Source organism: Brassica napus, chromosome C7, assembly GCF_020379485.1.
Source record: "Brassica napus cultivar Da-Ae chromosome C7, Da-Ae, whole genome shotgun sequence".
Classification (NCBI taxonomy): Eukaryota; Viridiplantae; Streptophyta; class Magnoliopsida; order Brassicales; family Brassicaceae; genus Brassica; species Brassica napus.
The window spans coordinates 1,976,640-2,120,818 of record NC_063450.1 but is presented as its reverse complement, the minus strand read 5'-3'; the positions used below and the strand labels follow the sequence as shown (position 1 = coordinate 2,120,818).

Genomic DNA, 144,179 nt, shown 5'->3' with positions numbered 1-144,179 from the left:
ATTTCTGACGACGTGTTTCGTCTGAATTGCGTCGGAATAACGATATTCCGACGAAATTCCGACGATTTTTTCCCTCAGAATCCTTGATGTTTTCTTGTAGTGGTTGTTTCCTCTGTTACTTTTAAATATAAGTTAAATTAAAAAAAATCCTTACAAAACATCTATATAAAGCTTGGTTCTTCAAATTTACTAATTAACATGACCGCGACACATGACAATTATATAATAAGACTGTGACATGTGTTAAAAAAAATATTTAACACTGATTTTCCTATTTTCCAACTATCATAATAATAAAATAAAAGATAATTGTAAGAAAATCATATTTTTTCCTTTTTAAAATATTTCCACTCGCATAATGTTAATTTTCATTTATTCAAATCCTAACTAAAAAGGTCAAAACAAACCAAAAAACAATCTTATTATAATAAAATGATTTTTAAAATTATTATTAAAATAAAACAAATGATGACAAAAGAAAAGTAAAATAAAACGAATTTTAAAATAATTTCTTCAATACGAAAAATCTTATTATAATAAAATGATTTTTTTTTTTAAGTCATCGTAATTTTAATTTTTACAAAACCTATTTCTATGTATCAAAATCAAGCTTCTTACATCGCGATTCATCCTGGTTTGATGTTCTAGTAGGGATCATCAATTCATTCTTTTCATTTGTGATAACAGTGATCCCACCTTTCTTAGGTACTACATGAACAGGGCTAACCCACTTACTATCAGATATGACATAGATCACACCCGCTTCAAGAAGTTTCATTACTCTTTCTTAACAACATCTTTTAGATTCAGGTTTCACCTTCTCTGATGTTCAACAGAAGTCATTGATTCATCTTCTAGGTGTATTCTATGCATGCATAAATCAGGCGAGATGCCAAATATGTTAGCTAGTGAATATCCTAATGCCTTACGATACTTCCTAAGCTCACACAAAAGCAATGCAGTTTTCACATTTTTGAGTTCAGCGTTCATAATGACAGGGTAAGTGGAATTCGGACCCAAGAAAGCATACCTGTGCCCCTTGGGAAGGGGTTTTAGCTCAACCTTGGGAGCCTTCAACTCGCTCCAGGGATCATCAGGTAGGTTCGGCGGAACAGGCGAGTTCGGTAAAGGGGTCGCTCCAAGTGGAGTGTTCTCGTCCTGGTTGCTCTCTTCCCCCAGACTTAGACTCGCCACCATTCTTCCCATACTCCTTGCGGAGTCAAGCATCTTAGCATACCCATCTGCGTCAATGTTCACGACACTCTGCTCGGCCTCAGCTCTTACTAGTGCAAGCTCGAGTGGATCTTCTGTAAGAATCTCCTCGATCATCCCTTCGCGAGGCTGCAGCGGATCAATCCCTTCATCCACCTCGAAGGTCTGTCCATCCAACATCGGCTTCTTCATCAGCTCTTCCATCTCGAACTGCATAAATATGTCCCTCAGATGGAGATCAATCTTCCCTTGCCGCACATCAATGATGGCTCCAACGGTACATAGGAAGCTTACACTTTTTACATTGAGAAATGAGGTTGGTTGAGGAGATTGATGATAAGATTAGTTAAGATTGTTGGCTAGATGACTATGGTTGCTAAGCTAGGATATTGCATAATGTATTTCTGTAAGAAGGAACTTTTAGATGTGGAATGCAATATTATAGAGGTGATAATTTCAATGTTTCAAATCCGTGAGTCCCTGATGTTTTCAACCCTCTTCCAGAGAGACTGTCCGCTGGTTTGACTTGAGGACAAGTCAAAGGATAAGTCTGGGGGAGTTGATATACCATGATTTTCACCCGTTTTTATACATGGTATATAAAAGTTTTAAGATGTATTAATCATGTTTTAGAGTCTTTTCAAAGCAATTACAGGTTTATTCACGTGATGGAAGGAAATGATACTTTTGGGACATTTTGGAATGCTTTTACGCAAGGAAAATCGTCGATGCTTGAAGAGCAACATCGGTCGATCATAATCACTTACTATCGATCGACAAACATACATGTGCATCAATCGATGCCCAGTCACACGAGTGTGATCGCGAATTAAAAGATTTCATTTCCCAGAAGATCTATTATTTGCAACTTAAGTCCCTAGCCGCCTGATAGGCTATATGTACTAGGGTTTTGTATCATTTTAGGAGACACTTGCAAAAAGACCTAATTTGGAGAAGGAGCATTTTGGCTACCATTAGAAGAGCTTAGGATTGGAGAGATAGATCTGAGACTGCAAAACAGAGAAGATCTTGAACTCTTTTATTTCTAATACTCTATCTATTTGTGTTATATGCTTCATTTGAGTTTATTTCATGCCATCATGGCTTTGTCTCTCATGAATATGTTTGAGTAAACCAATTGTTAGATTTAGGTTTCTCACCATGGTTGAAATTATGTACTGCTAATATGACTATTAAAAAGGTGTTTTGATTGTTCTTTCATTGCTTGTGAACTTAATGCTAAAATTGAGATTGATCACCTTCATTTTAGATCTTAGGATTAATTGAGTCTAACTAACCGTTTCCCCTCAATGTCTGAACCCACTTGCGTGATCTAACTAACTCAGGCGCAACGACAGTTGGTCTAAGAAGGTTAGAGAACAAGTTAAACCCGTTCGCAAAGCTCGCCAGAATAACCATCGATCGACGCAACTATCGTTCTGTCGGTCGATCGTTACAAAGGTGTATCGGTCGATGTACATCAAGTCACATCGATCGACACTCTCTCGAGATTAAAATACGACAGTTGAGATCTGATATCTAGCGAAGATAACCTATCCGGTCAAATCATTGTTTAGTCCAAAAACTATCAAACCCTTTAGTCTAAACTAAGTGCATACATTTCATACCTGAGATTTACCTGAATCTAGCTGCTTTCACATTCTTGAAACCACTTCAATTCAATCTATCGTTTCAATATTGTTTCCGATTTATCATTTACTGCTTTTAAAACTATTAAAACCTTTTAGTCTATCTTCATTTCTAATTATTTAAGTCTGTTGAGTAATCCTAGAGTCTCTGTGGATTCGATCCCTAAGTACTACATCTGAACCTCTTTTGATGAGAGTAACACTCTTTAGGGTAATTTGAGTGATATCATCATGGGAGCAAGGCTGGCCGCGAAGCTACTCGCTGGAGAGCTCTAAGAAGTAACCAGCGTTAAAGATCTCATCCTCGATTCCGATCGCCCTCCAAAAACGGACAGAAATCCGCCCGCAGAAAAATCTCCTCAACGAAACCAACCTAGGGATAAACGCGGCAGGAGGCCGGACGACAAGGGGAATGATAACAATCGTCGCAGAGTCAACATGATCATCGGGGGATCGCAATACTGCAACGATACTGTTTCGGCCATCAAGGCTTACCAGCGGAAGGCAGAGTCAAGCGCAAACTGGCCCACATGGTCTCCTCCTCGAGATGGCCAAAATTGCTCGATCACCTTCACAAAGGAGGAAGCTGGCGGCATCGATCAACCTCACTGCGATCCGCTCATCATAGATCTCGTCATACGAGAATTAGAAGTTGGAAGGGTACTCGTCGACACGGGAAGCACAGTCAACGTAATCTTCCGCGACACTCTCAATCGAATGAGCATCGAACTCGGCGAAGTAATTCCGACGCCGAAACCGCTCACGGGTTTTTCAGGCGAAGTATCAACGACTCTTGGATCAATCCAGTTGCCGGTCATGGCCAAGGAGATCACGAAAATCATCGAGTTCGCGGTAGTCGATCATCCTGCTATCTACAACTTGATCATGGGGACCCCATGGCTCAACGCCATGCAGGCAGTACCGTGGCTATCTGGGGATGTCAAAAATAGTCGCGGCTATGCTTCCTTGCAGAGCACAAGTTAAGGCAAATCATGACTTCTGCAACCGTAAATCGCAAACGCACGAAGATAGATCAATCTTTGGCCAAAACGCCCCTAGGAAAGACGATTTAATATCGTATGCCGTCGCAAACGCATCGGACGTTGAAACTCAACACGAGTCCGAAGCCGACGCTACAACTCAACCGGGACATCCGGAAAATAACGTTGACCGGGCCACGATCAACACAGTCAAGGCGGTCAGCACGGCGACTACCGCCGAGTAAAAACGCTCGCGGCATGAAACAGAACTACGAGATGCTTTGATCCTCGAAAGGGGTACGTAGGCAGCTCGTCGAAAGACGAGTTCAGCTATCCCCCTCTCTAAAAAGGGGGGGGGGGAGTGGGTGCGTATACTCATATACTCCCACATAGGAAAATATGCATTATTGTAATCGAGTTTTTAAAAAACAATTCCAAAAGCTTTTACTACAATTTACATTACTCCTTTTTATCGAAAACGCTTAAGCTTCAGTTAACGCAAAAAGTTTCAGGACACGCCTAGAAACATTAAGACTCTTGTCAGCGGCCTCATCCGGCCCAAAATCGTAAGTATATAAACATCCTTTAAACATACACGTATAGTCCTCGAAACAACTGCGAGACGTCGCAAAGTTAAAATTCGAAGATGATACGAACAAATTATCCGAACGCGACCACCAAAACCTTACACCCCGTTCGTCGATTGGCCCCGACGAACACGCCAGCCGTCTTCAACAAACGTAAATCGATCACTCTTTTGATCTTCAAACGTTCAACACAAGGACGAAAGCGCGCTATAACAAAAATCCGAAATTTTGGTTTAACACTTCCAGTTAGCTTAAAAATTGCCTCCGAGAAGATGCTCGATTCGTACCATACAAGTCGTATATGCCGAGAACCTATCGCGGACTTTAAATCGGTACGAGTCAGGAAGAAATCGCAACAGGAAAAACGATAGCCGGCTAGTCACCGCACAAACTTAAACCGAAAGTAAACCTAGATCTTGCCCTAAACCCATCGCATTGGTCTCAAACATCTCAAGACATGATATCTAAATGATACGAGATCTTAAACCATGTCTCTCCGTTCACATCTCAATGTTCCCGAAAATCGTAAGAATAAGTAATTTTCTACGAAAAGTCACGAACGAACCAACAGGTTGAACGTCCCATCAGAATTAAATATGAGACGACAACTCATATTCACTTCGAACCTACTTAGGAAAATTCAAAATGAAACATCCATCATATATATAAAACCTCGTAAAGCGGTAGGGATTCAAAGCCACCAACGGCCAGTCCCGATAAACAATAAAACGGCCAAAACAGGCCCATACAATCTCTCGAAATAAAGGTCACATTCGGACACAAACATAGAACGGACAGACAAGCACCTCCCTCTCAATGATCACTCCACCTCTCATGGTCCAAAGTAAAAGTCCCCGGACAACAAAGCGCCAAACGCATCCGTGGGACGATCCACTTCCTCGCCACCGTCGGGAAACCCGGTCGCAACCTCCTCAATATCAGGGGAAACCGGGATGGAATCCCAGAACCCTTGGATTCTCCTGTCGATCGAGGGAGTGAGCGCCTCAGCGTGAGCATGTTCATTCATGCCGCTCTTCATAAAGCTCATTTCCTTCTCGAACACGTAGTTATCGGCTTGCGTCCTCCAATTGAACCACGGCACTCACGGAAATCGCCCACCGAGGTAAAGGCATCCTTGAGGTTCCCATACTCTACCTTGAACTGAGAGGCACGAGTCTTCATCACTTTGACGATATCCCTTTTTCCCTTCCTTTCCGCCTTGCAGACAGCCCGCGCATGATCGCGAGCAAGTTGCGCATCTCACTCCAACATCTCGCCTTGCACGCGGGCGAGATCTCGTTCCGCTTTCTCCGCTCTAAAACGATAGACCATAGCTTCCCTATGGCTCGCCTCAATGGCCGAGCCAAGCAAGTTAAGGCCCTGCGAAACCGATTAACACGTTATAAGCAGAAAAAGAAACATCTAGGCAATCACAAAATTTCAAAAAAATCTAACCCCGTTGATAATGTGAGACCCTTCCGCGACAACCTTTGGCCTCCCTGATTCATTCGTAGGTGGAGGAGCATCAAAGCCCGAGGGTAGACTAGCGAAGAAATCATCGAAGTCCGGAATAGGAACCTCGCTAGAACCGCTTCCGTCGCCATAAGCAAGGTCTGGATCCCATCCCGGAAGCATAGAATCGTCCATCGAAAACTCTATGTCACCAAGATCGATATCCTTCCCTTTTGAAGAGTTCCACTCCGTCGCGGCAGTGGGGGCAGCGTCGGGACTCTGATCATCGGGCTCGGAGTCGTTCCCCGCTTTCGCAGGATCGGGACACACAAACCTTAGCGCCTTCTGAACTCGTTTCAGCGTAAAGGAAGTCCAGAAAAACGGACCATTCCTAAGAAGGTCCCTCACTTCAATGATATCCTCGGGGAACGGGGCCAGCGGGTTGATGAAGGGACGATAATTCGGCAACCTCTGAAGTAGTGAGATACAACTCTCTTCGACAGACGCAGCGTCTATACGAACAAAGAAGAAAAATTTCTTCCACGAGTTGAAGTTGGAGATGAACCTCTTAACCACCGACATGAAGCTCCGAGGGACCAGCCTATACTTGTCCTTATCTTTGACGAGCTGTAGCCTCAAAAGCGCTTCAACGTGATCAACGGAAAGGGAGAGACCATGCTCGTAGCTCAGGATCAGGATTCCAATAAGGTGCTGAATGGCAAGAGAATTCAGCTGGTTTATCGCCACCTCGAAACGATCCAACACTCGGACGATGATTTTGCCCCTTATTCCTTGATTTTCTCGTGGGAATCAAGGGATAACGTGTATTATTGGATCTTGGTAGTCTTTTCTAGAGCTGGAGATAGGCCAGAACCTTGCTAAAGGTCGAAGTGAAGATTTCACGAGATTTGGAGTACCATAGCTTCTCATGGAGGTTCAGGTCCTTGTTGTGATCCCTTTTTAAATGAAGAACAGGAAGGGATGACCCCCTTTGAAGGCACTAGGTACACAGGCCTTCGCATAAGGTCATTTGAGTGGAGTGGGCTTCGCAAAAAAGGAAACGAGGATAAAACCCTGGTTGCGGGAGGTTTTAAGGCGGTGAGATCCTCTTGGAGGGAGTTTTTGGAAATTTTCCGGATAAAGGAATATGGGAGATTTTCCAATTTCCGCTCCTTCCTTTTTTCTCGACTAGTATCCTTTTCGTCGATCCTTGTTTCCATTTTCGCGAATTAAATGGAAAACCTCTTCAGGTATATATACGAATGCTATGGCGTCTTTGGATAATCACAGACCCGAGCCAGACCTATTACCCTTGCCGAGACAAATGGCAAACGATCAGGCTTCCCTAGGGACATCCCCAGCTTCTCGTGTTGGTGGACATGTTAGACCCCAGCGTTTGTTTTGTGATCCCTTCGCCTCTCCTATCTTGACCCCGGGAATGACTTCAAGAGTGGGTAGTGAAGATTCTCCAACGACTCCCTTGCGACAACGTCACTTTCGTCCTTTTGATGATGAAGACGAAGACGGCCCCAAATCGGATATTGGGACAGAGGATCTAACTGAAATCCGCCAGAGATATTTGCTTCCTGACACGATGGAGTTAAGATGTGGGGATGAATTCGAACGAGCCGCCGATGGGGGAACGAGCGAGATAGCTATTTTTGAGGCTTATCTGGATGCGGGTTTTAGAGGTGCTATGCCTTTTTTGATAGCAGAAGTAGCATCATACTTCGGGTTCTCTCCTTCACAGCTTAAGCCTGCAACATGGCGTACTTTGATGGCCATTCAGGTGTTGGGTGAACTCCACAGCATTCTCTTTGGATTGCCTGAAATCTTGTATTCCTATTCCTTTGTTCCCCCGTCGAGCAAGAAGGGTTTTTACCAGATCTGGTCTCGGGACGGTGAACCTTTGGTAGACGAGCCTCCTAGGGGCGTCCGGGGGAGCTTCCCCACAAACGACTCCTGGAACAGGAGGTACGTGTTCATGAAGATTAATGGTGCTCCACGCTATCCACTTTTCTGGCGGTCTGTCGGTACGTTTCTCCTCTTCTTATCGGGATAGATCTTGTATTATTTGCTTTGTCTCATATTGGGTTTTCGCAGAGGTCGTTCGGCCGATATTCCATGCTGGCGAGACTTTGGCGAGATTGGCGAAAGGCATTCCCAGGCGGTTTCGTTGGATTCTGTTCCAGATGAGTCAGACATCTTTACGCCACAGCCATATTTGGGGTGAGATGACCTTTTCTTTTGACGGACATGATCTTGATTCTAACCCCTTGTTATATTGATTTCAGACGGGATTCCCAGGGCTTCAATATCATCAGTGTACGATGAGTATTGTAGAACCAGACCTCAGAGGAGAAGACCATGTGTCTCATCTCCTTTTGTTTCTTCGGTTGCAACTTCCTCGACCTCGAGGAGTGCTAGGGGCAGCAGGTCCTTCGATCTACGCCGGCGTGTTCTTCCTCACAAAGAGGTTCTCTTCCTTCGTAAGCAGCTTCGGGAAGTGTTAGCACATCATGCTCTGACCGTTCAGCGGATTCGAGAGCAAGCTCGTCGGGAGCTCGTGATGGAATGGTCGGGAAGAAACGTCAATCGCTGGGGGCCCGTTGGAGGGCCTAATCGGGGCTTGGCGAATGGAGGAGGTGGATTTGGCGCTTTCCCCTCGATGTTAGGGGATTTTTGTGTAGGATCTTTGTGAGTACCACGGAACGTTGGATGAGGAGATAACCCAAGGGTTTTGTATGTATTTCGTAAGAGATTAAGAGTGTTTAGAGAGTATTTCGTAAGAATAAAGGCTTGAAGAGAGATTTATTGATTAGACTGAACAAGAACAAGAGAAATTACAAGCATTGAGCATAAACCCTAGTTCTAGCCGTCTAACCCTAGTTTCTCAGCCTTCAAGAAGTCGATCCCGCCGTATGGGGTAGTAGATGTCCTTATATAGTCTTCTAGGAGCCGCCTAGGTTAGGTTAATCTCTTCCATATTCGGAAATATGGAAGATTTCACCTTGTCGGAAAACTTCTATTTATCGGAAGGGAGAAGGATTCAGGGACCCGATCGCAGGGTTCAGGGACCCAGTCGTGGGGACACGATCGCAGGGTTCAGGGACCCTATCGCAGGGTTCAGGGACCCTATCGCAGGGTTCAGGGACCCTGGCTGGAGGATCCCTCGGGCAGGGACCCGAGGTATCTATTTTTAGGGATCCGGGGATCCGGGTTCAGGGACCCTATCGCGGGGTTCAGGACCCTGGCTGGAGGATCCCTCGGGCAGGGACCCGAGGTATCTATTTTCGGGGACCCGAAGGTCTGGGTCCTGCCTGGAGGCTGGGGGAAATAACACCGAGATATTTTTCCCCAACACTCGGCATCGTCTCATCCGGAGCCGTAGCCTTGATCATCTTGCACTATTTATGTTTTTCTTACTTTATGTTGTTGCTTTTTCCCGGATTTCGATGATTTTGTTGCTGAATAAGGACCTTTGATAGCTAATAATATTTATTGTTTTCGCCTTTATTCTGCCGTTCTTGTCTCTTGAATCCACACCTCCGCAACTTCTCAAGATCGTCTCCTTATTGGGGCCATTCGTGGTTGCGTAGAATGACCGTAGGTTTTTTGAAAGAACATAGTCTTTGGGAGGATATTAGGATTTAGGACTCGGGTCCTATTAACGCGTCGTTAGTCGAGGGACTTAGATCAGATCGCGAAGACTTCATGGTGTCTTTGAGGCGGAAGGACGCTTGGAAGATTATGTAGGTTTCTAGGAAGGGTTGGACCCTTGAAATGATGTCAGAATCTAGGACCTGTGCCCTATTAGTGAACTGACTGAAACCTGAAATCATTGAGGAAGCGTTAGATCTTGTAATCCAGTATTAAAAACCTGAGTTTTAGTTTTAGGAATGAAAGATCTTTGCTTAGAACTCTGGAGTTCTAGCTTGGTTTGAACCTTGAGGTTCTTGGGCCATAGAACCCGGAAGCTCCAAAGGCCTTGAACCCTGAGGTTCCTTACCTAGGCCCGAAGGCTGTTTTATTGAACCCTGAGGTTTCTGAGTGCTAAGGTTTAATCTTTAAGTCCTGGGACCATGATTAAACCCGATTGATACCTCGAACCCGGAGGTTGATACCTTTGAATCCTGAGATCCTTGGTAAATCCGAAGGTTGCTATTAAGATTCGGAAATCCTTGAACCCGAAGGTTCTTATTAGGCCCACAGGTTATTTAGACTTGGAAGTCCTTAATCAATCCTTAGGTGACCTTTTCGAATCCGGAGATTCCTTACAGGCCCGGAGGCTGTACTGAACTCGAGGATTCTTTATGGACCCTGAGGTCGTGTTGAACCCTGAGGTTATGTTATAGACCCTGAGGCCATAGTGAACCCGGAGGTTTTATGGACTCTGAGGTCATAGTGAACCCGGAGGTTTTATGGACCCTGAAGTCATAGTGAACCCGGAGGTTTTATGGACCCTGAGGTCGTAGTGAACCCGGAGTTTTTATGGACCCTGAGGTTGTACTGAACCCGGATGTTTTATGGACCCTGAGGTCGTGGTGACCCTGAGGTCGTAGTGAATGTTGGGGTCAAAAACGGTTATCTCGAAATTGACGGCCAAGATTATTTCCTATCTACAGACTTTCCGCGAAACAATGACTGAAAGAAAGATCGGAAACAGATGGGCGCGACCACGACCCCGGGCGTCGGCGGGAGCACGCGCGACGCGGTCCCGGGCGCCGGCGGGAGCACGCGCGACGCGGTCCCGGGCGCCGGCGGGAGCACGCACGACGTGGCCCCGGGCACCAGCAGGAGCACGCGCGACGCGGTCCCGGGCGCCGGCAGGAGAAAGCACGACGCGGCCCCAGGCGCCAGTGGGAGCACGCACGACGCGGCTCGGGGCGCCGGCGGGAGCACGCACGACGCGGCCCCGGGCGCCAGCGGGAGCACGCACGACGCGGCCCTGGGCGCCGGCGGGAGCACGCACGACGCGGCCCCGGGCGCCGGCGGGAACTCGCACGACGCGGCCCCGGGCGCCGGCGGGAACTTGCACGACGCGGCCCCGGGCGCCGGCGGGAGCACGCACGACGTGATCCCGGGCACCGGCGGGAGCATGGCCTCGGGTGCCGGCGCGACCAATCTAATCCCGGCCTGTCCGACTTAGAATAGTCCCCGTGAGTTCCATATGGTTGTGTCGTCTTAACTACGAACCTCCTGTTTCTCAGTTCATCTCGATTGGAGTTATCCTCGAAGTTTTACGATCAAAATTAAGAAGGTTTGTTTCCTCGTAAAATGTATCGTGTAAGACAAGAACGATCGACTTGGACATCGATTCTTTAGGCTATACGGTTTACTTTGCGAGAAAGATAGTCTTTCCGAGAAATCGTATAAACGTTCAAGGGCTTGAAACGCATCCACGGACTCATTTATGATTTTAAGGATTCAGGCCAAGCAAAGCTATGACGGTTTATCCTATTTCCCGAAGATAGGATAAATGTCAAGTTTCCAAAAAATAAAGTAAAAGTTCGAAGATAATTATGATGATCGACGGAAAAAATGGAATGTTTCCAAAAAAGATGGACTTGGGCCTAAAGGCGAAAGATGGGCCACCGACCTACTGACTATACAAGGAGGAGAGGAGCAGAAGAAAAAGGGATCCGAGAATTAGACTTAGAGATTTCTGCTAGCTTTGAGAATTTAGAACTTAGGTGGGTAGACTAGCAAGGCACGACCTAGGACGTTCTGCCGCCTTCCTGTTCTGCTTTATTTCAGTTAGCGTAGCTCTACTCCTCTCGGAGAAATCTTGTATTCGTACACCTTTATTAATAAAACGCCTCTGAACGACCTTTTACTTTTATCTTGTTATTTGTCTTTTCTTTGTATCCATAAAAGTGATTACCCAGAGAATTCGGACCTTCAGGGAAGATCGGGTTTACTTGGTTTTCCTCCGAATTTATTCATTAAAATCGACGGTGTGAATTTCGGTTCTCACAGTTTGGCGCTAGAAGGAGGGGGGGGGGACGAATTCTCTAACTCGAAAATCACTAAGCGATAAAAGATACAGGATGTCCGCTCCAGTAGCTAGCGATGTCATCTCTTTCAAGGACCGGGCAACGGCCGAACAGGCCAAACCCCACAACGATCTCCTTGTCATCAAGCTGACGATCCAGGACATCGACATAGCAAGAGTGTTGGTCGACACCGGATGCTCGACCAATATTATTTACATAAGCACTCTCGAGAGAATGAACATCGACCTGTGCGCCATCACGGAACAATCCAGTCCGATATTCGGTCTCTCGGGAGATGCCACCATGACTCTCGGCTCGATCAACCTCGCCGTTAAAGCCGGGAGCATCAACAAAGTCACGGAATTCTTAGTCATCGACCGCCCAACATCGTATAACGCGATCGTCGGTACCCCATGGCTTAATTCCATGCGAGCGATCCCTTCGACATTCCACCTGTGCCTTAAGTTTCCAACCCCGTGCGGAATCGAAACTATATAAGGAGACCGCAGGATGTCGCAAGTGTGTTTCACCGCCGAGTTAGAAAGAAAGAACTTGGCAATCGAAACTTTCCATACAAAGAAAAGAAAGCTAAATCTCAATGAGAACGCCCGAGAACGAGACTTGGAAGTCTTCTGGCAATCTCAAAAGGCTGAAGCCCTAGAAGGGAAGCGCGAACTGACTTTCGAACCGGTAATTTCGATCTGTCTTGACGAATCTTCTCCGGAGCGATGCGCCGAGATTGGGGCCAACCCCCGTGAGCCACTAAAGACAGAGCTCATCGCATGTCTCAAAAAGAACCTCAATGCATTCGCTTGGGCCGCAGAAGATATGCCAGGGATCGATATCGACATAACATGTCATGAGCTTAACATCGATCCGACCTACAAACCCGTCAAGCAAAAAAGGCAGAAGCTAGGTCCGGAACGTGCTACCGTGGTGAACGAAGAAGTCGAAAGACTCTTGAAAGTCAGATCAATAACAGAAGTTAGGTATCCAGACTGGCTCGCTAGCCCGGTTGTAGTCAAAAAGAAAAACGGCAAATGGCGAGTATGCGTCGATTTCACCAATCTCAACAAAGCCTGTCCAAAGGATTGTTTCTCACTCCCGCACATCGACCGACTGGTCGAAGCAACAGCAGGGAACAAACTCTTGTCATGTATGGACGCCTTCTCCGGGTACAATCAGATCATGATGAATCCCGATGATCGTGAGAAAACCGCGTTCATCACCGATCGAGGAACGTATTGCTACAAAGTAATGCCTTTCGGTCTTAAGAATGCAGGCGCTACTTACCAGCGACTTGTCAATCGAATGTTCTCAGAACAGCTCGGCAAGACTATGGAAGTATGCATCGATGACATGCTCGTAAAGTCTCTTAACGAGCAGGACCACGTCTCCCATTTGGAGGAGTGGTTTGCAAGGCTGAACGCCCACAACATGAAACTGAACCCTGCGAAGTGTAGATTCGCGGTAGCGTCGGGATAATTTCTCGGTTACCTAGTCACATGCCGTGGAATCGAAGCCAATCTTAAACAGATAAACGCGTTAATAGAAATGGTCTCGCCAAAGACAAAACGGGAAGTCCAAAGGCTGACCGGAAGAGTCGCGGCCTTAAACCGTTTCATCTTGCGATCGACGGATAAGTGTCTTCCTTTCTACTACACACAGAAAGGGAATAAGAAGTTCGAATGGTTGGAGGAATGCTAAAAACCTTTCCAACAGCTGAAACATTACCTGGCCACTCCTCCTATTCTCGCAAAACCTGTAGAAGGAGAACCCCTTTCCTGTATATTGCAGTCTCCTCAACGGCAGTGAGCAGCATAGAACGCAGCGAACAAAGACCGATCTTTTACATAAGTAAAACTTTGCTAGACGCTGAGACGCGATATCCCCTGATGGAGAAATTGGCCCTCGCTGTAGTAACTTCTGCGAGAAAGCTCAGGCCGTACTTTCAATCCCATACCATAGTAATTCTCACCACCTTCCCGCTGCGCACGATCCTGAACAGTCCAAGTCAGTCAGGACAACTCGCGAAATGGGCAATCGAACTGAGCGAGTATGATGTCGAGTATTGCCCAAGGACGTGCGCGAAGTCTCAAGTGTTGGTGGATTTCTTGGTAGAGTTACCCACAGGCGATATGACAAACACGGAACCAGATTCAACTTGGATCCTTCACGTCGATGGATCATCGTCTAAACAGGGATCCTGAATCGGGATTCGGCTCACGTCGCCGACCGGTGAAATCTTGGAACAATCGTTCCGGCTGGATTTCCACGCATCAAACAATGAGGCTGAACACGAAGCCCTCATTGCGGGATTACGGCTAGCCCATGGGCTGAAGATTTGCAACATCCACGCTTACTGTGACTCTCAGCTAGTCGCAAATCAATACAGCGGAGAATACAAAGCAAGGGACGAAATGATGGACGCGTACCTAAAACTTGTCCAAGACCTGGCCCAAGAATTCGACCATTTCGCCCTGACCAGAATTCCCCGCTCGGAGAATACCCAGGCGGACGCCTTAGCCGCACTACCGTCGAGCTCGGATCCAGGACTAAGGCGGGTAATTCCCGTCGAGTTTATTGAGCATCCAAGCATCGGACCACCGGTAGTCGTTAATCTGATCAGGGCACAGATCAAAGATGCGGAAGAAATCGAAGACCCACCAGAGGAAAACATGGGTCAAACGGAATATGGCTGCGACAGCCCATGGCTAGAGCCAATCTGAGCGTATATAATAAACGGAACGCTTCCCACCGAGAAATGGGCAGCCCGCAAAATCAAGACCCAGGCTGTGCGATACGTAACGGTAGAGGGAGAAATCTACAAATGGAGATTCTCTGGCCCACTCATGACCTGCGCCGAAGGCGGAAAAGTGAAAAGAGTAATGGATGAGGTCCATTCAGGATCATGCGGGAACCACTCCGGCGGAAGATCTCTCACCGTAAAAATAAAACGCCATGGTTATTACTGGCCAACTATGATCAAAGACTGCGAGAAGTTCGCACGGAAGTGCGAAAAATGCCAAAGGCACGCACCGACAATCCATCAACCCGCGGAAGTTCTCTCATCCATCTCGTCTTCGTATCCTTTCATGCGATGGTCCATGGATATCGTCGGGCCATTGCATAACTCAAAGCAGAAACGCTTCCTCCTGGTCCTTACGGATTTCTTCTCTAAGTGGGTAGAGGCAGATTCCTACGCAAGTATAAAAGACATACAAGTCGAGAACTTCGTGTGGAAGAACATCATCACCAGACACGGAGTCCCTTACGAAATCGTGACGGACAACGGGTCTCAATTCATCTCTACCCGGTTCGAAGCATTCTGCGAGAAATGGAAAATACGATTGACCAAGTCAACTCCCAGATATCCGCAATGCAACGGCGAGGCGGAGACCATCAACAAAACCGTCCTCGACGGGTTAAAGAAGCACTTAGACGCCAAAAAGGGGCGATGGTCAGAAGAGCTCGAAGGAGTTCTCTGGTCGCATCGTACGACCCCGAGACGAGTTACGGGCGAAACCCCCTACTCCCTTATTTAAGGAACTGAATGCATGATCCCCACGGAAGTAGAATTCCCCGGAGTACGGGGAAGATTCCTCCCCGAACGAGAAGATCTTAACAGCGCAATGCTGCTGGACGAACTCGATCTTATTGACGAACAGCGAGATCAAGCTCTCATACGAATCCAAAACTACCAGCATGCCGCCGCAAAATACTACAACTCAAACGTTCGCCATCGCAGGTTCAAAGAAGGCGACCTGGTCCTTCGCAAAGTCTTCCAAAACACTACCGAACGTAACGCATGAAAACTGGGAGCAAACTGGGAAGGTCCATACAGGGTGATAAAGGTAGTCAAACCAGGATCATACCAAATCGCAAACATGCAGGACGTCTAGATCCAAAGAACCTGGAACGGGATGCATCTTAAGAAATACTACCACTAATCGTAACGTGGATCCAAAGAACTACGAGATGGCTTGATCCCCAGAAAAAGGGTACGTAGGCAGCTCGCCCAGCGAGTTCAACTATCCCCCCATCTTAAAAGGGGGGGGGGGGAGGGAGTGGGTACGTATACTCGTATACTCCCATAACTTCCAAAAACTTGATCTTTTCGAAACTTTTTACAAAAAAAAAAAATGCAACGCTACGATCGCTAAAGTCCACTATCTGACAAACGGCTAGAACGGCGGTCCAAGACTTGCCCAAAACGCCTGAATCAAAGCAATTAGCTACCACGCTAAAACCGACAAACCCACGAATGTTCATAGAAGCATCCTTGGTAAAAAACCCGCAAGAAAAACGCGGTACCAAAAGAAAAGGATCAAACTTCCGGCACCGCGAGACGTCGCAACACGCTGGAAGTTGCGATCTTTCCAACACTTACGAAAACGACATTCTCGTCTCCAAAGCAAATGAACACGCCTCTAAACGGCATAATGCCTCTAAAAAAGGCATCCTTTCTTTGTTGCTGATCACAACAAACGAACCCTAACGTCCTAAACAGACACTAGCCGCCCTCAAAAGGATAGGCTCTCTTACATCAGACAAGGATAACATAGCGCGCTATACAAGAAATCCAAAATTTTGGTTAGCACTTCCAAACAGAAGTAGCTCGATTCGTACCCAGACAAATCATATAAGCCGATAACACTTCGCGTATTTTAAAACGGTACGAGTCAGGTAGAAATTGTAAACAGGCAAAATGAAAGCCGACTTGTCATCGCATAGCCTCAGTCCGAGAGTAAACCTAGGTCTTGCCCTAAACCCAGTCTTACTGGATCTTGACATCTCAAAGGCATAATATCAACACCATGATATGAGTTCCCAAAACTTGTCTCTTCACTTGGGTCCATATGTTTTCATGAGTCCTCGCACAAAACAAAAGCTGCGCACTCAACAGACGATGGATACGGTGATCATCCAAGGACAAGGAATGAGACGACAACTCGCTCCTTCATCCTCTGACTTCGAAAAAACTCGGAGTCCTATCGATTTATAATAAACCGAAAAAGTTTTTTATAGATTGAGCCAAGCACCTTACAAAAAGCCCTAACAAGGGCAGGGATTCAAAGCCACCAACGGCCAGTCCCAAAACATACATCATGGCCTCACAGCGGCCGAAAACATAAACAAAATAAAAATCCCAAAAGGGATCGATAAACCTAGACGCTCCCCGGAGCATCACCTTCATCCTCAGACTCACCCAAAGTAGGAACGGCCTCGCTGTCGCCTCCCTTGGTCACACCAACACTGCCTGCCTCATCCGCGCCAGCCTCGCGGTCCTCGACTGCCTTGCCCTGATCCTCCGAGCCCTCCGAATCTGGTACGAGGGTGCAAGCGGACTTCAGACCAGCGAGAATCGGAAACCGCCCACTCTTCCTTGCAAGTCAGCAGCCTGGCTTCCTCTAAATCTAGAGATGGGGCCTCGTTACCTCTAAACAGCTCAAGCTCGCTCAAGCTCCCCTCGATTTTAGCCAAAGCCAAGTCCCTCTTACGGACAGCTATCAAGGACTCGAACAAAATGGCCATCCTCGTCAGACGAGCGAAGAAATCGCTACGGGAATCGGCAGTCTCTGTCGACCTGCGAGCACCCTTCTCCTCGTGGCTCTGGATCTTTTGTTGGAGATGACGAATTTCTGATGATTTGTGCCTCTTCTCTTTTTTCAGTTTGAGCAACGAACTCGCGGTCTTCCCGAGGTCATGCTCGAGATCGCCGATTCGAACTTCGAGTTGGGACGTCTGGGCGGCATGGGCATTCTCAATGGTCTGCAACATGGCCTCAGTATGTTTCAATGCCTCTTGCGACGACACTAGCTCCTTCGACAGACGCACGACCTCCGATCCACAATCACCAAGCATCCCATCAATCAACGACATAAACTGTCCACGAAATAAAGGATAAGGATCACCGCAATACAAAAAAAAGGAGGGTGTTACGGATAAATCGAAACCAAACCTTGGAGCGATGTTGCGACAACAACCCCGAAGGTTCACCCTCTTTGGTCTTAGCACCCCTCTTCCTCTTTGACGTCCCGGTCACGGCACTAGCCCTCGCGCGTCCCTTAGACAATGGTGCAGCACTAGGTCCAGGAAGTCCCAAAACGGTCTCTCTCTTCTTCAAAGGTGGAGGTATGGATTCCACCGCTTCCTCCCGACCGGAGATCACGATCGGAGCGATAGAGGAGCCTGAGGGATTAACCTGGACGTCAAGAGTCTGCTCGGGAACGACGACTCTTTCTACGGACAAGGGAGCATCGAGCGGGACCTCGGAACCAGGGGCTGGGGACGAAGGCACAGGCGAAGAAGTAACGCTAGGTGCCTCGGCTTTGGCCCGGTTCGACCCTTTCTCGGCACTTCGTCGCGACAAATTGTCCTTGAAAGAGTGGAACCTGGCGATGAAAGACGGAGTAGCCTCGTGAATGGCTGAAACCGGCGGAGCTTGATTGACATCGCCCATCTCAACATCAAAATCCTAGCAGTAAACTGGTAAAAGAAATTACATGGAATCAAACATCCTTATCTTGGCAAGATCCTCGGACTCAAGAGTGTGATTTAGAAGTCCAAACGATTATACATTTACAAAAGCTAGCTAATCAATTGCCAGATTCCTTTGCTGACCCGAAAAGAGTGACTAAGTCATATATACCAGCTGCTAGTGCACCAATAAGAATTGATGTTCAAGAGGGACACAATCAAGTTGCTACAGAGTCTAGACAACGTTTGAAACGTGGTAGACCAATAGGTTCCAAAGATTAGAACCCTCGGAAAACTAAGAAAGGTGCAGGGATTGAAACCGAGGTTGTTAAAACCCTAGACACGACCGCGGCCGTTCCTAAATCCCAGGACTTAGCCGCGGCCGATCCCAAAACCCTAATACCGATCGCGGCCGATCATGAATGCTTAGATGCGGCCGGCCCACATGTATCTAATACTGATTCTTGGGACGCCAAGATTCAAGGTACTGAAGGTCCTGATAATAATGAGATCTCAATAAACTCTGTCTTGTCTGGGATACAATGGAACAGAAAGAATGTCGACATTGATGATATATTTGCATGCAATGTAGCACTTGAAATCATGGATGATAATGAGGATTATGAACCCACGTCTATTTATGAGTGCACTCACGATCAGATTGGATCAAATGAAAAGAAGCTATAAATGTGGAGTTAAACTCTTTAAAGAAGAGAGATGTCTTTGGACCAATAGTCCGGACACCTTATGATGTTAAACCAGTCGGCCATAAGTGGGTCTTTGTGAGAAAGAGAAACGAACATGGTAATGTCGTTAGATATAAAGCACGGCTTGTTGCACAAGGATTCTCACAAAGACCAGGAATAGATTATGAGGAGACATACTCCCCTGTGGTGGATGCTACTACTTTTAGATTCCTGATAAGTCTAGCTATAAGAGAAAAATTAGAGTTGCGGCTAATGGATGTTGTAACTGCATACTTATATGAGCCACTGGATAATGAGATTTATTTGAAAGTACCAGAGGGTATAGAGTTGAAAAACAAATCGAGTACTCGAGAACAACACTGTATAAAGTTGAATAAATCACTTTATGGATTGAAACAATCAGGCCGAATGTGGTACAATAGACTAAGTGAGTACTTAGTGAAAGAGGGATATAAGAATGATCCGATCAGCCCTTGTATCTTTATAAAGAAATTCGGCCAGGGCTTTGTAATCATAGCAGTGTATATTGATGATTTGAATATCCTAGGAACCCATGGAGAGAGTTCCCAAACAGTTGAACATCTTAAGAAAGAATTCGAGATGAAAGATCTAGGAAAAACGAAATTCTGTTTGGGATTACAGCTTGAGTACATAAGAGATGGAATCCTTGTACATCAAATGGCATATACAGAAAAAAATACTCAAGAGATTTAACATGGCCGAGTCTCACCCATTATCTAGCCCCATGGTCGTGAGGTCTCTCGGCCTGGACACTGATCCGTTCCGTCTTAAGATGGACGATGAAAGATGTCCTTGGTCCCGAAGTGCCATATCTCAGTGCCATAGGAGCTTTGATGTATCTGGCTAGTCACACTCGACCAGATATATGTTTTGCCGTGAATCTATTGTCTAGATTTAGCTCTTGTCCGACCCAAAGGCACTGGAACAGGATTAAACATATTCTTCGTTACCTGCAAGGAACGAAAGGCTTGGGTTTATTTTATACTAACCATAACAAAGAAGGATTAGTTGGCTTTGCTGATGCAGGTTATCTCTCGGATCCTCACAATGCTCGATCACAGACCGGCTACGTCTTTACTCATGGTGGTACGATCATCTCATGGTGTTCCATGAAGCAGACAATCGCGGCCACTTCATCAAACCATTCAGAAATCTTGGCTATTCACGAGGCCAGCCACGAGTCTGTGTGGTTACGGTCCATGACCAACCATATCCGAGTTGATTGTGGGATGACCGAAGGCAAGGACGCACCAACCGTGGTGTATGAGGACAATGCAGCTTGCATTGCTCAGCTTAAGGATGGCCACATCAAAGGAGACCGGACGAAGCACATACTGCCTAAGTTCTTCTTCACGCATGAGCTTCAGAAGCCAGTGAGGTCCAAGTCGTCCAAGTGCGTTCCAGTGACAACTCAGCCGACCTGTTTACCAAATCACTTCCTACCTTCACGTTCAGGAAGCTCACGCATCAGATTGGGATGCGTAGACTGAAAAACCTTCAGTGATGTTCAGAACAGGGGGAGTAAATACGTGTTGTACTCTTTTTCCTTCACCATGATTTTGTCCCACTAGATTTTTCCTGGTAAGGTTTTAATGAGGCAACATCTAAAGCGTATTACAAACTCTGTATGGTTATGGCATCCAAGGGGAAGTGTTATAAATCATATTGTGGATGTCCATAACCGGACCATACCTAGAGAGAGAGAGAGACGGCCGCGCCCTAGAGAGAGAGCCGGTGGCTGGAGAGAGAGAAACCTTAGTTTCCTTTTTCCTTATTAGTTTATGATTTGTACTTTTTCCATATTTGTATTTCCTTTCTCTAGTCTTTCCATTGTTCTATGACGGTGTAATTTACTATATATAAAGGGCTCCTTATGTTTATGAATAATACAGAAACATACAAATTATATTCTAGTTTTACAACATTTGATTTAATATTTACTAGTATTCTCTCCCGTGCTAAAAGCACGAGCATTGTTTTATGTCCATATATATTTTTGAATATATATATAATTTACAATAAAATAAATATTACTTAAAGGTTATTGGTGATAACTTAATTGATTTCTCTTTTCCAAAACCAATAAAAATTATTCGATATGAAATTCAGGGAAAACATATCACTTGCACAAAATCAATTAAAACATTAACATTATTTTTGTAGATAAGTTAACGTCAATATATCTAAAGTTTTTAGTTCCTCTCCATGTGTATTTATTTTCTTCATTTTCAGGTTTATATTTACTCTACGAAATTTGGTGACATTAGATAAGAAAAATAAAAAAAAAGTGTATGTTACTTTAAATAAACAAAAAACAATATCTCTATACAATTATAAAATCATATACTAAAATTAAGGAAAACCAACCTGAGATGTGGGAGTCTGATGTTAGGAGTTTTCAAGGCTCCTAATCAAATGTTATAGCATAAAGGATATCAAACCAGTTCTAAGTGATTCTAAAGCAAAGGGGATGCAAGATTATGCTTAATCTAAGTGTTATTAATTGGTGAGATGATTTTGAACTAGAATACTACTAAAATGCAATAAAGAACAAAGTTTTCTTTTCTTATGGAATGTAAGAACTCATGGGCTAAGGGAATTGACCTTGGGTGATCAAGTTTCAATCTAAAGGTGGTATCTTTCAATCAATCTATTAACCTTAGACCTAGACACAATCCTAAACAAACTCTATCTCTAGATGAATGCTCATTCACTAAGATAACTCAAGCATCAAATCTCTTTGGTTGAATATTATCTAAGCAATCATTAATTTCAAGCCTATTAGCCATCTTAACACCTTTAACATCAAATCTCTTTGGTAAAGAGTGTTAAAAGCAAAGTAGAGCTGGTTCAGACATTTCATCGAACACCTATCGGGTGTGAAATGCCTAAGGCTCAAATTTAGAGAGACTAACTCTAAAATTGCATTAAAAGCACTCTACTAGCAAGGAACAAGATGGATCTATACTAAAACACCTTAGATCTAGCTTAATCACCCTTAGTCTCCCTAACCCATGAATCCAAAGATGACTACTCACTAATCTTCATGATAAACCCAAGAATCAATGGTGATTTGGTGCTAATCATGATTAGTGATCAGGTTAAGCAAGCAATCACAAAAGATAATGATCAAGATTAGATCTTTTTACCTAAGAGTTCTTTTTGATTAGATAGAAAACAAGATAAGTCCCAACTTTGGGATTACAAGAGTATTTATATGTCTTTAGTAAAACTAATGGTTTCCATTCAAAAGTCTAAAAAGCCCTGTAAAAACATTAAAATTCGACTAAGGATAAGTTTCGACTCCGGTAGAGACGATCGGATCAAACCCGCATCACAGTCCCCGCGTCGGACTGTCGCTACGCCTGCAGTTCGTGCGAGCGGGTAAAGGACTCCGCGTCGCTCATCCCGCGTGACTTCGTCGACGACTTCACTTCGACAACGCGGGTAAGGGAACCCGCGTGCCTCAACCCGCGTCAAGACGTCGCTACGCCTGCAGTTCATACGAGTGGGTAAAGGACTTTGCGTCGCTCATCCCGCGTGACTTCGTCGACGACTTCACTTCGACAACACGGGTAAGGGAACCCGCGTGCCTCGACCCGCGTCAAGACGTCGAGCGGCTTCATTCTCTGTACGCGCGGGTGCGACTCTCCGCGTGATCCAACCCGCGTCGGAGCTCTCCGATGCTTCATGTCAAGCGGGTTAGTGAACCCGCGTGGTATAACCTGCGTCGTAATCATATGGCTCGACCAAACTTCATTCTTCATCTCTTCTTTTGAACCTCAATGCTTCTAAACATCTCCAATCACTCTATTGGATACTCCATTACATGATTAAGACATATGAATGCAATATGGATCCTAAAGATGCTAAATTTCTAATCTATATGATCATTATGTACAAATTAGAGACTTAAAATAGTGCAAATGTGCAAGATATCAACTTCCCCAAACTTGTTCTTTACTTGTCCTCAAGTGAACTTGCAAGAACTCATATAGGAGAGAGGTTTGAAGGTGGGAACTCATAGCCAAAAGTAACACTTCCTAGCACTCAACTTAACATCCTAAAGAAACATAGCAAATAGCATGAGCAACTCTCTTATTATACTCTAGCTTCTCTAGGCTTATCCCTACTCTTATGTCTCTACACAAGTTGCAATACTCCTCAACTAACAAGTCCCTTCAACCAGCTCTCACATAGATTCACACACACACAGAGGGTGAATTCTCACAAATGGGCACATGATCTCAATCATTTGGCTAGGTAAGCAATGGTCTAATATGAATGAAAAGAGGGATTCAAATGTTTTCATTTCAAGGTGGTTATCACTCAAAATAAGGAGCTTGATCATTATGCAAAATTTTTCTAAGGTTAGAAGCAACTCATGCATACATAGATTCATTCTCATCATTTTACCCCCTTTGTTATAAGTGATCACAAGTTCTACCCTTTTTTTATCATCATCTCAAAACCAAAATAAACCCCTCACATCACTCACCTAATGAACAACTCTTTTTGACTCAACCACTAGGGACTTTAATTCACTTTTTACAAGCTCTAACTCATTCTCATTTCCTTCTCCACTTTCTCTTTGATTCTTTTTCTCTTTTTTTTTTCTTTTATAAGGGGGAAGGTTCTTTGTTACATAATCTAGAGCTTCATACTTTCCTTTTTGTCCCTAGAGTTTCCTTTTCTATTTATACTCTTTTGCTCATCTCTCTCATCATTATCACTCCCCAAATCAAAGATATTGAAATTTGGAACACAAAAACCCCTCTCACCATCCCCAAATGCTAACTCATTGTGTTAGCAAGAGATGAGAATAAACCTATGTCGCCTCCAATACTCTCAAGATTTTGCACATGACAAGCTATCAAAAGAGGCCTCACTCATGCAATTCAATGTTTGGTCTCGACGAATGGTCAGGGTTGTAGGGTGTGGAGTGCCATTTGGGTTAACAGAGATTGGTATAAAGGAATAAGATAACCCAAATGTGTATGAGATCCATGATCAAGTATGCAAATGTCCATATGCAAGAGAGATTAAGTTCATTCAAGCAAAGTTCAGATTGGAGCTGTTCTTAAGAACAATGCCAATATCAAGCAAGCAAACAAGTTTCAAGAAGAGTTTTCAAGGCTCGAAACGTACAAAGCTTTCAAGAGATGCTTAAGCTACTTGATATGTTTAACTAGGGTGTCACTTTGAGTTCTAGACAAGAGTTACTTTACAAGGCATTTTAAATAATTGTTCCCAATGCAAGTGAATGCAACCTATATGCTCTAGACTCAATCCTAAAAGTGCAAGTGATGCAACTACATGTTTCTTTTTGTGTTTTTCAAATTTTTCAAACTTTTTTGGTTTTTCTATGCATATATGTATGTACAATGCAATGCGTGAGACTCAAATCATCAGAGAAAACATGATCAAATACTTGGTACCTCCCCCAAACTTAGTTCACACAGTCTCTGTGTTAGGAAGTTGAAGGAGATACCGAAAAGAGAGAGAAATGCAAAGAAAAACTGGTATATACAATGGAAAGGTGGAGGAGTACCTCAATATGGAGCGTGGGAAGAGGCTGATGCCTCATCCTCGGTGTCAGCTTCCTTATCTGTTGAGGCAAGGGATGGAAACTTGTTTCCTGAATCGGATGGTTGAGCTGGTGGGTTTCGCTTCCGGCGGAGCAGTTGTTTCTTAGTGGCGAGGAAACTGAGTGCCAAAGGATCTATTGGGGTTTGCGGCTGGGGGGTAAGGAAGTCAAAGTCTGATGATGAGCATCCTGCCACAGCTCCTCTAGTCAGTATATCAGCCACCTTCTTCATGAACTGAGCTGAAGCTTCTGCTTGCCTCTTCACAGTCTTACTCAACTCCTTACATTTGGCTTTGAGCTTGAAGATGGTTCTGTCCTGAGCTTTGTTCCACCTTTGGAGGTTGCCAATATGCTCATGAGCTTGGCGAAGGGACCACTGGGTAAGGCTCCAGGACGTTGCTCAAAGTGGTAACGAGGAGGACCATAGAGGAGCTCAGAGTTTAAACCGGAAGTGTTTTCTTGGAACACATCACATCTATCTGCAGTCTTCTTCCTCTTGGGAGATCTCATGGGGCCTAGAGGACCATGGGGTCCAAGGAGGTGCTCTTCCCCAATATCAAAGCTAATAGCTCATGGTCGCGTCAAGCTCGTGAGGTCCCAATTTGGGAGAAGCACTTCAACCTCCGTTGTAGACTGTAGGTAAGTGTAGACACAAGTTCCCTTGAACCTTCCACTGAAGTACTGAGCTTTCTTCAAGTAGCTTCCATCCATGAAAGCGGGACCAGTTGGATCATCTTCTAAGGGTATATCCTTAAACTTAAGCAATGGAGTTATCAAGCCACCAATTCCAATCTGAGGTTCCGAGTCACTCGTTGTCCACGCCCACTCTTTGTAGTGGATGAGGCGCTTCACAAAGAATCCCACCATTCTAAAATTCTTGTAGAAATCAGTGCTGACAAGAGGCAACTGAGATGGGTGAGCATAATGTTGGACGGTTTGGTGAAGATGTTGTAGTTCCTCATCAATAATAGTTCCTGGTTCTTTCCTTGGGAAAATGGTGTGGGCAATCAACCGGTGGAGATAGCGCACGGAAGGATGGAAAATGGAAGCGTTCTTGTCGTGGCTGGCTTTACGACCCTTCCCCGCCAACACCTTCCAAACCATTTTGGCAATGTTCTCCTCCCTAGTTGCATCATAAGGTATGGGGATGGATGATTCCTCCAAATCTTTAAGACCAAGTGCTTGTCCAATCTCCTTGAAGGTCATGTAGTAAACCTTCCCATGGATCTTGAATTTGATCTTTCCCCATCCTTGCCGCACATGTTTGGTGGTGTGAAAGGTGGCCTCTAACGATGCCAACATGACTCGTCTTCATAGGTAGGGTAGGCCATAGTGAAGAAGCTCTGCATGTTCATGTGCTCCAACATTTGCTTAATGTTGTCACCTATCTCCAAATCTTCCATAATCTTGATATCCACAAATCGAGTTGGAGGCCACAACACACCATTCTTCAAGTGCCCATATAGCTCATCTTCAGTTGGTGTCTTGGTTCTATCCCTCTCAGTATCAACCTTCTTCCCTTTAGACGCTTTGGCTTTCTTGAGGGGAGCTTGGTCTCCTTCAGTGATGTCTTCATTTTCTTCCTCTTGAGGAAGAGCTATCCCCTTGTCCTTTGGCTCCTTAGACCTCTTGCAAGGGGCTGATCGTCTACCACTAGCATCTACGCCCTCGGTAGTTACAACCCGCTTGCCATATCTCTTCTTTGCTGCCAAGGCTTGTTGCCTAGAAGTTCCTCCCGTTGTAGATTCGGAGGTTAAAGGCTTCCCATGTCTAGCAGTCTCTTGCTTGGCAAGTTCTTGTTTCTCGGTCTCTATCTTGTGTTGATCCTTTCTCCCCATTTGTACCTGAAAATTTCAAACCTTGGAAAGGGATAAGCAAATGGAAGTAGGAAACTTGATAATGCAAATGTGAATTCAATTCATGATCGCTTAGCTTAAACAAAACTATCACATTGCACACATGTTATTGATATATAGCCAGAAGAGATGGATGTAAGCAAAGAATAAGGTTTTTGAGAAAAATTTAAGTATCAAAGGAGTTCTTCAATCAGAAAGTTCTCTAATTAAGCTCTCAAACACCCTAACTAACCAAACCAAGCCAAAGTCATATGGAATTATAGTAGTTTCGAAAAATCTTCAAATCTCATGAACCCTAATTTTCAAAGTTCAAATTCAACTCAAATTCACCATAGAATCAACAACCCAACATGATATATAAGCTTTCCCTAGTCTATTTCACAAGAATCAAACAAGAGAAAGATCAAATTTCAAGTTCAAATTTCTAGGGTTTATGAGGCCTACGAAATTGATCTTTGTGATACAACACCTTGCTTTGGATGAAAGGAAATGACAAGTTGAATCAAGAAAACAGACTATAGAGGCGAAAGCTTGGATTCAGGAAGAAGAGTGGAGTAATTTGGTGGAGAATTGAGTGAGATATGGGGTGATAAGGTGTGGGAGGTTTTGATGTTTTGTGAAAGATAGATAGAGGAAAAGGGAGAGAGAGAGACACAGGTAGAGGCTGTTTTAGGGTTGAACCAGGTTGGTGTGTCGGGTTGTCGGTCGGGTCACTGGGTTTAAGGGTAGAAATCATACCTGAGCGGGTTTGGACCCGTCGACGCGGGTAGGAGGAACTCGTCCGACCCCGCGTGCTTCACCCCGCGTTGTAATATCTCCGAATGCATCTGGCGTGCGAGGAGGTAGAGGAACCCGCGTGACTTCTCCCCGCATCAAGCTATCGATGAGTTACGCGGGTAAGGGAACCCGCGTGCGCTCAACCCGCGTGAGATCTCCGTCACCGACCAAATTCGTGCGAGCGGGTAAGGGAACCCGCATCGCTTAACCCGCGTTGGCTCCTCTCGGGCGCTCTCCAGCTCGCGTCATGCGGGTAAGCTATCCCGCGTGAGTTACTCTTTTTTTTTTGTAGTATGTACAAGGATAGACATGGGACTTCCTCCCAAGTGAGCTTGTTTTAAGTCTCAAGCTTGACTTTGTTTTCCTTTGGCTAGGCGGTGACGGGGTCGGAGAGTGAAACCGAGATTCCTTTCTCCTCCATTATGTTTCCCATGTAGAGCTTAACTATTTGTCCATTGACTGTGATGTCTCCATCATTCCTGTCCCATAACACAACTGCCCCATATGGCCTAACTTCCTTGATCTTGAAAGGACCGGACCATCTTGACTTGAGCTTCCCGGGAAACAACTTCAGTCTAGAGTTGTAGAGAAGCACTTGATCTCCAGCACTGAACTTTCTCTTCAAGATCTTCTTGTCATGAAAAGCTTTGGTTTTCTCCTTGTAAATCTTTGAGTTCTCAAAAGCATCCAGTCTAATCTCATCAAGCTCATTGAGTTGGAGAAGTCTCTTCTCCTTGGCGCTCTTAATGTCAAAATTCAGCAATTTAACAGCCCACAATGCCTTGTACTCAAGCTCAACTGGTAAATGACAAGCCTTTCCATATACAAGGTTGAAGGGTGTGGTTCCCAAAGGAGTCTTGTAAGCAGTCCTATAAGCCCAAAGTGCATCATCTACCTTGATAGACCAATCCTTTCTTGTAGTTCCCACAGTTTTCTCCAAAATAGACTTGATTTCTCTGTTGGAGATCTCAACTCGATCACTTGTTTGAGGATGGTAAGGGGTTGCAACCTTATGCTTCACACCATTCTTCTTGAGAAGATTCTCAAACAGCTTGTTGATGAGGTGAGATCCTCCATCATTGATCACAACTCTTGGAACTCCAAATCTTGGAAAGATGGTGCTCTTGAACATCTTGATCACCACTCTAGAATCATTGGTGGGACTTGCTACAGCTTCCACCCACTTGGAGACATAGTCAACAGCTACGAGGATGTATTTATTGCCAAAAGATGATGGGAATGGTCCCATGAAATCAATACCCCACACATCAAACACCTCCACTTCTAGAATTGGGTTTTGAGGCATCTCATTCCTTTTGGTGATGTTCCCTCTCATTTGGCATGAATCACACTTAAAGACAAAGTCTTGAGTGTCCTTGAACATATGAGGCCACCAAAACCCAGCTTGTAACACCTTTGAAACAGTCTTGAAAATGGCGAAATGACCTCCATAGGATGACCCATGACAATGTGTAAGGATCCCATCAACTTCTTCTTCAGCTACTACTCTTCTATAGAGTTGATCTCTACAGAGTATGTAGAGGTAAAGCTCATCCCTATAGTATCTCTTCACATCTTTGTAGAACTTCTTCTTGGCATATCCTTCAAGACCCATTGACTCTCTTCCACAAGCTAAATAGTTCACCAAATCAGCATACCAAAGACCTTTTTCTTCATTTGCCTTCACCTCTTCAAGCTTCTTTCCAGTGTTACAAACTGCTAGCAGTGTCTCAAATTTTCATCAATTCTTACTTTTTTAAGTTACCCATGGTTTACACAAACATTTAAAAGATATTTCACACAAATTTCATGAAAAACGGACAAGAATTACCTGATGTTCGAGTTTTAAAATCGCCAATGAAGGGTGGAGAAGAAGAGCTCTTCACGCTGAGAGAGAAGAGAGAAGAGGAACATGAAGATATGTGGGCCAAGAGAAATCTGATTGGTTAAGGTTGTTTGTGGACTCCATTTGGTTGTTGTGTTTGGTTGGATGTATTTAATTGAAAAATTAAATGAATTAATGAGGTGGAGAAGAAATATATTAAAGAAAAAAAGGTTAGTATAGGGAATTCAAAAACAAATGGATAATGAGAATAGAGAAGGGATAAGAAGAATGAATTTTTTCCATAAGGGCATTTGGACTTAAACTCCGGTTTGAATAGGCATAGCGTCTTCTTGCGTTACCTATTACGATGATTTGCATTTAAGGCCTATTATCCTCCACAACCGTCGAATTCGTTGAGGATGAAGCGAGTTCCAGGGTTGTTCGAGTTCAGCGAGATGATCGGAGAAGGAGAGGGAGGAGCGAGAGAAGATCGGGTTCGGTTCGAGTGACCAGGTTGAGAAAGCCGTGATGAACCCGGTGGGCTCAAATGGATCTTCCTCATCGACCGGAGACGGTTGCGGCGGCGTATGGAGATCTTGAGTGACGAGGGAGAGAGGAGTGTCTTGGGCGCAGAAATGAAAGAGGTGATGGTTTTGCGTCTGACGTTCTTCATCTACGCGACCGCATGAGGAGCACTCAGTGATCGATCTGCCAGAGCTCGTGGTGGCGCACCGTCCTTGCGTCGATGAACAGTACGGACATTTAATTTTTTTTCTTTCTCTTTACTCTTTTTGATTCCTCCGCCTGTGTTGTTTCGTTGTGTGTCTTCACGATTTGATCATGTATAGCTCAGTTCTTTGTTTTGATTGTGTTTGCATTACAGAAAAGTAGATTGCAACAATGGATATGTGGACAAAAGATCTCAAAAGAACAAGTATATATCACAAGGATCCGATGTTTCAGCACATCCTAAAAGTATTTGTATGTAATTACTAATCGATAGGATTGAAAAAGGTGCTTGGATCATCTTTTGGCTTCAGCAAATAGAAATGACCTAAGGTTTACATGTCAACGTGTTGTTGCCAATCACCATCAGCTACTTGCTACTAGGTTTGTGTAGAACCTTCTTAAAGCTACTTCCCAAATCCCTTGCTCTAATAACAATCCCAAATGTAATAAAAAGAGATCTTATTAGTCATTCCACTTAACAAAATCGAAAAGAAGAGACATCTAAGGAAGAATTATTATGTTTATCAAGAAATTAACTTTGGAATGACAGAAAGCTCTAACATACTTGACCAACCAACTTCTCAAGTGGTATTTTAGAATAAATGCAAGAAACAATTTTAAAATAGTAACAATCATTTGTTGTTCCAAATGTAGAATAATGCTTTAGCATCATTTTACTCTCTTTTTTTATTTGTTTCCCGCTATGACTTCTTTTAACTTTCGATATAAATATAATTTAAGTTCTTCATAATATTTCGGCGACAATTTAAAAATAAAGAGATCATGCATAATTAGTAACAATCGAGGAATAACACTGAACAAGCAGATTATATATTACTTTTGACATAGACTGCTCTAAAATTATGTGTAATTTTCTTTAAAATTTTTGAGATTAGAAACTAATGTTTCATTCGACTTTTCCAGATCCGGCCATGATCTTAGAGCAACGGTTTAAACCAGCTAGACGCATACTAAACTTATTGTCACAATATCAGCTTTAAACTTATACACTCATCTCACCTATGATTCCAACATAAGAATAAAACAATGAAAATCTGTTGAAATTAGATTTGATGAATGCGTAGAAGAGATCCTTCACTAAACCACCTTTTAAAACCTTCCTATGTGTAACGCTGACATTACAATATTACATGAATGATATCGTATATTTTAAATTGTTTTAGTAAATCTGTTAAAATTAGTTTTCCCACATAAGTTTTACATGAAAGCAAACTATACACCATAATATTTATCGTGAGAAAATTAATTAGTGTAATAATATTAAAATTTGAAATTTTTAAAAAAAATTGTCAGTTATTTTTACTTTAGATTTTCTTCAACTATATCAAAATGATATAAAAATCAAAAGAAGAAATATAAATTATTACATTTTTCTTAATTTTGTACATAATTTTGTGTTTACTAAAGAACGTTAGAGGTTTTTTCAACTCAGACCAAAAAAAACTAATAAAAATTACAACATGATCTTTGAATTTTAAAACATCTGGTTTATTATTTTTTATTTTAAGTAATTTTTAAAAAATTTTATAAAATTAAAATGTATTTTAATATAAAATAATTTTACCTGTAGACTTACCCGCTCGTATGTCGGACCAACCCCTAATTATCGGATAAACTTCAGTAATTTTGATACAAAATATATAAACTGAATCGTATTTATGTTTAATTTCAGATAAAAATAACTGATATAGACTGTATATGCGAACCGACTGAACTAAGGCTGAACCGAACCAGTAAAAATTAAATCTTGAATGACTTGTGTATCTCTAGAAGGCCCGGTTAAGGGCTAAACCGGATGAAACATTCGCCTTAAGCCCCAAATTTTTTTGAAAAACATTATATATAAATAGTCCCCCGAATTTGTAAGAAAAAAAATTCAGAACCCCAAACTATAGAAATCCTTATTAAACCGTCTATATTCTCCAAAATCTCAGGGCCGGCCATGTTATTCTATGGCACCGAATACCAGGGGAAAAAAAAGCCTGATCTAAATCTGAAGGTTCATAACCAAAAATTGGTTAGCCCATGAGTTATTCAACAACTGGTATAAGGTAGTTCTAAAATCGTCAGTACACTTGATCTAATGAAAATGGTAGGACATGAAAGTGACGGAGATTACACATACAAAAAATCTCCGTTCTATTAGTTTTGGTTGGCGAAGACATTACACATCATTTGATGATATTTTAGTCTTCCATATCAAGCTTGTGGTGAAGGAAATAACAATTGGCCCCTTAATTCTAGAGCACAAAAAATCCACTTATTATGGAAGCCCGGGTGTTACATATCTATACTATTAAAATAGAATCCCAAAGAGGGATTCTGCCCCTGCCTTTTCAAGTTATTTACCACCCACTGCCACTGTTTTTTTTTTTTAATATTTCAATAAGCCACAATATAATATCCAAGAGGAATCGTTCTATTTTTAAAGCCCATCTACAATTTCTCAGCTCTATAACGTTATAGCCCATCTGTATTTGATTTGTTTTACAATTCTGACCAAACAGAAATCATCAAGCCCATTACCGTTTCTCGATCTGTATACCGTAACAAACCCATCAAATCATCTTCTCAAATCCTATACCCTGAAATGAAAACACAAAACAAGATGAATATAACCCTCTATATTTTAAACAATATCCCCAAAATATATATTTAGAAAACATATTTTACACGAAACAACATGACTATAACCATCTATATTTTGAACAGAAAATTAAAATTTATATTTAGAATCTATACTATTAAAGCAGACCCCTGCCTTTTCAAGTTATTTACCACCCACTGCCACTGCCTTTTTTTAAAAAAAAAATATTTCAATAAGCCACAATATAATATCCAAGAGGAATCGTTCTATTTTTAAAGCCCATCTACAATTTCTCAGCTCTATAACGTTATAGCACATCTGTATTTGATTTGTCTTACAATTCTGACCAAACAGAAATCATTAAGCCCAATATCGTTTCTCGATCTCTATACCGTAACAAACCCATCAAATCATCTTCTCAAACATATGCCTAAACCAATACCAGATGTTAATAACAATGTTTTGATTATGGACGAGCTCAGTTACAACCGGCAGGAGTTAGAAGCTGATCTTGAGCGTGACATTCCAAAACTAACAGATGAGCAAAAGAAGATTTTCAATGAGATTACTGATGCTGTTTACACTAAAAAGGGAGGAGTGTTTTTTGTGTACGGATTTGGTGGTACATGCAAAACTTTCTTGTGGAGATTGCTTTCTGCTGCAATACGTGTTAGAGGCGAAATATGTCTAAATGTTGCCTCGAGTGGGACAGCTTCTCTGTTGCTACAGGGAGGAAGGACTGCACATTCTCGATTTGCAATTCCTATCAATCCAGATGAATTTTCCACTTGCAAACTTACACCAGGAACTGATAAGGCAAATCTGGTGAAAGCAGCCTCCCTTATAATTTGGGATGAAGCTCCAATGATGAGTAAGCATTGTTTTGAATCATTGGATAGGAGTATGTTGGACATTGTTGGAGACAAGGATAAAAGACCTTTTGGTGGGAAAGTAGTCGTCTCTGGTGGAGATTTTAGACAAGTTTTGCATGTCATTAATGGAGCTGGAAGGGCAGAGATTGTTATGGCTGCTCTTAATTCGTCTTATCTATGGAAGCATGTAAAAGTTTTGCAGTTAACCAAGAATATGCAGCTGATGTCCAATAATTTGTCAGCTGAGGAGGCAAAAGACTTGCAGGAGTTTTCACAATGGATATTAGATATTGTAGATGAAAAGATTGGTGATGGAAATGACGGGGAAGCTCTTATCGACATCCCAGAGGAGTTTCTAATTCTGGATGCTAAAGATCCAATAGAAGCTATAAGTTCAGCAGTGTATGGAGATGCTACGTCTAAACCAGAACAAGGAGGCAAAGTTTTTTCAGGAGAGAGCTATATTATGTCCTACTAACGATGGTGTGAACATGATTAATCAACACATGCTGGATAAGCTTGGTGGTTGGTTACAATTTTCTAATTTGTTACATGTAGTATATTCTTCAATGTTTTATATTTTTTTAACGTTTAATCACTTTCATGCAGGAGAGGAAAAAATATACTTAAGCTATGATTCTATCGATGCTTCAGATAAGTTTTCTGTTAATGACCAAGCCCTTACTCCAGATTTTTTAAACAGAATCAAAGCATCAGGATTGCCAAATCATAGTCTGCGACTGAAAGTAGGTTGTCCAGTGATGTTGTTAAGAAACATAGATCCTGTTGGGGGATTGATGAATGGAACTAGACTCCAGATTACAGAAATGTATGACTTCATGATAAAGGCAAATGTCATTACAGGGGAAAAGGGAAAGATTGGTCAAACTGTGCTTATTCATAGACTCTCTATAACTCCTTCAGATAAAAAGTTGCCATTCAAAATGAGGAGGAGGCAACTGCCTATTGGTGTTGCATTCGCCATTACTATCAATAAAAGCCAAGGTCGAACATTGTCTGAAGTTGGAATTTTTCTACCAAGACCGGTTTTTTCTCACGGACAATTATATGTTGCTGTCTCCAGAGTGACGTCAAAGAAAGGCTTGAAGATACTGATTGTTGATAGTGAAGGTAAACCTCAACGTCGAACAAAAAAACGTGGTCTTTAGAGAGATTTTTGCTAATCTATGATTTTTGTTTTTTATTTTATCTTCTTGAACTTAAAGCTCTTGATTTTTGGTTACTTATTTCCATACTTTGGTTCTATGTTCAGTTGCTGTTTTATATTACTATGTTTCTATTATATTTTTATTGGAACTTTTGGAAAAGTTCGTTACATAAAAGGATTATAATCTTTTTGCTTCATGATGAGGAAAACACATTTTTGATGAGGCTCGGAAACCTCAATACCAAACAATGAATGTTTCTAACAAGCATATTTGAACTTCTGCAAAAGTTTTTTATTTCAAAACTTCTTACATCAAATGCCAGAGAAATCAGATGCCGGCTTCATCTCTAATCAAATTTTACATACACTAATTTTAATGCCTCTAAAGTAGGAAAGACGTATATTTTAATGCCAGAGAAATCAGACTGCAATCAACATTCATCAAACAAATCTTCCGGTTTATTTTCCTAACTACCAGTTTCAGTTCCAAGCCTAATTACTACAATTTTAAGCGCGGAAAATGTACTTACTTGGGTTTGTATTGCTTTGCAGCCATGTCTCTGTCCCATGTCCTTAAAATGAATAAAGCTTTTGTCTCTAAACCTTTGACTGCTCGACCTTTACATGAATTGTATCTATACTATTAAGTCAACTCACTAACTATAAAACATATATTGTTTCTCATGTATAACCCAAAAATTAAATCCATAGTTGGATACTTATCTGTGTACTGTAAGGCTTTGCTTGGATAGGACAAGGAACTTTGAGAATTGGAGATCAACTTTGCTTGGATAGGACCCGTCGTGTCCTTCGTCATCATACTGTTGTGTACAACAGACTAGATGTGAAAATGATGAACATCGCTCTCCAGGTTTTGAGCAAGACGATGGACAGTACGAGCTTGACATCTGAGAAGCTCGTGCTTGCTGAGGTGTTTCCGACTCTATCAGGGAATAGTCAAAATCAGTTCTGATCGAAGACCGCTTGACTAAGATCTATCATCAGAATCAACCGATAAGTCATCTTATACCACTACATGCAAAACATTTACGGAATGGTCAAAATCAGTGAAGAGATTTTAGATTAGCATAATATCTTTAGATTAAGAAAAAGAATTAACCGATTTTCATGTACCTGAACGGATCGATGGAACATCCGTAAGCGTCTTTCATGTAACCGATTCTAGGGAGCTGTCGGCGATTTTATGTTCGCTTGACTAAGATCTATCATCAGAATCAACCGATTTTCATGTACCTGAACAGATCGATAAAGAGGCATCTCATATCAACTAGATGAATCGCAAGATGACTTGAATAAAAAAGAGAGAGTAAACGACGGTATACAGAAAGATTTCGAGATTCCGATTTGGTATTTACTCATACAGAGTCGTACACCTTTGATTTTCACCATCGACCAAAGATTTCTCTTCGGCCATGTTCGTTTACGTGTCTCGCGACCTGCGACCTGCGACCTGCGACTAAGATTACGTTCGTTTACGTGTCGCGCGACTTGCGACTTGCGACCTGCGACTAAACCTGCGACCTGCGACTAAAACTATGTTCGTTTACGTGTCGCGCGACCTGCGATCTGCGACCAGTCGCGCGATCAAAATTTTTTTAATTTTTAGTCGCTGTTTTTTCGGGCGACTTAAATGGAAACCCACGACTAGTCGCGTGATCAGTCGCGCGACATCAAAACGAACAACAACATGCGACTTGCGACCAATCGCAGGTCGCATGTTACGCGATAGCAAAACGAACAACAACCTGCGACCTGCGATCAGTCGCAGGTCTCATGTCGCAGGTCGCAGGTCTCGCGACATGTAAACGAACACGGCCTTCATCTCTTCTTTTGTCGGTAAAGAGACCGTTCTAGATCTCTGTGTCTTTTTTTTTTCTTTCCTTTTCTGGTTTTTTTTTTCGAATGGTCAATATGACGAAATGAAGAATGTGTTTTGGTCGAGCTCTAAACCAGAATATTAGATTTGTTGGGGGCCCATTAACTTCTAGATTTTTGGTTAATAATTTTTTAAGTATATGGGCTTTTAATTAATTATTTCAATAGTAAATTCTATCAAAACTATTTAACATTGTAATTAATATTATATATAAAAAATACAATTATAAAACGTAAACATACATTTACAATATGGGTTACATGTTATTACTAGCCATTTTTAATTTAAATTATATTGCAAGTAATTTTTAATTTAAATTATACTACCATTCTAAAATTAAATTATATTGCAAATATTTTTGAATTGAATTTCTTGCTGAAATTTCCAACAGCAAAATAATTATTTCATTTTAAGGTTAACATTTTCTATACATATAGATCATCCAAACTTATAACAATAACTACTAAAAAAATCATAAAATTATATGGTATAAATTTTCGGTAGAAACAGAAATGGATTATAACAATAAGTACGTAAAAAGAAACGATCTCGCGTTTTGAAAGTGCGGGTCAAAATCTAATCATCTCTTAAACTTACTTATGGTTTCTTGCGAAGGAGAATTGGAGGGCATTTGTTATTTCCTTCACCACAGGTCCACAGGTTCATGATGTGGCATACTGAAATCTCATCAAACCATAAAATGTAGTTTTGATTCAGCCAAGCTTCTTTCTTTTCCTAATGATTAAATTCCAATACACGCATCATAATGAGTTGGCTAGTTCTTTATATGATAAGATTAATAAAGTTTCTAACATGTCTTGGCTTGCCGTCAGAAACTTCTATTATTGTAGCTTGTTTTTTCTCTTAATCTTCACATGTTTTATTGGGTTGACAGTTGACTTGACATGATCAAAGTTGAGGAAATCATCTACCAACTACCATTAGAATATGATCAATTGCAAATAATTAACTTACCAAATATCGTAATCAAATGAAAAGATTAGATATAATTTTCTCAACGACGATATTACATTCTTCGCTGAAGCTCCTCTGACAAAAAGGATTCCATGGCCCAATTTATGTTCGGTTCAGCTCGCACTAAAAAGACAATGCTGCGCCGACTAACAAAGTCGCTTTGGCCGAGTGGTTAAGGCGTATGCCTGCTAAGTACATGAGGTTTCCCAGAGAGATTTCGCATCTCTTAGGCGACGGATTTTTTTTCTCTATCAAGAGAGCTTTCTCCATCAATCTTTTATCTATCAATCAGTTACGTAATAAATACTATTGTTTCTACTTTATAATTAACTTATACCATAGTTTCCTAGATAAAGAAAAGTGACAAAGAACAATCATCAACATCAAAATTCCGTGGCACATGTTAGGTTTTTTGCATAAATATATTAATTGATATTCAAGCCAGTGATTTCTAAACTGTTTGTTTTGTAGTCTTCAGTTATGTACCATTATTTGAAAATGAAGGAACTAAGGATATGATTAGAAAAGAGGATATAGAAAAATAAACAATGGTCAACAACCGCCGCACTACATGGATATATAAATTAAAGCATTATCTTATAAATTCGGAAAAAAAAAATTAAATACACTCTAAAATTTGTAAAGTCTTGTATTAATTTTCACATACATCTGTCTGTTATGCAAATTCAACATTTCAGTTATTCAGATTCTAATCTACATGCACCAAACATTTAAACATTTGTGAATGCCAAGTCTGAGTTTTCTTGTGACTGACTATAACTTTTTAGTTTTTTTTTTGTCAACCTATAACTTTTTAGTTGAATGAGTGTTAATGCCGTGTGAAAATGCTGTCATAAATGGAAGAGAAAAATGGCGTGTGAAATTTTGACAACTTCCTTCAATCTAAAAGTCTAGAACGCATAAAATGGCAGAAAGTCGTCTTCGACTCTTGGCATTGATTGCTTCCTTCAGGGAACAAAATAAAATACTCTGGATCAAACATCAGTTTTCAAATTTTAAATCTAAAAACCATGTAATTTCTTTCAAATTTCAACTCGACTGAGATTGATTTCCCCTTTTAAATTTCATAACAATCCTTTTTTTTTTCTGTAAACAAGTTCATAATCTCTTATTTAATTATTTCTCTGGCATAAAAACAACAGAGAATAAAAAATTCATTAAATGATCTGCCTGTCTTATTTAACACATACACATAGCTTCACATCGCCGTATATATGCGTTTGGTGTCGAAGGAAAACACCTGTCTCGCTTGGTTTTACTTTTGTCTTTTTGTTTGTTTCATTCTTTAACCTCAAGCAAGAATCATAATCTGCCCAACCCAAATTCTTCACCTTTTTAATTATATCCAAAGAACCAAAATAAAAGTTTTTTTTTTAAACTTTATTTCTTTCTGCATTTTGGTGATAAATCAATGATTGCATCATCATAACAGTTGGCCTGATCCTTCCCCAAAAAACTCTCTTGTTCAGTAATCTCCCTAAAAAGTACTAATTAGTAAGCGAGAAGGGGATCTTTGGTACTGTGCTCAAGGTTTTGAGTTGTAGCGCTCTCTCTCTTTTGCTTAATTCCAAGTGAAAATGGAATCTCTACCTTCTCCTTTCGGCGATCCAGCCCCAAATTTATCGGATTCGGAGCTCCGAGAAACCGCTTACGAGATCTTAGTCGCTGCTTGCCGCACCACCGGAAGTCGTCCCCTCACTTTCATCCCTCAATCTCCCAAGTCCGATCGGAGCAACGGCGCCGCGTCTCTATCCGCGTCTCCTTCTCTTCACAGATCTCTGACATCGACGGCGGCCAGCAGAGTGAAGAAGGCGTTAGGGATGAAGAAACGAGGCGGCGGCGGAGACGTCACAGAAGGAGAATCGTCGGGTCAACCCGATCGGGTCAAGAAATCCGTAACGGTGGGTGAGTTAGTTCGTGTTCAGATGCGAATCTCCGAGCAGATCGATTCACGGATCCGTAGAGCTCTTCTCAGGATCGCCTCTGGTCAGGTACGAAGAAGATCTCTTTTAATTACAGATTATCATTTTAATTTTAATTACAATTGAGATTTGAAATTTTGTGGATTTAGCTTGGGAGGCGTGTGGAGACTATGGTTCTACCTCTTGAGCTTCTTCAACAGCTCAAAGCCACAGACTTTCCTGATCACGAGGAGTACATATCATGGCAGAGAAGAAACTTGAAGCTTCTAGAAGCCGGTTTGATCGTACACCCTCATGTTCCTTTGAGTAAGTCTGATAAATCTGTTCAACAGCTTAAGCAAGTCATCAGGACCGGTCTCGAGAGGCCGTTAGACACCGGGAAGATCACCGGAGAGTCGCAGAATCTCAGGAGTGTTGTAATGTCTCTCGCTACTCGTTCCAACAACGACGGGATTGGTCCTGACACTTGTCATTGGGCTGATGGGTTCCCGCTCAATCTTAGAATCTATCAGATGCTTCTAGAGTCTTGTTTTGATGTGAACGACGAGTTATCGGTTGTTGAAGAGGTGGATGAAGTTTTGGAGCTTATAAAGAAAACATGGCCTGTCTTGGGTATGAACCAGATGGTTCACAACGTTTGTTTCCTCTGGGTGTTGTTTAACCGGTACGTTGCAACTGGTCAAGTGGAGAATGACTTGCTTGTAGCTGCTCATAACTTGATACTCGAAGTTGAGAGTGAAGCAAAGGAGACCAATGATCCTAAGTATTCCAAGATCTCGAGCTCTGTCTTGAGTTTGATCCTGGATTGGGCTGAGAAGAGGCTTCTTGCTTACCATGATACTTTCAACATTGATAACGTCGAGACCCTTGAAACGACAGTTTCTCTGGGCATCTCAGTAGCTAAAGTACTAGGTGAAGATGCTTCTAGCGAGTATAGAAGGAAAAAGAAGAATGTTGACTCAGGGCGTGATCGGGTCGATACCTATATCAGATCTTCCTTGCGTATGGCCTTTTCGCAGGTTTGTTTTAGAAACATGATCTAATTTCATGTTTCTGCAGCTGTTTATGTATCTTTTTGGTTTGTTTGAAACAGACAAAGAAGATGGTGGAACATAGCAAGCGGTCAAAATCTCGTCAGAGCAGCACGAGCAATCTTCCTGCCCTTGCGACTCTTGCAGAGGATATTGGTCATTTAGCATTCAACGAGAAGGCGATATTCAGTCCAATCTTAAAGAACTGGCATCCTCTTGCAGCTGGCGTGGCTGCAGCTACGCTTCATTCCTGCTACGGAACCGAATTGAAGAAATTTGTTTCTGGTATCACCGAGTTGACGCCTGATGCAATAAGAGTACTCACCGCTGCAGATAAGCTTGAGAAGGATCTGGTGCAGATTGCTGTTCAAGACGCAGTAGATAGTGACGATGGTGGTAAGTCGGTTATAAGAGAGATGCCTCCTTTTGAAGCGGAAGTTGTTATAGGAAACCTTGTGAAATCATGGATCAAGACCAGAGTCGATAGACTGAAGGAGTGGATTGATCGGAATCTCCAGCAAGAGGTACATAAGAGTTTTACTTTGTATGCTCAGTTAAGAGTTATATTGATCATTGGTGTGTCCATCTCTGCAGGCATGGAATCCGAAACTGAATAAACTTGGCATTGCTCCTTCTTCCGTGGATGTACTGAGGATGGTAGATGAGACCTTGGAAGCGTTTTTCTTGTTGCCTATACTTTTGCATACAGTTTTACTTCCCGAGCTGACCTTGGGTCTCGACAAGTGTATGCAGCATTATGTATCAAAGGCCAAATCTTCCTGCGGTATGCAGATTCTCTTTATTGATTCTCTTGTTTCATGAATGATGAAAGCTCATTCTTTGTTGGTTTCTCTTGTTTAGGCTCGAGGAACACGTTTCTACCCGCTTTGCCCGCCTTAACAAGATGCACCGTCGGTTCGAGACTACACGGTGTCTTCAAGAAGAAGGAGAAGCCAATGGCGGCTTCTAACCGGAGAAAATCACAGATCGGGACGAGTAATGACTCAGCTGAGATACTCCAGTTCTGTTGCAGAATCAACACACTGCATTACATCAGGACCGAGATCGAATCATCCGGAAGAAAAACATTAAACCGTCTCCCGGAATCCGACATAGCTGCCTTTGATGGCAAAGCTAAAATCTTTGAACAGTCAATCGGTTACTGCTCCAAAGGAGTACAGCAACTCTCCGAAGCAACTGCTTACAAGATCGTCTTCCACGATCTAAGCAACGTTCTCTGGGACGGTCTGTACGTAGGAGAAGTATCTTCCTCGAGGGTCGAATCCTTTCTTCAAGAACTCGAACGTTGCCTTGAGATTATTTCGTCATCCGTTCACGATAGAGTCCGAACCAGAGTCATTTCAGATATCATGAGAGCTTCTTTCGACGGGTTCTTATTAGTCCTCCTCGCGGGTGGACCATCACGTTGCTTCACGGTTCAAGACTCCGATGCGGTAGACGAGGATTTCAAGTTTCTATGCGATCTTTTCTGGTCGAACGGAGACGGGTTGCCTTTGGATTTGATCGAGAAGGTTTCCACGACGGTCAAGAGTATACTTCCGTTGCTGCGTACGGATACGGAGTCTCTCATCGAACGGTTTAAAGCGGTGTGTCTCGAGAATCATGGTTCGGACAGAGGTAAGCTTCCGTTGCCGCCGACTTCTGGACCGTGGAGTCCGACAGAAGCAAACACGCTGTTGAGAGTTTTGTGTTACCGTTATGATGAGTCTGCGACTAAGTTTCTGAAGAGAACGTATAACTTGCCGAGGAAGCTAACTTGAGAATATGACGTGAAATCTACATTTGGGACTTGGGAGGTACACCGGTCTAGTGTGAGATCTGGTTTAGTGAGAACCGATTTGGTATTGATAAGTTACTTGTACAAGAAAGTAGAAAGAGTTTGCTGTGAAACGTTCGTACTATTCAAAAGCGTGTAGTTTTTTTTCTGTTACAGGTTGTCAACTAATAGACTATTTGTATAATTATAATTATATTTTTATTTTTTCCTATATTTCTTTTGAGAACTGCAAAATTGATATGACGGTTAGACTGACTGTTTGTTCTCTTAAAAACTGCAAAAATATGTCAAAATGTTTGTTAAATTATATAGGGTTTGACTGACGACACAATAGAGGAAAGTAGAGTAACTTGGTGTAAAAATAAGAGGTAACTTGTTGAAAAACCATAGAAAATAAAAGGTGGAATTATGTTACTTTTTGTATCCCTCCACTTTACTCCTTATTTTTATAAGAGAAAAATAAAAGGTGGAAACAGTTAATAAAAGTTATTTTATGGAGTAAATGAGTGGAAAACCTTTTTCACCATATTCATCTTGATTGGATGAATTTAAGTGAAACTCAGAATACAAATTTTTACTCCAATTTTTGTTACTGATAGTTTAAAAAGAAAAGGAAGAGGAAAAGAATGCAAATGCATCATTGAAATCAAACTCATGATCAAGAACACCTTTGTATTCCAGAATTTCTTTTTTCTTTTTACATTAGAAAACAAAGACTTTTAATAGTAAAACCCGTCAATTAAATTTGTTTTAGGTAAAAGCTAGAAAACTAAATTTTATCGTAATACTCTAAAAAAAAAATTTATATAATGAATTACTAGAAGATTACCCGCACCTTGTGGGGATTAATGTATATATCAACAAATTTTAATTTTATTGTTATTTTAATTTAAAGATTAATTGTTAAATTCAAAAAATTAAATTACTATCATAAATTGTTTAATTTCAGTATTTGTATTGACCATGATTTATTAAATTTTGTTTTTTGTTTCATCTTTTAAGTTATGAGTGTAGATATTAGATACAAAAAATTATCTCTACTAATAACGAATTTATCATTAGACAACTTGAATTTGAAATCAACATTTATTGTAACTGTGGATTAGAAAGAATCTCAGCAGCATTGTAGATATTAGAAAAAAATACGGCTCATAAAACATCAACAAAATAATAATAACCAAAAACATCATATATTGAAATTCTCCCTATTATCAAACATGTAACAAATTATAAAATATCACCTCTTTAGTTCTTCAGATTATAATTATATTATGTTTATTAATTTTCAATTTATTTTTCTAGTATTAATATTTTTATCCTTGTTTTATGTTTTTTTATATTTTTAATATTTTTACAAAGTTTATTTTTTCTCTTATAGATTATTCATTATTTTAGGTTTACATATATTATTGTGATTTCACAGATAACAAAAAATAATTTGACATTTATCACATATAAATTCATATTAGTTTTAGTTAGGAATATGATTGTTTATATTCAAAATATATAAAATATTAAGCATACGTATACAATTCATATTTTACCACATATATATTTTCAGTGATCTTTTAATTAATTTATCACTGATTACAGTAAATTATATATAATATTAAATGCTCAGTAAAACCTATTTTATGTCGTAAATAGTTTATCACTGAAAATATATATGTGTAAAGAACTTCTAGGCATGGGAGGGGCTAGGGTTTTAGGCGACGAGTGAGGCGATTTTCAGATCTAGGTTTTTGGAGACGTTCGACGAGATTCTTCCCTTGGCTCTTGAATCCCAAGCCTACTATACAAGGATATTCCGTGTCCTTTGTCTGGTGCTATTTCATCGAGTCCTGAAAGAGTTCTTGCCTTTACGTATCGGCCACGTTATCGCTCTGTTTTAGATCTTCCAATAATTTCTAGCTTTTGCTAAGAGTCGTCTCTCCCGTTAATCTTGTGGTTTCTCTACCTATAGGTATTTCCAAGAGATCTCTAGCCCGTTCCTAGGTTTTTTCGATTGATCATGTCAAACCAAAAGGATCTGGCATCGACACAAAGAAACCGCATACGCGGATCGGGCTCATCCCAAACCATGCGTTGCCTCGATGTTGCGGAGGATAAATCATAAAAATCCCTGCGTGTGACCTTGAAGCTGCGGCGGAAAGGTTCAAACTGACACTTATTGATCGTGTCTTCCAACTAAAGAGTAGGAGCGTTGACGCTTTGATCAACCTTCTCCCAAAACCGCGAATCTGGAATGTGGAGGGCAGGGTCCGTGGGACAAATCTCGGTAATGGACGTTTCCAATTCTATTTCGATAACAAGCAGGATCTCCAAGTGGTGCTGAATAACGAGCATGCCATTTTAACCAATAGAGTTTTGCCCTGGAGAGATGGGAGCCTTTCACTAGCGAGGACTTCCCAAACTCAACCCCCTTCTGGATCAGTGTTACGGGGGTCCCAGTCCACTTCTAGAATGATGGCACTTTCTCGGAGATTGCCAAAACCCTAGGAAAGAAGATAACAATGGAGCCTAAACGGGCAAATATTCAAGTTTCCATTAATGTAGATAACCCCTTGCAGTTTGAAAGTAGAGTTGGTTTCCCTAATGGTGATGTAGGGCGAGTTACTTTAACGTATGATGGCCTCCACAGACACTGCTTCAACTGTAAACATATCTCTCATGATGAGAACTTGTGCGCTCTGTTGACTGATAAATAGCAAGAGCTCAGGAGACTGCAGAGACTTGAGAGTAATATCAACGGTGAAAAGAATCCCCAGTTCAAACCACCAAGGAAACCCCAAGAAAACAGACTAAAGCGACCGAGATCTCCCCCCATGGACCGTAATGCATGATCAAATCCCCCACTAACTGCACGGAGAGATGACTGGAGGGAGGATAAGAGACAGCGTCAACTCTTCCATGGCCAAAAAGATTACCATACGTCTTACCAAGGAGAGTAGAAACAGATTTCTGAGCATCATTATTCCCGCTCTTCGGGTAGAAACACTCAGCGACGATCGGATGTTTGGAACAGGATTGAGCAACCCCACAAACCTCGGGACTCTGGCTCAATGCCAAGACATAGCAACGCATCGTACCAACAAGCTAGCAAGCGTAACAGACCAAGGAACCAGAACCAAACGTACGGGTATCAAAGAGAGTGGAGACCCCGTACTCATCTTTCTATGCACCAAGATGGAGAACCCCGACGCTCTGCTACAAAAGGCGATGGGGAAAGTGGAATCTCAAACTTCCTCATGGACTTCAAAAGAACGATTTCAGAAAAGTTAAATGGCCTGGAATTAGGGGAAATCCCGAGACAGGAGGATGTAGAGCAAATGGAACGCATGAGACTTAAAGGTAAATCCATAGGGTCGGATACCCCGACTTCCAAAGAAAAAGATCGGCGAGTTTGGAACGCAATTAGTACTGCAGCGCCTCTCTCTATCCGCGAACCATCGGAACGGCTACAGTCTTCCATGGTCAGGTATGTGGCTCCAGGCCCTCCGAAATCTCCCCCCCCCCCAAGGGTGATGGTGCCTATGGATCAGAATGACATGGAGATCGATAAGGTCAACGAGACAGGTCTTGATGCAATGGTTCTGACTGAGAAAGACTTAGACGACCTGGAAATTTCTGTTAAGGAGTTCAAAAATATGGAAATGGATGATGATATGATCGATAACGATGACTTGCTTGGAGATGAACCATGTCAGGGTGCAGAGCAGATTGATGCTTTGACTCAATTATCTCCAACACATGCTGAGTACCAGGAGGAACCACTGGAAGGCCAATAACAATTGCCAGATAGGAGAAGGAGTAATAATAAAGCAATCTCGCAAAATGCGATGGGTAATGGTAAACCAAAATCTCTTGGAGCATCAGGAACAAACATTGACCCGACTCTCCTCCCAAAGCCCTCAGGAGTACTAAAAAGAGAGTCCCGAAGAGCCCAAATACAAAAGGTGCAAAGGCCTCGAGGAAGCTGAATGCAGTCCATGGGCGTAGCTTTCCAAAGGGGAAGCAAGGGGCGACTGCAAGTAAGCCCTCAGCTCCCTCTTCTCGAAAAGTCCCTCGTCATGAGGTGTTCCCTTCTGCTTTAAGCAAGAATTCTTTGTCTCTTCCAGGTTTGGTGGTGTCCCAGAAACCACCTAGTAAGAGAATATGAATGCAATCGCGTGGAATTGTCAGGGCGATGGCGCGTACCTGACCAAACAACACCTGCGTGAGCTGCACCGTTGCTTCACTCCTTCTTTTCTTTTTCTTTCAGAAACAAATTTTTTTTTCCTTTTTGCAAGACTTTCAGTTTGAGTTTGGTTATAATAAATTGTTTACCGCCGAGCCGGAAGGCAGAAGCGGTGGACTAGCGTTGTTTTATTTGGATTCTTTTGATGTAGAAATAGTTTTTTCCAATAATCGTATGATTGATATTGCGGCTACCATAGAAGGACACAAGGTGTTCATCACCTTCGTTTATGGAGATCCGGTTGTGGAATACCGAGACAATGTATGGGAAAAGCTAACCAATATGAGTCTCACAAGGAATGGTGCTTGGCTGATGCTGGGAGATTTCAATGCTATAACATGCAACCATGAGAAAAAAGGGGGGAGAAAGAGACCAGATACTTCGTTTAAATCCATGCTGGCAAACTGCGGTATGATAGACTTCCTATCGAAAGGTAACCCTTTCTCCTGGGTGAGTAATAGATGCTCCGGCAAGGTACAATGTAAATTGGATCGAGCTGTGAGTAATGAGGACTGACACCATATTTTTTCCCACATGAATGTGGAGTACTTAAGTCTCTGGGGATCTAACCATCGCCCGATCCTGGTTTGCTTTCTCGCCAAGCAAGGAAAAATCAGAAGCGGTTTTAAGTTTGACAAACGGTGGATTGGCAAAGATGGCTTTAGAGAGATGATATTACAAGGTTGGAGTGACCCGGGTAATTTTCACCCGCCAGACTTACACGAGAGGATAGCTAAATGCCGTAAGGCAATCTCGCAGTGGAAGTGCATGAACCCATCCAATTCGAGGGTACATATTGAGGAGATTAAAGACAAGCTTGAGGAAGCTCAATTGGATGATGTGATTTCTAGTGATGAAATTCTACAGCTCAAATGGAGCTTATGTGCTGCCTTCCGGGACGAGGAACTGTATTGGAAGCAAAAGAGTAGAGGGAACTGGTTGAGAGCAGGAGACCGGAATACAAAATTCTTCCACGCTAAGACCAAACAAAGATGTGCCCAAAACATGCTTACTAAGCTTAAGACTCCCCGAGGAGGATGGGCGGAGAGTGAAGAGGATATCGAAAGAGTTGCGGCGAGTATTTCCAAGTTCTCTTCACCGCTACCAATCCTGGGAATTTTGATGATGCCCTCCGGTATGTTACTAAGAAAGTTACTACGCAATGTAATGAGTCAATCACACGTGACCCATCAGATGAGGAAATAAAAAAAGCTCTCTTCGATATTAATCCGGAGAAGGCTCCCGGTCCGGATTTTATGACGAGTATGTTCTATCAAAATTTCTGGGGAATCACGGCATGGGAGATCTTCCGTACGGTCAAAGAATTCTTCTCATCTGCGACCCTGGATGCAAGACTGAACCAAACCAACATCTGCCTCATTCCCAAGACGGATCGACCGTGCGAGATGACAAGACTTTTGTCCCATAAGTCTGTGTAACGTAAGCTACAAAATCATTTCGAAGATCCTTAGTAATCGCCTTAAACGTTTCCTCCCGACCTTGATTTCGGAGACCCAATCAGCTTTTGTGGCTAAGAGACTGATTACTGATAACATTCTTATTGCACAAGAAGTTTTCCACGCCCTACAGACCAACCCAAGCTGCAAGGCAAAGTTCGTCGCCATTAAGATGGATATGAGCAAGGCCTACGATAGAGTGGAGTGGTCATTCCTCGAGGCACTTATGCGAAAATTGGGATTTAATGAGTGTTGGATCTCCTGGATACATTTATGTATCTCTTCTGCCTCGTACAATTTTCTTATCAATGGAGAACCAAAGGGTAACATAATCCCATTTAGAGGCCTCCGGCAGGGCGATCCACTGTCCTCTTTTCTCTTTATCATACTGACAGAGGCGCTGATATCCCAAATACACGGAGCGGAAGGAGAGGGCATACTTACAGGCTTAAAAATCGCAAGACATAGTCCTCCAATCTCACATCCCTTGTTTGTTGACGACAACCTATTCTTCTGTAAAGCTGAACCGCAACAGTGTAGAGAGGTCATGAAGATTATTGAGGACTACGGTCAAGCATCAGGACAACAACTAAATGTCTCAAAATCCTCTATCTTTTTTGGCAGCAAGGTCCACGCGGAGACGAAGACTGAGATTAAAGACGCCCTCGATATCTCACGTGAGGGAGGAATGGGCGTCTATCTAGGGCTCCCGGAGAAGATTTGTGGATCAAAGAGACAAGTTTTCGCTTTTATCTAGGAATGCCTCCTGAATCGTCTGAATTCGTGGTCTGCGAAACTACTCTCTAAAGGAGGGAAAAAAGTTCTTATCAAATCCGTGGCGCAGGCTCTCCCCTCCTATGTTATGTCCTGTTTCTTACTGCCTCAAGATATTATTAAAAAGATGTCTAGTGCGATTGCACGATTCTGGTGGAGTTCCAAGAAAAATAATCTTGGCCTACATTGGATAGCATGGGATAAAATCTGCATACCAAAAACCGAAGGTGGTTTGGGATTTCGCGACTTAAAAAGTTTCAATATCGCCCTGCTGGCTAAACAATTGTGGAGACTGGTGCAACATCCTTCATCTCTACTAGCTAAAGTTCTGAAAGGGATATGCTTTCGTAATTCAAATCCGATAGATGTCGAGAAACCGAGTAATCCTTCGTACGTATGGCGAAGCTTAATGGCGGCGAAACCCCTCCTGAAATCAGGTATGTGGAAGTCTATAGGCTCTGGATACAATAATAGAGTTTGGAATGAGCCATGGATCCCTACAACTCCCCCACCTCCGCCATATGGTATAAGGCCTATTCAGAAGCCGAACATGCTTGTCTTCGAGCTTATTGATCGCAACTCCAAAAGTTGGAACACAGATCTGTTGAAAACTATCTTTGCTCCAGAGGATATTCCGCTTATCACTAGCCTGCGCATCAGTAGGTCCTTCAGAGTTGATAGCTTCTGCTGGGTCCATACAAAATCTGGAATATACTCCGTCAAAACCGGTTATGATGAGATGTGTCGCTTGGTCAATGAGCAGGCCAGAGAGCTATGTACCGAACCTAGTATATCCAGTTTAACGCAGCAGGTCTGGAAGGTCAAAACAGTGCCAAAGATACGACATTTTATGTGGCAGTCCTTGTCGAATTGTATTCCTGTCTGTAGCCGCCTTGCTGACCGGCACTGCCACCCCGTAAGAACCTGTCAACGTTGCGGACACGACGATGAAACTGTGAACCACTTGCTCTTTGAATGTCCGCTGGCCACTCAGACTTGGACTCTAGCGCAACTACCCTTCCATCCGGGCGAATTCCAGAGTTCTTCCATCTACAACAATTTTGATTGCCTTCTTAACAGAGTACATAAACGGAATGGATCAGAGGATAGCCTAGGCTGTATCCCTTGGGTCCTCTGGTTCCTATGGAAAGCACGTAATGAGAACGTGTTCAATGACAAGGAGATCTCGCCATTGGAGGTGATGCAATCAGTAACCTCGGAGGCGTCAAATTGGAGATTGGCGCAAACCATCCCAGACGTATCAGAGGAGAGAGATAACATGGACATGCCGGAGTTACCTGTCAGACCACCACGAAGACCCCTTTGCAGGTTCGATGCGTCCTGGAAAGAGGACGATGCTCGCTTCGGTGGTGGACTCGTGATTAAGAAGGAGGATGGGATTACAATATTCGGTTCATTCGCTAGTAACCGAGTTTTGTCCCCCGTACACGCAGAGATCAGTACTTTGCTGTGGGCCATGAAATCCTCGCTACTCCTCGGTCACGACTCGATGGATTTTGAACCAGACTGTTTGCAGGTGGTTAGGCTAATTGAGGAAGAAGAAGAATGACCAAGTCTTATGGCTGAGTTTGATGAGTTCCTTGATCTTCGTTCTAAGTTTTTGTTTTGCTCCATTACTTATGTTACACGTTAAAATAACCTCCGATCTGATCGCCTTGCGAATGGTGCTAGGTCTCGAGGCTTTTGCTTTTCCCATGTACACTCTGAGGTCCCAACTTGGCTGGTGCTAGACACCACTTGGTTGGAATCATCTTAATAAACGTATGGAGCTTTCGATGTCAAAAAAGTTAACTCTAATTTAATTGAAGATCTCCTTATGCAATGAGATTTCCAGAGGTACAACATTCACAAACTGATTAATCAAACAAGTAATAAAAAGAGGATATAAACCTTAGATAGAGTGTCCACGTAAGCGAAAATAATCGGCCAATGAGAAACTATATTTTTGCCATGTCACCTCCTCTATTTGTTTTTACAAAATGATCCTTTAACTTTTTACTTAAACAATTATAACCGAAAATATTTTTTTAGTGAAATATATTATTTATATAAATATAATTATATGTTTTATTTACATAATCGTTTGTAAAGAAATATTTAGTGTAAATAATATCATAATTTTATAAAATACTAAAATAAATTGGTTTGGTTTTCAACTTTCACAAAGAAAAAGTATTATTTGTAAACTTAGAAAAGAATATATCAAGAATATTCTTTTTCAGGAGAGAAAATAAAAAAATATATCGGAGACAAATCCATCTCTATTATGAAATTCCTCTATTTTAGAGAAAAAAAATAAAAGAATACATTGCAGATGGTCTAAGGCATGGCCGACGTAAATGATCGACGTTGAGATTTCAGCTTTTCTGATTCTTACTATTCTAATGTTTCAATATAATTTGAATATTCTCTTTGCTTTATAATACAATGGTTTAAAAGTATTTTTTGTTTCACTATATAAATTGTTTTTATATTTCAACGTAACTTTATACTTATTGGATATTGTGCGACCAATTACATTATGTAAATTACTGTGTAATTGATTAAATTTATATATTAAATGACAGTTCTCTAAAGTAATAACTTTTAAATATTACAGATTTTAATTAAAACTAGAGGATATAAGCCTGAGATAGAGTGTCCACGCAGGAGAAAATAATCGGCCAATGAGAAACTATATTTTTGCCATGTCATCTCCTCTATTTGTTTTTTACAAAAGGATCCCTTAACTTTTTACTTAAATAATTATAACCGAAAATATTTTATTAGTGAACTATATTTTTTATATAAATATAATTATATTTTTTTATACATAATAGTTTGTAAAGAAATATTTAGTGTAAATAATATCATAATTTGATAAAATACTAAAATAAATTGGGCTGGTTTTCAAATTTCACAAATAAAAAATATTATTTGTAAACTTAGAAAAGAATATATCAAGAATATTCTTTTTAGGAGAGAAAATAGAAAAATACATCGGAGACAAATCCACCTCTATTATGAAATTTTTCTATTTTAGAAAAAAATAGAGGAATGCATTGGAGATGGTCTAAGGCATGGCCGACGTAAATGATCGACGTTGAGATTTCAGTTTTTTTGATTCTTACTATTTTAATGTTTCAATTTAATTTGAATATTTCATTTGTTTTATAATATAATGATTTAAAAGTATTTTTTGTTTCACTATATAAATTGTTTTTATATTTCAATGTAACTTTATATTTATTGGATATTGTGTGGCCAATTAAATTATGTAAATTACCGTGTAATTGATTAAATTTATATATTAAAATACAGTTTTTTAAAGTAATAACTTTTAAATATTACAGATTTTAATTAAAACTGATTACATTTTGAAACAGATAGAGTAATCTATAAACTAACTCTATATAGATATGAGGACAAAATTGTAAAGTGGTTTCACCTTGAATTTCTCTCATTCTGTGCATTCCTAATTGGAAGGAGATAATCAACATCTAATATTATATTACTCTCAGTATATTAGAAATGGTCGAACTGTAAACCAATTAAGAATGATGTAAGGAAGACATAAAGATGTATTTCCAGTTATCACAAATATAGAATCAATTGACAATAACTTAATTATGTCTAGCGTAGTACAACAAATAAGAGTTTCTATACCTTCTAATATTATAATATATCACTATATTAGTGGCTAAATTTAGTTTTCTCTAGCACAAATATCCACTCAATTCTTCGAGTTTAAGTTTTTCAATCTGATGTCCAAAAAAAAAAAGAAACGGTCGAACAGTACATTGTAATTGGAGAAAAAAAACAAACAAAAATCAACCGAAGAATTTTAAGGTATATGAAACAAAAATTGGAAATAGCAGTTCTCTGCAATTAAAGAATAAGACAATAAAATTGTAAAAATACAAAATAAAACAAAAAATATACACAGAAATAAAGATTTTGTAAAATGAAATCATAATATAATTTCCATAATTGATAGTGCTCAGTTACACTAAAAAGTCTAAATTTACAACATACATAGTTTTATTTACATCTTTAAACATATTATCTAATTAAAATGATTCTAAAAAAGTGCCAGCATGAAGAGTTAGAAAATATACGATAAAATATAATACATAACGTTAAAAATACATTATCACTGATCACTAAAAAATTATGTTAGTAGTAATAAATATAAAATGACAACACATTTATTAAAACCATAGAACAGCACGCAACAAGGTGTTATTAAATATAAAAACTACAAATTAAATATGCTCAACGCAAGCACATATAAAAATGAGACATCATATTTGGATATATTTAAATAAATAATTTTACATATATTATATTCTTGATAATTTTAAAATTACTTAAAAAGAAACAAAATTATTAAAAAAAAAATACAAATAAAACTAAAGCAATATTTTGTAACGTCAAAATAATAAGTGAATAAAAATATATTATGATAAAATAGATTTTAGATTTTAAAGACTTCTAATTCATGTAATATTAAAAAATTTAAAATTTGTTTATTACAATTAATATTTTACCATTAGATATATTAAAACAATATTCTAGATCGATATTCAATTGTCAGTTTTCAACTATTACACGTAAAAAAATATTATTAAGTACGTTTTTTTTTTGAAAAGGGGGTTTATATTTTAAGTAGGTTATTGGAGTACTTTTTTCATTTCGTGAATTTATTCGAGATGAGATTCCGATCTCTTAAACTAAGATAATTTATGTTCTATACATAATTATATTTTTTTACATAACTCTAAAATCTCGGACTTGATTCTTCGTATTTTATTAGTTAATTATGTTACATATATAATAGAAATACTTACTTCAAACTAAAAATAAAAAAAAAATCAAATTTAGAAATAGTATACAAAAATTCACATACAAATAAAAATGATAAATGTAACAAATTTAAATATATTATCCGTGGGTAGCGCGGATAAATGATCTAGTGACTAATAACAATCAGATAACGTCTAAAAAAACATTAAAACAAAAAATTGATAAACAAAGAGAAAATAAATAGGACATATCAATAAAAAATACAACCTAGAAATTTATTGACTAAGATTTTTTTCATACTAACTTCTAAATATTTTCTTCTAAATATTTTCTTAAAACTTTTGAAGTAATTATAGATCCACATTGAAATAAAGCCAATATAATACAATAAGGAGTACTGATGATCATATTGCCACACAACTTTCAGTTCCGCAAGAAAATCAATAGCGTTGATACTTTATTGTCAAAGACTCCGCAAAAAATCATTTTCTCAATTTATTTGTGATATGTTGTTCTCTTTTATCATTTTAGTTTTTCTTATTTTTGATTTTTTATTATTGTATTTGTATAATTGTTCCCGATCAAATATTAATAAATTTATGTTGGAAAAAAACTTTTCATCAAGAGCTCAATTTATAACCAATTCCTACTCAATAGGTCATTTGATCAAATCATACTTTTTTTTACGTTTGATTAATTATGCTATTACAACGATGAGAAATACTACATAGACGATTCTATAGCCGACAATTCTACCATCATATGAGAATCCACGTCTGACTGCATCGCTCCGAGCCGCCCTATGAGATCCATGTTCGATGATATGCCTTTGCACCATGCTGAAGATTTTTTGTAACCTTTTTTTTCCATGATCTGCATAATTCGCGTTTTCTGGAGTTTGAACCCAGACCTCCTGGTGTAGAAGTATTAGTGAACTTTTAGTCAAACCACTAAACTAAGGGGCTTCCACATCAGATCATACTTTTATTTTGAAGATAATGATTTGTAAATAAAAATAGAAAATTTTGACATTAAAAATAGACATAAGTGTAGGACTCGATTTCCACCTTCAATATTCCCACTTTTTACTTATTCTGGTTTGCTATTTAAAGACCTCAAAACATACAACTTTTTCCAAAATTAAATTGTTTCAGATTTTTCAAAAGAATATTTTATTCTGAGGTTAATTATCACGAGCGCTACTAATTAATCCAAAAATGAAGTTAATTCCATTGATGTGTATCGTCTTTGTCGTGATGTTGACATCATTCCCTGCTACGATTAAGAGTGATTGCCTTTTTTTTTTTGAACATCAAGAGTGATTGCCTTAAAACTCTTCAGTCATGCCTGCGCCAAGAGCCTAAAAATAACCAGGAGAAGATAAAATGTTGTTCAGTTTGGAATAGAAATGTAACGCCAACAACATTAGCATGTGTATGTCGTGTAAAGAACAATCTCATGACAGAACAATTTTTTTTTTTTTTTTTTTGCTAAACTGTGAATATTATAAAATGAAAGTTTAGGGTTACAAAAACTTAAAAGTGATACCTTGGAAAAAAGAAATAAAAAACAAGGTATACACATGATTGTTAGATCAGAAAGTTGCAACTATCTAATCCAAAGTTGCATAAGAATAGTAAATTTCCTCCTATGTCTTCTCGCACTGATGGCATTATGGATATCCCTGTCTATGGTGGCGAATGTTGTCTGCTGCGGGGAGAATCCAGTGAGATGAACTGCCGAGTTGCGCTGCCTCCAGATGTTGTAGATCATGGACTGAGTCGCTAGCTTCCTGATGGTGGATGGGTTGCGCTGACAGAACAATTTTTACCCGAGTTTTAAGAGCTTGTGGATTAGGAGATTTTCAATTCAAGTGTTAACAATGCGGGCATAAAATAGTCAAACCACCAATGATCGTCAAAACAAATTGGAAATAATAAAGTATAGTAATTATTACGGTATTTATTAATTTCTATTAATCATTTTAATTAACTTATTGTTCAATGTTCATGCTCATCTGAATTATGATTCCATGTTCTTTTTTTTTGTTTTTATGTATTTTCTTAGATCGTGAAGTAAATAAAACCGAAAAGTTATAATTTACTCTAAAACAACCAAGATTCGTAAAAACCCTTTTTCCAAAAAAAAAGCAACCAAGATTTGTAATAAGAATTTCCGCTCTATGTTTTGTTTTTAATGCTGGATAATTATGTTATTACAACTATGAGAAATATTACAAACGATTCTACAGCCAACAATAATTCTATCTGCCGTACGAGGATTCACGTCTGACTGCATTTTTAAATTTTTAGTTTATAGTTTAAATGATCTTTATCATAATGAAAAAATAATTTACATTTTAGAGTGTGGGCTGCCAAACAATTGTAAAATAACGAATGGATCAATTGCAAAGCCCAGTACTGATTAAAAGTTTAGAGTCTTTGTCACGTGCCGAATAGTTTGAAAACAGAGCATCGCACGTGCCGCCTCAAAATTTGAAATTATTTACTTCAAAATAAATCACCAAAGGGTAAGAAAAAAAAAAAGGAAATCGAGAAAAACAGAAACCCCTCTTTCACTCGAGGAAGGAAGGAAGGAAGACAAGCTCGCAACAATGGAAGCTATGCTAGTGGACTGTGTACGCAACAGCCTCAGTCATTTTGTGTACAAGAATGCCATTTTCATGTGTGAGCGTCTCTGCGCCGAGTTTCCCTCTGAGGTTATTACCTCTTCTTTCCACTCTCTCTCTCTCTCTCTATGGATTCTGTAAATCGAAGCTGTTGGTGATTTCGAAATATAGAGATTATGTGTTAATTGCAACTGGGGTACTTTTGGGGTGTGTAATTCAATCGAGCGTCCTTGAGTTCTTCGAGATCGATTTTGGGTCTCTTAGCTTTTACCCCCTTTGATTCAAGATCTATATGTTTGTTTCGTTGGTCGATTAGACGATGAAAATTCGAATTTTTTTCTTTTCGAATTTGGAATCTCCACTAGTGACCTGGTCAGGTTCTATCTTTTGACAAATTGCAAAACAAGCTTCTTTCTTTAGATCTCTCTCCCCAATGTTTTGACTTTCTCCTGTGTTATTTTGTTATCCCAAAGTGTCTGCTTTCTTTGGAGCTTAGCAATTGTATAACCTTCAAATTAGGGTTTATACAGCTTCCAATTTGCTAGCATCATTTAAGTGAAAAAAATGTCAGTAAAAAAAACAGACTTTGAGGCTTTCATGTCAGTAAAACTTTCTACTCTTCCTCTTGCATAGGTTAATCTACAGCTGTTAGCCACCAGTTACCTTCAGAATAATCAAGCTTACAGTGCCTATCATCTGCTCAAGGGTATGTTGCTTGGTTTCTCCACAGTTTATTAGGTCGTTTGCTCATCTTTGTATTGCGTCCTTCTTATGTAAAGGAACACAAATGGCTCAGTCTCGGTACTTGTTCGCCTTATCTTGCTACCAGATGGACCTTCTCAATGAAGCTGAATCTGCACTCTGCCCTCTTAATGAACCTGGTGCGGAGGTACTTTGTCATCTCTGGTAGTTTGCTTTAATTTTCTCACCGAATGTCTTCTTACAAACTCTCGGTGTCAGTATCTTTGGTACATCTTTTGTGTTTTATTTAGTTCACTTAAGAAGGTAATAATATAGCTTCTGGTTATCCTGCAGATCCCAAATGGTGCAGCGGGTCATTACCTTCTTGGGCTTATTTACAAGTTCGTTTCTTGCTCTCTCTAAGCATTTTCGTCTTTATTCTGCCAATGGTTGTTCGAGATGTTTTCTCATTAGTGATCTTTCAGGTATACTGATAGAAGGAAGAACGCCGCTCAACAATTTAAGCAGTCTTTGACACTGGATCCTCTACTTTGGGCTGCATATGAGGAATTATGCATACTAGGTGAACACAATGCATTTTCTACATACTTGGTACGTTTGTTATGCTTCTCTTACGTTTTTCTGGCAATCCTACTTTTTCAGGTGCTGCTGAGGAACCATCTGCGGTTTTTGGTGAAGCAGCTGCTCTCTCCATCCAAAAGCAGTACATGCAACAACTGCCATCTTCACTCGGCTTAAACACGTACAATGATGAACGTAATACGACTTCGGTTAAAAACACGAGCTCTGAAGATTACAGTCCAAGGCAGTCCAAGCACACGCAAGGCCATGGCCTTAAAGATATCTCTGGAAATTTCCACTCGCATGGTCTTAACGGAGGTGTTTCGAACATGTCATTCTATAATACCCCTTCGCCAGTGGCTGCACAGGTAATGTCACACTTCTTTTAATATCAACAAGTCGGTCGGCTTTCTGTTGAATTGATCATATATTCTTGAGTAATTTTGTTATTTAATGCATCATACAGTATTGATTTTGTAGTGCTTGCATTGCTTATTATGTTATACCTTCAGTGCCAAAGATGGTTTGGCTAATCTTTCATTGACTATTAGTTCTGAGTCTGTTTTTAATGTCTCTGGTTTGGCATGCTACCTTACTACTTATATCTGGAGAACTGTATGTTTTCACCTTATAAGCATTATTTTGGTCATGGTGTATTGTGTATGTGCTTTAAAGAGCAGCTGTGAATGAGGTTTAAATTGACTTGTATATTTGTCAACTTGTAGCTATCCGGTATGGCTCCACCACCACTTTTCCGGAATTTTCAGCCGGCCGTTCCAAACCAAAACTCCCTTACTACTGACAATTCCCCAAAGTCCACAGTAAACTCTACCATTCAAGCACCTGCACCCAGAAGAAAATTTGTAGATGAAGGAAAGCTACGTAAGGTAGTATTCACATGCCTGTACTGGTCTACTTGTTGTCATAAAGACACAATTCTGAATTTGTTGGTTTTCATTTCTCTTTATAGTACTCTGGTTCTTTTTGAATTTTGTCTTACTTATGATATCTTTTCCTATGCAGATTTCTGGCAGGCTGTTTTCTGATTCTGGTCCACGACGGAGTTCGAGATTGTCTGCTGATTCAGGTGCAAACACTAATGCAAGTGTTGCAACAGTAAGCGGAAATGGGAACAACACTTCCAAGCATTTAGGAGGTTCTAAATTGGGTTCTTTGGGACTTCGTTCTGTTACACTTCGGAAGGGGAATTCTTGGGCAAATGAAAACATGGATGAAGGTTGTGACATTACATGCACTATATCACCATATTTTTATTGAAAGCTGGTCTGTTGTGATTTTTGTAACCATGCCTCTTTTGTCTTTTTGTTATCTGATACTCAATTCGTTGTCATCCTGTTTGGTTTAGGGGTTCGTGGGGAATCTTTTGATGATTCAAGGCCTAATACTGCCTCAACGACTGGTTCTATGGCTTCCAGTGATGCTAAATCCTGTGATCAAGAAGACGAAATAATGTCGCAGAAAATCACAATTGGTATTTCAGAAATATTAAGCCTCCTAAGGACACTCGGGGAAGGGTGTAGACTTTCGTACATGTACAAGTGTCAGGTAAGAATATTGTTGCTTACTTAAGTAATACAAAGGTAATTTATATAGGATTATTTCATTGTCTTCCTTGTGCATCTGGGTGTTTCAGGAGGCACTAGATACATATATGAATCTTCCACATAAGCACTATAATACAGGATGGGTTCTTTCCCAGGTAATAAGTGACTCTTCTCTCTTTTAAGTTGTCATACTTGGATATGTTTATTCCACGAACTATCTTGTTCAGTTTGGCACATGAAGTTTTAGCCTGGTGGCCTGTGATATTAATTGTTAGAGGGCATTTGATGGCATGCAGGTGGGGAAAGCATACTTTGAATTAATAGACTATATAGAAGCGGAAAAAGCATTCCGTCAAGCCCGCCAGGCTTCTCCTTATAGCTTAGAAGGAATGGATATTTACTCTACTGTCCTCTACGTAAGTGTGTTTTTGTTATCTCTAAATATGGAAACTCCTCTGAGTTAGATGAAACTTTGACCTTTTGCTTTTAGTCTCACGGGAGTTTGGTAAATTTACCTTTTGCTTTTAGTCTCACGGGAGTTTGGTAAATTTCTGCAAATAAATCTCAGGTAATTTAAAATGTCTCATCAAATAATGATGTTTTTGCAGCACTTGAAGGAAGATATGAAACTTAGTTACTTGGCTCAGGAACTCATATCAACAGATCGCTTAGCTCCGCAATCTTGGTATTTTATTGTCGAATGTCTCTTTCTGATTAATTGCTTCATTTGCTGTTGGTCATAACAGAATTAAGTGAGATTATGTAGGTGTGCTATGGGAAACTGTTATAGTTTGCAAAAAGACCATGAGACTGCACTGAAGAATTTCCTACGAGCTGTTCAACTGAATCCAAGATTTGCATATGCACATACTTTATGTGGCCACGAGTAAGAAAGCTTCTATCCATTTTAACAATAGTCTGGTTGAAATGCATTGGTTGTTGGTCTAAGCAACAGTCTCTCTCTCTCTTTACCGTTTCTCTAGATACGCAACTCTAGAAGATTTTGAGAACGGAATGAAAAGTTACCAAAACGCACTTCGTGTAGACACAAGACACTATAACGCTTGGTATGGGCTTGGAATGATCTATCTACGCCAAGAGAAGTTAGAGTTCTCAGAGCATCACTTCAGAATGGCTTTCTTAATAAACCCGAGTTCCTCTGTTATAATGTCTTATTTAGGGACAGCTCTTCATGCCTTAAAGGTTATATTCTTACACTCATTTAATAGAACTTTCTTTTGAAGAATGACTAAAAAGAATCTTGTTTTTGTTCTGTGTAAATAGAGAAGCGAGGAAGCGTTAGAGATAATGGAGCAAGCTATATTAGCAGACAGGAAGAATCCTCTTCCAATGTACCAGAAAGCTAACATACTTGTCTGCTTAGAGAGATTAGATGAAGCTCTAGAAGTTCTGGAGGAGCTTAAAGAGTATGCGCCTTCAGAAAGCAGCGTATACGCTTTAATGGGCAGGATCTATAAGCGGCGAAACATGCACGATAAAGCCATGCTTCATTTCGGTCTAGCTTTGGATATGAAACCGCCTGCAACTGATGTTGCTGCAATAAAGGTTGGAGTCTTTTTGAAAACACACACAGAGTCATCTTCTGATGGTTTTATATACTGCTTTTAAATTTTGAAACTGGTTATTATTGTCTGAAACAGGCTGCAATGGAGAAACTGCATGTTCCTGATGAGATTGACGAGAGCCCATAGAGAATCGTTGCTACTCTGAGAATCATGGAGAAAGAAGCAAATGTATGGGTTTGTGCAAAGCCTACCTCCTTTATGGAACTAGTTGGGTTTTAAATCTTCCAAAGATTTTGTCGCTTTGGTAACCAAACCGTAACACAACCACAAAGAGCTTACAACATGAGTATGTATCAGGAGTCGCTGTATGTTGTTCATACCTACTTCTCGCAATATAAAATTTTATATTTGTTTAGAAACTCCATGTTTGTCTAGAGTTTTTTTTTCTTCCAGTAATTTTGTTTTATCTAAATAATGTTTAGAATATATTCTCGTCAACAATTTATGTTTTTAATTGTCTTTGCAGAATTTTATTTAAAGTTTAGTATGATTGATTGAAGAGTTCAAAACCCAAAGAAAACAAAGAAACGCTACTCTTTCTATTTTTGAAAGATAAATGTTTTGAACAACACGTTTGTTTCTGAAAGATATAGTATATGTTGTGATTTAAATATATTTTATATGAGTTAATAATTGCAAATTATAATATTTAAAACATTAATTTGTATTTATTGAATTATTTTAAATTAAGATTACTATAAATGGAACCAAAGAAAATAATTTATTTATCAACAATTTTTTTTTTGTCATCAACAACAGACTCATACTGACTTTGTGAACCACTCCGGTAGATTTTGATCCATGTGAACGACAAACGACAGTTGTTTCCTGACACTGCGTGCTAGACTATCCGTTCTTGAATTTTGCGTCCTTGATACATAGATAATCTCCGAACGTGTGATTCCTTCTTTCAGCGATTTAATATCTTCCAAATAACTTGCAAATGCTGGTCATTCTTCTGGTTCTGAAACCATCTTCACCAATTGATAACAATCCGTTGCAAACGTAACCTGAAATTGGCGTACGTTTCTCATGCATTTCATTGTCCATAGTAGTGCTTCTATCTCCGCATGTAGAGGAGATAAACAAGCCCGGACATTCCTTGTTCCCAACAGCCCATCAAAACCTTCTAAAGTACTCAGCCAACCTTGCCCGGAGAAGACCTCATTCTCCTTCCAGGAACCATCTGTAAAACACAATCTCCCCGGAATTGCAGGAAGAGTCATAATCTCAACTTGGGGTACTGTCCTGATTTCGTTCATTACCTGTGCATCAGCCCAAAGTCTTGACTTCGTTTCTGCTAATTTGAGCGTGTCTCTAGGGTCCATGTCCAGATTACTAAAAACTTTATTATTCTTTCCTTTCCAAATATACCAAAGTATCCATGCAAATTGATGATCCTCCATCTGTGGAGAGACTCTTCAGAAGAGATGATCCATGTTTGTAAAGAGGGAGTTCGTTGGGAACATAGTTGGATTTGATGTTATCTTAGAGAGAGCCCAAACCTGAAGTGCTGAAAGACATTAAAAAAACACATGGTTGATCGATTCTTCATCCGCTTCACATTGTGCACAACATATGTCTCCCTGTATTCCTCTCGCTTTTAGATTCTTCTTGACTACTATACAACCTGTAACCAATTGCCATAGAAAATGTTTCAACAATTTTCATATGTTTTTTATTATGCTTAAAACTTAAAAATATATTTATCTTTAGTGTTCAGTATGACCAGATTAAAAAAAACGGATATATTTTAGTCTACCTCTAGATCTGATTCTCTCTATACATAGTTTACTATCTTGATTCCATTAAGCTTGGATATCTGGATAATGATTCCACCCTTATAACGGTAAAATGTGGTATTCGAGCCAGTGGAACCCGACTACAAAACGCATTACAATGCTTAAGGAGATTTAAGAGTCCATAGGTGACTTATTAAATATTTCAACGAATTTTATTTTTTATAAATTTGGTAGTCTAATTTTTTTTTTGGAGCCTATATCTATATAATTTTCTTTATATATTTTGGAGGCCGAAGGCCAATGTTTCACTCACCCACATTGGTCCTACTTGGGAAAAGTTTGCACGAATGCTAAGCTTGTAACATTGTACTTCAGCCCTCTGCATTCGGTAAATAAAAGTCTACAGTGACAACTCTGATCAGATGTATATGATATCTTTTTACTTTATAAAAATATGTAACTAGTGATTTATGCTATATTTTAAACATTATGTATATGCTAGAGCATTTATTTGTATTGATTTTTTTTCCAAAGCTATTTAGTTAATAGTAAAGTATTGCTTAGTTTATGACATATAAGCTAATTATAGTTAATAAAAATTTAATATCTTAAATGCCATGCTGGCTAATAGATTTTAGGAAATATAAGAATATGCAAGTTTTTTCATAGATAGGATGGTTTTAAAAAGGGATCTCTACAAAATAAAGACAAATAATAATAGGTATTAACATTTTTTTTTAAATGATAGTAATAAAATAATAACCTTTTAATAGATAAAAGACAAAATAGCAATGTCAGCAAGTAAACCTCGCATTAATATGAAAACAAGCAAAAGTAAATATAAATGTATAAAAATTCTATAAAATACGGATTTGTTATCATATATATCCTATTATCATAATTTGGGAAAAATATCTAGAAGGATTTGTTATCATATGTATCCTTCCTGTCATCCTTTTAGAGTAAGTATCATAGTTGTGGAGGCATATCTATTGTCTGTCTTCTATTATAAATGGCGTGGATGAGTTTTTTTTTTGAAACACAACTTAATTTCATTATTCTTCAAACTGCTTGATTACAACGATTAGAAGGAATTAACCATCCTCTTTGATTGAAAACATAAACTACAACAATGTAAACTAAACAAGATAATTCTTCAAACGAAGATGACAGCGGATTCGAGACGAAGCTTGAATGCGTCGGGGTAGCCTTCACGACAAAGTCGGACAGCATAGAAATAGTCACATATAGTGACTTTGAAGACCAGCTCTCATAGACGAGGAAGCTGAAACCGGAACTCAACAACGAGTTCGGGAATTCCTCTCCTTTCATAGAAAGGAGGTATGGTGATGACAAAGACCAAACCGGTGAACCCACCGGTAAACTATTCTTCGTAAAAGAAAAATATGGCATTAAGCTCAAGATAAAGGCCCCGGTGAACCCACCGGAAATCCTTTGCATCTTTGCCACACTTAACAAATCATCAAACAACGGTTTAAGATTTGGGGGGCCAGCAAGATGAATAACAGATTCACAGATCTTACAGGGCCAGGCCCAGAAGATTAACATTCTCGGCTTTGAACTCAACGCCTGCTTGATCGGGAGACTTGAAAGCTTAGGGTTCTTGCCGGAGTTGAAGGGGCAGTCGCCGGTTATGAAGCACGGCGTGTCAGATGATGGTAAGTTATTCTCCCCGGAGTCGACAAGACTCACAAGACCATCTATCGAAGATGGAGCAGAACTGTCGTCAGCGCATCGGACCTCGCCGTATCCATAGTAGAGTCTTTCAAAACGGGACCTTGTCGGGATGGAGGTGGTGGTTGTGAATTGAGGTGAGCTTTTCCATATCAACCAAAATGCTTCCAGATCTGAACGGCGGGTCAAGCGTGGAGCCCCACAGACAGCAGACGTTCGGTCACCGGAAACTAAAGGCGGAAGGAGGACTTGCGGTGGAAGGGAGGAAGAGATCCGTCGAAAATCTTCGGTTGAGAGTCTCTGAGTTTCGTTGATGGAGACAAGGCTCGCAGATCTGCACGAGACAAGCGAGGAGCCAAGGTAGTGGCTGCAGCGAGGGGAGGAAACGCTTGGACGAGATGTAGACCGGGAACCCCCGGAGAAACAAACAATTCCGGTGATATCCAAACCGCCAGAGAAAGCCATACGAGTCATCTCAAAGGAGGGAGGAGCCGAGCACGGAAAAGACAACACAAAAACTCCAAAAGAACTTGAGTAGACAGAGACCAGAGTGAAGAGAAGCATGGGAGGAAGGAAACAGAGGCGACGCCGGCGAGAAGATGCGCCGCCGGCGCCGTGAAACGGTGACTAAAGGGGTTTCTCGAGAATTGTGCCTGAGAGGTTTATTCTATGTTTTTTTGGGGTGTAAATGTTAATACTTCCGTGTAGGATCAAAAACTAAGCAAAAAGTACAGGGTTTAGTAAAATGATTTGGCGTGGATGAGTTATAACTGATATTTAAGGTCATAACTTGTGAACAAGAGTGGAAATCATCATCAAGAAATTTGTAAATTTTTCGAGGTAATATTACTATCGCTGATTACTATGTCTTTTCTATTGAGATAACTCTATATATTAGATGTGTTTTTGGACGTGCCCTAAAAAGTTGTATGTTTTTAGCTTTGAGTTTGTCTTGTCGCCATGAAGACAAAGGAGATAGAAGACAACAATAACGAAGGAGTGATCACAACCTTCAGACATAGCTTGGACTCAATTCCTCTTGATCTAATAAGCGATATACTCTTAAAGTTTCCTGCAAAATCCCTTGTCGAGTTCACATGTGTATCAAATACATGGTACTCCATAATCCGCAGCCAAATGTTCATAAAAACTTTCATGTCAATGTCTATCTCTCGACCACATATCCTTCTCACCTTCAAACGCAACCACAACGACGATAATGAACTGCTCTTCTTTTCGTCGCCTCATACTTCTCAAGTATCAAATGATTCATCATCAGTAGTGTCCAGACACGAGATGATGATATCAAGAACCTCTCCTGGTGATTACATAATCCATAGTCCTTCTGTCCGTGGCTTTCTATGTTGTTCTCATCAACATCAATACATGGTATGTAATCCAACTACAAGACAAGTCATAAACTTACCCGAGGATCATGGTTTTGACCATGGTACAATGAAATGTTATATGCATTTGGGATACGATCCAAGCAGTGATAAGTACAAAGTGTTGCGAATGGTCACCCAACCGGCGAGCAACTTAGTTTCTGAGCATAGTGTGTATAAATTGGAACGTCAACAATGTTCTTATTATCCGTGGAGGCGCGTTGAAGGTGGTATATCTAATTATATTCCTAGTTCTAATGGTGTATACATTAACGTAATTGTGTATTATGAAGCTAGGATAAAGCCATGGATTAGCTCTGTAGTACTGGTTACTTTTGATTTTGGTTCTGAGCGTTTTGGTCAGATTAAAACACCAGGAGAAAATTTTACTTGTCTAGCAAACTACAAAGGGAAACTAGCAGGCCTTAGTCTCCTAGGTAATAGTTTTAATTTGTGGGTTCTCGACGATGTGAAGGAGCAAACTTGGTCGAAAACAGATACATTTGTTTGTCCCATACTTTGTGGGATCTACAACTAAAATTTTCAGGAACCACTGATGCTGGGGAACTGGTTTTTGCGCCAAGTTCGTTTTCTGATGACTTCGATGTTTTCTATTTCGATATAAAGGAAAAGACAATGAGAAGAATTAAGGTTGAAGGGGTCACAAACGATGAGGAGTTTAGATGTCGTAGAAAACATCTTTGTTATGTGTCAATCTCATGTGACCATGTCGAAAATATTTACATGTATTAATTTAAAGTAAAAGTTGTTGTAATTAACTTTTTGTCATTTTTATCTCTTTTTATTTTTTATGTTTAGGCAACCTCATTAATTCCAATATATGAATTTCAAAGAGAGTTTAGCTATTGACGATATCTCTCCGTACTTTATGTTCAAACTTTATTCAAACCTAAATCATTGTTTTCCTAGAAATATCTTATGCAGCTTGATGATACTTCTTTTTTCCGTTAGGATTTGTGCTAGAGAAGTTTTTTCTTTTGATATTTTTGATATTCTGGACTACGGTTTAAGTATTATCTTTTCCTCAATAAACTAGATCTTCTAAGTTTGTATATATATATATGGTATAATTTGAAAAATATCCTATTTGTGTTTTTAAATTTGAAAAATACACTTTGTTTAATAATTTTTTATAACTACACTTTCTTATATATAAAAAGAGATTTGTATCCCCTTTTAATTTAAAAATGAAAAAAAAAACTAAATTTATTTTATGCTCTTGTTTTAGAGTTTTTTAAAAGCTAAATACAACCTAGTGAATCACAAAGCCATAGATCATATAAGTTAAAAAACCAAAACCTACACATGTCAGTACTGTGTGAATTACATAGGTTAGGCCATGATTATCGGAGTCCGTTACTTGGGTCTTTATGGATTTTGGGCCGAAAAATAAATCGAAAATGGGTTTAATTTTCCGGGACGGGTCTTAACTAAGGTCGATATTATGTCGTCCTTCCTTGCCACCTGTCGAGTGGAGATGAAGCGGAGACGTCGGTTTCGGGGAAACCCGACTTTCGTTTCCCAAATCGAACTCACCGTCTTCCCATTCTCTCTCGACGGCGACGCATGTTGCGATTTCATCGCTCATCTCTCCCGAATCTCTCCCGAATATCTCCTCTCATCTCTCCTCTCATCTCTCCTGAATCTCTCCTCTCATCTCTCCCGAATCTCTCCCGAATCTCTCCTCTCATCTCTCCTGAATCCCTCACGAATCCCGCACGAGTCAAACCCGAGTCTGTCTCCAACCTCATTCTCCGCCGCTTTCAATCAAAAAGGTATGTGTTCCTCTGTCGTTGTCTATCTAATTCCTCCGGATGTTGGGTTCGATGATTCTTTGTTGTGATGATTTGTTCGGTAGATTAGATTCATTTTCTCGATGTAGTTGCTCTGAATCAGGTTTCGTAGATTCGCTTTTGTGATGATATGTTCGGTTGATTAAGTTCAGTTTCTCTATTGTTTCCTCGCATGTTAGTTTCGTGTGAATCTTTGTTGTGATGAAATGTTAGGTAGTTTAAATTCTGTTTCTTTATTGAATGATGATGATGATCGTTGATGGTTTCTTTGATATTGTTTCCTTGTAGTTTATATGGTTTCTGTAACTTGTTAAGAAACTTGATATGTTTAAGATTTGTATTGAAGTAGAGGTGATAGCTTTGTAGTAGTTGTTTTTGGTTTTTTTGAAGGAAAGTTGATAGCTTTTAAATGTGTATTGAAGTAACAAAACTTATTGGTTACTCTTCTAGCTTTTGATCACACTGCAAACGTTTTGAAAGCGACCTGAGAGCTTCTAAAACATTAATTGAAGTTAAAAAAAAATTAATATTGTTAAAGATTTGAATGTAACTGTTTTGGAACGAGGTTGCCATGTTTGTATTTCGGTTTTGAAGTTAGTTTAACGAAATTGTGTTGTCTGCTTGGATTGTAGTTCCATTTGTAGCTTATAGGTTTGGTAGTTGTAGTTTATTACTAGAGGTGATAGCTTTCGTACTAAAATTTAATGATCCATTAAACTAGAGCTGATATCTTTGTAGTTGTAGTTTAGTAATAACTTCTGATTAGACATAGGTAGATAATGGTTAGTTGGTTTTGGAGTTATTACTTGTTTAATTTCTCCTATTAAATCCCCTAGAAAACACTTGTGGTTTATTATCTCCAAATCGTCTATCCCTTCTCTTTGAGAACACTAAAACGTTCTCTTTGAGAACACTAAAACGTTCCCATTCGCTATAATCTCTTCTCTTCTTCTTCCTATGGATCCAAGGAATCCATATAGCCAGAATTCTGGTTATATGGGGCTTCTTAACAACGTTCACAATAATAATGTTCAGAAAAACATTCCTTATGAAAGTTATCCTTCCACTGTCGACATTGGCGCCTCAGAAATCCCTCCTTTTAGTTCCCAACAGTCTGAGTCTCCATCCCAACCTGAGGACACACCTGTGGAGCGTATGGTGAGAAGGAAATGGACGCCGCGTGATGACGAGGTTGTGATTAGTGCGTGGCTTAACACATCAAAGGACGCCGTTGTCGGAAATTCTATGAAGTTACAGACCTTCGGGAGACGCGTTGATGAGTACTTTGCAGCAACTCTTCATGAAAAGATAGAGAATGTTCATTGTAAGCAGAGGTGGCACAGAATCAATGATCAGACGAACAAGTTCTGTGCCGCATTCGCTGCTGCAGAGAGACAAATAACCAGCGGTCAGAGTGACAATGACGTCCTAAAGCTGGCTCATGATATCTTCTACTCTGATCAGGGTCAGAAGTTTACCCTCGAGCACGCATGGTGTGTCCTGCAGCACGAAAAAAGTGGATAAGCCTTAACACACCTACGCCCACCGGTTCAAAGAGAAAGAGTGGGGAGGTCAGTTCCCAAAATTCAAGCGCAGCTGTGGGTGAGGTCAGTTCCGACTCTTCAATGCGTCCTGAAGGTATCAAGGCTGCGAAAGCAAGCAGGATATTAGAAAAGGAAAGGCTATTGAGGACTATAAGACCATTATGGAGGGCAAGATGGAAGAACTGGCGAGGAAGGAGAAACTGTCTAAGCTGGCGATATTATACACTCTCCTTGCTAAGAAGGATCCACTAAGTTTGAGTGAAGAAACTGTTAAGAACAAGCTGTTGGTCGATCTGTTCTAGTTTTACAAGTTCTAAGTCTCTATCTTCTGTAATATGTTTCAAAATGTTGCTTTTGTCATCGTCTAGGTTCTAGTTTTATAAGTTCTAGGTTTGTCTCTTGTGTGATATGTTCTATGTTTGATATAATGATAATTTCCATTTCGTAAGACTCGTATCAGTTTCTGTCTTGTGTTCTAAGCTTGTGAAAAAATATATTTTTGTTTGTGTTCTAAGCTTTTTATTATTTTCAGGACATGGGATTGGATTATAGCTACACGCAGCCATCTGATTCAGAGGATTATGGTTTAGGGAACACAGCCGTCAGTGGCCACAGCTCCACAGAAATGAATATACTCGTGGACCAAGCAGAGATCGAAGCCACGCGGGTTCAGTACCCTCCACAGCCGGAGGTTGAGTTCGGCTTCCCCAAGGAATGTTACTGTGGTCGCGAACCGGTTATTAGGACATCTGTCTCAAGAACTGACCCTGGGAGAAGGTTCTACACCTGTGAGAACATCGACGATGGAGACTGCCATGTATACAAGTGGTGGGATGTAGCGGCTACAAAGGAGATCAAAGCAATAGGTACACAGTATGCTCTGCTTTCTGATAAGGTGGACTATATTGCGGCTGTTAGTGACTACGAGTCAGAACTAAACCAGGTAAAAGATCTCCATCATGAGACTGAACTGAAGTTGGTTGTGCTTGAGAAGACTCTCGCTGAGTTATCAAAGAAAATTTCTCCGTTTGGTAATCGGTTTGAAGTCGTACTAGGTGGTCTGGTTCTTGTAGTAATGGTAATGGCTGTGTTTGTAATGTTTAAGTAGGTTTGAACTAAGAGGAGAGTGAACTAAGTAGCTTGGTGTTTTGGATAAGTGGTGTTTCGTACGACGTATAAATTGATCATGTATTTTGGATAATGTATTTGTTGCAATGAACAAGGAGACTTATAAATTGATCATGTGATGTTTTATAAGTACTATGTTTTGTTATTTCTAATTGATCATGTGATGTTTTTCAATCTTATGTCAACACATTTGTTTCGTTTTTCATCACCAACCAAACAAAGAACATGTGTTTCATTTTTCATCACCAACCAAACAAAGAATATCTATACCTAACAATCACACACTAAGTTTAATAACCCGTGACTCTCCATCACATGTCATTGTTTCTTTCATCACCAACTCACGGACTTGCACAACAAAATATGTATAAATATGAGCTTGCTCTTGTGATGACAAATACATAAACAATTACATCCCACTTCTCTCTTATTTCCTTACCAATTTCACAAAAAAATTCTTCTCCCTTATTTCCTAAACAATCACATCCCACTTCTCGATATATTAAAAATGGCATCTTCATCCCATTATCATTACCACAGAGATGATGATGATGATGATTTTGATAACCCCATTGAAGATTTTTTAAACAACTCTAATCCTATACCAGAACCAGAAGAGCGGAAAAAGCGTATTTTTATAGAGAGAAACCGAGAAGAAGGCCACATCCAGCTTTGGAATGATTATTTTAGCGAGAATCCAACATTCTCTACCAATTTTTTCCGGCGACGGTTTGGGATGAACAAAGAATTGTTCCTCCGTATTGTGCATCATCTCTCCACAGAAATACCGTATTTCCGACCATCAGAAGATGCAACCGGACGGTCAAGTCTTTCACCTCTACAAAAATGTACTGCAGCAATTCGACAATTGGCAGACGGTGGTGCGGCTGATACAGTAGACGAATATATCCGTCTTGCTGAAACAATGGCTCGAAAATGTTTGCACAATACCGCCGGAATAATCACCTTGTTTGGCGGTGAATACCTACGGCATCCCACACCGGAGGATCTGGAAAGACTACTACATATTGGAGAAGAACGTGGATTTCCGGGGATGATTGGAAGCATCGACTGTATGCATTGGGAGTGGAAGAATTGTCCTACCGCTTGGAAAGGAATGTATTCACGAGGCACCGGAAAACCAACTATTGTCTTGGAAGCGGTAGCTTCGTATGACCTCTGGATATGGCACGCGTTTTTTGGAGGTCCAGGTACTATGAACGATCTTAATATTCTTGATCGATCACCTGTTTTTGATGGCATTATTAACGGCATCGCACCACAAGTAAACTATAATGTCAACGAAACGGAGTACCATCTGCCATATTATCTAACAGATGGTATTTATCCAAAATGAGCGACTTTTATTCAATCTATTCGACTACCACAAACTGAAAAACAGTCATTGTTTGCTAAGTCCCAAGAATCAGTTCGAAAAGATGTTGAGCGTGCCTTCGGAGTCCTGCAAGCAAGATTTGCCGTTGTCAAAAATCCATCTAAGTTATGGGATAAAGAGAAAATAGGAAATATTATGAGAGCATGTATCATACTCCATAATATGATTGTCGGAGATAAACGTTCATCATTCACTCAGTATAACAAATTTGAGTTTCAAGAAAGAGAAGAAGTGGATACATTTTCCGTCAACATGCCTTCGAATCTCGGCAGTACAATGGATCGTCGAACGAGCCTTCGGAATAGACAAGCCCATGAACAATTAAAAAATGATCTGATTGAAAATATTTGGGCTAAATTTGGACATTTTACAAATAACATATAATTTATAAGTTTCTATGATTTGAAAAAGTTGTGTGTTTGCTTTTATTTCTAAAGTTTGTATTTCTTTTTTTTAATGTAATGTAATAAAATGTTTGTAATTTTCTATTAAATGAATGAATTTGTTTTTCTTATTAGTTATTCAACTTAAAATGATAATATGTTTAATCTTATATATGTTACTAGTTATTTAAAAAAAAAAATTAACCTAAGGACCAACAAAAAGTCCCACCAATAATCACCATTTTCATTAAAAATCTTTAACAATGTCCTAATCTATAAATAACAATAAAAAACTCTAAGGACCACCAATTAAGTCCTATTGATAATCATGCTCTTAGATACGTAGTGTACAATTTTGCTTCAGTTATGTTCCCTTGACGAAAATTATTGTACTTCATACATATGAATGTACATAAAAGAAGAAATTTATGTCGCGTTCTTCACTAAATCTCATGAATTACATATTGAAAATTTTGTCTTTTGTTAAAGTTGAAAACGGGAAGGTGAAGCTTGATATATATTTTAGAATAAGCCATGAATAGCTCAAAAGATGTTCTGTTACAAGTTTCAACATGAATCTTTCTAGTCGTTTCTTTTTTTACTCCTACGCATCATCACATCAATAGACAGAGCTCCCCTGCGAATAAAATAGAGCTCCTTCTTGTTCCATAAGCTAAGAAGTTTAGGCAATACCAGTTGTTCGTTAACACTTTCGTAGAACTGCACATTGAGTAAAATATTTTATATGTGGATGGAATAACTGAACAAATAGTTATAGTGGCATCCAATCTGAAAGTAGATTCTAATGAAAGCTACCTTGTGTGACACAAAGTCCAGAGACTCTGCATGATTATGCTGGTGACATAATTCATTTAGTTATTAACAAACCAAAAGCTGGTTTGGACAGGGTGATTGTGGTCGAGTGGTAAGGAGACGGGACTGGGACGCCAACACGTTTCAGGTTTGATCCACCTGCTGCGCGAAACTAAGTCACAATTATCCTATTAGATATGTGCCTACGCTTTAGGAACCATTTGAATATCCAGAGAAATGGTCTATCCGTGGGCTGTACCTCCCATTGGAGATTAATCTGTGCCTCTCTAAGGGCCTGGGGTACCCCAGGTTAATCAAAAAAAAAAAAGCTGGTTTGATGGTATATCGTTACTAGTTTTCTTGGACGGGATAATTGGCTTGTACAAGGTACGAGTTCTATTTCTAAGGTCTGCTTTTTGAAGAACGCTAAAATGCCAAGGTGTCCCATGGGAAAAGAAGGACCGAATTCTGGGCAGAAAATATACGAATATTGCATTTTGGTTATGTTAAATTCAGGATTGAGGTCTATACTTATGTAATTGTTGAACACAAGATACGACGAGATTAGAAAACGAGAAAATACAAAAAATGAACTACACCTAATTAAGGACATAGTGAAGAAATAAAACAGTCGTGAATGACACAAAATGGAGAACTAGAGGAAAATATAGGAAGAAGGAGAAGATACGACGAGATCAAACAAGAACGTTTTGTTTAAAAAAAAAATCTACAAAAAATATTATATAAGATATTGTGTGTTAATAGTATTGTTTAAAAGACAAAATCAAATCTTGTTGAGTTTGTTAAATTTGAATATTTAAATAATTATGTTGACAAATTAAATATAGAGAAAAAGACAAAAATAGCACTAAATCAAGTTTATGTTCCCAAACTAGCATTCAAGGTCAAAAGTCACAAAAATAACACTTAATGTTTTATCAAAAGTCACAAACTTAGGGTTTAGAGTTAAAGGGTGGGGTTTAGGATTTATGGTTTAGGGTTTAGGATTTAGAGTTTAGGGTTTAGGGTTTAGATTTTAGGGTTTAGGGTTTAGGGTTTAGGGTTTAGAGTTTAGGGTTAGGGTTTATGGTTTAGGGTTTAGGGTTTATGGTTTATGGTTTAGGGTTTAGAGTTTAGGGTTTAAAGTTTAGGGTTTAGGGTTTAGAGTTGAGAAATGAGATTTTAGGGATAAGATTTCAAATTTTGAAAAATAAAAAAATTAAAATTTTCAAAGGATAAACTTAGAAAGGTGCTATTTTGGTCGTTTTAGTTTTTGAGTGCTATTTTGTGATATAAACTTAGAAATGTGCTATTTTAGAGATTTGCCCTTAAATATATTACAGTAGCTTTAATATTTTATTAGATAATTTTGTCATTTCATGTATACAAAAGTTTAGTTTTCAAAAATTTTTAATAGTAGTGTAATTTTCAAAATAAAATCTCATACAAATGTATTTTTCCAAATTTTCCGTATCTATTATGACATTTGAGATTGAAGATCACAACTTTTATTCATTTATCTCAAGGAGTTTTTGCTTTCTAAAACTCTTGTTCTCGGCTAGATTATATTGTTTGCAACTATTTCGAGTCTTGTGTTTCGTTTTGGCGATGTTATAGACTCAATATTTGTCGTTATTGACAGTTTCCAGAGATGGTATTTTTTATTCCATGCAAACGCACTAAAGAGGCAGTGAAAATTGGTCTGAAACTTTGAAAGTCATCGGATGAAGTCTGAGCTCCATAGGCGGTTGAAAAGCTTGAACAGAGTCGACATGCTGACTTGTCTGACGGCTGCCAGCGGTAAGTTCATCGGGAAAGGTCCCCGTGAACCAACACACAGCGGTGGTGAGAGAACCCTCTCCACTTATCTTTACAGAAAGGACTAACCGGAGGAAAAAGTTCACCGGGAAGACTACAATAAGGAGCCACAAAGCTCATCTTTGTCTTGAAGTCAGTCGATGTCTCCTTCCTCCGATATTCCAAAGGAGACGAACAGGAGCATGAGGGTGAAGGAGGCGAGCAGCTCCGGCGGAGGTACCCAACGCTAGCGAGAAACCGTCGGCGGCGGAGAGCATAGATCTGGAAGTGGTCTCGAAGTTCAAGCTTGAGAGGCTAAAAGTATCTCCAACCTCGCACAGTATTTTACTCCAAATGGAGAAGAAAATGGAGCAATTAACTAAAAATATTAAAATTAACTAAAAATATTAAAAAATATATATAAGCATGCAAAACTAGGATTAAAATATTAAATAACACTAAAAATTTGAAAAATAATAAAATGATATAAATATAATCTAAGAAAATACATAAATAATGTTTTATAATTTATTATTTTTGTGTTTTTGTCTAACTATTTTTAATATCTAAATCATTGATAGTATATAATTTTTGTTGGCTATTTTTATTTTGTTTAAGTTTTATGAGTTGTGATGTTTATAATCATTTTAGTGCCACTACATTTTTTTTCAGTCCGTAAATAGAATAAATGTTTAATTTCAGATCCAAATGTCTTAATTTGATTATTATTATTATAGAAAAGATTTTAATCCCATAAATAAAACTATAAAACAAGAAAAATATAATTTAATACATTAATTACCAATATGAATATTGAAGTTTTATAATTTATAATATTAATTTTAAAAAATTATTTAATTTAATGATTTTCTTATAAAAATAGATATAATTTGGGAAAATATCTATAAGGATTCGTTATCAAATTTATCCTTGTCATCCTTTTAAAGTAAATATCAGAGTTGTGGAGGCATACCTATTGTGTTTGTCCTCCATTTTTAAAAGGCGTGAGTATAACCGATATTTTAGGGTCCGAACCAAAAATAATACATGTGAACGACTTTATCAAGAAATTCTCGAGGTAATATTTTCTTGGAGTATCAAATTCAAGTTTGTATCATTTGAAATATAAGCGTTTGTTGTTTAGATTACTCAATATACTATTAGATATTTTTGGATGTGCTTTTTAGTAGTATCTTTTTTTTTTCATGAAAAAAGTAGTATATTTTTAGGTTTAATTAATTTTTTTTTGTTAAGTAAGGTTTAATTTTGTCTTCTCACCATGGAGGCAAAGGAAACAGAAGACAACAATAGCGAAGGAGTGATCACAACCGTCAAAAACAGCTTGGGGTGGATCCCTCTGGATCTAACGAGCCTGATACTCTTAAAACTACCTGCAAAATCCCTTGTTAGTTCACATGTGTATCGAAGACATGGTATTCCATAATCCGTAGCAAAATGTTCATAAACACTTTCATGTCTATGTCTATCTCTCGACCTCGTCTCCTTCTCACCTACAAACGCAATGAAAATAACGGAAATGAACTGATCTTCTTTTCGTTGCCTCATATTTCTCAAGAATCAAATGATCCATCATCAGTAGTGTCCAGTCACGAGATGACGATATCAAAAACCTCTCCTGGTGATTACATAATCCATAGTCCTTCTGTCCGAGGCTTTATATGTTGTTCTCATCAACATCAATACATGGTATGTAATCCAACTACCAGACAAGTCATAAACTTACCCAAGGATCATGGTTTTGACCATGGTACAATGAAATGTTACATGCATTTGGGATACGATCCAAGCAATGATAAGTACAAAGTATTGCGAATGGTCACACAACCCTGGACCAACTTCGTTTATGAGCATAGTGTATATACACAGTGATGTGCCCCAGGATCAGTCCATGGAATCAGACCAGTACGAGGATCAGAACGTCAGGAACAATTCAATTGAGGTTCACACTACAAGAAAACACAACTATAGCGACGAAATTTAACGAGGAAAATTAATCCTCGTAAATTTACGTCGACTTTATGAAAATCTTACGAAGAAATTTAAAAGCAACGTTAATTCGTCGTAAAATAACAAGGAAACGATTTCGTCGTAAAAACGACGTAACATAACGTTGTTTTTACGAGAAAAGATGGATTCCTAGTAAGTTCGATGTTGAGGTCAAAAACGGTTACGACGAAGTTAACGTCCAAATCCCCGAAGAAGAAAAAAGTAGAAAAACTTCTTCGACAACTACTTTTTCGAAATAGATTCTTCTCTACGAAAAGCTTTACGGAGGAAACGCGAGTCATCGAACAAAAGCCCAAAAAGGATCGTTACGCAACGACCGAACACGAGCTCCATTCGGTCGCTACGTAGCGTCCAAGTTCGAGCCAAGGCTCGGTCGCTACATAGCGACTGAACGTCCATTCCGTTCGGTCGCTACGTAGCGACCAGGCTCGAGCCAAAGCTCGGTCGCAATGTAGCGACCGAGATCGAGCCAAAGCTCGGTCGCTACGTAGCGACCAAGCAATCGCTCCGTCGCTACGTAGCGACCAAGCAATCGCTCGGTCGCTACGTAGCGACCGAGCTCGAACCAAAGTTCGGTCGCTGCGTAGCGACCGAGCTCTTCCAAAACGTCGATACGACATCAGTTCATGCATTCTCGTCTACCCTTCGATGCTATCTCCCGAATACCGTAGCGAACCCATCTCACGTTTCCCGCCATTTCTAAGTTATCAGTAAAACTTTACCGTAAAAACCGCGGAAAGTTCATTCTTTATCGAAAGAAGCCGTAATAAACGCTTCGAGTCGGAAGACGGCCCAAAGGAACCTAAGACACGACTCGAGGCCCAACTTACGATTTATTAACCAACAGCCCGTAAACCGCATGTCGGTTTACGCTAGGTTCGCAAGGGAAGATAGTTGTCAAGTTTCCGCGGATAAATACGAAATGTTGAAGATAATTACGAAGATCGGAAAAAATGGAATATCTCCATTTTTATGCTATGGCGGCTTAAGGGCAGAAGAGGAAAAGCGTAAACCGACCTTGGAGCCAGTATATAAGGGGTCCTAGGCGAGAGGCATAGGAGGACTTTTCTCAGAGCAAACTTAGCACTTAGAGCGATTTAGGCATATTTCCGTTTTTGTTATTCGAGCTGCGCCTCAACTAGGTTATTGCCGTCTTAGGGTTTTAGAACTAGGAATCTCGCCGACAGCTCTCGTAGCCCAGGCTCTTACCTTGTTGTAACGCTCAAACGCGAATTCGGAATAAGATCTACTTTGCTATCTTTTCGATTTCTTATACTTTATCGTTGTCATTATTGTGTTCTGATTGCTTGGCGTGTGGTATTAGCAGATATCCGAGACCTCTGGGAAATTAGGGTTTTCCTAGTTTCCTTATTTAAACGGAAATCGACAGTGCGAATTTCGGTTCCCACAGTTTGGCGCTAGAAGGAGGGGGATACAGATCAATCTAACTCTCAACCACATCACGCTCAACCAGACATGTCAACTGACGACACGGATAATGTGTAGACCCCTCTTAACGGAGGCAGCAGCACTGATCTCCACACTCCCGCAGCGGACATATCCGTGGCCAACGCACCAGCCAACGCCGCGGCCCTCGAGGAGTTTAAAAAGATGTTCGCCACCTACGAAAAAAGGTCGGAAGAACAGGATAAGCTCGCGAGCACCTTGACCAAACAAGTTGAAACTTTAACGGCAAGGACTCGAGCAATCCGCCCCCGTGGAACCACTAAAGTCCGCGGGAAAAGACTCGACTTTGCAACCCCACTCAACAGGCCTGGAGCCGCCCAGGAACGACCTTCAGGTCAAAACCCTAGCGAGAAGTCTCCCGTCGAAAAGGGAAACTCCGAAAGCCCTCCGCCTCCCGCGAAGGTTTCGGGGGACAACAGAGTCGAGCAAGTCGACCTGGATCCTAGCGATGTCTCCAACAATACTGATGAGGACGCCGGCAGACATCCAAGAAGGACCAGAAGCCGATTCACTCGGGAAAGCTCTCCGTTCGACAAACCAATGACAGAAGAGGAGGAAATCCTCTATTGGAACGAACATGAAGAGCTGGGTGAAAAACAAACCGAGCTCACTCGCAGTAAACGCCGACAAGCGCAGAAATCTGCTGACGAGACGTAAGATATACGCGATCTTCGCGACTATATCACCAAGACTGCGGCATAAGTAAGAGCCGTAAAATCCCAAATCCATCACACTACGAGCGCGGCCCCCGAGATCGACCGGCTGCTGGAAGGGGCTCGGAAGACCCCTTTCACCGCTCGCATCTCAGATACAAGGGTATCCGATCCAGGAAAAATCAAAGTACCGAAGTATGATGGTACGACCGATCCGTGAGCGCACCTTCAGACTTTCCACATCACGATGGGAAGAGCGAGGCTGAAGGACGGCGAGAGAGACGCCGGCTACTGCCGCCTATTCGTCGTGAATCTAGAAGGAATAGCCCTCGAATGGTTCACGCCCCTTAAGCAAAACTCTATCGGGAGTTTCCGACAGCTCGCATCGGAATTTCTCAAGCAATACTCTATGTTCATAGATAGAGAAACTTCTGATGTCGATCTCTGGAGTCTGTCCCAGAGGGAAGAGGAACTCCTCCGCGAGTTCATCAGCCGATCCATGTTGGTAATGTCCAGGGTCAGCGGGATAAGCGACATGGTGGCCATCAATGCACTCAGAAAGGCGCTCTGGTACAAGTCGAAATTCAGAAAATGGATATCCCTCGAAAAACCGCGGACGATCCAAGACGCCCTCCACAAGGCAACGGACTACATCATGATCGAGGAAGAAACGAAAATCTTATCATAAAAACATAAGTCGGCGAGATCGTCCTCAAAAGATGTAGACCCAAAAACGAGGTAGAAGAACCCCCGTAACGAGAAGTATGTCCATCACGAGGGGGAAGAACTCCAAGGAGCGCATAATTACGCGATCGGCTCAGACCAGGGCCAAACCACGGGTAATACATGGACTCGCAACCAAGGATATGATGAAAACACCTTCTGCGAGTTCCACCAGTCCCGAGGACACTCCACGACTAACTGTAAGGTCTTGGGAGCAAGGCTGGCCGCGAAGCTACTAGCCAGAGAACTCTCGGAAGTGACCAGTGTGAAAGATCTCATCCTCGAGACCGATCGCCCCCCGAAGACGGACATAAATCTTCCCGCGGAGAGATCTCCCCAAAAAAACCAATCTGGGGATAAATGCGTGTGGGAACCGAAATTCGCACTGTTGATTTCCGTTTAAATAAGGAAACTAGGAAAACCCTAATTTCCCAGAGGTCCCGGATATCTGCTAATACCACACGCCAAGCAAATCAGAACACGATAATGACAACGAAGAAGTATAAAAATCGTAAGAAGAGAGCAAAGAGAAGTCTTATTCCGAATTTGTGTATGAGCGTTTACAACAAGGTATAAGCCTGGGCTCGAGAGCTGTCGGCGAGATTCCTAGTTCTAGCAACCCTAAGACGGCTAAACCTAATTGAGTCGCAGCTCAAAATAACAAAAACGGAAAGTTGCCTAATTGCTCTAAGTACTAAGTTTGCTGTGAAAAAGTTCCTCTTCATGCTTCTCGCCTAGGACCCCTTATAAACTGGCTCCAAGGTCGGTTTACGCCTTTCCTCTTCTGCCCTTAAGCCGCCGTAGCATAAAAATAGAGATATTCCATTTTTTCCGATCTTCGTAATTATCTTCAAAATTTCGTATTTATCCGCGGAAACTTGACATTTATCTTCCCTTGCGAACCAAGCGTAAACCGACATGCGGTTTACGAGCTGTTGGCTAAGAAATCGTAAGTTGGGCCTTGAGTCGTGTCTTAGGTCCCTTTGGGCCGTCTTTCGACTCGAAACGTTTCTTACGGCTTCTTTCGAAAAAGAATGAACTTTCCGCGGTTTTTATGGTAAAGTTTGATTGATAACTTAGAAATGGCGGGGAACGTGAGATGGGTTCGCTACGGTATTCGAGAGATAGCATCGAAGGATAGATGAGAATGCATGGACTGATGTCGTATCGACGTTTCGGAAGAGCTCGGTCGCTACGTAGCGACCGAACTTTGGTTCGAGCTCGGTCGCTACGTAGCGACCGAGCTCCGGCTCGAGCCTGGTCGCTACGTAGAGACCGAGCGGAATGGACGTTTGGTCGCTACGTAGCAACTGAGCGTTTGCTCGAACTTGGTCGCTACGTAGCGACCGAGCGGAGCACGCGTTTGGTCGCTGCGTAACGATCCTTCTCGAGCTCTTGTCCGATGATTCGCGTTTCTTCCGTAAAGCTTTTCGTAATGAAGAATCTATTTCGAAGAAGTATTTGTCCCATAGAAAAATCGTTCCCGGTCATGAACCATCGCCCAGTGGAGGCAGGTGCGCCGAGTAGGAGTACTAGTGGATTCCTCGAGGTAATGCGGTCGTTCTACCATATTTCGGACGCGGTGGAATTCAGGGTTCCTCGTCAAGGAGAATGCGCTAGTAGTCCCTCGGAGGGCTTCTTTACTTGTTACGAGGCATTCATAGTGCGTTGCCATTTATGGTTTCCGATCCCCGAGACCATCGTCCGTGTGTTGGGTCGTTTTGGGGTGGCAATAAGCCAACTGAATCCTCTTGGCAACCAGCACGTCATAGGGATCCTGGTCCTGAGCTACGAGCATGGTCTTTCTCTCACCGTTGATCACTTCGAAGCGCTTCTTCGATTGCAGATCATCAGGGAAACGAACATGTACAGGCTGGTTCCTCGGAACTTCATGTCAGTGGTAAAGGGGTTCACTTCTAACTTCAACTCGTGGAGGAAGTTTTTCTTCTTCGTTCGTGTAGACGCAGCGTCCGTTGAGGAGAGTTGTATCCCACTGTTTCGGAGGTTGCCGAAAGATCGTCCCTTTATTGCGATGAGGGATCTGCTCAGGAATGGTCCTTTTTTCTGGACTTCTTTTAAGCCGAAGAGAGTTTGAAAGGCGTTCAGGTTTGTGCATCCTGGTCCTGCTTTGGGCGGAGAAACAAGGAGTGATTCCGAACTTGAAGACCAAGGTCCCAACACCGCTCCCGCTATTGTGACGGGGACGAATTCTTCGAAGGGGAAGGATAGTGATCTCGGCGATCTGGAGTTTTCGGTGGACGATTGCATGCTTCCAGGATGGGATCCGAACCTTGCTTTTGGCGATGGAAGTGGTACGAGCGAGGTCCCTATTCCGGACTTTGATGATTTCTTCCCTGGTCTTCCGTCGGGCTTTGACGCTCCTCAGGCCACGAGCGAGTCAGGGAGGCCGAAAGTTGTTGCTGAAGGATCTCGTATCATTAACGGGGTATAAATTTTAAGAATTCTGACGATCGTTACTATTATTATTTGCTTATAACGTGTCATTCGGTTTTATAGGGTTTTAACTTGCTTGGATCGGCCATTGAGGCGAGCCATAGAGAGGCCATGATCTATCGCTTTAAAGCGGAGAAGGCGGAAAGGGATCTTGCGTGCATGCGAGACGAGATGTTGGCGCGAGAAGCTCAACTCACTTGTGATCATGCTAGAGCCGTTCGCAGGGGGAACGGAAGGGCAAGAGGGAAATTGTCAAGGTGATGAAGACTCGCGCTTCCCAATTCCAGGTTGAGTACGAGAATCTTAAGGGTGCTTTCAACTTGCTGGGCGACTTCCGTGAGTGTCGCGGCTCGGTCGGGAGCCTTTGGAAGACACAGGAAGATGACTACGTTTTCAAGAGGGAGATGGAGTTAATGAAGGGTGGCATGAAGGATCATGCTCACGCTGAGGCGACCATTCCTCTGATCGATGGGAAGATCCAGGTATTCTGGGATCCCATCCCGGTTTCCCCTGATACCGTAGAAACTATGACTGATTTTGCCGGTGACGATGAGGAAGTGAACTTTCCCGCGGATGCATTCGGAACTTCCTTGTCCGGGAGTTTTAACTTTGACCTGTGAGCGTTTTGACGGGAAGGAGTTTTTCCCTTTATCTAGTATTTAGCGGCCGAGTGTGGCCTTTGTTCATATATGTCTGGCCGAGTGTGGCCTTCGAACTTTGTACGGGCCTTTTTTGGCCGCTTTTATCGGGAAAGGCCGTTGGTGGCTTTGAACCCCTACCGCTATGCGGTTTATATAATGGATGTATGTTTGGGTTACTTTGTTTAGAGTGGGTTCGAAGTGAACATGAGTTGTCGTCTTATATTTATCTTCGTTGAGGCGTTCAATCAGTTAGTTCGTTCGAGACGTAAGTTTTCGTAAAAATTGTTTACGATTTTTCGGGAACGTTGAGATCTGAACGAAGAGACATGTTTTAGGAATCTCGTATCGTTTAGATATCATGTCTTTGAGATGTTTGAGACCATTGCGATGAGTTTAGGGCAATACCTAGGTTTACTCTCGGTTTTAAGGTTTGTGCGGCGACTAGCCGGCTATCGGTTTTCCTGTTGCGATTTCTACCTGATTCGTACCGATTTAAAGTCCGCGATAGGTTCTCGGCTTATACGACTTGTATTGTACGAATCGAACATCTTTCCAGAGACAATTTTTAAGCCAACTAGAAGTGCTAGACCAAAATTTCGGTTTTTTTTTTGTAGCACGCTTTCGTCCTTGTGTTGGACGTTTGAAGATCAAAAGAGTGATCAGGTTGCGTTTGTTTAAGACGGCTGATGTGTTCGTCGGGGCCAATCGACGAACGGAGTGTGAGATTTGTAGTGGTCGCGTTCGGACAATTTGTTCGTATCATCTCGATTTTTAACTTGGCGACGTCTCGCAGTTATTTCGAAGACTATATGTATATTGCTGAAGTGAGATTGTTTTGCGATTTTGTCTTAAAAAGAGCGACGCATATTTCGTAAAAATTTTTGAAATCTCGATAGAATTCGATTACAATAACGCATCTTTTCCTATGTGGGAGTGTACGAGTATACGCACCCACTCCCCCCTTTATAGAGAGGGGGATAGCTGAACTCGTCCTTCGACGAGCTGCCTACGTACCCCTTTCGAGGATCAAGCCATCTCGTAGTTCTGTTTTACGCCGCGAGCATTTTTATTCGGCGGTTGTCGCCGTGCTGACCGCCTTGATCGAGATGCTCGTGGCAGGGTCAGTGTCCTCTTCCGGAAGTTCCGGTTGAGTTGTAGTGTTGGCTTTGGCCTCATGTTGAGTTTCGACACCCGAAGCGTCTGCGTCGGCAGATGATGTGAAATCGTCTTTTCTCGAAATGTTGTTGGTCGAAGATTTATCGATCTTCGTGCGTTTACGATTTTCTGTCGCAGAGGTTGTCATCTGTCTTAACTTGTGTTCTGCGAGGAAGCACAGTCGCGACTGTTTCTGACATCCCCAGATAGCTGCGACTCCGTTTGGGGTCGTGAATTTGACGCCCAGGTGGTACGTCTATGGAACAGCTTGCAAAGCGTTGAGCCATGGGGTTCCCATGATCACGTTGTAGATGGCAGGATGATCGACTACCGCGAACTCTACAATTTTTGTGACCTCCTTGGCCATGACAGGTAGCTGAATCGATCCGAGGGTCATCGGTACTTCGCCAGAAAAGCCTGTGAGTGGTTTTGGAGTTGGAGTTACTTCTCCGAGTTCGATGCTCATCCGATTGAGAGTGTCGCGGAAGATTACATTGACCGTGCTTCCCGTGTCGATGAGTACTCTTCCGACTTCCAGATCTCGTATGACGAGGTCTATGACGAGCAGATCGCAGTGAGGCTGATCGATCCCGCCGGCTTCCTCCTTTGTGAAGGTGATTGAGCAATTGTGATCGTCTCGGGTAGGAGACCATGTAGGCCAGTTCGCGCTTGACTCCGCCTTCCGCTGGTAAGCCTTGATGGCCGAAACCGTATCGTTGCAGAATTGCGATCCTCCGATGATCATGTTGACTCTACGACGATTGTTATCGTTCCCTTTGTCGTCTGGCCTCCTGCCGCGTTTATCCTCTGATTGGTTTCTTTGGGGAGATCTCTCCGCGGGAAGATTTCTGTCAGGCTTCGGGGGGCGATTGGTCTCGAGGATAAGATCTTTCACGTTGGTCACTTCGGAGAGTTCTTCGGCTAGTAGCTTCGCGGCCAGCCTTGCTCCCAAGACCTTGCAGTTAGTCGTGGAGTGTCCTCGGGATTGGTGGAACTCGCAGAAGGTGTTTTCATCATATCCTTGGTTGCGAGTCCACGTATTACCCGTGGTTCGGCCCTGGTCCGAGCCGATCGCGTAATTATGCGCTCCTTGGAGTTCTTCCCCCTCGTGATGGACGTACTTGTCGTTACGAGGGTTCTTCTTCCTCGTTTTTGGGTCTACATCTTTTGAGGACGATCTCGCCGACTTATGCTTCTGCGATAAGATTTTCGTTTCTTCCTTGATCATGATGTAGTCCGTCGCCTTGTGGAGGGCATCTTGGATCGTCTGCGGTTTTTCGAGGGATATCCATTTTCTGAATTTCGACTTGTACCAGAGCGCCTTTCTGAGCGCATCGGTGGCCACCTTGTCGCTTATCCCGCTGACCCTAGACATTACCAACTTGAACCGGCTGATGAACTCGCGGAGGGGTTCCTCTTCCCTCTGGGACAGACTCCAGAGATCGACATCGGAAGTTTCTCTATCTATGAACATAGAGTATTGCTTGAGAAATTCCGATGCGAGCTGTCGGAAACTCCCGATAGAGTTTCGCTTAAGGCGCGTGAACCATTCGAGGGCTGCTCCTTATAGATTCTCGACGAACAGGCGGCAGTAGCCGGCGTCTCTCTCGCCGTCCTTCAGCTTCGCTCTTCCCATCGTGATGTGGAAAGTCTGAAGGTGAGCTCTCGTATCGGTCGTACCATCATACTTCGGTACTTTGATTTTTCCTGGATCGGATACCCTTGTATCTGAGATTCAAACGGTGAAGGGGGTCTTCCGAGCCCCTTCCAGCAGTCTGTCGATCTCGGGGGCCGCGCTCGTAGCGTGATTGATTTGGGATTTTACGGCTCTTACTTCTGCCGCAGTCTTGGTGATATAGTCACGAAGATCGCGTATATCCGACCCCTCGTCAGCAGATTTCCACGCTTGTCGGCGTTTACTGCGAGTGAGCTCGGTTTGTTTTTCAGCCAGCTCTTCCTGTTCGTTCCAATAGAGGATTTCGTCCTCTTCTGTCATTGGTTTGTCGAACGGAGAGCTTTCCCGAGTGAATCGGCTTCTGGTCCTTCTTGGATGTCTGTCGGCGTCCTCATCAGTATTGTTGGAGACATCGCTAGGATCCAGGTCGACTTGCTCGACTCCGTTGTCCTCCGAAACCTTCGCGGGAGGCGGAGGGCTTTCGGAGTTTCCCTTTTCGACAGGAGATTTCTCGCTAGGGTTTTGACCCGAAGGTCGTTCCTGGGCGGCTTCAGGCCTGTTGAGTGGGGTTGCAAAGTCGAGTCTTTTCCCGCGGACTTTAGTGGTTCCACGGGGGAGGATTGCTCGAGTCCTTGCCGTTAAAGTTTCAACTTGTTTGGTCAAGATGCTCACGAGCTTATCCTGTTCTTCAGACCTTTTTTCGTAGGTGGCGAACATCTTTTTAAACTCCTCGAGCGCCGCGGCATTGGCTGGTGCGTTGGCCGCGGATACGTCCGCTGCGGGAGTGTGAAGATCAGTGCCGCTGCCTCCGTTGAGAGGAGTCTGCACGTTATCCGTGTCGTCAGTTGACATGTCTGGTTGAGCGTGATGTGGTCGAGAGTTAGATTGATCCGTACCCCCTCCTTCTAGCGCCAAACTGTGGGAACCAAAATTCGCACTGTCGTTTTCCGTTTAAATAAGGAAACTAGGAAAACCCTAATTTCCCAGAGGTCCCGGATATCTGCTAATACCACACGCCAAGCAAATCAGAACACGATAATGACAACGAAGAAGTATAAAAATCGTAAGAAGAGAGCAAAGACAAGTCTTATTCCGAATTTGCGTATGAGCATTTACAACAAGGTATAAGCCGGGGCTCGAGAGCTGTCGGCGAGATTCCTAGTTCTAGCAACCCTAAGACGGCTAAACCTAATTGAGTCGCAGCTCGAAATAACAAAAATGGAAAGTTCCCTAATTGCTCTAAGTGCTAAGTTTGCTGTGAAAAAGTTCCTCTTCATGCCTCTCGCCTAGGACCCCTTATATACTGGCTCCAAGGTCGGTTTACGCCTTTCCTCTTCTGCCCTTAAGCCGCCATAGCATAAAAATGGAGATATTTCATTTTTTTCGATCTTCGTAATTATCTTCAAAATTTCGTATTTATCTGCGGAAACCCTACATTTATCTTCCCTTGCGAACCAAGCGTAAACCGACATGAGGTTTACGGGCTGTTGGTTAAAAAATCGTAAGTTGGGCCTCGAGTCGTGCCTTAGGTCCCTTTGGGCCGTCTTTCGACTCGAAGCGTTTATTACGGCTTCTTTCGATAAAGAATGAACTTTCCGCGGTTTTTACCGTAAAGTTTGATTGATAACTTAAAAATGGCGGGGGAACGTGAGATGGGATCGCTACGGTATTCGGGAGATAACATCGAAGGATAGACGAGAATGCATGGACCGATGTCGTATCGACATTTCGGAAGAGCTCGTTCGTTACGTAGCGACCGAGCTCCTGCTCGAGCTCGGTCGCTACGTAGCGACCGAGCTCCAGCTCGAGCCTGGTCGCTACGTAGCGACCGAGCGTAATGGACGTTTGGTCGCTACGTAGCGACTGAGCTTTGGCTCGAACTCGGTCGCTACGTAGCGACCGAGCGGAGCACGCGTTTGGTCGCTGCGTAACGATCCTTCTCGAGCTCTAGTCCGAAGATTCACGTTTCTTCCGCAAAGCTTTTCGTAAAGAAGAATCTATTTCGAAGTAGTATTTGTCGAAGAAGTTTTCTACGTTTTTCTTCTTCGGGGATTTGGACGTTAACTTCGTCGTAACCGTTTTTGACCCCAACAACGCGGCAGGAGGCCAGACGACAAAGGGAACGATAACAATCGTCGTATAGTCAACATGATCATCGGAGGATCGCAATTCTGCAACGATACGGTTTCAGCCATCAAGGCTTACCAGCGGAAGGCGGAGTCAAGCGCAAACTGGCCTACATGGTCTCCTATCCGAGACGATCAGAATTGCTCAATCACCTTCACAAAGGAGGAAGCCGGCGGGATCGATCAGCCTCACTGCGATCCGCTCGTCATAGACCTCGTCATACGAGATTTGGAAGTCGGAAGAGTACTCATTGACACGGGAAGCACGGTCAATGTAATCTTCCGCGACACTCTCAATCGGATGAGCATCGAACTCGGAGAAGTAACTTCAACTCCAAAATCGCTCGTAGGCTTTTCTGGAAAAGTATCGATGACCCTCAGATCGATTCAGCTACCTGTCATGGCCAAGGAGATCAAAAAAATTGTAGAGTTCGCGGTAGTCGATCATCCTGCCATTTACAACGTAATCATGGGAACCCCATGGCTCAACGCTATGCAAGCCGTTCCATCGACGTACCACCTGGGCGTCAAATTCCCGACCCCAAACAGAGTCGCAGCTATCTGGGGATGTCAGAAACAGTCGCGACTGTGCTTCCTCGCGGAACACAAGTTAAGACAGATGACAACCTCTGCAACGGCAAATCGCAAACGCACGAAGATTGATAAATCTTCGACAACAACGTTTCGAGAAAAGACGATTTCACATCGTCTGCCGACGCAGACGCTTCGGGTGTCGAAACTCAACATGAGTCCGAAGCCGACACTACAACTCAACCGGAACATCCGGAAGAGAATACTGACCCTGCCACGATCATCTCGATCAAGGCGGTCAGCACGGCGACAACCGCCGAGTGAAAACGCTCATGGCGTAAAACAGAACTACGAGATGGCTTGATCTTCGAAAGGGGTACGTAGGCAGCTCGTCGAAGGACGAGTTCAGCTATCCCCTTCTCCAAAAAGGGGGGGGCGGAATGGGTGCGTATACTCGTATACTCCCACGTAGGAAAAGATGCGTTATTGTAATCGAATTCTTTAGAGATTTTGAAATTTTTTACGAAATATACGTTGCTCTTTTTAAAGACAAAATCGCAAAACAATCTCACGTCAGCACCAAAAATATACGTATAGTCTTCGAAATAACTGCGAGACGTCGCCAAGTTAAAAATCGAGATGATACGAACAAATTGTCCGAACGCGACCACTACAAATCTTACACTCCGTTCGTCGATTGGCCCCGACGAACACATCAGCCGTCTTAAACAAACGCAACCTAATCACTCTTTTGTTCTTCAAACGTCCAACACAAGGACGAAAGCGCGCTACAAAAAAAAATCCGAAATTTTGGTCTAGCACTTCCAATTGGCTTAAAAATTGTCTCTGGAAAGATGCTCGATTCATACCATACAAGTCGTATAAGCCGAGAACCTATTACGGACTTTAAATCGGTACGAATCAGGTAGAAATCGCAACAGGAAAACCGATAGCTGGCTAGTCACCGCACAAACCTTAAAACCGAGAGTAAACCTAGGTCTTGCCCTAAACCCATCGCATTGGTCTCAAACATCTCAAAGACATGATATCTAAACGATACGAGATTCCTAAAACATGTCTCTTCGTTCATGTCTCAACGTTCCCGAAAAATCGTAAATAATTTTTACGAAAACTCGTGTCTCGAACGAACTAACAGATTGAACGCCTCAACGAAGATAAATATGAGACGACAACTCATGTTCACTTCAAACCCACTCCAAACAAAGTAACACAAACAAACATCCATTATATAAACCGCATAGCGGTAGGGGTTCAAAGCCACCAACGGCCAATCCCGACAAAAACGGCCAAAATAGGCCCGTACAAAGTTCGAAAGCCATACTCGGCCAGACATACATGAACAAAGGCCACACTCGACCGCTAAATACTAGATAAAGGGAAAAACTCATTAAAACGCTCACAGATCAAAGTTAAAACTCTCGGACAAGGAGGCTCCGAATGCATCCGCGGGAAAGTCCACTTCCTCATCGTCACCGGCAAAATCAGTCGTAGTTTCTACGGTATCAGGGGAAACTGGAATTGGATCCAGAATCTCTGAATCTTCCCATCGATCGGAGGAATGGTCGCCTCAGCGTGAGCATGATCCTTCATGCCACCCTTCATTAACTCCATCTCCCTCTCGAAAACGTAGTCATCTTCCTGCGTCTTCCAAAGACTCCCGACGGAGCCGCGACACTCACGGAAGTCGCCCAGCAAGTTGAAAGCGCCCTTGAGATTCCCGTACTCAACCTGGAATTGAGAAGCGCGAGTCTTCATCACCTCAACGATTTCCCTCTTGCCCTTCCGTTCCGCCCTACGAACAGCCCTGGCATGATCACGAGCAAGTTGAGCGTCTCGCGCCAGAATCTCGTCTCGCATGCGAGCAAGATCCTTTCCCCCTTATCCGCCTTAAAGCGATAGATCATGGCCTCTCTATGGCTCGCCTCGATGGCCGATCCAAGCAAGTTCAAACCCTATAAAACCGATTGACACGTTATAAGCCAAAAAAAAATAATAATAATAACGATCGTCAGAATTCTTAAAGTTTATACCCCGTTAATGATACGAGATCCTTCCGCAACAACTTTCGGCCTCCCTGACCCGTTCGTGGCCTGAGGAGCGTCAAAGCCCGATGGAAGACCAGCGAAGAAATCATCAAAGTCTGGAATAGGGACCTCGCTCGTACCGCTTCCATCTCCGAAACCATGGTTCGGATCCCATCCTGGAAGCATGCAGTCGTCCACCGAAAACTCCAGGTCGCCGAGATCAATATCTTTCCCCTTCAAAGAGTTCGGCCCCGTCACAATCGTGGGAGCAGCGTTGGGACCTTGGTCTTCAGGTTCGGAATCACTCCTTGTTTCTCCGCCCAAAGCAGGACCAGGGTGCGCAAACCTCAGCGCCTTTCGAACTCTCTTCGGCGTAGAGGAAGTCCAGAAAAAAGGACCATTCCTGAGCAGATCCCTCATCGCAATAATGTCCTCAAGAAACGGAGCAAGAGGGTTGATAAAGGGACAATCGTTCGGCAACCTCCGAAACAGTGGGATACAACTCTCCTCAACGGACGCTGCGTCTACACGAACAAAGAAGAAAAACTTCCTCCACGAGTTGAAGTTAGAAGTGAACCCCTTTACCACTGACATGAAGTTCCGAGGAACCAGCCTGTACGTGTCCGTGTCCCTGATGATCTGTAATCGAAGAAGCGCTTCGAAGTGATCAACGGTGAGAGAAAGACCATGCTCGTAGCTCAGGACCAGGATACCTATGAGGTGCTGGATGCCAAGAGGATTCAGTTGGCTTATCGCCACCCTGAAACGACCCAATACGCGGACGACGATCTCAGGGATCGAAAACCATAAACCGCAATGCACTACGAATGCCTCGTAACAAGTAAAGAAGCCCTCCGAGGGACTACTAGCACATTCTCCTTGACAAGGAACCCTGAATTCCACCGCGTCCGAAATATGGTAGAACGACCGCATTACCTCGAGGAATCCACTAGTACTCCTACTCGGCGCACCTGCCTCCACCGGGCGATGGTTCATAACCGGAAACGATTTTTCTATGGGAGGCGTGATCGAACCGTAATATGCCACCCACCATGCCTCGTTCTCGGCGGGGTCTACCGAATGAGGAACGAATTCCATCTTCGGCACTCGAAGCTCTTCAGAAACGTTCGCGGGCGAGGACCCTTTCTTTGAACTCCTCTTCTTACTCGACATCTCGTGTTTTACTTTTATCAAGAAGGAAATGATAGAGAGAAAGAGAAAGAACTTTTCAAGAAAAACCTCTCTATGAGAATGAGTAAGTGTGAAGATTGTGAAGAAGTTACCTCCCTTCTTATAGGCATGAGAAATTACTATTTACTTGCGGATTTTTGGACACGAACTTCGCCCAAATACACCAATCTCGTCCAAACTTGCCATACCGCGCATTGGGATCTCGCTAGAAATCCACGCTCCCAACGAGCTGGGGGGCTAACTGTTGAGGTCAAAAACGGTTACGACGAAGTTAACGTCCAAATCCTCGAAGAAGAAAAAAAGAAGAAAAACTTCTTCGACAAATACTTTTTCGAAATAGATTCTTCTCTACGAAAAGCTTTACGGAAGAAACACGAGTCATTGGACAAAAGTCCGAAAAGGATAGTTACGCAAAGACCGAACACGAGCTCCACTCGGTCGCTACATAGCGACCGAGCTCGAGCCAAAGCTCGGTCGCTACGTAGCGACCAAGCTCGAGCCAAAGCTCGGTCGCTACCTAGCGACCGAGCTCGAGCCAAAGCTCGGTCGCTACGTAGCGACCGGGCTCGAGCCAAAGCTCGGTCGCTACGTAGAGACCGGGCTCGAACCAAAGTTCGGTCGCTACGTAGCGACCGAGCTCGAACCAAAGTTTGGTTGCTACGTAGCAACCGAGCTCTTCCAAAACGTCTATACGACATCAGTACATGCATTCTCGTCTACCCTTCGATGCTATCTCCCAAATACCATAGCAAACCCATCTCACGTTCCCCGCCATTTCTAAGTTATCAATCAAACTTTACCGTAAAAACCGCGGAAAGTTCATTCTTTATCGAAAGAAGCCGTAATAAACGCTTCGAGTCGGAAGACGGCCCAAAGGAACCTAAGACACGACTCGAGGCCCAAATTACGATTTCTTAACCAACAGCCCATAAACCGCATGTCGGTTTACGCTAGGTTCGCAAGGGAAGATAAATGTCAAATTTCCGCGGATAAATACAAAATTTTGAAGATAATTACGAAGATCGAAAAAAATGGAATATCTCTATTTTTATGCTATGGCGGCTTAAGGGCATAAGAGGAAAAGCGTAAACCAACCTTGGAGCCAGTATATAAGGGGTCCTAGGCGAGAGACATAAGAGGACTTTTCTCAGAGCAAACTTAGCACTTAGAGCGATTTAGGCATATTTCTGTTTTTGTTATTCGGTCTGCGACTCAACTAGGTTATTGCCGTCTTAGGGTTTTTGAACTAGGAATCTCGCCGAAAGCTCTCGTAGCCCAGGCTCTTACCTTATTGTAACGCTCAAACGCGAATTCGGAATAAGATCTACTTTGCTCTCTTTTCGATTTCTTATGCTTCTTCGTTGTCATTTTTCTGTTCTGATTGCTTGGCGTGTGGTATTAGCAGATATCTGGGACCTCTGGGAAATTAGGGTTTTCCTAGTTTACTTATTTAAACGGAAATCGACAGTGCGAATTTCGGTTCCCACATTCGACGTAAAATTAGCGACTACTTTACGAGGAAATATTTTACGTTTACTTAACGAAAAAATTGCGAGTCCACCAACTTTGTAGTTGTAACACGTTTTTTGTTTCGGCTACCTAACTAAATTTCGTCGTTAAGTAGTAGTAAAATTTCAACCCAGATTCGAAAATTTCCTATAAATATAGACTTTTGAACATCACTTTAAACACACCAACAAGAAAAAAAATAAAAACGTGAAAGAAAAAAAAATGTCAGCCTCCGGGAATATTTTTGAGTTGCGGAGATTGATGTATATGCACAAAGATACAAACGGGAGAGTGAAGAAAGAATATCTTGAAGCGCTGGAGACATTTATGCATCAAGCAGATTCCACACCGCTCGTCCAAGAAAGCGATAAGCTGTTATGTCCTTGTCGGAAATGCAACAATTCGAAATTGGCAAATCGTGAAAATGTTTGGAAGCATTTAATAAATAGAGGTTTCATGCCAAATTACTATATCTGATTTCAACATGGAGAAGGTTATAATTATGAGAATGAAGCTAGTAGTAGTAATAGCAATTTTCACGAAGAACCGGTTGATCATCATTTGCATAATGAACATAGTTACCATCAGGAGGAGCAGATGGTAGATTATGATAGGGTTCATGATATGGTAGCTAATGCATTCTTAGCTCATGATGAAGATGAAGAACCTAACGTAGATGCAAAAAAGTTTTATGAAATGATAGATGCTGCGAATCAGCCACTTTACAGTGGTTGTAGAGAAGGTCTCTCTAAATTATCGTTGGCTGCTAGAATGATGAATATTAAAACTGATCACAATCTACCTGAAAGTTGCATGAATGAATGGGCAGACTTGTTTAAAGAGTATTTTCCGGAAGATAATGTGTCTGCTGATTCTTATTATGAGATTCAGAAACTGGTTTATAGTCTTGTGTTGCCTTCGGAGATGATAGACATTTGCATCGACAATTGCATGATATACTGGGGAGATGATGAGAAGTTAGAGGAATGTCGATTCTGCAAGAAGCCACGATTCAAGCCGCAATGACGAGGACGTAATAGGGTACCGTACCAAAGGATGTGTTACCTACCAATTACAGACAGATTGAAAAGATTGTACCAATCTGAGCAGACAACCGGAGGGATGAGATGGCATGCCGAGCATACTCAGACGTATGGTGAGATAACTCATCCATCAGATGCAAGAGCCTGGAAACATTTTAACAAATTACATCCAAAATTCGCTAGCAATAGCCGGAATGTGTATCTTGGATTATGCACAGATGGATTTAGTCCATTCGGAATGTCAGGGAGACAATATTCTTTGTGGCCAGTCTTTCTTACGCCATACAACCTGCCACCAGAGATGTGCATGCAATGGGAGTTGCTATTCTTGACCATATTAATACCTGGTCCAAACCATCCAAAAAGGTCTCAGGATGTTTTCCTACAACCATTGATAAAAGAGTTGAAGGATTTATGGTCAACAGGGGTGAGAACGTATGACTGCTCAACGAAGACGAATTTACGATGCGAGCGATGCTTTTGTGGACCATAAGTGACTTTCCTGCCTATGGGATGTTGTCTGGATGGACTACACATGGGAGATTAGCTTGTCCATATTGTTATGGAACGACATATGCGTTTCAACTGAAGAATGGTAGGAAGACAAGTTGGTTCGATTGTTGATATTAAGAGTTTTCAAGGCTCTTAATCAAATGTTATAGTATAAAGGATGTCAAACCAGTTCTAAGTGATTCTAAAGAAAAGAAAATGCAAGACCATGTTTAATCTAAATGCTATCAATTGGTGAGATGATTTTTGAACTCGAATACTACTAAAATGCAATAAAGAACAAAGCTTTCCTTTCTTATGAAATGGAAGAACTCATGGGCTAAGGGAATTGACCTTGGGTGATCAAGTTTGAATCTAAAGATGGTACCTTTCAATCAATCTATCAACCTTAGACCTAGACACAATCCTAAACAAACTCTATCTCTAGATGAATGCTCATTCACTAAGATAACTCAAGCATCAAATTTCTTTGGTTGAATATTATCTAAGCAATCATTAATTTCAAGTCCATTAGCAATCTTAACACCTTTAACATCAAATCTCTTTGGTAAAGAATGTTAAAAGCTTAGGAGAGTTGGTTCAGGCATTTCATCAAACACCTTTCAGGTATGAAATGCCTAGAGCTCAACTTTAGAGAGGTCAACTCTAAAATTGCAATAAAACACTCTACTAGCAAGGAACAAGATGGATCTATACTAAAACACCTTAGATCTAGCTTAATCACTCTTAGTCTCCCTAACCCATGAATCCAAAGATGACTACTCACTAATCTTCATGATAAACCCAAGAATCAATGATGATTTGGTGTTAATCATAATTGGTGATCAATATAACTAAGCAATCACACAAGATAATGATCAAGATTAGATCTTTTTCCTAAAGGTTCTTTGTGATTTGATAGAAAAACGAGATTCCCCTCTAACATTAGGTTTAGAGAGTACTTATATGACTTCTAAAACCTAATGGGCTCAGTCAACAACCTGAAAGGCCCAAATAAAACGTAAATTATCGATCAGAAGAAAATACACGCTGTGGGTACAGCAGGTCGCTCCGCCAGGTCGCTCCACATCTGGAGCGGGTTAGTCACCTCGCTCCAATATGTTTGCTTCACGTCTTCAAATCGCGCGCGGGTCCATGACATCGCTCCACCAGGTCGCTCCACATCTGGACCGGGTTAATAACCCCGCTGCGGGACTTCACTCTAAACGCCATCTTCACGTCTTCAAGTCGCGCGCGGGTTCATGATGTCGCTCCACTAGGTCGCTCCACTTCTCGAAAGTTGTCGACGAGAGGTTGAGCTCGGAGCGGGTGTCTCACCCCGGTGCAAGAGGTCGCGCTGTCTTCATTTCATCTGGAGCGGGTGTCGTAGGTCGCTCCCGTAACCCGCTCCGGTGCTCTGCTCGCTCAAACAACATTTTTCCACTCCCTTTTTGATCCCAAATGCTTACAAGTATCTCCAAGAACTCCAATGGACACTCAAACACCTGATAAATACTTATGCAATGCAAAAAGGAAACAAAAATGCATAATCCCTAATCTAAATGATCAAAACATGCGACAATGAAGAGTTAAAACAATGCAAATGTGCAAGATATCAATTGTCACAGTCGATTTCTTCCCATTGGCCATCTGTACCAAAGAAACAAGAAATTGTTTAGGCATAAAAGGGTTGTGAGAGACACTCCTCCTCCATACCTAACTGGAGAACAAATTGAAGCGCAAATCGACTACTACAGAGCTAACCAAACAGTTCATTGTGGTGGTAATTGGCATGTCCCCGGTAATATGCCTAATTTTTTCGGTGTTCGGCACAACTGGCACAAGAAGAGTATATTTTGGAAGTTGCCATATTGGAAGGATCTTCTTCTGCGCCACAACCTCGATGTGATGCATATAGAGAAGAATTTCTCCGAGAACATCATGAATACAATATTGAATGTCCCATGGAAGACAAAACACAACATCAAATCGAGGTTGGACTTGCCGGATATTTTCTCAAAAAGTGAGTTACATATAAAAAACAATGGACATGTTCCCGTTCCGATATTCAGATTGTCTTCAGAAAAATAGTCGGTGTTGCTCAACTGGGTGGCATCAGAAGTGAAGTTCCCCGATGGGTATGTTTCAAATCTCTCTAGATGTGTTGAAAAGGGTCAAAAGTTATGAAGAGTCATGATTGTCATGTCTTTATGCAACGACTACTTCCCTTTGCATTTGCGGAGCTACTTCCAAGAAATGTACATGAAGCACTTGCAGGTAGTATATTATAACACATTAATTTTATAATTAATGGTTTAGTTTGCAATAATATATGACTACTAATGTGTTTAATTGTTTTTGGAATATACAAGGCATTGAAGCATTTTTCAGGGATCTGAGCACACGCACTCTTAAAGAAGAAGTTGTACTTCACGAGAACATCCCCATCTTATTGTGCAACTTGGAGAAGATATTTCCTCCGGTATTTTTTTGACGTCGTGGAGCATCTAGCTGTCCACCTTCCATATGAGGCATTTTTTGACGTCGTGGAGCATCGAGCAATGGTACGCTCTCTCTATTTCCTCTCTAATTTGATTAGTTTAGGGTAGATTAGGTGGTTAGTGTAGGGAATTTAGATATGTTTACGGATTTTATGTTAGTTAATGTTGATTAGGTGGTTAATTATAGAATTTGTTAATTACTGTTTATGTTAATTTTAAAATTATTATTTTTTATGTTAGGTTCGAAAGAACAGACTTACTCCCCATTACAGAGAGATGTTCGGTGAGCCTGGTAGTCGATTAGACCCGTCTTCTTCAGCTCCCGGTTCTTCTTCAGCTCCCGGTTCTTTGGGTCCGGAGACTGTCCCCGAGACTCAGTCTTCTCAGAGAGTCTCTCGGTCCCCTCCATCTGGTGCACCATCGGTTCCTCGATTTGTTGCACCATCGGCTCCTCATGATCATGTGCCTCCTCCAATGGCTCATCTGATGCCGGCCGAGATTCATCCCGATTTGATGGTGCCGCCGAGTGCTCCTTACTCGCAGTACACTGTTGAAGACCTTCTCGCTCAGCCAGGCAGAGAAGGCTTACCAGTCTTAAACCTCGACCGACCGGACGAAACTTTGTGGTACGTTACATTTTTTAAATTTTTAAAAAAAAATTTATAACAATAATAAATAATTTATACTTTAATTTTTTTTTTCAGGTTTGGGGTTGACGGATGTGTTGCTCGGAACATAACCGAGACGATCAAAGGTTACTTCTCCGAGCCACATCCAAACTGGAGAAAGACGCCGATCCACGTCAGAAAGACGTGGTTCAAACTTTTCACTGTAAGTTACTATTAAATAATTATATATACTTTAAATTTTTTTATGATTTAGAATTTTAAGTTTTTTAAAACTAATTTTTAATTTATTTTTTTTCGTGTTACAGTAAAAATACCATTGGTCCATGGGGGTTAATGAGAGGGTGAAGAAAGCGTTTAACGCGAAGGCGCAAGCTCGCTTGTTGGACACGGTTTCCAACTGGAAGGGTGACTGGATAGTGAAGGGGTATGAGCGTGGCAAACACCCTGAGCTCACCACGGATGTGTGGGATGGCCTCATCCATTATTGGCAGGATCCTGACGCCATTAGAGTCGCCGAATCTTGCTCCGCTTCCCGTCAGACGGTAGATGAGCACGGCCACGGGCCGATGCTTCACTCTACGGGTCAAAAACCCCACGCCGGTGTCCGTCTGGATATGGTAATTAAATATTTAATTTAATTAATTTTACATATATGTATATATATATATATATATATATATATATATATATATATATATATATATTCTAACTTTCTTAAATGTTTTTTAGGCCTTTGCAACTTTACTAGAGGACCCACAAGAACAAGCCGGGCCAATTTCTAGATGCTAGGTCCGAGCAAATCTTCAACGACGTGGTTGGTCACGTTGAAGACCGCCAGACCCAGCTGACCCAGCAGTCCACCGACGGATTACCTGTCACCTTATCCACACTTGAAGTGGATAAGATTTACGAGGAGGTGAATTTTTTGAAATTTTAAAATTTTTTATTATTCATTTAATTTAACTTTAACTTTTTACTAACAATATTTATTTTTTGTTTTTAAGGTTGTCCCTAAGAAAAAGGTACGTACGTTGGGGATTGGTTCCGTCAACGATGTTCCAAGAGCGACATCGTCTTATGGTCAGAGATGGGAAGATGAAGTCACTCAGCTGCGTAATGAGTTGGACTCGACGCGAACTGCGTTCACAGCTCGTTTGGGTGGAGTCGAGAGCTTCTTGGACGTTATAGCCACAAATCCGGAATGAGAGTCCTTGTTGAGGAACATGCGACGACAAAATCCCATTCCAGGCGAGTCATCATCCGACACACATGCCGACGCGGATGTAGAGAGGAGGAGTGAGGAATTCTACCGGGCGATGAAAGACCTGTAGTTTTTTTTTTACTTTTCGTTGGTTGTATTATATTCAAAACTTATTTATGTATATAATATTTTCGTATTTATTTTTTATTTTTAAATTAGATTTTTATTAAAAAATTAAATAATTTTTATTATATTTTTTAATTCTGGAAATATCAAAATCAAAGTAAATTCGTAGCTAAATTACAACTACTTTACGTCGAAAAGTTACGAGGAAGTAACGAGCGAAATGTTTACGTCAACACTACGAGGAAAGTTTAACGAGTATTTTACGTGGAAAGATTTACGTGTAATTTACGAGGAAATGCTTGCGAGGTATTTACGAGGAAGTGTAGCGTCCTCCTTATGTGGAAAGTTTACATGGTTTTTACGACGAATACTGTTCTTTGTTTTTACGACGAAAATTTTTCTCGCTAATTTACGACGAATTGGCGAGGAAATATGCGTTACGAAGAACAAATAACGACGAAACGTGTTTCCTTGCTAATTCCTCGTAAAGCCTGTTTTACGAGGAAGTTACTACGAATTTCGCCGTCGTTAATATTGTGTTTACTTGTAGTGTCAGTCTTCCGATCAGGCCGAACAGACTGATCAGGCCGTGTACCAGATCGACCCGCGCATGTCCGGATTGGAGCTTCAGCATAACCCACGACCAGATGACCGGATCAACCGTACTGAAGCTCGCCTTTCCCGTCATGTTCGTCATTCTAAGACCACCGGTCAAGCCATAACTGAATTTGATCGAGTAGAACCCAAAACCGACCGTGGTTTCTCTCTCTTAAGCCGTTTGAACCGTACCGGCGATCGTTCTGATGAACTGATCCGACACTTCGATCAGTTCATGAACTTTGAGCTTCCAAATCTTTCTAAGGCAAGACTCTTGAAGCTTTCTGATGACTTAGCCTCCACTTGGTCCCGAACAGTCCGTGAGAATCTTCCATCCGAACATGAAGACCATACCGGACGCGTGCTGCTCCTTACCGTGGGACGAGCTGTCGGCTACATTGAATCTGGACATGGGTAGCCGAAGGGTTCATTTCGACCAGTCAACATGTTTTTTTGTGCTTTGACTAGATCTGGTCAATTATCTATTTTCTATGTCTCTTTTTCATACATTTCTTTTTATTTCCTTTGAGTACATGTTGTATAAGTATGAGAACACATCCATGAATAAAGCTATTCGATTTTCCTTATTCATTTTTTTAGTTTTCTCTCTTTGTTCTTTGCTTAGTTCTTGTTCTCTTGGTGAGGTTATCTCCGAGTGAATTCCCCTTTCATTGAGCCAGACTTGTGCGTCACATCAAGCGGCCATCGAAACATCTGGTAGTATCATTGGGTCATTTGCAACCCTTTGTGTCACTAAACGATCCATCAGTTCTCAATCCTTCCGGATCGAGTCCATATCCCCTAAACCGGTTGAATGTCGTTCTTTAGTGTTCTTCAAGTGGTATCAGAGCCACTCTTCCGGTATCTCTTTTCATTCCATCTTTCTCATCTATCATTTCTTCATTAAAAAATTTTCTTCTATCTTTCTTGAATCCGGGCCCCTCTTTACCATCCATATATATATAAAAAAAAAGGAAGATCTAATAAAAGAAATATCAAAAAAAAAGTTTTCGATTGTTGTTTGGTGGTGGAAGAGTAAGCCTGCTGGCCGAGGAGAAATCCGGCCTTTGAGGTGGTTAATACGGATTCTCCTTTTAAATCTCTTATCTCTCTGTCTTGACCCTTGGGTGGTTCACTTGGGATTCTCATTTGGGTTATCTAGTTTGTTCTCCTAGAACCTTGAAGGAAACTCTTTGTGTGATTACCAAGATTGGAGTGAAACACGTGTGTGGGCGAGGATAAACACCTGAGAGTGTGAGGTTTTATCTAACTTTCCGTGTTTAAGATTTTCAGGAAACCATGAGTAGTGAAGAAGAAAGGAACCATCCCGGAAATTCTGTGGCCGGCTTGTCTAACTTGCAAATGAGAGCTTTGAATGATTCTATGACTAACTTGTTGAATACATGTTTAGATCAGATCCATCAGAGGCTTGATGAGCTTCAAATTAACTGTCCAAATCGATCTCAAACCGGAGCCAGAAGAGATCGACCAAGGAGACACAACTGATCCGACCATGACATCTATGAGGAGGAGACCCATGATGAGGACGACTGGTCTATCAACCGGCCTAGGAGAGGTGCTAGAAACCAAAATCAAGGTGATGTCAATCCATTTGCTAAAATGATCGAGCTGATAATGGTTTGGGTGGATTGAAGTTGAAAATTCCAAGTTTTGAGGGCAAGAATGACCCGGATGTTTTCTTGAATGGGAAAGAAAAATTGAACTTGTTTTCGATTGTCAAAATTTTACTGATCTTTGAAAGGTTAGACTTGCGGCTTTTGAATTCTCTGGCTATGCTATTAATTGATATGATCAAAGTTGTGACTCACAGGAGGAGAGCAGGTGAAAGACCAGTTGAAACTTGGGCCGAGCTCACCATGATGATGAAGAAACGCTTTGTTCTTGATCACTATCACCGCGATCTCCAACACAAATTGAGACGTTTGCTACAAGGAACCAAGTCAGTGGAGGACTATCACCAACAGATGGAGATCCTCATGATCAAGGCAGATGTGGACGAGCCCCTAGACGCCACCATGGCTAGATTTCTCACCGGTCTCAACCGTGACATCCAAGATCGTATGGAGTTTCAAGAGTATGACAACATGGAGCAGATGTTACACAAAGCTATTCTGATAGAACAGCAAGTCAAGAGAAAGGGCCTCTCTAAACCGTCCTTTGCCCCCAAAACCTCTTTTGCATCCAAAGCAAACTATCAAGACAAGGGTTAGTCTTGCTCCACAACAAATATTGCTTTTAAGACTAATGCCCTTGCTCATATTGATAGAGAAAAGAAAGAGGAGACTTCAATACGAATCAGAGACATTCAGTGCTTTAGATGTCATGGCCTTGGCCACTATGCTAACCGGTGTCCAAACCAAAAAGTGATGGTTCTTTTAGAGAATGGAGAAGTAGAATCCGAAGATGACAAGGAGGATCTTGGACCAGTCTTTGATGACGATGAGACACTTGATTACCCAGTTCATGGTCCCCTCCTTGTTGCTAGAAAACCTTTGGACGATGCCTTTGGCCCCATTTTTGACGAAGAGGTCGATGGCGTGATTGATGAGTTTTGCTTGACCTTTGTGAAAGATTCTGGTCTGATCTTTGATGAGGACAATCTTGAATATCCGGCTCATGGTCCACTACTGGTTACTAGAAGAGCTTTGAGTGTGCAACCAAAGACCAACGACAAATAACAAAGGGAGAATCTTTTTCATTCTAGATATCTCATTTCAGAAAAAAATTGTTCTTTGATCATAGGTGGAGGTAGTTGCACTAATGTGGCTAGTGACACCCATGTAAAGAAACTTGGGCTTGTTACTCGGCGTCTTTCTCGTCCTTTCAGGTTGGAATGGCTCAATGAATCTGGAGAACAGTATGTGAAGGAAAAAGTGACCGTCCCCCTTACCATTGGTCGATATGAAGACGAGGTTGTTTGCAACGTTCTTCCCATGTACGCATGCCACATTCTTTTGGGCCGGCCATGGCAATTTGATAAGAAGGCCGTGCATGATGGCTTCAGAAACCGACATTCTTTTGATCACAAGGGAAAGAAAATCACTTTGGTTCCCTTGACGCCTTTGAAGGTTCATCAAGATCAAGTTCAACTTAAGAATGGATGAGACCATGAGCCTAAAAAGGATAAACCTGAAACATCTATAAAAAAAATCCAACTTCTTTATCAAAGAATGTCAGGTCAGAAAATCACTTTACTCACAAAAGCCATTTCTTTTACTTGTGTATAAAGAATCTCTTATGGCTACTTCTTCATCTGACTTTGCACCGGAGATTCCGAGTGAACTTCTAGATGTTTTGCAGGAGTTTTCTTATGTTTTTCCAGATGAGAATCCTAAAGGATTGCCACCAACAAGAGGCATTGAGCATCAGATCGACTTCGTCCCAGGCGCGTCTCTACCTAACCGACCAGCGTACCGCACCAATCCGGTGGAGACCAAGGAGATTCAGAAACAAATTGGTGAGCTGCTTGAGAAATGCTATATCAGAGAGAGCCTCAGCCCTTGTGCTGTGCCTGTCCTACTCGTACCAAAGAAAGATGGGTCATGGAGGATGTGTGTGGACTGTCAGGCCGTTAATAACATCACGGTAAAGTATCGACATCCTATCCCTCGCCTTGATGATATGCTTGATGAGCTTCATGGTTCCAAAGTCTTTTCTAAGATTGAATTGAAAAGTGGCTATCATCAGATTAGGATGAAAGAAGGTGATGAATGGAAAACTGCCTTTAAAACAAAACTAGGTTTGTATGAGTGGCTTGTTATGCCCTTTGGTCTCACAAATGCACCTAGTACTTTCATGCGTCTAATGAATCATGTCTTACGGTTGTTCATTGGTCACTTTGTTGTAGTTTATTTTGATGATATTCTTGTTTACAGCAAAAACCTTGATGATCACCAATTGCACTTGAAATCCGTTCTTGAAGTCCTTAGAAAGGAACGCATGTTTGCTAACCTTGGAAAGTGTTCTTTTGGCAAAGATCATGTGGTCTTTCTAGGTTTTATTGTAGGTACAGATGGACTTAAAGTGAACGAGGAGAAAATTAAAGCCATCCGAGAGTGCTCGAGTCCAACGACCGTGGGCGAGGTGAGGAGCTTCCATGGCCTGGCCGGTTTCTATAGACGGTTTGTTCTGAACATCAGTACCATAGCAGCCCCACTCACGGAGAAGATCAAGAAGAACGTTGGGTTCAAATGGGAACAAGTTCAAGAAGAGGCATTTCAGATTCTCAAAGGGAAGTTAACTCAAGTTCCTTTACTTGTACTTCCTGATTTTTCTAAAGCTTTTCAAATCGAATGTGATGCCTCCGGAGTTGGTATTGGTCATGTGCTGTTGCAGGATAGGAAACCCATTGCCTATTTTAGTGAAAAGCTTGGTGGAGCCACGCTCAACTACCCCACCTATGACCAAGATCTGTACGCTTTGGTAAGGGCTCTTCAAACATGGTAGCACTATCTTTGGCCTAAGGAATTCATCATCCACACGGACCATCAGTCTCTAAAACACCTTAAGGGTCAGAAAAAGCTAAACAAGAGGCATGCTCGTTGGGTAGAGTTCATTGATACGTTCCCTTATGTGATCAAATACAAGCAAGGTAAGGAGAATGTCGTGGCTGATGCCTTGTGTAGAAGGTATACTCTTCTCTCAGCCCTTGAAACGAAATTGCTTGGCTTTGAATTCATCAAGGATTTGTATGCAACTGATCAGGATTTCAAAGAGATTTTTCGAAAATGTTCCAAGGTGGCCTATGGGAATTATTTTCAATATTCTGGATTCTTATTCTTTGATAACCGTTTGTGTGTTCCCCAATGTTCTTTGAGGGAATTGTTTCTCAGGGAAGCTCATGGAGGAGGTCTTATGGGACACTTTGGTGTTAAGAAAACCTACAGGGCGGTTCATGATCACTTCTACTGGCCAAGTTTGATGAAAGATGTGGAAAGGATTTGTGGCTTATGTGTAGTGTGCAAGAAGTCTAAGTCCAAGGCTTCCAACCACGGTTTATATTCTGCTCTTGCTATTCCTTCTCATCCTTGGGTAGACATCTCTATGGATTTCGTGTTAGGATTGCCTATGTCTAAGGCTGGACGAGACTCAATCTTTGTTGTTGTGGATCAATTTTCAAAAATGGCACATTTCATTCCTTGCCACAAAACTGATGATGCCGTGCGAGTTGCTGATTTATTCTTTAGAGAGATTGTTAGATTGCATGGAATGCCTAAGACCATTGTCTCTGATCGTGATGCTAAGTTCGTTAGCTATTTTTGGAAAACCTTGTGGTCTAAACTAGGAACGAGATTGATGTTTTCTACAACTTGTCATCCGCAAACTGATGGTCAAACTGAAGTTGTAAATCAAACTTTGTCTGCACTGCTTAGATATTTGGCTAAAAAGAATCTTAGACTTTGGGAAGAATGTTTACCACATGTTGAATTTGCTTATAATTATGCAATGCATTCTGCTACAAAGTTTTCTCCTTTTGAAGTTGTTTATGGATTTAACCCTTTGTGTCCACTTGATCTTTTACCTTTGCCTTTGAGTGAAAGAATTAGTACATATTGCAAAAGGAAGGCGGACACTATCAAGAAACTACATGAACAAGTTCGTGCAAACATTGAGGCTAAGACCGAGATCTATAAAAGATACGCCAACCAGAAAAGAAAGGAGGTTATTTTCAAGGAATGTGATCTTGTTTGGGTTCACTTAAGAAATGAGCGACCGGAAGAAAGAAAGTCCAAACTCATGCCTCGGGTCGATGGTCCATTTCAGATCCTTAAAAAGATCAATGACAATGCTTATCAGCTTGATCATCAAGGTAAGTATGACATTTCTTCGAGCTTTAACGTTTCTGATCTTTCTGTTTTTCTTGTAGATGATCCGGATTTGTGGACAAATCCTTTTGAAGAAGGAGTGAATGATGTGTCCCAGTCCGAGGATCAGTCCATGGAATCAGACCAGTACGAGGATCAGAACGTCTGGAACAATTCAATTGAGGTTCAGTCTTCCGATCGGGCCGCACAGACTGATTGGGCCGTGTACCGGATCGACCCGCGCACGTCCGGATTGGAGCTTCAGCATAACCCACGACCATATGACCGGATCAACCGTACTGAAGCTCGCCTTTCCCGTCCTGTTCGTCATTCTAAGATCATCGGTCAAGCCAGAACTGAATTCGATCGAGTAGAACCCGAAACCGACTGTAGCTTCTCTTTCTTAAGCCGTTTGGACCGTACCGGCGATCATTCTGATGAACTGATCCGACACTTTGATCAGTTCATGAACTTTGAGCTTCCAAATCTTTTTAAGGCAAGACTCTTGAAGCTTTCTGATGACTTAGCCTCCACTTGGTCTCGAACGGTCCGTGAGAATCTTCCATCCGAACATGAAGACTGTACCGGACGCGTGCTGCTCCTTACCGCGGGACGAGCTGTCGGCTACATTGAATCTGGACATGGGTAGCCGAAGGGTTCATTTCGACTAGTCAACATGTTTTTCTGTGTTTTGACTAGATCTGGTCAATTATCTATTTTCTATGTCTCTTTTTCATACATTTCTATTTATTTCCTTTGACTACAAGTTGTATAAGTATGAGAACACATCTATGAATAAAGCTATTTGATTTTCCTTATTCATTTTTTTTTTGAGTTTTCTCTCTTTGTTCTTTGCTTAGAATATTCTTGTTCTCTTGGTGAGGTTATCTCCGAGTGAATGCCCCTTTTGTTGAGCCGGACTTGTGCGTCACATCAAGCGGCCATCGAAACATCTAGTAGTATCATTGGGTCATCCCAGCCCTTTGTGTCACTAAATGATCCATCAGTTCTCAATCCTTCCGGATCGAGTCCATATCCCCTAAACCGGTTGAGTGTCGTTCCTTAGGGTTCTTCACACTGGAACGTCAACAATCTTCTTATTTTCCATAGACGCGTGTTGAAGGTGGTATATCTAATTATATTCCTAGTTCTAATGGCATATACATTAATGGAGTTGTGTATTATGAAGCTAGGGTAAAGCCATGGATTAGCTCTATAATACTGGTTACTTTTGATTTTGGTTCTAAGCGTTTTTGTCAGATTACAACACCAGAAGAAAGGTTTACTTACCTAACAAACTACAAAGGGAAACTAGCAGGCCTTAGTCTCCTAGGTAATAGTTTCAGTTTGTGGGTTCTCGACAATGTGAAGGAGCAAACTTGGTCGAAAACAGATACATTTGTTTTGTCCCATACTTTGTTGGATCTACAAATAAAATTTTCAGGAACCACTGTTGCTGGGGAACTGGTTTTTGCGCCAAGTTTGTTTTCTGATGACTTCCATGTTTTCTATTTCGATATAAACACTAAAAGAAAACATATTTTTTGCTAGGGCAGTATTGGTTGTAAATTCGTCGTAAACGGGGTGTTACAACGAATTAACCTCGAAAGACGTTTCGTTGTTAAACGTCCGTCGTAACGGAGGTTTCGTCGTAAACGACACGTTACGTTTATGACGAAATATATTCCTCGTAAAGCGCAGGGAAAGAATTCACCGTAAACGACACGTAAGATTTCGTGGTAAAGCCCACGTAATGATTTCGATGTAAAGCACACATAAATACATTCGCTGTAAATTACTCGTAAACATTTCGATGTAAAACCCTCGTAAATCTTTCGATGTTAATCACTCGTAAACATTCGATGTAAACTCCATATAATGTTTACGAGGAGTTTACATCTATTCTTATTATATTATTATTAATTAGTATATAATAAATTTTAATTTATATTTAATATTCAGAATTTAAAATAATTTAAATTTTAAAACAAAATATGAAATTGAAAAACATATTTTAAAAAGGCATTTAAAAGTCATACAATAATATTTAAATTCATAATACAAACATAAATATAAAAAAAAACTACATGTCCTCGAAGTAGTTGGTGGGGTTGCTCGGCTGTTGACGGGTTGGATCGGACTCTTGGGGATCTCATACTGGCAACCCAAGAGTGGCTCGTCTCTCACTCAATATTCTCTGCATAACCAGGTTTCCCACGGCCATCACGTCTAGCAAATCCTCAAGAGAGTCTAAACGAACCTGCTGGCTATCCATTCGAGCCTTCATCTGAGCAGTCTCTTCATCCCGTCTCGAAGTTTATGACGAAGTTGCCCTTGCAACTTCGTTAACAGAGCCTATACCGACTATCTGTCCCTTTTTTTTAGGAGCCACCTATAAAATCAAAACATATATTAATATAGTTAATTATGTTAAAATATTTAAAATAATGTAAACAAAAATTTTAAGTTGTACCTCTTCGAAGATTCTGTCGGCCTCTTCGGTGGACAATGTGACTAGTAATCCATCGGGAGACTCCTGGGTTAGTTGCGTCTCCCGTTTTTCAATCCGACCAGCCACTGCTTGGAAGAATTTCTCAGATGCAGGATCCACAAAAACTCTGTCGGATGTGGCGTGAGTCATCTTGAATTGGTCAGATATAGATGGTAAGACTCCTGTCTTCTCGAACTACAAAAAAAAATTAAATTAAATATTAAAAATTATATTAATTGAATATTTTAAAATATATATTTAAAACAAAACTTACAGCTTCTAGACGGACTCCTGCATGAGGTTGTGTCCGGTTCTGTGAAGCATGGGCAAATGACCATCTTTATCCTTCGTCCTTCGAGAAGCCGAGCACGAATTGGCCTTTTTTATCGAAGAGGGGTGCTCCCAATAGGCGATGAGGCCATCCCACACATCCGTCATGAGCTCAGTGGTCTTTCCCTCATACCCGTAGATCTCCCACTTGTCCTTCCAATCGGAGACTGTGTTGCAGAGGCGGATCTTTGCCTTTGCAACGAATTCCGCTTTCACCCTCTCGGTGATTCCCAAAGACCAATGCCACTTTTGCTGAAACACAAAAATTTTGAAAAAATTACAATTAATAATAAATATTAAAAATATATATTTATTTAAAAGTAAAAATTTAATTAAATTTAAAAATCTTACCGCAAAACATTTAAACCACGTGATCTTAACGTGATTTGGTGTCTTGCTCCAGTTCAGATATGCTCCGTCGTAGTAACCCTTATTCGTCGCCGAAATGCTCTGGCTAACACGGTTGTTAGCCCCAAACCTGAAAAAAAACAATTTACCGTTAGAAAATAAAAATAATTTAAATTTTAATGTAATAAAAATTAATAACCACTACAAAAGAAAGTGTAGATTGTATCACTTAAATTGTATCAGTTAAATAAATGATCTCATTTTAAATCACTTATTCCTAAATGAGACAAATATTAATAATTTGAAATCAATTATAGGAATTGATGTTATTATTAACTAATGTTGCATCAGTTCAGTAAAATGATATATTTTTCATTAATTTGTATCACTTTAAGAAAACTGATATTATTTTATAAATTTATATCACTTATATAATTGATGTATGTATTAGTTTGGTTAACATCACTTATTAACATGATACATAATTGACATCATTTAAAAATGATACTAGTTAAAATTATATAATTATATTTTCATCAATTTACTAAAATAATATTATTTACTTTAGGTTGCCTCTAAATATTTGAAAGTAGAAAATTAATTTACATTAATAAAATAATTAATTAACAGATATATAACGTAATATTAACATGGAATTATGTGTAGCAAAGCAAATCTGTTGCAATCCCAAAAAAATAGGAACCACGAACACATCCAGTTGAAACAACTGATCACTTGAACCAATCGTAAAAATTAGTTTTCTACAAATATTAACGATACGAGAAGTAGTTAATATCTTGTGGCTTTAATGAATGCATCTTATTTTCTTTTTTTGTCAAGATCCTCTCTCGTTAAGCCTTCGTCTTCCTCTTCAGTTCTTAAACTTGTTTATGAGTTTAAAATTTATTGTTTTAAGTTTTTTGATAAAAAAACAAAATTTCAACAAGCATCAAACATTTATTTCTCATATGAGTCCTGATGTTGATTTTGTTTCTTCTTGTGGAGGATATGACAAAGAGACCAAGGTTTGCTAATCATACTAATACGCTGGAAAACTCTCAAAAGGTATTATTTCCCCCTTTTCCTCTTCTGCCAGTTCTCATGTTTTAGAAAATTACAAGTTTATAACACTTTTTGTTTATGAATTATAGATCTTTCTTTGTTAGGAATTGGAGACTTCGAATATCTTAGAAGTTGACTCAAAATCTGGAAAAAGAGTAGACGTCAGAGAATATCGACGGGTGGAGAGTTATACGATGAATCTCGTTAACTCAGCTTCATGCCATCAACTGAGACGAAGAATGGAAATAGAGATATAAAGATCTAGAAGAAGAAGAAGAAAAGAAGGCAAAAAAACAATGTTGAAGTCTCGTCTCTGTAATTTTTTTAATCTTTTTTTCTGCTTATACGTTAGATTGTAATTTTTAATGGAAATAAAATTAAAAATTGATTAACTAAAATATTTTGTTTATTTATTTATATATTGAAACAGATTTATTTAATATTCTGAATTAATAATTATAAACTATAAAATTAATAATTCTATTAAAATAATATTAATTTAATTTAAAATTAAATATATAAATGATTGAATCAATTATTTTAATTGATGTTAGTATTAACATCAATTTTAAAAACTGATGTAAATGTTAAAATCACTTTTTTATAATTGATATAAATTGACATCAGTTATCGTAACTGATATGAAAATTTGATATTTTTACATCAATTATTAATAAAATGATGTAAATTATTTGCATCACCACTTTCACAGTCATTTATTTAAGTGATGTAAAATTTGTTTGCATCATTTATAAGTAATGCAAAAATAGAAATTAAATGATGTTAAACCACTCTTTTTTTGTAGTGAACTTACCAATAAGTTCCTCAGGGTCTATCGGGGTCTAGAACATCCAAACCCTACCGTCCAGGCTGGGCAAGCAAATCCTCCACTGTATTTCTCGCGAATGGAGCATATGAAGGCACACGCAAATCCGGATGAACTGCACTTTCTGGGACAGACTGAGGTGCAGCCGCTGGAGGAGGAGGTGGAGGCATCTGCGGTGGAAGAGGAGAACTCGAAAAAACTCTCTGAGAAGTCTGAGAGTCTGGAACTGCATCGGAAGACGATGGACCGGAATAAGATGTACCGGAACCATCGCCAAACAACTGGGCATAAGTAGGTGATGCTGGTTTCCTTCTAGGAGCTATCTAAAAAAAATTAAAATAAATTTAATCAATTATGACGACATAATTAAAAAATTATTCCGTTACCTAACTAATCACCTAAACTATAGTATTCCGTCATCAAACTAATCACCTAAACTAATTACCTAACTAATCACCTAAACTAATTACCTAACTAATTAATCACCTAAACTAACTTTAAAAAAAATAGAAGAGGAAATGGAGTGTACCTTAGAGGGAGAGCAGAGGAGTTTGGGAGGAATGAACGAGGCAGCCTTGTTCTCGGCGTCTCAATATATAGAAAACGTTTTGTCGTAAACGCGACGTAATATTACGACGACGTTACCAGGCCCGCGTTTTTCCATTTCCGACGAAGTTACCAGGCCCGCGTTTTTCCATTTCCGACGAAGTTACCAGGCCCGCGTTTTTCGATTTACGACGAAATTACGTTGAAACGTCCGTTTACGACGAAGTTACCAGGCCCGCGTTTTTCCATTTACGACGAAGTTACCAGGCCCGCGTTTTTCCATTTACGACCCAATTACGTGGAATAGATTTAACCATTTACGACGATTTTACAACGGTTAACTCTAAACACCGAGAATGAAATCCCTAAACCCCAAAGTCACATATCATCTAACATCATATCTTCTTCTTTACTACTTCTTGCTCTTTCTCCAACTTAAACTCTAAAACCCTAAAACTCCAAATAATTTTTTAAAAACTAAAGAAATACATATGATATAAAACAACATTTGTTACACATACATTAAGATGGTAAAAAAAAAACATTTCTTTAAACATACGTTACAATAGAGAAATACAACATTTGTTACATATGTTACATCACTCTAAATCGTTTTCGTTCTCATCAATATTACATCACTCTAAATCGTTTTCGTTCTCATCACTATCATTACAATCATCATCGTCGCTTCTCTCAAACTCGTCTTCACGTGCTTCATCTGTCGCATCTTCGGGAATATCTTCATATTGAAAGTTTTGTGGGTCGATCAAAAGGATATCATCAGTTGGTTGTTCTGGTACCTCAACTTCATTGATAGCGTCTTCTTCTTGCAAGGGCGGTTCTTCTCCAGCGACAATGCATCCACGAGGTGTAATTTTGATAGCAGCTAACCAGTTTATCCCGGAAATTCGAAGCCGAAGATAAGGAAGGAAGCTAACTTGTTCGGCTTGTGAAGCTAAAATGAAAGGCTCAAATTTGTTGTATCTTCTCCCAAAATTGACATCCACAACACCAAATTATACCGAATCCCTCGGTTCACAACAGGATCGAACCATTCACATTTGAAGAGGACGCATTTTAGCTTCAATAACCCCGGAAATTCCACTTCAATAATCTCCTGCAAGATCCCGTAAAAGTCTGTTTCACCTTTCACACATATTTCGTAGTTACTCGTTGCCCGATGTCTCCCATACTCGTATGTGTGAAAGGTAAATCCTCGTGAGAAATACATAGGTAATGTGGTGACCTTTGCAACTGGACCTTGAACCAATTCGTGAAACCATACGGGATAATAAGGATCGTCATAATCAACCTGCAAAAAGCAGATATTCTTAATTAATATTGAAGTATCAAAACACTTACTTAATTAATCAATGTATGAGATATATTACGTACCTGTGATTTTAACCACTTGACAAAGTGCTTATCTTTACGTGTCCACATCAGTTGCAGATATTCATGGTATTGCTTCTTCAACTTGAGATACAAACATGATGCAAATTAAACAAATAATCAAGTCATACATAATTAACTTCAATTCATATATTTAACATTCACAAAAATATTTACCTTTCAAAGTAACGGGTCACTGCATCCTCGCAGTTGAGCAGAATATAAGTGTGGACACTATGTTTATCCTCTTTACATGACCACCATACTTCTTTCGTTTTACCACCAAACCGTCCAATTTCGCAGAAAATGTCAGGAACACTATCAATTGGATATGATGTCGGTACTCCACCATCATCATATCTTCTAGGAACTCTTTTTCTCGTACGAACAGTTGGAGCAAAGTAGTATGATGTGAAGTTAGATGTTTCGGCTGTCAAACTCCCCGCAACTATTGAACCATCCACCTTTGCAAGATTTCTTGCTTTCCCCTTCAAATGTTTCATCTGTCGCTCATACGGATACATCCATCCGTTGTGAACAGGTCCACGAAGCAATGCTTCATACGGTTGGTGGACAACTAGATGCTCCATGATGTCAAAAAATGAAGGAGGAAATATCTTCTCCAGGTTGCACAATATGATCGGAATGTTCTGATGAAGTTGTTCGATGACTTCTTCCTTGAACGTACGCGTGCTAAGATCTCTGAAAAATGCTCCGATGGCTGTATATTGCAAAAGTTATCAAATTAATAATATTTCATAACATATGTATATATATTATAAAATTATAATTACCTGCAAGTGCTTCATGGACATTTGCTGGAAGGAGCTCAGCAAAAGCAAATAGACACTACAAGAAAAATGAGTTTTAATCACACACGAATAACGCCATATAACGATACTATAGCGGTTTTTGAAGCGCTGTATCATCGCCCGTCATAATAGGTAAAGGACATTACATAGCGGTTTTATGCTCTGCTATCTTTTCTTTCGATACGATAGCGCTTTTTTGTATGCAATTAAATATTCTTTAATAGCGTGTTTTTATTGTTATTATTACATTATTGAAAAATTAAAAAAAAAATAGAAAAAATTATTTTAAATATTTTAAATTGAATTATTCATAAACTAAAAACGGTTTACATATAAAAAAATAAACCAAAACTAAACCAAGCTTAGACCTAAACCTATTTGCTAACTAAACCTAATAACAAAACCACGCCGCTTTCAAGCTTCTTAGCTCCGCCGCCGTCAACCACCATTTTCTGTGACAACCAAGCCCTCGCGTCTCTCTCTCTTCTTTCCTTCGACGTTGGAGATGACGACGGAATCACCATGGCTCTTCCCACTCACTGTCGTCGAGCTCGTCTTCGGCTCACCACTGCCAAGCTCATCCCATACACCACCCTCAAGTTCGTTTCCGGCTTATCTATCCTCTCCGCGCACCTTTGTCTCAAGCTTCAAGATTTTCTATTCACTGACCATACTCCACCAACTATAGACAGCAAGATCTCTAACTAATAAAGAAAAAATAAAACGATTTAATCAGTTCTAAACCCTAGAAATCGATTTCAGATCTATATTGATTTCTACCTGTTTCTGGATCGATGAAGCAGAAGCAATGGAGAAGCAACGTATTGAAGTTTCTGTGTGGATTCAAGACCTTCGCGACACTTCTTGAGCAAGCTCTCCTACACTTGGATTTCTGATATCTTGTGAATTTACATGTTTTTAACTTCTTATTCTTGCATGGTTTGGTCATTTAGAGCATCATTTAGGCACATTTAGTTTGCATATCATTGCATTTGTACATATCAGGTGTTGGAGAGCACCATGGATGAGTTAGAGGACCATTGGAGGGATTTTGTGTCCAAAGAGTGAAAGATGAACACGGATGAAGGCCTTAAAGATCTCTTCTGAAGCTCAGAATTTGTGAAGACACTGGAAATTGAGTTAGCTTTCCAATAGAAGTGGTTTCAAGTCATTTGGAGCTGTATTGGATAAGTTATGATCGATTTACTATAGGTGTATCAACCCTTGCCGGGGACCACTGGAAAGTTAATGGGATGTTCCAACTTGCCACTTTCTTCTACTTTTCCTTTGCACGAGTTTTCCTACTTTTCTGTATAATATTTGCTTTCTTTTTATTAAAGGAGTGTCCAAGAAACATCATTATCCAACTTTAGTAATAATTTAACTTGTCAAAACTCTCTCTCTTTGAAATATCATTGTTCTTATTGTTCTTGAGCTGTTCTTCATTGTTCATCATCTGTTCTTGAGTTTTAATTTCGTTTTGCTTGTTTAATCCTTGTTTATCTTTATTCTCTGTTGTATCTACTTGAATATGCTTCAATCTATTATGAGATTAAGTGTTTACATGGAGATTAGTGAGTAGTTTCCTTAAGAATTCATGGGTTAGGGAGATTAGAGTAACTTAGTGAAGATCTATGGTGTTATTGTATTAGATCCTTGTATGAACTTGCTTGTTGAGTATTTTTAATGCTTGTTTAGTCTTGATCACTCTAAACCTGATTTCTAAACACTTCTCATCAGACATGATAAGATGAAGTGTTTGAATCAACTCAACTAAGCTCTAGTGAGATTAGCCAAGGACACTTGATGTTAAAATTGCTAGATAGTTATTAAACTTGAACTTAAAGATTGCTTGATTGAATTAAGCCAAAGACATTTGATGTTTAATGATTTCTAAGCAAATGGACATTTACCTAGACATAGGACTTGTCTAAAATTGTGTTTAGACTTAAGAGATTACTTTGATTGAAAGCTTGTCACCTAGATTGGATCTTAGTTACTTGAAGTCAATTCCCAATACCCATGGATTCACTTGTCTAAATTGATTAAAACCTTGTTGTATTGCTCTGTTTGCTATTGTTACTTGTCACACACTCACCACTATTGAATCTGCTTAGCTTAAGAAATGACTTGTATTCTCACTGATTCACATCACTAGGACTGGTTCGACATTCACCCCACTATACTACAACATTTGCAATAGGCAAAAACCCTATTATCAAATTGGCGCCGTTGCCAATCCTAGTCTGATTGTGACATTGAGTTTGAGTCTTTGCTTGAGACTGAGTTTTACTTTGTTTTAAAGTTACTAATTCTACTTCTTCATCTACTTGTGATCGCAGGTGCATGAACCTAAGAAGTAGAGGCACTACACATCTTACTCCCTTGACAGATATCAAAACACTTGAAAGAGAGAACAAGAGAAGGTTAAGACAAGAAGAGCAAGAGGCTCAGATACAAATATCAGAACCTATGATGGAACCAGTTCCAGAACAACCTCAAGCTGAAGAGGGCAATGGTCAAGGAGCTGCCAACCTTCGACCTAGACAACCACAACGCCAAGCTAGGGCCATCGGTACATATGATCAACCGAACATAAATGGGAATAGGTTGGGCATTAGGGCACCGCCAGTTGCCAACAACAATTTCGAGATCAAGTCCAGCCTCATCAACATGATTGAAAACAACAAGTACCATGGACTTGCCTTGGAAGACCCACTAGATCACCTTGACAGATTTGATAAGTACTGTGGCTTGTCAAAAACAAATGGAGTTTCAGAGGATGCTTTCAAGCTCAGATTGTTTCCCTTCTCTTTGGGAGACAAGGCTCACACTTGGGAGAAAAACATCTCAAGTGATACTATCACCACTTGGGATGAATGCAAGAAGGCCTTCCTCAACAAGTTCTTCTCTGCTACAAGGACTGCCAACCTTAGAAATCAGATCTCTGGTTTTCAACAAAGAGGACTTGAAGGATTTTCAGAGGCATGGGAGAGATTCAGAAGCTACTTGTCTCAATGTCCCCACCATGGCTTCAACAATGAGAGCTTGCTAAGCACTTTCTACAGAGGAGTCTTGCCTAAATTCAAAAGCCAGCTTGACACTGCAAGCAATGGAAACTTCTTGGGGAGGACTGTGGAAGATGCTTTAGAACTCTTGGAGAACATGGCACAGAGTGACTCTGTCTACAATGATGAATATGATAGAAGAGACAGAGGTGGTGGAGGAGAAGATATGACCACAAAGAGAGAGCTGAAAGCACTTCAAGACAAGATTGACATGCTACTATCAGAAAAGACCAAGAAAGAGGAGTTACATATGGTTGCTGAAGTTGATGGAGTAGAATGCCAAGAAGATATGTACTATGTCAATGCTCAGGGTACATGGTACAAGAAGGAGCCTGACTATCAATACCAGAACAACTACCAACAGAAACCCTTCTACAACAACCAACAGAAGCCATTCAACAACTACCAGCCAAGACCATTCTACAACAATCAGCCTAAGCCATTCTACAACAACAACCAAGGTGGTTACCAACCAAAACAGAACTTCCCTCCTGGATTCTCACCAAAACCAAGTCAACCTGCACAAGACCAAGCTGGATCATCAACACAACCTCCACAAGAGAGTAGTACTGAAGCTATGCTGAAACAATTATTGGAGGGACAAGCAAGAAGTGAGAAACAATTAGGGTATGAGCTGAAAAATCTCCACAACAAGATTGATGGGAATTACCATGATCTAAACAACAAGTTCAAAGCCTTGGAGAACCAGTTTGTCTCTATGACAGCCAGCTCAAGTCGCCAACAAGGTTCCCTACCTGGAAAGGCTGAACAAAACCCAAAGGAGACAATGAAGGCAATCACCCTAAGGAGTGGAAGAGAGTTGCCTCCTAAAGTTCTCATTAAGGATAATGAGAAACAAGGTGGGGAGGTGGTCATCAATGTAGATGATGATGTGGTGATTGTGGATGAGAAGACTAATGAGGAAATCTTGGAGAAGATAGTTGAAGCTAAGGGCAAGAGAAAGATTGGAGAGGAGAAAGTTGAGAACAAAAATGAGGCTGCTACATCAACAAAGGAGAAATTGTTCACTCCTCCTCCCTATGAGCCAAAGCTTCCCTTTCCTGGAAGATTCAAGAAGCAACTCCTAGAGAAGTACAAAGCCTTGTTTGACAAGCAAATGAGTGAAGTTCAGCTCACCATGCCCATAATTGATGCATTTATGCTGGTTCCACAATACAGCAAGTTCTTGAAAGATGCTGTAGAACAAAAGAAGAAAGAGATGGAAGGGATGGTGATTCTTACTCATGAGTGCAGTGCCATTATTCAGAGACTGACTGTCCCAAGGAAGCTAGAAGACCCTGGTAGTTTCACCCTGCCATGCGCCATTGGACCTTTGACATTTGAGAGATGTCTATGTGATTTGGGAGCAAGTGTCAGCCTCATGCCACTATCCATTGCCAAGAAGCTTGGGTTTACACAATATAAAAAGTGCAAGATCTCTTTGGTGCTAGCTGATCGATCTGTCAAGCTCCCCATTGGCATCCTAGAAGATCTTCCTGTCAAGATAGGAAATTGTGAAGTGCCTACTGACTTTGTAGTGCTTGAGATGGATGAAGAGCCTAGAGATCCTTTGATCTTTGGAAGACCTTTCTTGGCAACTGCTGGAGCAATGGTGAATGTGAGAGATGGCACAATTGATCTCCACCTTGGAAAAGATCACATTCTCCATTTTGATATCAAGGAGATGATGAAGAAGCCCACAACTCAAGGAGAAATATTCTACATTGATGAGATGGATGCCTTGGCTGATGATTTCCTTGAGGAGTTAGCGATTGAGGACTCTCTTCAACATGCCCTGACCATTGAAAGAGAGACCCAAATGATTGAAAACAAGGAGAGTGATGAGCTAGTAAGAAGGCTAGATGTTCACCTTGAGGAGGATGGAGAAGATGAGTTCATGGAGTTGCCACAAATGACTCAACATGCTGCCTCAGCAGACATTCAAGAGAACCTCCATGAAGCTGATTGGAGTGAGCTCAAGGCACCAAAAGTGGAGCTTAAACCTCTTCCCCATGGTGTAAGGTATGCTTTCCTTGGACCTAATGAGACATATCCTGTCATTGTGAGTAGTGAGCTGACTGAGAATGAATTGTCTATGCTTTTAAATGAACTTAAAAAGTATAGAAAAGCACTAGGATACTCACTTGATGACATTAAAGGAATCTCACCATCTTTGTGCATGCATAGGATACATCTAGAGGATGAATCTAAAACTTCAATTGAACACCAAAGAAGATTAAATCCTAATTTGAAAGATGTTGTTAAAAAAGAGATAATCAAATTGTTAGATGCTGGTGTGATCTATCCTATCTCTGATAGCAATTGGGTTTCACCTGTGCATGTAGTTCCTAAAAAAGGTGGCATAACAGTTGTTAAGAACGAAAATGATGAGTTAATACCAACAAGAACAATAACTGGACATAGGATGTGCATTGACTATCGAAAACTGAATGCAGCCTCTAGAAAGGATCATTTCCCTTTACCATTCATTGATCAGATGTTAGAGAGGCTAGCTAACCATCCTTATTATTGTTTCCTTGATGGATACTCTGGATTTTTCCAAATCCCTATACACCCAAATGACCAAGAGAAAACGACATTCACTTGTCCTTATGGTACCTTTGCATATCGAAGGATGCCATTTGGACTGTGCAATGCACCAGCAACATTCCAAAGAGCAATGATGTCAATTTTCTCTGATCTTATTGAGGATGTAATGGAGGTGTTTATGGATGATTTTTCTGTATACGGTTCTTCGTTTGCTACTTGTTTGTCAAATCTTTGCAGGGTATTACAGAGATGTGAGGACACTAACCTGGTGCTCAATTGGGAGAAGTGTCACTTCATGGTCAAGGAAGGGATTGTTCTTGGACACAAAGTTTCTGAGAAAGGAATTGAAGTGGACAAAGCCAAGATAGATGTCATGGTTGGTCTAGCTCCACCAAGAACAGTGAAGGATATAAGAAGCTTTCTGGGTCATGCCGGTTTCTATAGAAGATTCATCATGGATTTCTCTAAGATAGCTAGACCATTGACCAGGCTGTTATGCAAAGAAGCTGCATTTCACTTCGATGAGGAGTGTATGGAAGCTTTCAAAAACCTGAAGAATGCACTCATCAGTGCACCCATAGTTCAACCGCCAGATTGGGATCTCCCCTTTGAGATCATGTGTGATGCAAGTGACTTTGCTGTAGGAGCAGTCCTAGGCCAGAAGAGAGACAAGAAGTCACATGTGATCTACTATGCAAGTAGAACCCTTGATGAAGCTCAAGCTAAATACTCTACAACTGAGAAGGAGCTATTGGCCATTGTCTTTGCATTTGAGAAGTTCAGAAGCTACTTGGTTGGGTCAAAGGTGACTGTCTACACTGATCATGCTGCATTGAGACACCTCTTAGCCAAGAAAGATGCAAAACCAAGACTGTTGAGGTGGATTCTGCTGCTACAAGAGTTTGATCTTGAGATCAAGGACAGGCCTGGAGTTGAGAATGGAGTAGCTGATCACCTGTCCAGGTTGAAGGTGGAGTGTGGAATCCCTATTGATGACAGACTTCCAGAAGAGCAAATGATGGCTATTCATGCAGTGGTAGCTGTTTGTGAGACAGGAAAGAAACTTGAAGAGGTGAAGGCAGCTGATGAGAAGGGTCCTTGGTATGCTGATATAGTCAACTACTTAGCTAGTGGAAAAGAGCCATTGAACCTTGAAGGTTATGCCAAGAAGAAGTTCTATAAGGATGTGAAGAGATATTATTGGGATGAGCCTTACCTCTACATACTTTGTAGAGATCAACTCTATAGAAGGGCAGTGGCTGAAGAAGAAATTGATGGGATCCTTACACATTGTCATGGATCATCCTATGGAGGCCACTTTGCTACATTTAAGACAGTTGCAAAGGTGCTACAAGCTGGATTTTGGTGGCCTCACATGTTTAAAGACACCCAAGACTTTGTCTCAAGGTGTGACTCTTGTCAAAGAAGAGGAAACATCACCAAGAGGAATGAAATGCCTCAAAACCCCATCCTAGAAGTTGAAGTGTTTGATGTCTGGGGTATTGACTTCATGGGGCCTTTTCCTTCATCTTATAGCAACAAGTACATACTGGTGGCTGTAGATTATGTCTCTAAGTGGGTTGAAGCAATTGCAAGTCCAACCAATGATGCAAAGGTGGTTCTAAAAATGTTCAAGAGCATAATCTTTCCAAGGTTTGGGATTCCAAGAGTTGTGATCAGTGATGGAGGGTCTCACTTCATCAACAAACTGTTTGCAAACCTCCTTAAGAAGAATGGTGTGAAGCACAAGGTTGCAACTCCTTACCACCCCCAAACAAGTGGTCAAGTTGAGATTTCCAACAGGGAGATCAAGTCCATTCTGGAGAAGATTGTGGGGGTTACAAGGAAAGATTGGTCCATCAAGCTTGATGATGCATTGTGGGCTTATAGGACAGCTTACAAGACACCTTTGGGAACTACACCTTTCAACCTTCTCTATGGAAAGTCTTGCCATCTACCAGTTGAGCTTGAGTACAAGGCACTATGGGCAGTCAAGTTGCTGAACTTTGACATCAAGAGTGCCAAGGAGAAGAGATTGATCCAGCTGAATGAACTTGATGAGATAAGACTTGAAGCTTTTGAAAGTTCAAAGATCTACAAAGAGAAAACAAAGGCTCTCCATGACAAACATATCCTGAAAAGAGACTTTAAAGAAGGAGATCAAGTTCTTCTCTACAACTCCAGACTGAAGTTGTTTCCAGGCAAGCTCAAGTCAAGGTGGTCTGGTCCTTTCAAGGTTAAAGAGGTTAAACCTTATGGAGCAATAGTTTTGTGGAGTTCTGATGGAAGAGAGTTCACCATCAATGGACAAAGGGCTAAGCTTTACTTGGGAACCAAATCGGAAGACCTGGGAACTTCAGTTCCACTTTCCGATCCAACCACAGTCTAACCTAAAGGAGGCAAAGTCAAGCTAGAGACTTAAAACAAGCTCACTTGGGAGGAAATCCCAAGAGTATCCTTTGTATATATGTGTGAATGTTTTTAATAAATTGTGTGAACTATCCTTGTTTGTGTGTTTGTTTGTGTGAATTGTGTGTGATTTCAGTTTGGAAGGTGCTCAGGAAAAGGAAAGGATTCAAAAGAGGCTAGGAAAGAAACACAAGTGCTGTGGAGACATGCTCATAGCGACATGATTGGGTCGCTACAAGGAAGATAGCATAGCGACAAGCGCATAGCGACCCACACATGTCGCTATAACCCTTTACGGACAACCTTAGCGACGTGCGTAGCGACATCCTCATGTTACTACGACCAAACAAAGAGAATGCAATATTTGGCTAAGGACCGTAGCGACATATCCATAGTGACATTCTCATGTCGCTACAGTCACAAGGTAAGTACTCTAATCCGGTTTAAAATCTCTCCACATCTCTAGTAATTTTTATTTTACTTATCATGTAAACCACTTCAAATTCAAAGTTACACAAGAGACTGTGTGATTCGAGTGTGGTGGGGGTACTATAAAAACTGATCATTTTGCTTGTTTTTATTTGGATGATTTGCATTTGACATATCTAGCACTTTGCATTTGTGTGGATTTTAATGATTTGCATTTTGGTGATTTCTAAATAAAAAAAAAAAAAAATTTAAAAAGAGTTGTGTGTTTTGAATTATGCATAGGGAGTCATGATTGAAATTGTCATGAAAAGAACATATCTACAAGCATCTCTTGAGCCTTGAAAACTCTTTTTGAAACATGTTGCTCATATGATATTGACATTGTTCTTGAAACCAATTACAAACTGAACTTGGGCATAATGAATTTAATCTCTCTTGCATATGGGCACTTGCATACTTGATCATGGATTTCATACACATTTGGGTTATCTTATTCCATGTATTATCCTTTGATTAACCCAAATGGCACTCCCCTACCCTTGAACCCTTGCCATTCTTTGAAACCAATATTGATTTGTTGAGTGAGGTCTCTTATTGATAGCTTGTCATGTGCAAAATCTTGAGAGTATTGGGAGCGACATATGTTTGTTCTCATCTATTGCTAGCATAAGATCCTCATTTGAACTAGCATCTAGGATGGTGAGTGAGTTTGTGTGTTTTTAAGTTGTTATATCTTGGGTTTAAGAGAAGAGAAAAAGATCAAAGAGTGTCAATAAGAAAAGAAAACCAATAGGAACCAAGAAAATAAAAGAAGAAAAACTCTTAAGTGTGTCGATTAGAATTCCCCAAAGTAAAAAAAAAAAAATGAACGAAAGATCATAATGGGGAAAGAAAAAGAGTGTCAAGTTCTTAGTTGGTTGATCATGTAAATAAAAAAAAGAGAGAGTTCACTTGGTGAGAAATGTGAGTGAAGTGTATATACTTGGGTTTTGAAATATAAAAGATGGGTAGAATTTATAATCACTTAGGAAGAAGAGTAGAATGATGAGAATGAGCTATGTATGCATGAATTGCTCCTAGTCTTAGATAAATTTTGCATAATGATCATGCTCCTTGTTCTTGAGTGATTGCCACCATTAAAAAGATTGTATTTGAACCTTTCTTTTCATTCATAAAAGACCATTAATCTACCAAGCCAAGTGATTGAGATCATGTGCCCATTTGTGAGAATCCACCTTGTGTGTGTGTGTGAATGAATGTGAGAATTGGTTGAAGTTACTTGTTGATTGATGAGCATTGCACTTTGTATAAAGAAATAAAAAGAGTTTGATAGGCATTGAGAAGCTAGACTGATAAAAGAATGACCAATGATTGTTTGCTATGATCATTTGGAATGTTGTAGAAGAGCTAGGATGTGTGTCTTTTGGCTATGAGCTCCCTTTTTCAAACTTCTTCCTTCTTAGGACTTGAAAGTTTACTTGAGGACAAGTAAAGGACTAGTGTGGGGGAGTTGATATCTTGTGAATTTACATGTTTTTAACTTCTTATTCTTGCATGGTTTGGTCATTTAGAGCATCATTTAGGCACATTTAGGTTGCATATCATTGCATTTGTACATATCAGGTGTTGGAGAACACCATGGATGAGTTAGAGGACCATTGGAGGGATTTTGTGTCCAAAGAGTGAAAGATGAACACGGATGAAGGCCTTAAATATCTCTTCTGAAGCTCAGAATTTGTGGAGACACTGGAAATTGAGTTAGCTTTCCAATAGAAGTGGTTTCAAGTCATTTGGAGCTGTATTGGATAAGTTATGATCGATTTACTATAGGTGTATCAACCCTTGCCGGGGACCACTGGAAAGTTAATAGGATGTCCCAAATTGCCACTTTCTTCTACCTTTCCTTTGCACGAGTTTTCCTACTTTTCTGTATAATATCTGCTTTCTTTTTATTAAAGGAGTGTCCAAGAAACATCATTATCCAACTTTAGTAATAATTTAACTTGTCAAAACTCTCTCTTTGAAATATCATTGTTCTTATTGTTCTTGAGCTGTTCTTCATTGTTCATCATCTGTTCTTGAGTTTTAATTTCGTTTTGCTTGTTTAATCCTTGTTTATCTTTATTCTCTGTTGTATCTACTTGAATATGCTTCAATCTATTATGAGATTAAGTGTTTTCATGGAGATTAGTGAGTAGTTTCCTTAAGAATTCATGGGTTAGGGAGATTAGAGTAACTTAGTGAAGATCTATGGTGTTATTGTATTAGATCCTTGTATGAACTTCCTTGTTGAGTATTTTTAATGCTTGTTTAGTCTTGATCACTCTAAACCTGATTTCTAAACACTTCTCATCAGACGTGATAAGATGAAGTGTTTGAATCAACTCAACTAAGCTCTAGTGAGATTAGCCAAGGACACTTGATGTTAAAATTGCTAGATAGTTATTAAACTTGAACTTAAAGATTGCTTGATTGAATTAAGCCAAAGACATTTGATGTTTAATGATTTCTAAGAAAATGGACTTTTACCTAGACATAGGACTTGTCAAAAATTGTGTTTAGACTTAAGAGATTACTTTGATTGAAAGCTTGTCACCTAGATTGGATCTTAGTTACTTGAAGTCAATTCCCAAAACCCATGGATTCACTTGTCTAAATTGATTAAAACCTTGTTGTATTGCTCAGTTTGCTATTGTTACTTGTCACACACTCACCACTATTGAATCTGCTTAGCTTAAGAAATGACTTGTATTCTCACTGATTCACATCACTAGGACTGGTTCGACATTCACCCCACTATACTACAACATTTGCAATAGGCAAAAACCCTATTATCAATTTCCAGATCTCGACCATGTTGTCTTCTCATCCTTCCTTCTTCGGAGTCCACCGCCATTCGAACAAGAGGAATAAGAAGAGACGGTGGTGGTGGTGGTTTAGAGAATAAGAAAGAAATATGTGCAGAGATACAGAAAAGAAGAAGAGATATGTTGATGGCGTAGGGAAGAAGAACAAAATAGAAAAGAAAGAAAAAAAATCTGAGGCAGAAATAAATTAGAAAAATTGATTAATTAACTGTGGCCGTTGGATCAACATTTATCAAAGGCTGAAAGTAGCGATCTTTGTCACCCCACACTGACCAATCAGAAAACGGTTAGTGGATCTCTAACTTTAGATCCGAAAGAAGATCGTGTGGTTCGTATATAACCATTAGTCCAAGTCCAAAATTTTTAAACTGTAATATGAAATTAGTTTAAAGGTTTAAAGTAAAAGGTTTAAAGTAAAAGAGTATAAGTAAATGAAATTAGTTTAAAGGTTTAAATGTTTGAGTATAGGGTTTGAAAAGTTTGTCTTTAGATTTTAGATTTATAGTTTGAGTGTGGAATAAAGGTTTGAGTATAGGGTTTGAGGATTAAAGGTTTAGAGTATTGATTTAATATTAATTTTTGAAAAAGAAATAATTTTTGAATTTTTATTTAGTGTTGATATTTTTTTTAATTACTTTATATTTAAAATTTTGAGTTTAGAATAAATGTATGAGTATATGGTTTAAAAGTTAAAGGTTTGGGATATTGATTTTAAGATTTGAGATAAATTTTTGGAAATGATTAATTTTTGAGTTTATATCTAACATTTGAAGTTAAATTTAAGATTTGATGTTAAAATAGAGTTTAAAATTTGTATTTAGAGTTTAGGGTTTAAAAACTTGTTTTACGGTTTAGGGATTTAAAAACCAAACATAGCGTTTTTAATCATGTTTTGCTATCAAAACCCAAGTGATACATATAAAACCATATGTTATCATAGCATTTCCAAATATACCACTCTATCATAGCGTTTCCAAATACACAAACGCTATCTAAAACTAACGGGTATGTCAACTATAGCACAATCGTAAAAAACGCTATTCCGGTCTGCTATTAAAACTCATTTTTCTTGTAGTGAGAAGTAGTCGTTGCATAAACACATGACCATCATGACTCTTCATTCCGGAGAACTTTTGACCTCGTTCAACACATCTTGACAGATTTGAAACATAACCATCATGAAACTTAACTTCTGATGCAACCCAGTCAAACAAGGTTGTTTTGGCTTCTGATGACAACCGGAAGATGAGAACAGGAACGTTTCCATTGCTCTTGATATTCCATCCTTGACTTTTTGTTATCTTTTGTCTTCCCAGAGACGTTAAGTAATGTATTCATGATGTTCTCAAAAAAGTTCTTCTCAATATGCATGACATCCAGATTGTGGCGTAAGAGAAGATCCTTCCAATAGAGTAGCTCCCAAAATATACTCTTCTTTTGCCAATTGTGAGAGACACCATACCCATTAGACATATTTCCAGGAACATGCCAATTACCTCCAACCTTAACTGTTTCCTGAGCTCTGTAATAATCAATGTCTGCTTCGATCTGCTCGCCGGTGAGATATGGAGGAGGACCGTCTCTGAAAATTTTTTTGTCCCGAAACAATGTCTTATTTCTTCTGTACGGATGGACAAGTGGAAGAAAGCGACGATGACAATCAAGCCAACAACTCTTCCTACCATTCTTCAGTTGAAAAGCGTCCGTCGATCCAAGACAATATGGACAAGATAATCTTCCATGTGTTGTCCAGCCAGACAACATCCCATAAGCAGGGAAATCACTTAGCGTCCACAGCAGAACTGCTCGCATCGTAAAATTGTTTTTCAAGGAACAATCGTACGTCCTCACCCATTCTGACCACAATTGCTTTAGCTCTTCTATCAACTGTTGAAGAAAAACATCAAGAGACCATTTTGGATGCTTCGGCCCAGGGATTAATATGGTCAAAAATAGAAATTCTTGTTCCATGCACATATCCGGCGGTAAATTGTACAGCGTAAAAATGATTGGCCACAAAGAATATTGTCTACCAGACATTCCAAATGGACTAAATCCATCGGTGCATAACCCAAGACAGACATTCCGAATATTTGTAGCAAAATCTGCGTGTACCTTGTTGAAATGTTTCCACGCTCTTGCGTCTGATGGATATGCAACCTCACCATCTCTCTGGACATGTTCCGCATGCCACCTCATCGACGCAGCAGTCCTCTCAGATTGATATAATCTTTTCAATCTGTCTGTAATTGGTAAGTACCACATCCTTTGGTACGGTACCCTATTCCTCCCATGGCCTTGCGGTTTGAATCGTGGTTTTTGGCAGAATCGACACTCTTCTAACTTGTCATCTTCTTTCCAGTAGATCATGCAGTTGTCGATGCAAACATCAATCATCTCCGAAGGCAACCCAAGACTATAAACCAATTTCTGAATCTCATAATAAGATTCGGCAGACACGTTGTCTTCTGGCAAATACTCTTTAAACAACTCCGCCCATGCATCCATGCAATTCTCAGGTAAATTATGATCCGTTTTAATATTCATCATCCTAGCTGTTAGAGACAATTTAGAGAGACCTTCCCTACAACTAGTGTAGATTGATTGATTTGCAGCATCTAGCATTTTATAAAACCTTTTTGCATCCAAATTAGGTTCTTCTACATTTCCAGTTCCATCAGCTATTGTTGTAGTTGTTTCTAAAAATGCATCACTAATCATATCTTGAACCCTATCATGATCTACCATCTGCTCCTGATCTTGATGATAATTATATTCATTATGCAAATGATTCGGTTCTTCACTATGATGAGCATCCTCAAAATTATTATTACTACTACTAGCTTCATTTCCCCCATAATCCTCTCCATGTTGATACCAAATGTAGTACTGTGGTGTAAATCCTCTGTTTACTAAATGCTTCCATACAGTTTCACTACGTGCAAATTTTGAATTCTTGCATTTCCGACAGGGGCAGAACATCTTACCGCTTTCCTGCGTGATCGGTGTACAGCCCGCCTGGTGCATGAATGTCTCTAGCCCGCTCAAAAATGCGTTTGTCACCCTCCTGTCGGAATATTTGTGCAAATACATCCAACTCCGTAACTCGTAAATACTACCGCCACCGGCCATTTTTTCTTAGATTTTGTTTTGAAATCTTTTTTTTCTGATTTTTTTTTCCGTTTGTGTGTTGTGAGGAAGAGAGTTGTGGGAAATGACATATATATAGAGAAATTTTCGAGTTGGGTAGTTGAAATATAACAACGATTTTACAAGGAATGTTTTACATGGATTTTACATGGTTTTAACATAATATTTACAACGACTTTACGACGAAATTAGGTAAGTTAAAGCACATTGAATACACGTTTTCACCTAAATATAACGGTAACATGTTTTGTTGTAATGTCGATGTAACGATTACGACGTATTTCTCATTCCACGTACTTTTGTCGTAAACTTACATGGATTTTACGACGAAAATATTTCGTCGTAAATTTACATGGCGTTTACGACGAAAGTTGGTCTCCTCGTAGCTGCGTTGTAAACACCATGTAAATTTACGACGAAATATTTTCGTCGTAAATCTTCGTTGTTATGGAAACGTTTTCTTGTAGTGAAAGGAAAAGGCCATGAGAAGAGTTAAGGTTGAAGGAGTCGTCACAAACAATAAGGAGTTTAGAAAACATCTTTGTTATATATCAATCTCATGTAACCATGTCGATAATATTTTATATGTATTAATTTAAGTTATATGATATTGTAATCAACCTTTTGTCATTTTATATCTTTCTTTACATTATGTTTAATCAACCTTTATTCAAATATAAAATTCTCGCATGAGTTTAGTTATGCAGATCAAAGAGAGTTTAGCTATAAACGATATATATATTTATGTCCTTTATGTTCAACCTGAACCAAACCTAAATAAACCTTTTCCTAGAAATATCTGACTCTGTGTGATTATACATTTTTTCGTTTAGAATTTGCATGTTAGAAGTTTTTCGTTTGATTTCTTTTCTTTTTGGGACTAAGTTGGTCTAAGTATTATCTTTTCCTTAATTAGATCAGGTCCATTCAATTATATATATCGTGACATCTTGAGATGAAGCATCACGATTTTTATTGATTAATCTTAAGGAGCGTTTGCTTTCTAAAATCTTTGTCGTCGGGTAGAGTATAGCGTTCTCAACGATTTCAACCCTTTTTTGGGTCATTTTTGGACTAAACAATCGGAGCTACAAACCTACGTAAAATCGAGATTCAGCGAAACCACAAGGCACAAAGTAGTTCTAAGAACATTTATGTCTTTTATTAGAAATCATTTACCATCTCTTACAGACTTGTTTGATCCGAATTACACGATTCGGCACGGATCGATTTCTAACTACTCCCAACTTGCTTAACTCAACCCCTGTTGATCAAGTTTATCAATTCACTCAGTTATGAAACTCCAAAATCTTTGTGTTTCTCTCTTGGAATTACAACGTCAAAAGCTCTAACCCAAAACTAGGTAAAAGCTAAGATATCTATATATATAAAAAAAATGTTGGTCTCTCTCCTGTGAAGGCACCTCAGTGCCACGTCATTAAGTCGAGTGTTCTGGTCTCGACACGTGTCCGTTAACTCCAAAGTGCTTCGTTTCAATTAATGGGATAAGTTTAATTTGGGCTTGCTAAAAAACCAAGAAATTTGACTTAGGATGGACCATACAGCAAGACTATTATATTTTAAGTTGGTCTGTACAAAAAACATTATTTACTTAGATTATGAGATGTTTCTTCTTCCTCCCGCTGAGAAAAAACTGCGGCATTACTGTTCTCTGTTAGATTTATTAAATACTATAAATGTTTTCATTAATATCACCAGCCCACTCATCCACGACGTCTCATTCCATACATCTCATATCTCAAATTGTTGTGGATTTACAACTATAAATAAGTGAGTTCAATTCAGTGAAGATCATCACTTTTTCCTTCTAAATCATTCCGTAGATTTCTACAGTCTTTTTTCGATTGTCGGCAACAGATTATTCTGTGTTGATAACTGCTTGATTATGAAACAAATATTGTTGTAGATTTGCTTGATAATCAACTAGAGTCTGTTTTCCAGTGATTTATTCCCACCAGATAACCAGTCTCCGATCTAATCGAGGAATAATTCGAGACTTTGTTCTTAATTCTCTCATCTCTTGCGATTGATAGACTCTACTATCAGGAATAAAATCTCAGGCCTTTGGGATTCTAATCCTAATCTCTCCTCTTAGTTGATGCAAGTTTGGTACTTTACCTCCTGATGCTTCCTAGTTTGCCAATTTAGTAGATGATTTCTTTCGTTAACTCCATCTCTCGGATCTTCGTCAATCTTCGACAAAGCCAAAGTTTGCATGTATTTTTCAGAATTGACTTTTCCTCTACTTGATTAGGTTTTGATGGGCCTCTTCATGATTCTATCTGATGGGATACAAACATGGGCAACTGGTTTCGTTGATATAAAACTCTGGGCTATTATAATACTAGGATTTTTATTTGAAGTCTCAATTGAATCTGCCCCATTGGGGATGTAATATTTTACACTTTTTTGTTTTAATTGAATATCAGCTCACAAATAAATAAATAAACTGAAGAGATAAAGACGCATTTGATTTTTCTCAAGGCGTTTCTTTTAAGATGATGGTGAAGAAAATATATATTAAAAAATAGAGTAAATAGCTTCTTTACGACTGTCCGATCATATATTTTTGTTAACTTTATTGAATATAGTTATTTAGTAATGTTAAATCAAAGCCTTATTCAAAGAAATACAAATACAAAGTAATAAATGTCAGTTTTGTAATTTGCAATTTCTTTTATTAATAAACATTATTTCTTTTGAACAATAGTTCTTTTTTACGGAAGCGAACAATAGTTTCCTAGTAGGTTCTGTATTTATTACGGAAAACAAATTAAATAATGCATTTTCATTTAATCTATACATTGTATACTGTCTGTAAATGTTTCGAAAATCTTCGTGACAAAAAAAAACTTAATTTTGATCCGTTAATTTGTCTTAAAAAAAATCAGTATTCATTTAACTTTTAGTAAATCCTTAAAACCGTAAAAATAAGAGAAAATAACAAAAACATGCCACTTGGGTTTCAATTCAAATAGCACCAGACTTTCACGTGCAAGTGAGATAGTTTTCGTCTCTTACTTTTTTCTTACCTCTTCCAATAAAACACAAACATTTTTTTTTAAACACAACTTTAGTAAGTAAACTATTTTTTTTTTGTTCCAAACAAAAAAAAACTATTAGCGCCAAACTTATGAGTTTATATGGTCCTAAACAGGTTGTTGCCCTTTAAGAATAAGAGAACAAACGGTCTCCGGCAATCTTTATGTGAGCTTCTAAGTAGGGCTGTTAAATATTTCTTATAAATCACTGGAAGAATATGAAACTTAGGGCTGAGACTTAAATTGCATGTTAATTTTGAACTCAAGTGGTTTTCCAAATAAAGTTAAAAATTTCATGTTAATTTAACCTCCGAGTTATACTTACAGTACTAAAAACATTCCAAAAAAGTTCAAAATCGTCTACCTATTATACCACCACTAAAAAATCACTATTAATTTTGCAGGGCCACATACGAAAACCAAAAAGAATTGTCATATTAACCCAAACAACATTTAAAAGACAAAATATAAGGATCAGTTCACGGACTCAAGCTTCCTACTTTAAAAAGGTCAAACACTAAAATTGAGATATAACAAATAAATTATTTAGATGTTAATATATAATAAATCACTGACATTAACTAAATGTGATTTTTGTAAATACTTTAATAAAAAAAAATTCAACTGAAAATGATATAATAACTCAATCATAGTAATATCATAGAAGCAAAAAGTCAAACAAAAATTATTTACAAATTAACTAACCTATAACTTAAATTAATAAAATAGTATATCTCATAGGCACATTTTGCAAATGTGAACCTAAAATACAAGTTACAAAATTATATAAAAAAATAATAACATAGATCACAAGTAAAGTATATCCCGCCCACGGGCCGACCCTAGTATATTAAATAATATTTTTCTATTATCTAATATACTATTTCCTATATTATAGCATCACCAAATCATCTAATTTGTGATCTAGTAACGTTCGTTTAATGCTAATTTCGTCAACCAAACATATGAAAATATCTCACATCATCACATCTTCACGTTTATTTTTTATTCTCTGAAGCGTGTGTGACACACCATTCCCGTGTGTAACACATGTACACGAACCAAAGCTCCACCACTGCAACAATCTATCAAGCTCCAAGTTCTTGAGCTTACATTCTTCCCCTTTTTCACTGAGTTTTACAACTCAAGCTCATTAACTTCTAAGCACAATATGCATCATACATTTGATAGGCCATAGATTTTACCCACTTTTAGCCATGGTTATAAGTGTTTTAATAACTAATACTATATTTTAGAGTCTATTTAGTATATTTATAGCTTCAGGAGGGATTTGGAAGAAAGTGATGATTTTGGAGATAAAAGGAGAAAGCATCCGAGCTGACTATCGAGCAAGACCAGCGGCGACATTCAGAGGAAATAATCGATCGATGCACACCATGTGACATCGATCGGCAGCGAAGCATGCAGAAGCATGTTTTGGTCCCAGCCAACTTAAAGCCCAAGACTTCACCAAATTACAAGATTACCCTTGACGAGTTTTTTACCTAAAAATTATAGTTTGCCAAAGTGTAAAAGGCAAAGTGTGCTTTCTTGTTCCCTTGTTTTCAAAGAAAAAAAGGTTTTAAGGTTTTCTAGGATTTAGTAGAGTTGGAGAGAAGATCCAGAGAGATTTGTGATTGGAACTCCATTGTTTTATCTATGCAGTTTTCTTACCTTATCATTGTTGTTATGAATTGCTTGGCCATGTCTGAGTAGTTCCATTGTTAGGTTTAGGGTTCAAATAGGTTATGAGGGATTAGACCCAACTATAGATTGCTAGTTGTGATATTCATCATTAGGATTGTCATTAATGCATGTTTCTAGTTTAGCTAGCTAGAACCTTGATCTAGAAGTTATAGGCACAAGTCATCACTTGCATCTCACCCTGAAAAGGTCCTAATTGAGCTAGGATTTCTAGAGTAAGGTGAAAGCTGATCTAGGAAGCCTAGTGAGCATTATTCAACCCGTGCGCAAAGCTTGACTAAACGCTCGTCGATCGATATTCTAGAATAATCGATCGACGGTGCAACATGTGCATCGATTGATATTCCTCTAGAATCATCGATCGACACTTTATTCGGTCAATAGACAAACCTAGAAAGCGAACGCCGATTGGTTTGTTATTAAGTGATTGAGCTCTATAATATCATGCATACAACTACTAAGCATCTGTAGGATTATAATCCTGATTATCTAAATAGAAACCCTAAGTCTAGCTACTTTATTTAATTGTCAAAAACCCAATCAAATCAACCAAGCAACTACCTTGCTCACAACCTGCTTATTTACATTTAAACATAATCAACCTAGCTTAATCACTCTGATTAGATCTATTAGGTTCCCTAGCTCGTTGTGGATTTGATCCCTAAGTACTACATCTGAACCTCTTATTTGGGAGAGTAATTTACTCCTTAGGGTAATTTGAGTGAGATCAACATTCTATCAAAGTATTAACTTAAACTTCCACTGAATCAAGTATCATCTCCTCCTGCTTGAGTGAAAAGCTCTGTGAAAAACTTCACGATACTTGTTGAACCATCAAAACTCTCAATACCTTCTAGGCCACCGAACTAGTTCTTCAAGTTCAGTATATTGATCTTCCATTCGAGTGTATGACACATTGGTATGCTCGTGTGACACACCTTTCGTAAACTTAGGATACAAATCCTTCTTAGCTATCCATACATGTCCATACCTTCTGGGTTCCACATAAAAAGGTTCATCCTCCAAGGTCGCTCAATCTGGTTTCTCCGATAATAACAGAAAGCAACACTATGTCCGATCTTACCATAAAAGTGACAACCATTCCTTCTCTTAGCAACAACTTTTATGTTGTATCTTTGGAATCATAATCTTTACTTGAGTTTCATCCTTTCGTACAGCTGAAACAACTGAGATTGAGCGTTTTACAAACTTGGTTTCTTCATTCTTTTCAACTGTCTGAGAACTAGCTCCATAATGACCTCGCTTTCCACTGAACAAGCCTTCATTCCCACAAGCTGTGTTGTGATTCTCTTTAGTCTTTGTCACTGATCCTGATTTTTCTTCAGCTTTTGGTTTGTCAACTTGTTGTGATGTAGCTTTTGGTTTGTCATCTTATTTTACTTCAGCTTTTATGAACCTTATTCCTCCAGCCTTGTCATACTCTTGTGAAGTTGATCCTTGATAACCCAAACCCCGATTAATTTTTGAAGACTGCCCCATTGACAAGAATGATCCAGACTTGCTGATTCGGTGTTCAACATTCTTCCTTTCTTGTACTTCTCAGTAAGTTGTCTTTCCATAAGTTGACTCTTCTCAAGTTCTTGATTCAATAGATGTTTCATCTGATGAAACTTTATTTCAGACTCTTGTTGAACTCGGTTCTGCTCTGCGATAACTCTCTTAAGGGACTGAAGTTCGTCTTCCTCATCATTCTCTGTCATCCTACACTTTGATTCACCCTTCGTGTCAGTCTGTTCCATCTCTATGATGCTGAATTGAACTTTTAACATAGCTTTATCCTTGATGAGCTGTAATTTTTCGCGACTGAGTTCTGTAAACTTGCCAAAGAGAACCTGATACTCAGCTACAAGATCCACATCAAGATCACTTTCTGTATCAGTGTGTGACGCATCAGAATTGGTGTGTGGCACACACGACACACGAAATTCACCTTTAGTGATGTCTTTTTCAGATCCCATAACTCCATGAAGAGCCATGAAATTGAGAGCATCTTCTTTTCTCTCTGTCTTCTTATCACTGCAACTTCTCTTCATATTCATCTTCTTTGTGTTCACACACTTTGATTTTATGTGCCCGTAACCATTACATCCATTATACTTGATTTATTTTCTCTTGAATGATGGGCAATCTGTTTTGACATGTCCAATACCATGACAATTAAAACACACCACTTCCTGCATTTTATGTCTTTCTTCTTCTCTAGGCAGCCTGTCGTTAGACATCTTATACAAGAGCTTCATGGTTTCTTCAAGTTTCTGAATCATCAGGTGAATAGATTCTTCAAGTTTTTGAGCTCTTTGGATGTCTTCATCAACTGTAACTCTAGATTCTTAAGCAGGATTTGAAAACTTAGATTCCAATTCCATCTCCGCAGCCTTTAATATCCCAACTACCTCAGTAAAATTGAGTTCATCTGTGTTCATCGTCAAATTTATCGCCGCTTTATGTGCTGCAAACTTAGTAGGTAAACATCGCAAAAGTTTCTTCACCAATTTTGCATCTTCGTATTTTTTACCTAAAACTTGTGCTTCATTGGCTACGGAGCTGAGCTTGGCACTGAATTCTCCTATCTTCTCATCGTCACTCATCCTTATGTCTTCAAACTGTGATGCAAGCAAGTCCAATCTTATCTTCCTAACATTTGCAGTACCCTCAAACACATTTTGTAGTATATCCCAAGCCTCCTTAGCTGATTCACAGCCCTGTATAAGCTCAAATTGCTTTCCATCTATAGAACTGAAGATTGTATCCAGTGCTTTCGCATTGAACTTTGAAAGCTTTTTCTCTGTTGCAGTCCACTTTGTCTTCAGTTTAAGTGTCTTCAAGCCATCTTCTTGCATCACCCACGGTTCTTCCCATCCAGATTAAACAACTGTCCATATAACTTCATCAGCTCCATGTAATTTTTCTCTCATTCTCACTTTCCAATATCCGTAATTCACATCATTCAGCAGCAAAATATTATGTGCCAAAATTGCCATATTCTCTTCTTAGGATCTCACCTTCGTTCGAAGAACCCTCCTTCGTTTAGGTGTCCCGCTCTGATACCAATTGTAAAATCGAGAATCAGCGAAAACACAAGACACAAAGTAGTTCCAAGAACATTTATCTCTTTTATTAGAAATCCTTTACAATCTCTTACAAACTTGTTTGATCTGAATTACACGACTTGACACGGATCAATTTCTAACACTTCCAACTTGCTTGACTCAACCTCTGTTGATCAAGTCTACCAATTCACTCAGCTATGAAACTCCAAAACTTTTGTGTTTCTCTCTGAGAATTACAACGTCAAAAACTCTAACCCCAAACTAGGTAAAAGCTAAAAATATATATTAAATAATATTTTCTATTATCTATATACTATTTCCTATATTCTAGCATCACCAAATCTTCTAATTTGTGATCTAGTAACATTCATTTACGTCTAATTTCGTCACCCAAACATATAGAAATATCTCACATCATCGCATCTTGACATTTCATTTTTATTCTCCAAAGCGTGTGTCACACACCATTCTCTGTGTGTAACACATGTACACGAACCAAAGCTCCACCACTGCAACAATCTATCAAGCTCCAAGTTCTTAAGCTTACAACCTATTGGTTACTACGGTTCTACATTAGTTGATATCAAAATTGAGTCCTTTTATTTTTTTATATCATATTGACTTTCAGTCGCTACATTTTCAAGGACGAAAATTCTTTTGTCGAAAGAGAAGACCATAAAATAGAGATCGATGGTGATCATATCCACATGATCGTTTCGATTTGACTCCGTGCAAAACGCAGTTCATATGTTTATGAATAATCAGATTGTTATTAAATTCGTGTGAAATCCAATTTTGCAAAATCTTATCTCATTATTGAAGATTTGATGATGATCAAATTTAGGCATTACCCGATTTCACTCAAGTTTTTGAGCTCCACAGTGATGCTTGTAAACTCGAAATTGAAACTCAAGATTCATTGTTGTGCAAAATCTAGTTGCACATAATGATGTTGTCAATCAGAGTAACTGTTTCAGTTCTTTAGGATTAATTAATTATGTACGTAATCGTACCTCACATGCAAGTTGATCTTAGAGTTTCACCTGATGCAACTGTGATCTTGGTCAAGCTATGGATTTTGCTTCTAGCGTATCTTCCATTCATGATCATGTTCATGAGAATCTACAAGTCTATTATGCTAAGTATAAAGCAAGTACTGATCACCACGGCCGTGATGTTCATTTTCAAGTTGGAGAGTTAATTTGGGCCGTGTTGACACGCGATTGTTTTCATCTAGGGGAATATAACAAGCATGAGTCCACTGAAAGTCATCGAGAAGATCAATGTAAACATATACTGTGCTTGTCTTCCCCCCCCAAGATGATTTTGAAGATCTGAGAACATATCTTTCTCTATCCCAGGATCTGACGCAGCATGATGATACTTCATTTGTTAAGGATTTATGTTTGAGAAATTTTTTTCCTTTTTCGAACTTAGTCGATTTAAGTATTAATATCTTTTTCTAAATAGAGTAGGTATTTTAATTTCTTATTTATCATGTCATCTTTGGATGTCACGGCCTTCATTATTAATCTTAAAGAATTTTTGTTTTCTAAAATTCTTGTCTTTCGCTAGAACATAGCATTCTCATCAATGATTTCAAGTCTTGTTTTACGTTTGAACATTTTAGACTAAAATTAAACTTCAAATTTATCGTTTACTACGGTTCTACATTATTATCTAACCCTAAATGTTCTACCTATAAATATCTTTTAAAATACATAAATTTAATTTTTAAAAATTAAATATTATACATACTTAACCTCTTTTCTCTTCAAATAGGCTATCCTCATCAGCAAAAAAAAAAAGATTAAAACTATAATGTTAATAGATCAATTAATATATTTATTAAAATTAATATAGTAATATGAAAATTTCAATGGTAACAAAAATGAAGCAACATAAGCAATATAAAATCTTTGTAAATTAAAATATTAAGAAATTTTAAATTTAACTGTTTCACATATGAATAATTGTATATAAAATACTTTTGAAAATTGGAGTAGAATAATATATAACATTGTGGTATATAAAAATAAATTCACTATTCAGTACAAATACATGATCAAAATTTTCGGTTATGTTTCAAAAGTACTAAAAGAACAAATAGACATTGACAAATAAAAAAATTAAATGACATTTAAAACACTCATGGTTTATTTTTAATACAGTATAAATAAAATAAAATAATTTTAGTTATAATATGTATTTTTATCTAATTCAAGAAAGTAAAAATGTCAATAAGTATATTGATAAAAGAACAAAAATAATTGCAATTTTAATTTTTAAATGATTTTAAAGTTTGATAAAATAAATTTGAGGTGATAAAAGAGTACTAAAAATCTTATCCTGTGAATGAAAAGAAATATAAAATTTTAAAATTGCTAGAAATATTAAATATAAAGTTGCTATATAACAAGCATTCAATATTATTAAATGTTTTTATTGAGAAAGCTATCTTGGAACTAAAACTACTTTTAGTGAGCTTTTAAGTTACGCACTAAAATCAAAATCAAAGATTACATGTAAATTATTTTTAGAATCATAATATACTATAAATACTTTAAATAAGAGAAATAAATATGAACTTAGAACTAAACTAAGAATATTTACGCTCAAATCAGCAAAAAGGTTATGCAATTGGTCAATGACGAGCATCAAATAACCATATAAAAGAATCACAACTTTAACACATATACAACATATGTTTTCTTCAACTTTAACACATATACAACAATCATTGTTGTTCCCTGGCGCAAGCCACTATGCAAACATAGACTACCTTTTTGGAGAAATAACAATATAGAAGACTCTGAGTTAGATAAAGATTCATATCCTTAGATTATGTGGTACATTTGGGAAGTGAAAAATGACAAATTATTCAGAGAATTAGATATGGACCCTTTGGAAACTATCCGACATGCTAAATCAGAATGTCATGCTTGGTTCGAAACAAACATCAAACAAGAACCAAAAGTTACACAAATCAGGAACAGAGAATGCATTCTGAAAGATGCATGATAAATGGATCATGGCCACATGACACACTCTACAGTGGTTATGGATGGACATAGAAAACATCAGGAGGAACAACTCAGCTATTGGAAGCAAGAAACCAGCGACGAAGAATCTCACCACTTCACACGGAGCTTGAGGCTCTATCATGGGCAATGGAGTGCATGCTTCAGCTATCGACGTGTCAGGTTTTTGGCATCAATTGTAAGGATCTTATCTCGATGATTCAAGACCCATGAGCATGGTCCAACTTCTCAACTGAATTAAATGAGCTGCAGAAGCTATAGATCTTATCTCAATTGTTTTTTCCTCGATCTGAAAATGTATCGTCTGATTCATTCGCTAAAATTGCAAGATCCTTTCATAGGGACATGTATTACATTGGTTGTTCTATTCCGGTCTGATTTTCTAGATCACCTCAAGTTTGAGTAATAGATCAGTCGTTTGATGTAAAAAAAAGAAAAGAAAAAAACACATATACAACAATCTTTTTTATGTTAAAAAAAAAATCTTTTTATATCCTACTAGGAGCATGTCCACGCTTCACGCGGAATATTGTTTTACTGTTGTTAATTATTATTTTTCGGATGATATAGTTAACTAATTATGTGATCGTCTTTTTTTGCTAATAATATTATTTGGTATTTTTGTTATGTTATATGTAGTAATAAGTGATATCTTAACATATTATGTATTTGTTTTTTTAATAGTGTTGTAGTGGATATAATAGTACTTATTAGTGGTGGAGTGAGTTTGTGATGTAATGCGTATTGAATTTCAATAATTTTATATTTAGGCATTTGTTGATTCTAACGCTAATAGTTTCAATATTTTTCCAATTATTTGAACATTACTTTTTAAAGATGTTTTGTGCTCTCTCCTTATATTTTTACATTGAGTCGTCACCATCTATGCATTTCGTGTACTTTTCCGGTGTGTTGTGATTCTCACCATCACCGAAAAACACTCACGTATGTGCTCTTATTCTTCCTCACCTTTTTATCCTCTTCTTCCTTAGATTTCGACTCATGTTAGGAACTGCATCTCTTTGGGTTGGGTCAGAGTTTAGTCATCTTTGAAGTTGTTTTCCTCGTCGTTGGCTTACCATCGATAGTCCCTTCTCGTCTTGGTTTTCAAGATATGGGTTTTGGTGATCTGACTTCTATAGCTTGAGTACGGCTCCACGATTTGATGATTTCGTTTTGTCTACCCTTCGATCTATGTTCCCTCATCTCGTTGCAGCTTTCATCGCTGCTTGCGTCTCTGTGATTCTTCCTTTCGCCATGTTTGCCACTCCAGGTTTGGATAGTGTTCTCCTCCAGTTGCTCTGTAAATTTGGAAGATTGTTTCTAGTCTCAAGTCTGGGCTCTGGTTTCTCGGGGTTTGGCTTCCGTTCTCCCTCACACAGGTTGTCCTCTTCTTCCCTTGCTTCCCTTAGTTTAAGTGTGCGGTATTAGTATCTTGGAGCTTTGGTCCTTTCTATCCAGAGCTTTGTGGTTTTTCACCGGCATAGGCTTCTTGTTTTAGTTTGTGTGCCGCTTCTTACCTCTTAGCTGGTGGTTGTGCTTATCGTTCGTTATGTATGTCTCTTCCTGCTTCGTGGTGATTTTGGCCTTCTATTGATTATTCTTCCTCTAACCCGCTTTTTTGGTTCTTTTGCATTGGTCCTTGATTACACTCCTTTGTGTTTGAGGGATTGCTTTATCTCAAGATTATCTTTTTATATTTTTCTGACTTTTGATTGTTCTGGCCAAGACACTCTATGATAATATGGGGTAAGTTAGTTTTCGTTCTTGATCGCCTTTGAGCTCTGAACCTTTACTAAGTTAGTGTTACTTTGGCTTTTTTTCTCTGTGATTATGGATGTTTTATGTTTAGATTATGTGTTATGATTTACTTTGGTTAATATTAAGATACATATATAGTTGTAAATGAAATAATAGAAAATAGTAAAAAATAATAAGATAGTGAAATAGTGAAAGTTTATGTTAATTTTAGCTGTATAAATTAAATATTTCAAATACATTAAATATTTTTTTACTTATTTCTTTATTTGTTTTGCAATTTTTTGAACAATATAATAGATTATTAAACTTCAAATGATGATGATTAGTGTAAAAATGATTAGATAGTGCATAATTAGAAAATATTGAACCAAATTGTAATAATCTAAAAGAATAAGGATCTAAAATGTAAAAAGACAAAAAAAAGACACATGTTAACAAATCTCCTTTCCACGTGTCATAAGAAAAGAGAAAAGTTTACTTTATATATATGGGGGTGACCGGTAGTTGTTGTAGGTGCTATCCACAGCCATATTTATTTCTACATCATCAAATTCAGAGCAATCAAGCTTTAAATTTTTTTTTAAACTACAGCTCTTGAAATAACCTACAGCTGTACAAGTGCTATGCAGAGCCAAATATCCAAAGCAATTTTTTAGTATTTTCCATAAAATTCTACGGCAATAAAATCTAAAACCACAACAAAAAGTCTACAGATTTTTTTCTAAAGCAAAAATTTTTAAGTTACAATCATTACCGATCAGACCCATAGATATATATATACTATTTTTTTGTCAACCGATATATATATATACTAAAAGTTAAAGATGTCCACAATTACCCTCCGTAGATGAAGCTATGAACAAATCACGGGTGTTGAATAAAAACTCAGTTATGAATTTATAAATAAATTTTATCACTAATGATTACTTTCTTCCGACCAATCAAATCTCGACTTTCTGTTTGATTAACGAACGAGGTTACGTCATATTGTTTCTGACATTTGGGCTAACTAGTAAATGTTTACAACTGATTTCCTCCCGTTACGCATTTCTTTTTGTACTAAGGGTGCTACTGGTTTTCCCGCTACTATCCGCAAACGCAGCTTTTGAGGTTGGTAGCGGTTATTGGCGGTTTGCAATAATCACTCAAATCGTTCTAAACCGCTTCAAACCGCTCCGAACCTCATAAATTCAAAAGCTGGCTCCAGCTAGCGTTTGCGGTTGCGAGCAATTGCGGGAGGATAATTTTTTTTTTCTTTTTTCTTTTTAATATATGTACAAAAATAAAAATATTTAATAAAAATTTTAAAATTGAAATTATGAAAATACTAAAATATATCTATTATATTTTAATTAATATTATAAAATTTATAATTAAATAATTTTAATAATTTTTTTAAAAAAAACTAAAATTATAACTTTTTTAATATAAATTTTATATTTATTATAATTTTATGATTTTTGATACTTTTATAATTATATTAAATGTAAATATTGTTAATTTATTATTTGATCGTTACCGTATTTGGTAGTTAACCAGTCATAAGTCTCCCGCAAACGCATCAATCTTTAACTGCGGTGCCAGTCGTACAAATCTGTTAAAACCGTTAGAAACCGCAACCGTCCGTAACCGCAAACTCCCGCAACCGCAACCGGTGCGTTTGAACCAGTCAGACCCTAAATGATAAATCCCAAAACAAAATGGGGACGCTTTCATGTGAGATCATCCAAAACATCTGGATACACATGCAAACTAGAATAAGTAAAAGATAGAGCTCATCGAGCTAGAGCCGGTGCTGGATAAAGTCGAATGAAGCATTGGCTTTAGACTGCCAAAATATTTGAAGAAAATGACGTAGACATAGGTCCCAAAAAAAATTTACGGATATACATTGGGTGATGATAAATATCTTAAACATGAAGTTATTTTAAATATCTTACACATATGAAGTCAGATTAGTTTATGTATTCTTATTATGGATATATTGAGTGGTAAAATATAAATAAATATAACTACAAGAATTAAGCAAAAAATAGTTTTTTAATAATAGTAAGATATATATTATTTTCAGTTCTTTAAAATTCTATTGTGTTATGCTATTTAAAAATCATTTTATAATTATTTGATAAAAATAGACTTATAGAAAAGTATTTTTAATTTTCTTTTCTAATAGCTTTTATCATGCTTAAACAATTTTTAAAATACAATTCATTTTAAATAGTTAATAAAAAATTTGTTTTCCTAATTGGTTTGAAAAATCAAGTTATATAAAAAAATATTAAGTCACTTTTAAAAAAAATATAGAACAAATACCCAAAAAACAAACTCTTTTGAAGTTTTTTTATCATGTTATATAAGTAAAATATTAAATTATATTTATAGATATTTTATTTATGTAGTTTGATTAAAATATAAACAAATTATAAATAAAATTAAAAATTAAAAAAATATTATGAAAAACATAAATAAAACATCTAATAATTTTTTTAATATTTTTAGTTCGTTAAAGATATTTTGGTTTATGTTATTTAAATTAGTTTTAATCATCTGGGAAAATAGCTTGATATAAAGAATATTTTTATTACCTTTAAAATATTTATTATGGTCTTTAGGATTATGTTTTCAATGGAATATGTGTTTTTTCTAATATCAGAATTATTTTTGTGGACTTTCCTTTTTTAAGAAGTCATAATATATATAATATATACTAGAGAGTGATCCGCGCATCCATGCAGATATTTGTTCTTACATTTTTTTATGTTGATATTTATTTTTCATAATTATTGTTATATACTTTAGATGAATTGAAATATAACTAATTGTATTCAAAACACTTGGACCGAATCAGGTAGTATGGTTATTTTTGGTACAAATATTTGTACCCGTTTCAGATATATTTGGTATTTAGATATTTTTAGGTTCCTATACATCAGAACCGAACTCATCCACACCGAGAAAGACCCAACTCAAAACAAATACATAAATTTATAATATTCAAGTGGAGCCTAATTTCAAAAAAAAATACCCGAAAAGAAAAACCAGTACCTAAATGGATAGCCAATGTTCATACCTAACTAATTTTATAAACTAATAAAAAAGATTCTTTCTATGCGTTTGGATAAATTAAGTGAAATAAAAAAAAGATTTTTTTTTAGTAAAATAATTCTATGGAGGGAAAAATTAAGTGACAATAAAAGTAATACACTTTTTATTATTTTGATTCATGTCATTATTTTATTCACACAAGATGTTTTTGAATTATGTTTTTGGCTACATAACTTCCACCGATTAAAACTAAAATTAAAAAAAATTAGTAAAACAAACTAAATCAAACATTAAACCATATGCAAAACTAGGGGTGTGCGTTTGGGTACCCATTCGGGTTTGGTCCGGGTCTATTCGGGTTTTGGATTTCTGGGGTTAAAGATTTCAGCTATATTCGAGTATTTATAAATTTCAGTTCGGTTTCGGTACGGATCTTTGCAGGTTCGGTTTGGATTCGGATAACTCATTTAAATTATTTTTAAATTTTTAAATTCACTATATACTTCAAATTTCTCAAAATTTAAAAACAAAATTATATATTACAGATACCTTTGAATAAGATATGTTAAAATACTTAAACTTAACATAAAATTGGTTTGGCTTGAATATTTAGATAGAGAATCAATAGATATTTCAAATATTTTTGGTGTTTTTGAGTATTATTTAGCTATTTTATACCTTTAATTTTGACTATTTGTATATATTTTCAAGTATTTTGGACAACTTAAAAATATCTTATACATTTTAGAAAAATTTATATATTAAATTTAAAAATAACTAATATATTTATAAATCTAATTCGGATACATTCGGATACATGAAATATTTTGGTTCGGGTCGGTTCGGTTTCAGTTCTCTAGATGCCAAAATTTTGAACCCATTCGGATATTTAATCAATTTTGATTCGGATTTGGCGCTACTTTTTTGGATCGGATTCGGTTCGGTTCTTTGGATCCAGGTTTTTTGCCCAACCCTATGCAAAACCTAGTTATTTTACATTTTTGATTTTATAATTGGCACAAAATTAATGTTGATTAACTAATAAATAAAAATATGCACTATTATTATTATAGTAATATAATTAATGATGTAATGTAATGTATTGTTAAGTTAATACAATTAATGAAATTATTAAACTGAGTGAAATATGGAAAGACAATTGATGTAATTATATTAATGAAATTACTAAAAGGACACTATAATTCTTTTTATACTACTATCCATACTCCAAATAATTCTTATTTATACTGATATCCATATTTTATTTATACTGCTATCCATGTTTCCAAACAGTACCAAAAGGTACTTCACTTTTAATAATATAGATATATTTTTATTATTTTCATTTAACTTATTATTTGATTCATAAATAAATGTCTTTGAATTACGCTTTTGGCTACGTAATTTTCCACCGATTGAAACTAAAATAAAGTTTTTTTTAG

The 144,179-nt window shown here is 39.5% G+C and overlaps 5 protein-coding genes, 1 non-coding gene and 2 pseudogenes across 6 annotated transcripts; 7 read left to right on the top strand and 1 right to left on the bottom strand.

The window, feature by feature from the left end:
* The first annotated feature begins 10,546 nt into the window (after positions 1 to 10,546).
* Positions 10,547 to 11,029, top strand: LOC125590343 (circumsporozoite protein-like). Its single transcript, XM_048763878.1, has one exon. The coding sequence runs from the start codon at positions 10,547 to 10,549 to the stop codon at positions 11,027 to 11,029; it is 483 nt and encodes a 160-aa protein (XP_048619835.1).
* A 23,136-nt stretch (positions 11,030 to 34,165) lies between these two features.
* Positions 34,166 to 35,479, top strand: LOC106354864. The gene is made up of 2 exons (XM_013794909.1): positions 34,166 to 34,469; positions 35,259 to 35,479. The coding sequence occupies exons 1-2, from the start codon at positions 34,166 to 34,168 to the stop codon at positions 35,477 to 35,479; spliced, it is 525 nt and encodes a 174-aa protein (XP_013650363.1).
* A 2,964-nt stretch (positions 35,480 to 38,443) lies between these two features.
* Positions 38,444 to 42,363, top strand: BNAC07G00030D (protein unc-13 homolog). The gene is made up of 5 exons (XM_022712924.2): positions 38,444 to 39,390; positions 39,471 to 40,340; positions 40,415 to 40,876; positions 40,947 to 41,136; positions 41,214 to 42,363. The coding sequence occupies exons 1-5, from the start codon at positions 38,977 to 38,979 to the stop codon at positions 42,131 to 42,133; spliced, it is 2,856 nt and encodes a 951-aa protein (XP_022568645.2). The 5' UTR covers positions 38,444 to 38,976; the 3' UTR covers positions 42,134 to 42,363.
* A 13,580-nt stretch (positions 42,364 to 55,943) lies between these two features.
* On the top strand, positions 55,944 to 60,926 carry LOC106357479 (cell division cycle protein 27 homolog B). The gene is made up of 16 exons (XM_013797139.3): positions 55,944 to 56,143; positions 56,687 to 56,759; positions 56,833 to 56,942; positions 57,089 to 57,135; positions 57,220 to 57,317; positions 57,398 to 57,684; positions 58,042 to 58,203; positions 58,340 to 58,553; positions 58,683 to 58,882; positions 58,971 to 59,036; positions 59,178 to 59,297; positions 59,490 to 59,566; positions 59,648 to 59,767; positions 59,865 to 60,084; positions 60,166 to 60,447; positions 60,543 to 60,926. Exons 1-16 carry the CDS (start codon positions 56,039 to 56,041, stop codon positions 60,591 to 60,593), a joined length of 2,232 nt encoding a protein of 743 aa, XP_013652593.1. The 5' UTR covers positions 55,944 to 56,038; the 3' UTR covers positions 60,594 to 60,926.
* Positions 60,927 to 64,825: 3,899 nt separating this feature from the next.
* LOC106357475 lies at positions 64,826 to 66,100 on the top strand (annotated as a pseudogene).
* A 1,940-nt stretch (positions 66,101 to 68,040) lies between these two features.
* Positions 68,041 to 69,886, top strand: LOC106407826. The gene has a single exon (XM_048762614.1). The coding sequence runs from the start codon at positions 69,183 to 69,185 to the stop codon at positions 69,753 to 69,755; it is 573 nt and encodes a 190-aa protein (XP_048618571.1). The 5' UTR covers positions 68,041 to 69,182; the 3' UTR covers positions 69,756 to 69,886.
* A 5,046-nt stretch (positions 69,887 to 74,932) lies between these two features.
* Positions 74,933 to 106,651, top strand: LOC106354867 (annotated as a pseudogene).
* Positions 106,652 to 115,508: 8,857 nt separating this feature from the next.
* On the bottom strand, positions 115,509 to 115,615 carry LOC125590850. The gene has a single exon (XR_007326852.1). It is a non-coding gene; the product is annotated as a small nucleolar RNA R71 (small nucleolar RNA).
* Positions 115,616 to 144,179: the final 28,564 nt, after the last annotated feature.

What these genes read in the sequence shown, in the direction of transcription:
- BNAC07G00030D (XM_022712924.2), top strand. Translation starts at nt 38,977, where the DNA reads ATGGAATCTCTACCTTCTCCTTTCGGCGATCCAGCCCCAAATTTATCG. An exon ending in ATCGGAATCTCCAGCAAGAG is followed by an intron (nt 40,877 to 40,946) that starts GTACATAAGAGT and finishes CCATCTCTGCAG; the next exon opens with GCATGGAATCCGAAACTGAA. An exon ending in AAAGGCCAAATCTTCCTGCG is followed by an intron (nt 41,137 to 41,213) that starts GTATGCAGATTC and finishes TCTCTTGTTTAG; the next exon opens with GCTCGAGGAACACGTTTCTA.
- LOC125590343 (XM_048763878.1), top strand. Translation starts at nt 10,547, where the DNA reads ATGGGCGCGACCACGACCCCGGGCGTCGGCGGGAGCACGCGCGACGCG.
- LOC106354864 (XM_013794909.1), top strand. Translation starts at nt 34,166, where the DNA reads ATGTATGACTTCATGATAAAGGCAAATGTCATTACAGGGGAAAAGGGA. An exon ending in ACTGATTGTTGATAGTGAAG is followed by an intron (nt 34,470 to 35,258) that starts GTAAACCTCAAC and finishes TTGCTTGGATAG; the next exon opens with GACAAGGAACTTTGAGAATT.
- LOC106357479 (XM_013797139.3), top strand. Translation starts at nt 56,039, where the DNA reads ATGGAAGCTATGCTAGTGGACTGTGTACGCAACAGCCTCAGTCATTTT. An exon ending in TTAATGAACCTGGTGCGGAG is followed by an intron (nt 56,943 to 57,088) that starts GTACTTTGTCAT and finishes GTTATCCTGCAG; the next exon opens with ATCCCAAATGGTGCAGCGGG. An exon ending in TGAGGAATTATGCATACTAG is followed by an intron (nt 57,318 to 57,397) that starts GTGAACACAATG and finishes CTACTTTTTCAG; the next exon opens with GTGCTGCTGAGGAACCATCT.
- LOC106407826 (XM_048762614.1), top strand. Translation starts at nt 69,183, where the DNA reads ATGGGATTGGATTATAGCTACACGCAGCCATCTGATTCAGAGGATTAT.